The 144,179-nt window shown below is 45.2% G+C and overlaps 1 protein-coding gene across 4 annotated transcripts; it reads right to left on the reverse strand.

Annotated features, from left to right (window-relative positions):
- Positions 1 to 5,239: 5,239 nt before the first annotated feature.
- On the reverse strand, positions 5,240 to 120,603 carry NRP2 (neuropilin 2). 4 transcript variants are annotated; one of them, XM_033230589.1, is made up of 17 exons: positions 119,639 to 120,601; positions 105,302 to 105,479; positions 86,733 to 86,914; positions 80,428 to 80,658; positions 79,200 to 79,355; positions 77,064 to 77,233; positions 75,119 to 75,274; positions 62,534 to 62,678; positions 59,634 to 59,983; positions 57,287 to 57,431; positions 53,328 to 53,444; positions 50,206 to 50,346; positions 39,103 to 39,365; positions 37,474 to 37,570; positions 36,218 to 36,253; positions 10,707 to 10,757; positions 5,240 to 8,555 (listed from the first exon to the last, which is right to left on the reverse strand). In XM_033230589.1, the coding sequence occupies exons 1-17, from the start codon at positions 119,709 to 119,711 to the stop codon at positions 8,254 to 8,256; spliced, it is 2,793 nt and encodes a 930-aa protein (XP_033086480.1). In that variant the 5' UTR covers positions 119,712 to 120,601; the 3' UTR covers positions 5,240 to 8,253. The 4 variants fall into 4 exon arrangements, with proteins under 4 accessions (XP_033086480.1, XP_033086481.1, XP_033086483.1 ...); XM_033230590.1 differs by having other exon boundaries at positions 36,233 to 36,253; positions 119,639 to 120,598; XM_033230592.1 differs by lacking the exons at positions 5,240 to 8,555; positions 10,707 to 10,757 and adding an exon at positions 23,382 to 26,885 and having other exon boundaries at positions 36,233 to 36,253; positions 119,639 to 120,603.
- Positions 120,604 to 144,179: the final 23,576 nt, after the last annotated feature.

The following is a 144,179-nucleotide window of genomic DNA, read 5'->3' on the forward strand; positions in this document are numbered from 1 at the left end:
GCTTAAACACACACAGCTCTCTGCACTTTGCTTTGGAGCTCTTGCCATATTGTTATATTTGTATGGTTTCCTGATTCACTTGTGTGTTTCCAGGCTGTAAGTCCCTGAAGACAGAACCAGGTTGTTTTGCTGATCACGTCTCCTAGCACCTAGTGAGGCACAGTTTAGTCATTTAATATAAAATAGGTTTATTATATAAATGAATGGGTACATCAGTTCTTCCCTCAAGAGGTCATGGGGGATAAATAAGCATGTCAGTTTCTATGTCAGTAGATAGGAATGAAGGGCTCTGGGGAAAAGAGCAGTTCTGTCTCTGGGGAGCTGGGATTGGGGGCCAGCTCCACGATAACATTAAGCCCAAAGGTGCCATCCCCACTGTCTCTGCAGAAGGGAGCCTGAGAGAATGTTGGGAAGGGAGCATCCAGAGAGCTTTGCCTTGCTGGGCTGTGCAACATACATACAGACAACCAGCCAAAAGCACCCCATGGACTAGGATGTCATAGCATAGCTGGGGGCTCAGAATCCATTTAGCCCAAACATCCACTTTACAGATGGAAAAGCCAAGATGTGTTGTGACCTTCCCAAGGTCACACAGGCAGAGACAGAACCAAACCTTGAACCCTGGTCTCCCAAGCCCTGAGACAATGCTCTCCACCTCCTCATCATGTCCATGTTCAAGGGGAAAGGAGCACTGGGGAGTTTCAAAACCCTTCAAAGCTTTCTTCGAACTCCCACAGGCATTAAAAATAGTCAGCTGGGAATAGAAACACGAATGTGCAAGGCGAGATGAGATGAGGGGTGAGAGGAGGAAAAAAGGTGAAGACAGAAGGCAAATCTAGAAAGGCCGCCTGCCACCCGTTCTGGAGTCAAGGCCTTGTTGGGCAGTTCTGTGTGAGGCTTGGCAAGGCGGAGGTACAGCAAGGCTGTGCTTCAATTCCCATTGGAGGCAGTCAAGGGCTTCAGGATGAGATTAATTAGTGGGGCTATGCTCCAAACCACGGCAGCCTGGCCCTGCAGACGGTTCTGAGAAGCCTGGGGGGCTGTGGAGACTGCAGCCTGCACCTTGCAGACTGAACGGCACTGTTTCTGGGGAGGCTGTTAGAGTCTCAAGGGTAGAGAAGGGTCCATGCCTGAACACAGCTGCCTGGGCCTGCTGGTGTGGTGAGGGGTTTGCTAAGGGACCTAGAACCAAGCACCCCAAATCCTCACATGTTGAGTGCCCGGTCCCCGGGACTTTGCCTCTCCACTGGTGAAGGGCGTTCTGCAGAGGCCTGGGCACCTCAGTGTGCACATGGGCCTGACGGGGCCTCAGGTCAGGGTTTATATCCTGTGTGGGCCCTGCTTAGGCTGGGCTGTGTCCTCTGCAGAGAGGGCTCCCTCCTGCAGTGGTGCCACTGGGTAGGAGGGGGGGTGAGAGATGGCTCAGATGCACTGTGGCCAGGTAGGATATGTTTTCTTAGTGAGAGGGCCTCCTTTTCTTACAGCACTTGTAAAACTGTGGTGACAGGAACAGCAGTCGTGCACACACACACACACACACACACACACTTGTCCTATAGGGTTTTCTGGCAGGGAAGAGAGAGGAAACAGGTGTTATTCTTTGGATGAGCTGCAGAAATAATCTAGCTCTTAGTTCCCTTGGCAGTCTCTTGCTTGGGCCTCCAGAGAGAACATGGAAGGCATGTCCTTCCACCAGGAGCTGCCCCTGAGGGTCACTGAGAAAACTCAGGAAGAAAGAGGACCAGCCTTGGAAGGTGTGGTGGGCAGCAGCGAGGGTGGCTCAGGAGTTCTGAGATAGGAATTCAGGGGCAAGCCCTGCCTTTGCCTCAGCCTGGGGCGATGTGTAACCTTCTAGGACTCTTCCCATTGTGTTGATGGGAATGACTGGTAAGTTACTGTGAGCCCCTAGGGTGGATGGCGAGGTAGCTCTCAGCCCTCACCACCACTGGTTGCATTTGCTGTTCTGACCATCACCCGCTTCCCACCACCCCACTCCCCATCTCACACCCTTTATCCCCCGGTGGAGAGATATTTTTCCCAAGAGTTTTGTTTAGCTCAGGCTGGGATTAGAGCCTAAAGGCTGTGAGAACTGAAATTGAGTCATCTTTCAACCTCTTCAGGTTCCCTCCCACACCCCCATCAACACCACCAACATCGTGGGGGCAAAGGTGGCCTCTGCATCCAGATGGGTCCTGTTTTCTTCAACTATGGTTCTGTTCCAACCTCATTTCACTGGCCTGCCTGCCTCCCCTGAGTTTCATGTAAACATTTCCAGAAGGATGTAGATTAGGAAAAAAAAAAAAAAAAAAAAAAGGTCTTATGTAAACGCTTGCTGGCTAGGGACCAGGAGATATTATTAGTTTATTAGGGCTTTAAAAATATCCAAAAGCTCAACTAAAGGAAAGAAGAAATTTGCTTTTGTTTTAACCTGTTATTGTTGCTAGGGTCAGTACTACCATAGAAGCAGGCATCCCAGGACACACAAGACATTGTAAAATCACAGGAGGGGCAAAGATGGAAATTGCAGAGATTTGACTGTGGTAACCTTATTGGTCAGTGAGGAATGAGTGGTACTGGGGGCTGCCCTTTTTTATAAATTAAAAAGAGCAGAAGAATGATACACAAGAGAGAGTACTTCCCCACTGGAGCCTTAAGGTGCAGTGTGCCCTGGCCCTTCACCTTCCCAGCCCCATCTCCAGTCCTTCTCCTTTGTTGATCATGCTCTTGCGTTTGGCTGTTTGCCTCCTGTCCCCCTCCCTGAGTGAAAGCTCCAAGAGCTTACAAAATCAGGAACTGCTCAAAAACATTTCTTAAATAAATGACTGAAACAGATTTCCTTTTCAGGGTGAACAGAGCCTCAGGATGGTGGCAAATTTGGCTCAGATTCAGAGCTTCCATGGGGAGGGAGGTTCATAATGAAGTGTTTCCCTCCTCGTTGCCTGGGAACTTATTGTACTACGTAAGAGCATACTTGGCTTCCTTTAGCTTTCACTGGCCCAAATCTGGTATGTTTTGAAGCCAATAACCAATGGGTGAAAAGGTCTTCAATCACCTCAGTCACCTGAGGCCAGGTTAGTTCTTCCACTAAAGGCACTGATCCCATCATGAGGGTGGGACCTAATGACCCACCTCATGACCTAAACATAATTACCTCCCAAAGACCCCACCATCTAATACCATCACAATGGGGGTTGAGGCTTTGCTGTAGGAATTTTAGGAGGATACAAACATTTTCATTTCTCCTGGAACAATGATTCTTAAATTTGAAAGAGCATCAGATTCCCCTGGTGGGCTTTGCTGAAGCACAAATCCTTAGGCCTCACCCCAGAGTTTCTGATTCAGTAGATCTGGAATGGAACCTAAGCATATACATCTCCTCTGACAGGTTCCCCAGTGATGCTAACACTGCTGGCCAGGAACCACACTTTGAGAAGCACCATCACAGATGCTGAAACCACCAGAAACATTGACAATCGAGGATTTGACCACAGAGGAAGGAGCAAATAATCTAAAGTTTTTAGATTATTTGTCTAAGTCCAAAGGATTTGTCTAAATCCAAAGACAGAAAGCAACCCTGTGGCCCTGTTGACCGCCTAGTCTGGGAGAGCGTGGAGGTAATATGTCATTTAGTACAAGGCAAAAAGGAGATCAATACTGGGAGTGGGGTTTCCCAAAGGGATTGGCTCAAGGAGATGGGTCAGCTAGCCTACCCACAGATAAAGATAACAATCTACATCACCAGGGCCTGGTGATGTCCAGGGAGGAAGAGTTTGTAGGGGTCACAGCCTCTGAAGTCTACCAGGCAGGACTCAGTTAAAGTAGGCCAGATGGCCCATCACCCATTCCCACACTATCTTCATTTTATAAGAAGCCAACCAGCCCATCAGCCTACTGCTTCAAATGCTGAGAAGAAACATTATCCCAAGAGGATGACTTACCATCTTAGTTTGCCCAGGATTGAGGGTTATTATGGACTGAATGTTTATGTCCTTCTAAAATTCATATATCAAAGCCTCAACTACCATTTTGATGGTATGAGGATCTGAGACCTTTGGGAGGTAATTATGTTTAGATTAGGTCATGAGGTGGGTCATTAGGTCCCACCCTCATGACAGGATTAGTGCTCTTATTAGAAGAAGAAGACAGAAAGATCTCTCTCCATGGAAAGTCCAGGTGAGCACACAGAGAAAAGGCAGCCATCTAAAAGCTAGGAAGACAGCCCTCATCAGACACTGAATCTGTTGTTGCCTTGATCTTGGACTTCCCAGCCTCCAGAACTGTAAGAAATGTATATCTGTTGTTTAAGCCACTGAGTCTGTGGTAGCCTGTTATACCAAGCTTACTCAGACAAAGGGTACCACCCTCTTCTTTGGTACCTGCGGCCCAAAGTGAGAACATACATCTTGTTTTCCTACCTGAATGTTGCCTTTTCCAAAACCACCCTGGCCTGCCCTGTCCCCGATCCTGTACCCATAAAAACCCCAGGCCCCACCAGCAGAGCAGCAGAGTGGCAGAGAAGGAGAGAAGCAGCAGCCAGATGTTGGAGAGAAGCAGCTTGACTTCAGAGGGACAGCTTGATAGTGGGACCTCGAAGAAGAGTTCAGCCAGGGATGGCCAAACTCCAGGGGAAGATCACCTTCCCACTCTATCCCCTTTCCAGCTCCCCATCCCACTGAGAGCCACTTCCACCACTCAATAAAATCTTCCACATTCACCACCCTCAAATTTGTTTGTGAAACCTCATTCCTCCTGGATGCTAGACAGGGACCTGAGTGTGGGTGCAAGAGGCTGTCACTGTGACCCTACACTGAGCTGTTTAACACTTAAGGCATCCATGGATGGCAAAGCTAAAAGAGCACACTGTAACATACGCCCTTTGGGGTTCCAGGGGTCATGGGCAACCTCTAGACTCTGCTGCGGGCCCACATAGAGTTCTGCTCCTGCCAGTTGCCCAAAAGGGCTCATCCTGGCGTCTGCACCTACTCTTCTGTGTTCTCCCCCTCCCACAAGGGGTTGATAGCTGCAGGCTGAGTAAGCAAGCCACCTGTCATGAGTCCCGTGAAGGGGTCAAGGGAACTATCCTGTTTCAACAGGACATTCAGTGCTAAAAACCAGAAAAAGTCTCAGGCAAAGTGGGATAATTTGGTCACCCTTATCCCAGATCTGTTTGTCTCCAACAAAGACAAGGCAGGAAAAAAAACCAAAACAACAACAACAACAAAAAAATGATGCAGAAAAATATCTCTGGTATAATGTTTATTTAAATAGTAATCTTAAAAAGGCTTTATACAAATCATATAAACACAGTTTGACATTGTTGTTTGTTTTTTACATTGAAGAATCACAGTAAAAGCTCTCAAGTTCCCGTGATCTGGCTCAGCCAGTGAATGGTCGAATACCTTTAACTGCAAACCCTAGAAAAGTTAACCTACTATGTGACAGGTTAACTCTTTCCCTTGTTTCTTGTCATTCATGCTTATTCCTTGGACCCTCATCCCTGTCAACTCCCCTGCCCCACCAAAGACAGAAAGCAACCCTGTGGCCCTGTTGACCGCCTAGTCTGGGAGAGTGTGGAGGTAATATGTCATTTAGTACAAGGCAAAAAGGAGATCAATACTGGGAGTGGGGTTTCCCGAAGGGAATGACTCAAGGAGATGAGTCAGCTAGCCTACCCACAGATAAAGATAAACACACCAAGGTGTCCCCTGGCCAAGTCAAAATTGGGCCCAGCTGTCTTTCTGTCTTACGACAGACCAGCCTCCAGCTTTGGTGAGGTATCTACATGTAGCCCTGTGTACTCTGCTTCTGTTTAGCATTCAAGACCCACTCAGGGCCTCCAATCACCCAAAGGTGAATATGGATATAGGACTTTTAGAGGGATGCAAGTTGAGTTGTACATAACTTAGAGGTGAAGTGCAGGTCTGAGACAGGGCTAGACTTTGGAGAACTGTAAAATGGCTCACTGGGCATGAGAGCATCAGGACCGCTGGAGTAGGCTTCCAAACTTATCTTCTTCTGCAGGCTACTTCTGGAAATCCCTAGGACTTACCAGCTTTCTGAACACTGAGCATCATGGGAGGGTGAAGAGGGAAGGGGCTCATTAAAATCTTGCTTCTGCTGTGGGTCCACCTCGGGGAGCCCTAAAGCTAAGCCCTTGGGCTTGACAGCTCTACTTTTCACCTCTAACTACCACTGTGCCAATGAGTGCCGAGTGCCAAGATCAGCAGTGACACTCGGCCCTAGGTCAAAGTCACAACACCACCACTGAGTCCCACATGACCATTCACATACACAGTAGATACAGAGAACTCAAAGGCGCAAAGACACACACACATGAATAAATAGCTGTTGGTTGAACTCTTGCTCTCTGCATACAAAACACTGTGACATTACCATTTGAACTAGCATTTCCATAAGTTAACATTTAAAGGAACCAGCCAGTCCCATTCACCCTTCCCCTTTCACCTGGGTATAAGACAAATGAAATCTTGGGTGACCATAGCAGCAAAAATGGTCTGACATTGATATGCAATAGGCTGGGTATACTGGTTGAATTTCAAATATATTTCCAGCACACAGGCAATCCTTAGGCGTTAATATGAAATCAAGATTTGGACCTTGATGCGAACAATTTTATCCTTCACACAGTTTCATTCTATTCCTGATGCCTCCCTTTGAAGAGTAGTTGAGAGTCATCTAGGGCTATGACTACCACTTGGGTAGCAGGGCTCATTCCTTTAGTAGGATCAGTGGTGAGTTGGGGTACTTGGGAATGGAGCCATCGGGATTAGGGAAAGAGGAATGCCTTAATTCGTAAGATATTCACTAATTTTTACATAGAGGGAAAATACATTTTTCTTCATTTTTTCAAGGCACTTAAAAAATCACATAAATTGGTGTGCATGCATGTATGCATGTGTGCATGTATGTGTGTGAGAACCTAGGTCTCTCAAGGTTGAAGCAGTGTGGTTAGCATTCTTGTCCACAGTACTTGCGGACTTCTTGTTAGAATCAGTTCTTGTACATCCTAGCTCTGACTCTCCCGAAAGGTTGAAATGGTGGTTGTAACCGAAAGGAGAAGTCAGTGTTTACTAGCCTATTCGAGAGACAAAGGCATTTCAAAGGGTCTCTGTCTACACTGCTCAGCCCTGGCCCTCATAGGATCACAGAGGTTGGGCTTCTCTTTCCCTCTCCACTGTTCTCCTTCCCATCCAGTGGTGACCAGTTACAATATCTCATTGATGGGAAAAACATACCAATAGTCTATTTTTCCCTCTATTTTCCCCTGTCTCTGAGAATATCACGCAATGCTGCTTCCAAGGGCTTAGAGACCTGAAAAATGTGTATATGTGTGTGTATATATGTATATGTTTTAGAAGAACATGGAGGAGGGAAAAGAAAAGGCAAAACCACCACCAGAAGCCCTACAAGGGAAGTCCCACCACCAGACACTGTGGGTCTAGATTTAGCGAATGGCTCCTATTCATTCACAAAGCACTTTAAGGCTCATCCGGGCGCTTCTATGGATTTTGACGTGTGAAGTTTCCTTTCTGGTTTGTTTTAACTCGCATACAAGAAAGAGCTGTTCATGCTGACCCTAAAATGGCAATTTTCCCCTGGATAAAAAAAGTTGAAGGCAACAACATCCTACTTAAATGCTAGGACTGGAAACGGCAGCTTGTAGGGTTGGCTGGCAGAACCTACACCACAGTAAATCCCTTAAGTCATAAGACAATCAGAGGATGGGATAAGCTGGACGGCTTTTTTGAGTTTTATTTGTAAAGATGGAAAGGCTGAAACGACACTTTGCTTTTCAAGTGTTGATTAGAAAGAGAAAGCGGAGAATAATCATCACTGCTCCGCTTCTATACTGGAAAAGTCGTTCTCCTCTTCTGCCTCTTTGAGTTGCTCACAGACCAAAGAAATAAAATAATAATAATAATAATACAAACTCACAAACAAAATAGAACTGTGACCCCAAAGAGATGAGCTCCTGTTTCGTCCCAGCAGAGAACATGGCCCCGTTCCTGCAATGACTTAGCCACTGCGGTCCTAAGGGGGGTAATCATCCCCTGTGCGGCTGCATCTCCCTTCCTCCTGTGACTTGCTTTTCTGGCCTGTCCATACCTTCGGTATTCTGGATCGGTTTGATCGAGATTATGGCATTCAGTTTCCAAAGGAAAAAAAAAAATGTAATCTTCCCCAGCCCCTCTTGCTGGAATGAAACGTCAGATAGGATTCAGGTGCAAGATGTCATGCCTCGGAGCAGCACTTCTGGTGGTTCATCTTGACCTTGTGTTTAAGGCCGTCGTAGAGCTCGAAGTTGTAGTTCTCCAGCGTGGTGCAGCTTCGGGAGCTCAGGCCCGAGTAGGAACAGGTACAGTAGAGCAGGAGACCTGCACAGGTGGCCCCCAGGAGGACACCCAGCGAGCTCATGGCAATGATGGTGATGAGGATGGGATCCAACGTGTACAGCCAGCTCTTTTCTTTGTCAGTCGAGGGGGCGCCAGACCCTGAGGTTGCAGAAGAATTGCTCCAGTCCACCTCGTATTCATCTGCGATACATAAAATATACGAGAGATTGCAGGCACCGCCTATGTTAGGGTGAAGTGACTGAGCCTCCCCAGCCCAGAGGCTCTTCAGAGCATAGCAGTAGCAGCAGCGGCTCTGGAATTAGTCTGCCTGGGTTCAAAGTCCAGCCTCACCACATCCTAGCTGTGTAACTTTGGGCAAGCTATTGAACCTCTCTTTGCTTCAGTTTTCTCCTCTTTCAAATGGGGATAATAGTAAAATCTGCCTCAACTGGGTTGTTAGGAGGATTACATGAACTAATATTTGTAAAGTGCTTGGTGTCTGGCACACAGTAAGTACAAAGTATCCAATATTTAAATAATTTGGCTTACACTAGGTAAGCTCTGATTTTAACAGCACCTTTGGGATGGCTCTGCAGCACCTGGGATGGCTTTGTGTTCAAGGGGACCTCTACATCCCTCCTTTCCAACCTCAAGCTAATGAAAGGACAGTCTGGGACTACTTGCACATGATGAGTTTCCTAATTTGGCATTCCTGGCCATATAAGCAGCAGATTTTCCCCAGCCACCAGACCTCCTTTAATAATAAGGCATCATGCCTTATTGTTACAGGTTGAACTGTATCCCCTTCCCAGCCACTTAAATTCATGTCGAAGTCCTAACCCTCACCACCTTATTTGGAGATAAGGCCTTTACAGAGGTTATCAAGTTAAAATAAGGTCATGAGGGTGGGCCTTTATCCTGTAAGAGTGGTATCCTTAGAAAAAGGGGAAATTCTGAGACACACATGAGATAATTTCGTATGAACAGGAAAATGGCCATCTCCAAGTCAAGGAGAGAGAGCTAGAATAGATCCTTTCTCACAGCCCTCAGAAAGAACCAACCCTGCCCACACCTTGATCTTAAATTTCTAGTCTCTAGAACTGTGAGAAAATATATGTCTGTTGTAAGCCACCCAGTCAGTGGTACTCTGTTCTGGAAGCCCTAGCAGACTAATCTAATTACATTTCTACAGTGTGGCTAAGGCATGCCCACATCTGGGCATCATTTTTTGAAATCTCCTAATAATCCCATGAAGAAGGCAGGATATTATATATATTTTAATAGGTGAGGAAACTGAGGTTTAAAGAAATTAGGTGACTAGGTAACTCACTCCAGGTCATGGGACTTAGCAAGCAGTTAAAGTAGGAATGGAAATCAGGCTTTCTGTCTCCTTACCCATTGCCCTTTCTACTCCATCCCAGTGTGCCTCTGCCTGATCCACTGTAGTCTCTCCATGTAGGTTGGTCATGCACTTTTGCCCATAAAAGGAGTGCTGGACTGGGTTTGCAGGGAGAGTCTGCAGTCAGTTAATAAGGTGCTGTTTGGGTGAGTCGCTCCAGTTTCTATAACTACGCATGAAGTTTCTGATTAAGGGCAGGTTAAAAGCAGCTGCTCTATAAACTGTTCTTCTTAAATGCATAAATCTTAGTCTACAGTTATTCTTTAGGTGGAATCTTGCTGTTGAGTCTGTTGGAGATCAACTCTGGCACGCAGAGACGCCCAGAGAGAGACCTGTGCTATTATGAGTTGAGGGAAGAAATTACATCTACATATTTGCTCAGCAGCCCTCTAGCCTCTTGAAGTATGTGTATTTGCAGTGAAAAAAATAGAGCTTGGAATAAATATAAAGATACGAGATGGTCAGTGTGAAAAAGAAACTTAAATCTTGCAACAGGCTCCGAATTGGAATCTTGAATAGTGTGAGGAAGGTTTCCCCCAAGCCAGGGAACCAGAAACCACAGCAGGTCTGGGAGAATATTCACATTATGCTCATTTACTCAGGCCATTTTTGGGAGAAGGTGAAAAGCTTCAGGCAATGATACATATAGAGGAGCTGATCTTTCACTTGCAAAGGGTTTATTCAGATTTGAAGTCCATCCAGGTAACAAGTTTTTGGAAAGAGGGGATCTGTTTCAGATTAGGCAGAGGGAACTCAATACACTTTCTAAACCTCTAAAGTTGACCCTGGCAGACCCATTGATGGTTCCCTCATTTTTCTCCAGATTCTTTTATATATTTCTGACTGATAGTTCTAAATTTTGGCCCTCCCATACCCTGGGCATTATTTTTGTTGATGTCTTTATAACCAAACTTGAATTTCACGATTACCTGCTAAATCGTAACAATACTTACCATCAATTTCGTCTTCATATCCTTCTCTCTCATGTATTTCTGGGATGTCCACTATAATATAAAGAAAATAAAAACAAGTTAATAACAAGTTCTATCAGCATGGCTAAAAGGCAGGGAGGCAGTCTTTATGAGAATGACTCCCCATTCTGGCAGGCAGCTAGAGAATCACCTCCACTTCTAGATCATTCAGTATGGACATTACTGGATTGTTCTCCTTCATATGACCTGTATCTTCCACCAACCCCAACCAGTAACACAGAAATAAGAAGAAACTCTGGGTCTTCAGTGCCAAGCAACCCCTGCCACTGTGCCTTTTTAATGACTGGCATTCATTAGGAACACTGGTTTCATTTAAGGTACCTTCAATGGCATCTTATGCCCAACAGCAGCTGCCTTTACTGGGATGTCCATTTAGTATAGCATGCTGCACCTCTTCATAGGCACACATCTCAGAGGGCACAAAAGCATCAGAGTTTTTATCCTCTGGATTTCATGTAAACATATGGTAGTTTAAGGAAGTCTTGTTTCATCATTATACGTTTTAATTTAAGAGCAGAAATGGAAGGCATGTCGTAATGCCTGTTGACCTTCACATATCTGTGCTAATATCTCTCATCCTTCTTCCCAAGTCTGTTTTTCCTATTGGCTTTCTCCATGGTTTAGAATAGATCAAAGATGGGCATCCAATCTGACTAGCCAGGCTAAGTTAATTTACTACGAATTTTCTCCAGTATTATCACTGTCTATCTCTTTCTTTTTCATGATAATTTGGGAGGGTGATAATACAGGTCTCTCTATTCACTGTGCTGTCCAACTTATAGAAAACAGAACCAATGAAAATTTTCTGTCTAAAACGGTAAAACATTAATAGAGAACACCAAATGCATGGCAAACAGCAGCATCTTACCATTTCTTCCTATCTCACAAGCTAATTATGCCTTTCCAAGCTGCCAGCTCAAGACAGCCCCAGTGAATGTGTATGGCCCTTTCAGAGTTTTGTTCCACCAAGTCAGATAAACAATCTTGAAGTCACTACTCTAAATTAAAATCCAAAAATCAAGGCTTAAAAGAAAATCAAAATCTCAAATGGCTGAAGTATCAGACAAGAGGGAGAAAAAGAACTTTAGATCCATACAGCCAACAGACACGTGAAAAAATGCTCATCATAAAAAAAAAAAAAAAAAAAAAAAAGAAAAAGAACTTTAGACCATCCTGAAACCTTCCCTCATCAGCACTATATCTCAGGGAAGATCTACTTGACCATGATCTGAACTGAGCATTGATCCATCACTGTCACACTTGAAATTCAGTCTTTTCCTGGAGGCCATGGTTTTAATCATCTTAGAAGTCCTCATTTCTGGCCAGAGTGCTAAAGCACATTCTCATCCCCCTCGGTCACTAGTAAGGGATGCACAAAACAACTTGCCAAGACCCCACTTGAAAAGATTGATGCCATGTGGCACCAATCCTCCATAACTCCAGCCCATTCCTGGCATGTTTAAAGCACAGTAACTGGCACCTGCAGGCCACACCAGCCTCCCCACCTAAATGCCCACTCCCTGCATTCTTCTCCAGGCCCCAACAGAGCAGGTTATTTCCTTGGAAGGGAAATGTGAACATGAATCAATAGGAGGCAGGTGGTGTTTGTCACAGGGATCAAATTGAGCTTGTGAAAGTCAACCCAGAGGGATTTTTTCCATATGAAAAAAAAAAAAAAAAACCCAGCATGAAAGAAAACCGTCACATTTCCAACAATTAATTGGTTTGATGGGCCACTCATATATCTTAACATCTTCACCAGTAAAAGAGGCAGAACACTGGATGAGAATAGGTGAACCAGCCTAGGATGAGAACCACGGGGCTCCTGCCAGTGACTTCTGGGCCAAATCCTATGCTTGCTTTTAGGGATCTTGTTTCTGCCAAGGATGTGATGAATTCTTGGAGGCTGGAGTGCCCTCTTGCTCCATCTCACACCCTCAAAGAAGGCGTCTTAGGATACCATAGATCACTGGCTGGAAAGGGGTGAATGTGGCATTGATCTTGAAGGAAAAAGGGTAAAAGGATGCTAATGATTTTGAGAATATTTTATCCCAGGAGATCACAGCCTCTTGTCTCTGGAGGTTGAGGACTGGATGAGATGATTTCCTAAGAACTGGCCCATTTCTAAGACTCAATGAAATCAATTGCCCAGATGCAGCTGAGATTTCTGCACCTGGAGAATCAAAGGCTACTTAAGGTGAAGAAGAACACTTTAGTGGCTTGACTTGGCTTTCTGTATAATCACTGCTCCCCTGAGTTTGAGTGAGTGGGAAGGGGGTCAAAAAAAGGATAAGTTATTCAACATTTTCAAAAACGCATCTGTTCACCAAGCCTTAAAGAAAGAACGGCACACTGGGGAAAAGACAAATAAAGGGAACATTTGTACAAAAAACCATTTACTTTGATAGCAATTTTCTCTAGTCCCCTTGCTAATATTCTTGATATCTGTGTTTGATTAAGAGCTTTCGCTCTCTCTCAAAAGCATCTTTGCCCTTTGCCGGCCACTTTCCTTTTCTGTTTAGCCTGGTAGGTAAACTGCAGCCTGTTTCCTTAGGAGGCTAGCAGGAAGGAATGTGGTTCTCCCACCAGGTCCCTGTAGTTCTAGCAAAGAAAAGGCAAGGTGTGGCAGGTAAGTGGCTACCAGGAAAACCAAGGCGTAAAGCTACTGGCCTGTGGGAGGCAGGAGGGAGAATGATGGACTAGGGGCCCAAGGCAGAGGGTAGAGGCAGCAGCTCCCTGGAAAGGGGAAATGGCAGCCGCAGGATGGCGGACCTAGCTGCTGAAGTCAGTGCAGACATCAGGAGAGAGTGGGAGAAAGGAACCAGGGACTCAGAATTTTGTTTTCAATGGGGAAAACTTGGAGAGGAACTTCCAGGACTCTGTTTTAGTGGGTGGGTGTGTTTGTGAGTGTGAGATGGGCTAGGGAGAGTGGAATGGGCCACACCTCTAGAAGAACGCAGGTCAGGAAGGGATCTTACCACCCACCCAAGTTCCGCTTTCAACCTTTGTGCTCCCATGACCCTGTTTCCTTCTAGGCCCCTGTGTGGATTCAGTCTCAGGTCAGCCTGACTACAAATACTAACTCTCAAATATTGTATTAGGGCCAGGATAGATCCCCAGTCTGCATTCAAGTTCTTTGGGTGTGGCTGGGGCACTGTAACTACCACCATATCCCTACTGCCCCCTTCTAATAAAATAAAAGAGTCTGCCTTCTCTCAGATCCGGGTTGGCTGGATACACACTTTGGTTGCCTGTTTCACTGGCTCACTACTCTGATGGAGTAGGGCTTTGAAGGGCTTCTCATGAACTTGAAGATGTGGGGATCTGAAATTTGGGGTTTCATGCTTTCCATGACAGACATCACCCAGAGCAGGAAACTAAATTACATTGTTCTTCAAAGGGCAGTTTTCATTAACCAACTAACCAACCTAACACCAACTTAGTAAGAGGGCTTACTGCATGCCTAGGAGACAAATTGAGGACTTTGGAAAATAAAGATGTAAAGGACCAGGTGTCTACCATCAAAGCCCTTCAGTGTGGCTGGGAAGTGAAGACTCACCCATGCCAAATTAGCATGAAAGAAAGCGAGGCATTGCGGAGAGGACTCCAAAGTGCTGCTGGAGTGCAGGGCAGGGATTGGGCAAATGAACCTGGGCCACTACCAGGAAGGAAAATGTGGGAGTGGGGAGCAGGATACTTTGGAATTGAGGCTGCTGCAAGTTGGGCATTGGGAGATTTCTTTCTCCTTTATCTGCCTGATTGATAGAAATGCTTTAAAACATGGCACCCAATCTCTTGTCTTTTGGCTTGCATTCATTCATATCAGGCTCATCAAGGAATTCAAAGAGATCGCCTTGCTTTGCCACAAATCTCCCACCTTGCATATATCTATGTGAGAGTCAGATCTCTGCCCTCCCAATCCCTAACACCTATCCCCTTCCCCAGCTGTTGCAGACAGTATAGTGAGAGAAAGAGGCCAACTCCAAATGAATGACTGGAAGGGGTTTTACAGAGCTTGAGTAATCAAGTGGGCACAGTGTCTACTGCTTAAAAACAAATACAACCCAACTTCACAAAACTTTGGTCATTTTCATATGGAGATCAGTCTCAGGCCAAAAAGTCACCTTGTTTTGGTCAGTGTCCCTTCTCGCATCATCAAGAGACAGAGTAGGTACACGGTGAAGCATGATTCAAGGTCTCACTCATCTGTTGTCCTGATTTTTTGGAATGAGAGACCAGGGTGACTAGTTATGAAAACACCCACAGGACTATTCCAGAAACACCCTCCACCCTAGAAGAATCAAATATTCTCTAGTGTGCTTGTCAATAAATTGCAACACTATGGCACAAAAGGTGAACAGCCATACCGAGTCACAAACCCAACCTCTTCTAATGAAATAAGCTTCTCCATGGAACACTGTCTGGTAGTGTAAGACCACACATGCTGCTTGGGAGACACACCCCCAAGACACTCCAACCTGCTGCCTGGAAATTCCTACTGAGCATGATTTTGTCCTCAAATAAGAAGGCCTTCTCTCATGGCCCTTTCCATTCTCTCTCTCACTCTCTCTGTGACACACACACACACACACACACACACACACACACTTTTTATCTTTCCTGTCTCTCTCATTTTCTTCCTTCTTCTAAGTTAAGATTATTTGGGATTAGCATTCCTTCATTAGTTTGCTTTTCTGCAGTTTCTTACAGAAAATTCACAGCCTTCGTTGTTTCTACTGTGAGTATATTGGCCTTGACACCGTTTACTTCCTGCATTGTAAAGGAGCTTCACAATATGGCCAGGAAAGCGAGAAGTCTGCCCCAAACCACTGGTTACTTTTGGATAAATAATTTAAGACAGCCCTTGGGACACTCGTACACAGATCATTTCAGGTCACTGACATGCTCGTTTCTTTGAAGAGTCCCTTCCATGCCAACCCTGAGCAGTGGATTAAGAGGCCTGCTTGAAGCTGATGACAGGGTTGTCATCCGGAGTGTGCAGCAGAGACGCTCGGAAGCCTGATCAGTGGCAGCATCACCCTGCACTGAAGGAAGTGGTGTGGGATGTGGAAGGCCCTAGGCTGGGGGTGGAATGCCTACCTCCCATCTGGTTCTGCCTCAGGTGTCAGAGCCTTGACCAGTCATTGACCTCCATGGGTCTCCATTTGCTCCTCTGTAAAGTAAACACTGATGCTCTCCTCTGCTCTAGAATTCCCTTGTTTTTACAGGAAGGAAATGAGAAAGGTATGAGGGCCTTTCTGATGAGGGCTCTTTGAAGAGGGTGATGGTTGAGGGAGACAAGGCAACTTCTGAACAAAAGGGCTCCATTGCCTCACGATGCTCACTGCCCCATTCTTCACCCTAACTCTGTCCTCTCCTGGGAGTGGCCACTCCCCGAAACCATTTGTTTTAAGGTGTGCACAGAAAGAGAAGACCACAAAAAGGTCAGGTCAAGAGAACCCATGAGGTTCCATGTGTTCAATACTTGCTATTTGGCTCAGGACTCAGTCCTACTAATTGGTAACTGAGGAACTGACAAAGTAGGTAAATTGTGCCCCTAGTTTTAAGCCTCCATGTTAACTGAGGTTGGGCTGAGAAAACCTCATGGAAAGCCAGTCTTAGTACAGCCACTTAACCCATCACACTTCTACCAGCCTTGAAGGCAAGGATTGAAGAGCCGCTTACACACAGGAAGCCACTGAAATCATTCATGTTCACAGGTCCCAGGGGTCATCACTTTGACTTTAGAGATGAAATTGAGGAGGGAAGGTAGAGAAGTGCAATAAGTCATTGAATAAATCAGCAGCAGGACTGAGAGTAAGCCATAGATTTTCAACACCTTGTTTGGGGGCTGTGATTTATTCGGGATAAGCTCTTGGCCACTTAGTGCCTTTGTTGAACTTGATTCCAAGTTTCTGAACCCCATGGGCCAGTTAAATCTCTGGATTTTTCAGATGGGAGTAGCCTCCAGAAATTTCTCTAAGCCATTCTCTTTAAATCCCAGCAGGAAATACAACACTGAGACCTCAGTAAAAGATAAATAACAAAGGACTAAGGAGATTCTTCTTGGCACTTCAAAATTCAGTTTAATTCAGTTTAATATTTAATATTGGCTGAAGGTTCCCCTTCCCCACTACACTTAATTTCCCAATTCAGTTTGTTCATCCAAGTTGCAATAAGGAGCCAAATGTTCAGGTGTTGATATAAACTTTGCCAAATCTCCTCCGTTAAGAAGTCGGGCTACTTGAGAGCCATTCATTCCTTGCTGGGTTTGGCTTGAGTTTAGAAGCACCATCAGAAGAGCCTTTATCATGCGTTTTTATCTCTTGGGCTACAGCCAAATCTAGGCAAGGTCATGGAAAAAATTGTTTTTTGGAATTTTTCAAATGGTTCAAGTGTGGAAAAAAAAGGAGGGCGCTTGGTATGAGATTACTGGAAGAGTTTGATCTTGAATTTAGCCATTTGTTTCTATTATTTTTAGTTGAATAACTAGAAGGAAACACTAAAAAGAATTGGAAATACTGACTGCAAACAAGAAGACTGTGAAATGACCTAGTAATAGTTTCAAGTGTGGAGGCGGATGAGTAGCTGAGGCCAGAATGTCTCCAATGAGCCCCAACAATGGCATGAAAAGAAGAAAAATGCAGCCAGAGACATGTTTGGCTATAAAGACAGGCTTCACAATTGTGCGGACTGGAAAACCACAGCAAAGCTGATGAAAGAAAATTCTAGAACCTCTTTTTTACCCCAAGTCTTTGAAAAATCAGCTATTCTCCATTGTTGTAAATAGATATGTGAACAAGCAATTGGCTCTTTTCATTTCTTTTGTTGGCTACCTTCTCTTAGGGCATGAGGGTGGCAAAAACAGCACTTCAGGGAAAACTTGTTGTTTTTTTCCCCTCTTCTGTAGTCTTATTTTTTCCTGATATGCTAGGGGAAAAAGTCATATATCTTTATATTTTAGGGAGATTTTTCCAGTGGGCTTTGAAATTTTCCCCCTCCTCTAGTTCCAATATTTGAGGTGTGCATCTTAGAAATATCACTGTGTCACTCAGATGGAGTGGTTTGGTACAACCTTGGACAAGTGAGAAAACAGAGTTGAAGAATCAAAACTGTATCCGCTTCCAATGTAAAGAATGTCTTCTTAAATATAGCCCCTCTTATTTTGTAGGTCCTTGAAAAGAAACTGTACATCTGTATGTCACTAAGAGAATTCACTATACTTAAAAGATGGGCTCTTCTTCTGAACACAAGAATGAATGAGAATCAATGACTCTGTGATATCATTTTACAGCTACCAAAAACGTACCTCTCTCTGCCCATTCAAGAGATGATTTCCCCCAGTAGCTTGCTGGTGGCCAAGGACCGTAATTACTAAGAGACTAATTCCTTTGGCTTCAGGTGTGGTCCCCTGTAAAAATGCAATTATTGGCGGAAGTAGCCATGCAGCATCTGTGTGAAGGAATCTGACCCATGCTTTTCTGAAGAAGGCGTTGATGGACGAAGGGGTAGAGAAAGTGTAAGGATGCCAGAGAAGAAAAGGGGTCACCAAGAGAGGGGGAAGGTGCAGAAAGGGGAGTTGGGAGGTTGGAGACAAACTGCACCTGGCAGAAAGGCAGATGAGCGGTGACCAGCTCCTCCACAGAGAAAGAGGTGGAGACCATGGCCACATCAGGAGGGGCAGAGCCAGAAAGCAGTGATGGGCTTGTGGGCCCAGGGCCCCTGTAAACACTAATATGGGGCTCACACTCTTGGACCACAGCTGGCCAAGGCGAATGAGGTATCTCTGGGGCTCCTTTGACACATCCGTGTAGGCTCCATCTAGGTCCTAATAACTACCATCTCACTCTCAATGACAGCTGTGGGACTGCCCTAGAGAAGCCATGGGGAAGCCTACACCAGCCCCTGAAATCCTCATTCCTGTTCTAGCAGGCCCTGGGTGGCAGTAAGAAAACACAAAGAGACAAAAAGGTTCTTTGTGCTTAAATGAAGCTTCAATAACTAGCAGGCTTTGGAGAATGAGACTTTGGTCAAGGCTACCCCTGCTCAAGGCTTTCTGCACACCCATCATTACTGGAGCTGGCTGCTCTTTAATAAGTTGCGGGGAAGTCCAGTCCAGGCATCCTGTTAGTGAGTCCTGCTGCTGGGAAAAGAAACTGGTATTGCTGAAAGCCATGGCATAGTATACTATCATTCCAATTCTGGAGCAGAGCCTTTGTTTTTGGGAATGTTCATGATATTTAAAGGATTTAATTTTGCACAAGTACATACAGAAGACAAAACAAGGCTGTGTGTGTGTGTGTGTGTGTGTGTGTGTGTGTCAGAGAGAGAGAGATGTACTCTAGTTCATCGAGATCTCAACTCATGCTGCTTTCCTTCCTGAGTTAAATACTCATGCCTCATGCCCAGGAGGCAATGGCCCTGGATTTTTGGCAAGGTCAGAGAAAACCCACACAGGATCTATATAGCCACAGACACTCCGTTATGTTCAAAGTCAAAGCCACTTTATTATGATCCTTTTCTCTTAGCACACCATAGAAATGAGGGCAGTGCTTTTGCTAGAAATGGTGTTTGGACTGACAGGTCTCTGGGCTTCTCCTTCACCCACCATTCCTTGCTACTGGCCCCTGTGGGGGCTAGTAGCTTTGCCTATGCCTATAAACACCCCACTAGAAAACCACCTCACTGCCTAGTGCCTTTCCTTTGGGTATTGTAGTCCTGAACTTCTTCAGAAGGAAGTCCACAAGGTCTGCTCCTCTCAGAGCCAGAGTAGGGGCCTGGGGTCCAAGGCCGCTCAAATTTGAGACTTTTTCTTGGCGTGTAGGTTTACCTCTGGCTGCTGGAATAGTTTAGTCTGCAGCACAATACTGCATACTGACCTTAAGGGATATTTTTTACATAAATTTTTTAGTAGAAAACATAAATATATAACAACAAGGCACAGCACAGGCACTCTTTGAAGAAACCAAGTGGAACTCATTTATCATGGAGAACAGGACTCTCTGCCTGCTGAACCCAGGGACAGAATTAACTCCAGTGACACAGCCGCCACAGCTCTGGGGAGCTGCCACTTAAAGCCAGGTTCATATTCCCCATAAGTTGGCGGTTTAAAAAAAGAAAGTTCTGAAGAAACACTCCCTGAGTTTAAAATTCTCTTCAGCTAAAAGTGCCCAAGGTCTTCTCTTGCAAGCAACACACCCACTGTAGAGAAAGAGAGATCGGCATAGAGATCACGTGGGTTGGGCAAATGTGGCAGGGGCTCTACAGCCAGGATGTCCACTAGTTTCTGTTATGCTCTCAAGCAGGGACAGGTTCATTTTAAATGGCAAACCTCAGCCATTTATAGCACCTACTAAAATGAAAAAAGGGATGTGCTTGACCCAGAAATTCTATGCTTTGTAAAACACGTGCCCAAAGAAGCAATTTCAAGGATGTTCATTGCAGTATTGTTTATAATAGTAAACAAACAAACAAACAAACAAAAAACTAGACACAATCTAAACGCTCGTCAACAGGGGAGCAGTTAATACACTCTGGCATATCAACACAATATAGAATGCTATGCTGCAGATATAAAGGATGAGGTAGATGCATTGGTATGTACTAAATTACTCTCAAGATGTCAAATGAAAAGAAGCAAGTCATCCAATATAGTAAGCAAACATTATGCTACCATTTACACAAAGCTAAATTAAACCAAACTAAACCCCAGCTTAACCAAACCACATAACTCAACATGAACACACATGTTTGTAAAGGTATAAAACAAGGCCTGGAAACATACTCCTCAAACCATTCTTCATAGTTACCTCTGGGGAGGCAACTGGGATTGGTCAACAATGAAATCAACTTTTGCTTTTTCTGTATGATTGTACTTTTTGAGCATGTTTAACTTGTGAGTTAAAGAAATTCAGCCAGTTACTATAAAGTCCCCCACCAGCAACCTCCCTGTATCATCAGTATCAATAAGCTCTCAAGCAATGAAACTCCGAGAAAAGAGGTTTTCCCACATAACAGTCCTCCTCCAGTACCTCTGTTGTTGACCCTTCAAGTGGTTTTTCCTATTTCTTGGTCCAATGCCCACGAGACTTTAGCTTTTGGGGGCTCTCAGGGGTCAGTGACAGAAAAGGCCAAGAACAACTGTTTTACCCAGTAGAAAGGAGATGATTCCAGGTTTCTTATCCACTGGGATTGGGGCAAGAATGGCTTCGGCTTGGTTGTACTGAAGCAGCTCGATTCTCCACTGTTCCATACCATGCTAAATAAGGTTTTGCTCTTGGCGATTTCCCAAATCTTGTCTCTCTTCAGTGTTTAGGTTTGGGTCCAAACAGAACACCTCCAGGCAGTCAAGGCAAACATACTCTGGCCCAGGCTTGTGGCCTGAAGACCCCTAAGGGTGTGGGTTTCTGATTGTATCTGACCTCGATACATACTGTGGTGCACCTGATCTGTGTCAGGCTTAATTAAATCCTACACTATTCCTAGCTGCTAATTTATTTGTGTAAGGTGATTCTTTTCCCTGCTGATTGTAAGATCATCAGCTGGTGTTTCCCTCACTGCCCACCCCCCCCACCGCCCACCCTTTTCTCTGGTTGGATTTGTTTTGTGTTTTCTTTGGGCTGTCACTAAAGTGGATGAAAGGCAAATTACAGCTGTGAGAGCCCCAGCGCTCTGCACAATTAAAGAGAAAAAACAAGACTTCACCTACAGATCTGCAGTTTGGCTCAGATGTGTAGCCCACAATGCAGGCAAATCAAAACTTCAGGATGTAGCTCTTTTCATCAGAGATTACAGAAAGGCCACACATTTGTGCAGAACAACTGCAGAGGCCGTGAAGACGGGTGAGGAAAATAAACACTGTGCCACATCAGCTTGGCTGGGCTTCAGTTATCTGAGCTAGGAGGGCAGTGGGTGAAGAGAGAACACACACTAAAACCATCACAAAGAACCAGGTAGGAGCAGAAACAGACCAGCCTAGGCCTTGACATCTGGTATATATGATCCGTGGAAACACAATTTCTGAACATTTATGCTTGGGCTATACATGAAATGCCACACTGAGGAGTGTTTGGTGGTAACAGTGCCTTGTTTGACATCTAAGATTGGAGTCGTAACAGTCCTTGCCCTTTTAGGGGGAGTAAGTACCCTTAAAATAAGTCTTGGGACTAGAACCAAGGTGGGAAACTTCCCAAAGGTGGCTCCAAAAACAGTAACGCCAACAAAGCATAAGTAGGGCTAACTTAGTTCAGTCTGGCAAGTTTGGTCCCAGGTCAGCTCAAGGAAATGTTGACTGAGCCTGGGTCTTTGTTTGAAATAAACACTTTTGAGATGTTTTATTTCATTCTTTACTAATGGGAACAAATGGCTTTGAGGAAAGCCAAATATTATTTAGACAAAAGGGGTAATTGAGCTTGTCACTGGGGAAACAAAAAATGCTGTGATCACAGACATTCTACTTTATTCTCCTGCAAAGGACAGATAGTGACATCTATACTGAACCATCTGTACTAACAGAACTTTCAGTAAGATCTAAAAACCGGAAACCTGTCTCCTTTTAGCAGCACTTGGACAGGTTTTACAGCTGTAAAAAGCACTCCTTTCTGGATCTAGGTTTGGATAGGAAGAAAACCAGGACTCTGGCAGAAATAGGATCTTCTGAACATGTGCATTTTCTCAGGACCTTTAAGGATGGTTCTCGGACCCCTGAGGAGGGCTCCCAGGTTATCAGAAGGCCTCTGATAAATCCCATGTATAAGGGGTGGTGGGAAATCCTATCTGCAAATAGGATTACTGTGACCTCTTCTTGACCACTATCTAGAAACCATGAACTGCTGGGAGGTTGTCTTTCCTAGATTTTCCCCCACTCCACCCAACCCAGTCCCCCTCTGATAGAAATATTTCATATAAGTAGGTCGCCATCCAAAGAGGAGGACCAAAGAAAAATACTCATCAAGAAAGACCTGGCCTTTTGAGTAAGTTTCTCCAAGTGCCTCTCCTCAAAGTTTTATAGTGTTCTTTCATAAAATGTCCCACTCTGAAAGCTCCATGTCCACCATCATCATCTAATTATCTTCATTACCTGTTCAAAAATGAAGTCTAGAATATCTTTCAGCCCTGTACATGCTATAAGTTCCCGTTTAGTCTGGGGAAGTGCTCGTAAATGGGAGATTCACATCCCTGTGGAAGTAATAATTGGGTAGGTGAGGGGTAAGATGTCACTGCTGCTTCTTCAAAGGAAGTGATCTGTCTCCGCAGAGCTGAGTACAGGATTCAGCTTAGCTGGTACCACTCCCCCGGAGCCCTTTGAAAGTAGAATCTAATCTCCAGGGATTTGTCATCAAGAGAAATTTTGTGGAATCTCATTTAGCAATTTAGCACTTAGCAACTTTTGCAAAATCCCACACCAATCATAAAAGTTGTCTCAGCTGCACAAATTGGATAAAAATCCTAACAAGCAGTAATAAAAATAAAAAGAAGGAAAAGTTGGCATTCAGCCTCAAGGAGAAAACCCACCTACCTCCCACAGAAATGCCCTGTAGCTCAGAAGGTGATGTGTAAACTTTGGAAGCATTGGTTTGCTCAAAGCCTACATTTCAACTTTGTTCTCACAGGCAAAGGGAAAAAAAACCTCAGATGTTTGTATAAAAATATCATCATTTTATTATATTCCACACAATACATTTTCAAATAATTTCCAACATCCACAAGTTATTTTGACACACAGGCAACTGCGCAACGCAAGGGGTGTCACAGTAATAAGGAGAGGAATAAGAATAGGAAGTAAAAATCTTTAGGTTTTCTGTTTCATTGTTGTTCTTTGGTAATTTTCGATTATTTAGGTGTTTGCCTGCTAGTTTCATTTTAAAGACAGGGTCTTCTTAAAGATAGGCTATCAACTTCAGAAATATTACTGTATTTCCTATTCAATTCTGGCTTTAATCCCAAAAATGTGGGACAAGGGAAAAGACAATTTTACTTTATCTTCAGCATCCAGTTTTGTCAATGACAATGCTGATTTTTTTGTTTCCTTTTTCTGCCTTCGCCAGGAACTAAGTGATGGCAATTGCTAGCATAATATCAAGGAAGGGGAGTTCAACCCAGAAATAAGGGCTTCCCTCCTGAAGGTGTTGACATAAAACCTCTACTAAGGCAAAAGCTTTATCAGCCCGAGCTAGGCCTTCAACTCTTTCATTCATTCATTCATTCATTCATTCATTCATTCGTATTTTAATAGTTGCTATCGTCTCTTTGTCTTCTGAGAAGCAACTATAAACACATGCATGCATGCATTCGCCTGTCCAGTCTATTTTTCTTAGAAGAGAGTGACCCTTCCCTCCCTCCATGAAATACAGAATTTTGCTTTTTAAAGCTGCGAAGCATGGCATTTTACAGAAGAGCTGACCTTTTAGCATAGTACCTGGATAACACTATGAAAATTGCTGGGGTAGACAGAGCAAAGGCAGAGGTTGTGGGGTGGGGAGAGACAGAGAAGGTGACATCCTCAGCTGAAGTGTGAAGGGATTCACAAAGATTAGAGCAGTCTCATATTCTCAACTAAGGCATGTACATAAAGATGCCACTTGGGGCATCAGATAAAGATACAGAAAGTTCACAAAGTTGTTGTCATCTTCTGTTACAGAAGGGGAATCACCAGGGTATATGGTAACTCAGTCGGTCACTACACTGGCTGCATTTTCCAGATATAATTTCTCGACACCACACCTCTATGGGGCGCCTACAGGAATGTCAATCATTTTACAAGCATGCCTGGTCCCAAATGCATGACTGGATGTGGATGGCCGAGATAGAAGCCCTTAATGAGTGGCATATTAGTCATCACATGGTACCCTGGGCTGATCCCCTCCCCACTCCCTGTTTCTTTCTCCGTCTTCAGCTGAGGTAGGACACTTCTTGAAATCTCAAGGTAGCACATGCTCTAGCCTTTCATCTTGTCTTTTCTTGGCAGGGCTGCTATGGTTGAGACAGAGTAGCTCTTTGAAATAGAATAAGAGTGGGAGAGCACTATTCTTTCGGGAGGATGAAATGAACCAGATGAGAAAGTTGAGTGTGTGTGCTGAAGGGATATATCTGGATATTGTGAAAGAATGCTGAAAGTCTCTCTCAAGCAGCCAAAAAAAAAAAAAAAAAAAAAAATCATTAGTATTTTGTTCTCAGAAGGAACCCGGAGGCTTTTGGCCCAGGCAAACTTCTTTGGGGTGAATTTTATACCTCCCCAGTGGATTTTTAGCAGGAAGGTAAAAAATAAATGCTCCCAAGGCTGAGCCCTCGTACACTGAGATTCTTAAAATTTGCATTTTCTATCAATGAAATTGACTTCATTATTTAATCTGTCCTTTGTACAGTATCATTAGCAACGTCTCTCTTACATCCCGTTCCCCTTGTTGCTTCAAGAAGACACATGAGCAGCAATGGTTACATCTTCATTAGACCTTCTCTGTAACGATGCAGCAAGATCTGGATAGGCCAGGCCAGCCTACAAGGGCCTATTTGCCAGATGCTATGAATGCTTTAAGGGGCAGCACATTGGTACACTTCAAAATTGATTACTTTCTATTCTCTCATAATATTTAAATAAGTCAGGTGGACAGCCTTACATTTTAGTGGCTATAGATTCAGGCACACATTAACACCATGAAAGGAAAGCAAATGATCCCCCTTTCCCCCATATTTTACAACTGCTATTACAACACCAATATAATACCAAAGTATACGGTTTTTAACCTTCGTACTCAACCCCATCATAGGTTGGGCCCAATAACCACCCTGGGTGAGGAGACAACATTTCAGTTCTTCCCTCTCTTCCCTTCTCTCATCCACCTCCTCCTGCTCTCAACTTAAATAGACTACTGTTTTTCCTACATCAGTCCCAGACCTGTTATTCTCTATGACTTATTCCAAGATTGGACGTAACTGATAAAAGCTAAACATTCATTATGAGCTTCTCTTTTATAAGGCAACATGAGACAGAGTTGCTTCAGGGCTGGAGAGGTGGTTCCGCACACACCCAGTGGCTGTTATCTTGACATTTCAAAGACACCAGAAGACAAGGGGGTCTTGTCTGAGTGTGCTAGGGGAACCTTCTCTTGGGTCAGGTGGGTTGGGGATGGGGATAGGAATGGGAGAGGCCACACTGCATCCCATGTGGCCTCTATTTCTTTAGGTACCTGGAGATGATAGTGGCAGCCAACAGAAACCCAGCCAGAGCTAGATAAGGCAACAAAAAGCTTCAATCTCTTCTCCAAGTAAACAAAACTTGTACAGTATATTATTTTCCTGTAAAATGTACCCCAGGAGAAGTAACACAAGAGTTAAAGGGGCCCTCTCTGAACACTCACCTGCCCCCCCACAAACACACACACAATGAACCAGCCTCTCTCTCACACACCTACACACAGACAGCTATTCACACACGCACATGTCTACTATGTACATACACACAGATCCAGGCTTCCCCTCACGGCTCCTGGCAGACTGTCCACTGAGAGGAGGTATGGGATAAGGCAAGGGGAAAAAACAAGCGAACCAGTCTCTGGAACAAAACCAGCTGAGCCTTGAGTTGTGGAGTGCTTGGGGGTGGATCTCTTCGGATAGTCCAAGATGCAGCATTACAGTTGGGTTTGTTGGTTTGGAATCAACAAAAAGGAAAAAGAAAAATCAAAAACCAAATTGAACCCAAGGAGGATGGTTGGGATTGATAAGAGTGCTCAGGGTTGGGGACCTGGGAGAGAGATGTCTGAGAGTTCGCACAGAAACTAGGCGAGGAGAAAAAAGTGCAAAATCGAGGCAACGTGTTTGCAGTCTTTCTCGTTTGTTTTGGGTGCTGTTCTTGCTTCGGCCCTCAGCAGTGCGAGCCACGGTCTTGCTCTAGCTTAATGGTTAGGGTGGGCTCCACCGCCAGAGGGGCCCCGTTGGTGTAGTGGGAGGTTTTGTAGGTGATGGAGTGATCAGTCTTCTTGGCCGCATAGCGGAACCGGTGGTAGTGGAGCACCAGGGCCAGCGCGACGGAGACCAGCACCAGCACGGCGCCCCCGGCGGCCATTACGTAATACCAGTAGGCTGGGATGGGCTGCACGGGCACCGTGTCCACTGTGGGCTCGGTCCCTGGCAGGAGGGTGCCCCCTGGTGGAGAGACACAGAAGAGTGTTGCTAGGCTGAGAGCATGCAGACTAATCAAAAGACTAATTAAAAAAAGAAAGAAAGAAAGAAAGAAACACACACATGCTTTGGGACGTACAGGGAAGGGGATGGGGGACTAAGGTGGTACTCAGTCCTTAGCACCTGCCAAGCACTTCTAAACGATAGCATTATTTCCTACTTACCCCCTTGGGAGGTAGCTACTGTCAGACCCGTTTTACAGATGAGGAAACAGAGGCAGAGAGAGGTTAAATTAAGTGGTTATACAGCTAGTTAAATAGTAAATATGGGATTCAACCAAGAATGGTAGGATTACACATCTCTTTTCTTTGTTTAACCACAATTACTTTATAATATATGGAAGCATTATAATTCTCTCTCCCTCTGTCTCCCTCTCTCTCTCACACACACACATACACATACACAAATACATACAAGTAAATGATGCTGACATGACTTCCGAGATTCAGTGAGGCAGATTTCCTGAGTGGTGGAAACACCATATTTGGTCTGGCTGGCCAGCATTCTCAGCAACAATGTATTAATTAGGCTGGCTAGACTTGAAGGTAAATTCCACTTTGGCTTGCCAAGGCTTCTGTGCCCATTGAAATTAGCCTGGTCTTGCCTAAACAGGTCAATCACCACTGTTAAGTCATGACTAATGCATCCTCATCTTTTTAATTGGATGGAGGATTTTTAAAAGCAGATTGGAAGGGAAGTTGCAACAAAAAAATGTGGGCACAAAATAACAGAGGGTGTGTGAGAGTGAGAGTGAGTGAGACAGAGGGAGGGAGATCATTCTTAATGACAGAAAAGACAGAGCAGGGAAGAGAAGCTGGCAGAGTATTTAGAAGGCAACCACGTTCACTGGCCGCCGCTGGTTGCCATGGAGATGATGTAGTAGATTTAAGCCCAGGGTAACTCTGGGGAAAGACTGGCTGGAGTCCCACTCGATGCAAAGCAGTGTTACAACTTGATTCTCCCAAAGATTTACATCAGATGAGAATCTGGCCCAGAAAGGGACTAGGAGTTTTTGAGCTTGCCAAAACCAGACATGATCTTTACTTCTGAAAAATGATATATGCTTCTCCTGTGAAAAATGCCTCCCTAGCTGCTTGCATTAAGCCAGAAAGATGCATCCTCTCTACTCATGGGGTGCCCCAGGAGGGGGAGCCATGGGTGGGAAGTGCTGCTGGCTCCTTCGTGCATTGGTGGTCCCCCTCTGCTCAAGATGCAGACGGGGCTCATTTATATTTTCATGCCTCCTTCCACTACCCACCCTGAGATTCAGAGCTCCTTAAGCAGAGGAACTCACTCTCATCAGGAGGAATTTGCTCTCATCCATACCTAAGGGTTTATACAAAGAAGGCACTCAATAAATGCTTGGTGAATCAAACACTGAACTGAGGCTAAGACTCCTATTTCTGAGTCGGTGTTCTCTAATTCCTGCAGCCTGAACATCAGAACTCTTCTCTTTGATTTGGGGAATAGGTGAGAGGTGGGTCAGACCTTCTAATGTCTTCTCAGAAGTGATAGAAAAATGAGAACATTTTTCTTGGAAAATATTCCAAAGCCTGCTCAGCTTCCTAGCTCTTAATCACTACTTTCTCCTGCTGTTGGAGTCCCCTTCTGCTAGGGTGCAGGTTCGTTGGTACCGCTTGGGTGACCAGAAGTCCCACAACATTGGCAGAGCTTTGACAAGGATGTGTTGCTCTGCACACACTTTGACAGCCACATCCACATCCCCTGGAGTAGAAATGACCCCAGAATCCCAGGATCCCTTGAATGTCCCTTTCTACATCTTCATCTTCTCCCATCTTATTGCCTACCCTCTTTGTCTTTGTCCCCAAACTAATTCTGTCTTTTATTAGTTTCATTACCATAGCAGAGAAAGGCCTCTCTCTCTCATATTTGTGGCCATGGTGGAAATTATGCATCGAATCAGAGAGGAAGAGAAAGCAAGGTGCTGGAAATGGCTCCTTGAAATGGCCAGCTTGCAAGTCACAGTGAACTGGTGCCAACTCATTATTCAGGTCACTAAGAAGATCTGCTGCCTGGCAACCATCCTGCTGCTGGATTTTCGACATGAGCTCACAAAAATGCACAGGAAACACTCAAGTGTTAAGGGATGCCCCCGGAGTTCCTCAGAGACATCCCTCCTCTCCCCAAAGGGTATCCTGGGGTTTGTCTCTGATTTTCATGTGGCTCCATAGTGAGGGCCGTCCTCTAATGAGGCTGCAGCTCACCCAGCAAGAAAAGGGAGGTGATAAATCCCCAGGGATTAGCTTTCCCTCTGAAGAAGTACCTGACCAGACCACAAAGGTTGGAGCACAAATTTTTGTCAAGCAGAACATGGTCACAACTACCCACATTCCCTCCATCACTACATCATCTTTGTTCAAAAGTGTGCTTTCCTTCAGCCAAAATGCTGGTTTCCAACACAAAATACACCACCCACGGCTTAAAGTGCTCGGGCTGGAGAAGGAGGAAGTCTTCATGCTCCTCTTACAGTGTTTCTTATGATGAGAGACAGTGTTAGGGTACAATGGAGAGAATCAAGGGCACCTGCTGGAACAAGGTGAAATCCTAGTACATGGATTACATATTTAGAATCAGAGACACAGACATAGTCTCTCAGAATCCTGCTCTACTTGAAAGACAAATTCTACTTTAGGTAAGACCCTCTTCCCCTTCTCTACCTATCCTTCTCTCCCCTGAAATTATCAACATGTAGAAAACTTCAGTGACAAAATCTATTTGGGGGACATTATACTGGCTCCTTAAACATTTTCTCTGGGCATTTGTTTGGAGAAATGAAAAATAGTACTATGTGAATTCATGCTTTTAATGTTGAAAGGTTAGAAATAACGTTAATGTTAGAAAAGAGAGCATACGACTAGCAACCTCTTCCTGATCCCCTACAAGCAACTCTTGGTTGACTTACAGTTGGGTTTAAAAGTTTCTCAGAACATTCACCAGCTAAAGAGACTCAACCCCAAAGGCATGTGGAGTGTGCTGGTTTAGAATCTGGCTCTGTTCTAGCCTCTCTGAGGCTGTATGCTAATGAGGCTGTGGTTTGCCAACCAGAGAAAAGGAAGATGATAAATCAATAGGGGTTAAATTCACACCCAAAGCACCTTCCCAGATAACAGCAGCAATCCAATGAATGCCAGATGGACGGATGAATGGATAGGTGGATGGATAAATGGATGGATGGCATAGAGGAATATATGTGGACCAATGTTCAGACTCCGGGGAAAATGTTGATGACTTACTGGTACTTCCCTGGATAGTTATTTTCAGGAAGTGCTATAGATTTTGCTAGCCCATATGGCACCTCATTGGGAAATTAGAAAAAGGCGCCCAGTTTAGGCGGCTGTCACCTGCACCAGATGCCCGAATTGTTGAGTTGTGCAATTTTAGCTTCACTTGCCCCTTCAGCCATCTGGGGTGATTGAGCCATTGCTTGACAAAAAAGGAGCCTGGGCTAGGTGGGTGAACGTGGAGGTGAGAATCCAGCCTTGCCTGGAGTTGGTTGATCTGTTGACCTGAATTTTCCCTTTGATTGATCTAATTTCCACCGCTTACTCGATGTCTTTTTTCAACTGGAAAATGCTTTCAATTCCTGAACTATTTTTCATTAATTCCCGCCCCAAATTCTCTACAAAGTTTTCCCATTGTGTGAGTTAATGAGAAACAGATATTTAAATAGTCAATAACTCAACTCCAAGTGCATTTGCAAGGTTGCACAGGCTCCCATCTGTAAAAGTTCGGAGTCCCCTAGAGAAAAGCAATGCAAACACAAAGAATTTGAATTTTGAAAAACACTAAAGTTTGAGAAACCAGGCATGGGAGAAAATAAGAAAAACAATCACACATGAGGTAGTGTCCCTGTCATTCCTATCTGCAAATAGGGTTACTGAATTAATATGCAATTGGGAAACATGTCTGTAATAATGGCTACCCTGAGTGGACATTTCCTTCTATGGGCTTCACATGAATCATTTTGTTTATTCCTCATGACCCTCCAAAGGGAGACCTGAGAGCTTGAGAGGACAAGTGATTTCTCCTGGTTTCACTTGGAGGATAATTGTGGAGAAGGGCAGAGCAGCACTCAGTGAAACCCAAGAGATGGCCCAGGGTCCTCTGAGGACCTGTACACTGCTAGCAAGTGGCAGAGTCATGGCTGGAACCCGGTGGACAAAATCCCAGCCTGTGATCTAACCCAGGGGTCAGCTCACTGTGGCCTGTGGGCCAAATCCAGCCCACTGCCTGTTTGTGTAAATCAAGTTTTGTTGGAACACAGACACCCTCATTTGTTTACATATTGCTTATGGATGCTTTTATGCCACAATGGCAGAGCTGAGTACTTGCAACAGAGACTGTATGTCTTATAAAACCCAAGATATTTACTGTCTGGCCTTTTACAGAACAAGTTTGCAGATTCCTTGCTCTAACCAAGTAGGGAGGGAAGAGGAAACAGTCCTCTTCCTTTCTGCCTCCTATTTCTGTCTGAACCTGTCTGAGGATTGGCATGTCTCAGTCAAGTCAGTTTCTCACTGAATCACTGAAATGAGAAAGTATATACTATAGCTGCATTTACGAAATGTCATCTGGACCTGGGGGAGTCACCCAGGTTTCCAAAAGAAGTGTTTTGAAAGACGCCAAGAGTAAGCCTTCTCTCTCTCTCTTTCAAAAAAGGCTCACTGCATGTCAGAATTGTTTCAGGACTGGCCTGCCTGCACAGTCCTTTCTGTACAGGTTAAAAATGAAGTGCTGGTGAAGGAACATTTCAGATAAAAGGTTTATTTAATTTGTGAGATTAAACAAACAAAGAGGTTGGCTCCTCTAGATAAGTTTACAGAAGATAGTAGAAGAATGTGGTCACGCCCTCTGGTGTGTTTGGAAAAAAGACGCACAAGAACAAAGGCATCCCTGAGAAATGACTCTTTCCATCTGCCTATAAGCATGGTGTGGCGGGAGGCGCCGGGATGTTTTCAGTAAGTTGGCACAAACCATGTGGATTGCTCCCACATCTAGAGGCATTTTTAAATGCCTCCGAATTCAGATCTCTGACTGGCTGAAGTCTCGGACGCTTTACACTCTTTGGTGGCACTTACGCTACTTTCTGTAAAGTGAGTCTTGTCCCTGTGTTCTTGGAGGGAAAAGTTGGTGAAAAACATTTTCCTCCACCCCTAGATAAGCTGGCCTTGACAGTTGTTTCCATGAGTGGGAAACTGATGGAGAGGGGACGTGTCAGGCCTCTGTAGCAGGAGAGGCAGCGTGCTCCAGCGAACCTCACAAAGAACACCTCCGTGTCCCCCGGGGAAGGATGACCAGCAAGCAGTTACCCGCTTCACACATCTGACCTCCATGCTTTCTTGTTCAGTAACACCTAGCCTTAATCTGGCAGCTGGAGACATAAGGGGATGGGGGCAAGGAGGAGGATTCACACACTACAGCTGCCTATCTGGAACCCCGGCAGGGGTTAGGAGCACTTCTCCGCTTTTCATCAGACGGTTATGTGCAAACCATTTAACCCTCTCTGCATCTCAGAAGTGCTTCTAGGAGAAGGAAGCATGGGAGGAAGGGAGTCCAGGGAGAAAGGGAATAATATGAGGCCAGGCCATGGGATGGGGGACCTTACCCTGGCAGACAAAGCCTTGGGAGGCAGGCAATAGAGGGTGAGGGTGGGAATGGGAAAGGAAAGATGACGGTGCAAAATGCAGAGATCGGCCATTTGGCACCAAAGAAACAGAACTTAAAGCCTGAGGAATAGAGTCAAATGCCAGCCAGCATTACTCCAAAATGGGCCTCTCTTAATACTGCTCCCCTCCATGCCCAAGAGACAGCTGTGGATGTGCACTTTCTCCTGGTTTTGTCTGGATGAGAACTGTGGAGGACTGCAGAAAGGCACCTAGGGAGACCCAAGAAATGGGGCCCTGGACCTCAGGAATGGTTTGAGTCATAAACCCCACATTCCCAGCCGAAACAGGAGACACTGACGTTCCTTTTTAGCATCCACTAGCGTAAGACAGTCATTCTGAATCCTTCCCTCTGACAGCCACCTTCCACAGGTGCACCCAGCTGTGATTTCCATGAGTCTCTCACAGGTAGGGCATCAGATCGTCTCTCTGCCCCTGCTTTGCTCAGATCCCACAGCCTCTAACACGAACAAAAACTCTTGCCTCCAAGGTGAGCTGCTAAAAATAACCACCTGGTCAACAACCCCAGAACTCTGATTATGGGCTTTATATATTTTTACTGGCTTCTTTATTGTTTTTTCTTTTATTGAAAAAAGAAAGTATTGGGTAAGAGGAAATATCCATCACCTTAATTACACCACTTTTCGGTTCTTTTTTCCCCCTCTATACACATGGTTTTTCATTTATTGAAGCTCAAATCCTAGAAAAAGATACATGACGGCACCATGTTTATAGCCACTGCTTTAAAAAAGAAAAGAAGAAAAGAATGCACACCCAGGCTACATTGTTTAAAATGTGACTCATAACAACCACAAAAAAGGGTCTTTTTAAAAAATCACATGACAACACAGTTTATTCATTCTCTCTTCTCTTTCTCTCTTCTCAACACAGATCTCTTTTTCTTCCAAGCTTTTTCTTCATTACTGACTCACATCCTGGTACACAATGTGTGTGTGTGTGAGTGTGTGTGTATATGTGTGTATATATATTCACACACACAGCAGAAAACACAGGATGATTTAAATTTAAAAAATTATTGCATGGCAAGAAATCAGTAAGAGGCGGAAAATGAAAGATACTTCAAAATATAAAAGATCGAGACCATCTAATAACTGCAGGTCCAAAGGCCACTTTTACTGTATTTCCCTAAAGATTTTCCTATACATTGATTGCTCCTAAAGAATGAGATTACTTCTGTTGCATGATTAATTTATAAAGGAAAAGAAAAACACTCCAATTTGAAAAACGTACTAATAATGTAAATGCTATGGTTGGTAGTGTTTCAGCCTCAACTTTCCATACCTTGCCTGCCCAAACCTGATTTCTCTGTTTCCATTTTTTGAGTGAAAAGGCTGATTTTACGCCCTGATCAAGAGAGGACTCCTGCTGTCCTGACCATAAGAGGAATAGTATATGAGTCACTAGGTTAGATGGAACACACAGTCCCCTCCTCTCTCAAACAGAAAAGTTTGCTGGCACAGAGTTGCATGCTGTGGTCAAACGGGGCTCAGCCAGAAAGGAGATACCCACGGCACTAGGTTCATCTGGTTACTAATTCAGATCTCCGTGTAAAACGTGCCAAGGTGAATGAAATTCTCCATTTCCAGTTCAGATTCTGTTCTTTACTGTGTCCATTGGCCAAGTTTCTGCTCCCCAAGCCTCGGTTTCTTCTTCCCAAAGATGCTTGCCATCCTCCAGGATGAAAGCCATGGCTCAATCCATGCAACTTGTGCACTGCCTTTGCTTAGCCTCAAAGCGGCCCACCAGGAGCACCCTGGAAATTCTTACCTTCAAGTTACTAAGCCCTGTGTTTATTTTGGCTAAATGAGCCCTGCTGCTCAGATGAGATTTTATGTATATATTTTTTACAAGAGAGCATGACTGGCCTGTGAAGCCTCATGGTAAGCACAGTTTCAAGGAGAGTGCACGTGCCCTGGTCTGCTTATTCTCTTATGGAAGTGAAGCACTTAGCACTTAGCCACTGTACTTGTCAGTCATGGCCTGACACGGTACGCACACAAAACAGTGTCTGCAGCAGCTACTGGCACGTCTTTACCCAGCCTTTCTGGGAGCTGTGAGTCTCCACAACCCAAAGAGAGTCAGGTGAAACAACATTCACAGGTTTCACTTCACCAACATAAGCATTACCTTGGGTCCTGAAGGTTAGAACTCGAATTCGACTGTAATCCAAGTCGTTGAGTTTGGCTCTCAGCTTTCCTTCCAGTACTTTGGATTTACGTTAACATAAACCTCACCCCTAGAGAGCACCAGTGTATGCACATGAATACTCTTCATACTTTTAGAACTGTGGGACAGGGAGTGGGCATGGGGTTCAGGGACGCGAGGAAGGGTAAGAAAGGAAATATATTCTATGTCGGTCTGTCATTCCCCTGTCGTCTGCAGCTTTGTTCCTCACTGGCTGTCTTAGAGCTAATGAGTGGCAAATTGGGTGAGATGATTTGGAGTCAGGGAGCACATCTAGGTGGCAAACCAGGAATTCATCTCTTTCTAGCCCAGAGCTGGACAGATTAATGAGAGTGAAGATAACTAGTCTAGATGTCAGATATAAAAATGGCTGCCCTTATCTCTGCAATGCTGCCACTTGTAGGGGTAAGCCCAGCCAGTACAAAGAGGGCACAGCAATCCTCACAATTGCTGGCATCAAACAGGTCATGAAGAACCCCCATCATTCAGTGAGGGTGTTTCTGTGTGTGCTTTTACACTCAAGCCAACTGCAGTGATGCATTTAGAGTGGCTCCTAAATGTTTGGCATTAGAAACCAGTGTGGGAACTTCAGCAGTGTCAGCTAATAGGACTGCAAAGAGGGAAAAATGTAAAATCTGCTGCATTGTAACAGCACAAACGACATCGCCATCACCCAAGGCTGGAGGCCTTTTTTTTTTTTTAACCTGGATAAGGCAAGCATCCCCAACTCTTCTTACTTTGCTCTGCTCTCTCTTTGCTTTCTTGGGGGAGAACACATCCTTTCTGATTTTCAGTCCTGTTTAAAGTGCTCTAGCTCCAGCCATCGAATGCACCTCCTTATCCCCTTGACTGGACACCAGGTCCTAAATCTGGCAACTCTTCCTCCTGAGGCTACCACTTCTGTGTCTCTTTCCTAACTTCCTTCCCTCACAAGCGGCCTGCCACCATATCTCACTGAGGGTTAACTGAGACTGCTGCCTTGGTACCCTGGAACTGGAAAGAAGCCATCTTCAGGCTAGGATAAATCATTGCCACCTCATTTCACTTTTAATTTACACTGATTTTTTTTTTTTTTTTGGTTCAGTCTTTTCACAGTGTCTGCTTTCTCACTACTCCTGCATTTTCAGCCTCATTGCTCCCCGTTGGACAATGCAAGGCTGAAAGGTTTATCTGCAACCGATTTGTCTCTATTAATAGGTTTCTAAACTTTAATTAAACAAGAGACAGTGAGGATCTCAATCCCCTTTCCCGCGTCTACAGGTGTTGCTAGTGCCATCTAGTGGCAGGAAGGTGTGGCGTCTCTTTTCTCTTGCGAGATTTGACAAATTTGGAGGTTGACTCCCCCCACCAAATTCACACCACATGGGGGAAGGAAAAAGCATGCAAAAAAATAAAAATTTTTTTTACCTTTAAAATTCTCACCTGCAAAAGCTGAGATGGGTTCTGAAAAAAACAAACAAAAAATTGGACTTAGTTAAAGGGAAGAAATAATTGGGTGAACATAGGGTGAATAATTGGATGAATATGATAAAGATGACTGCACTAGGTTTTTTGTACCACTCCGTGGAGAGTGAACCACATCTTCCACATGTTCTAGGCCGGCTCTAACACATCATCACCATGGGGTGGGGTGGGGGTGGTGGGGGGGCAGGGTAGGATTCTCAAAGTTGCTTTGGAACAAAAAGTCCTTCAGAGAGAAATGGGTCCCAAAAGCATTGTAATCAGTCACTTACTGCTGATTACTTTCTCAAAGCCTGGATTACTTTTAGATGCCCGGGGTTTGAGAGTTGCCCAGAGGGACTGGGGTGGTCCCAGGTGCTTCTGACATCATCAAGCACACACACGCCCGGGCTCGTGTGCCAAGAAAGGCAGTTGGTGAGTTACTGCAGCCACTCTGCTGACTGAAAGCAGCCCCCATGCCTTCTCAGGGTTCCCCTCGTGGTTTGGGGAATGTCCACGGCTCTGAAGGGACACAGTCAGGGTAACCTCATCCGCAGCAGGAGACCCTGAAGAAAATGTGTACCTCTCAGGTGGACTGCCTGCTCAGGTGCTTTTGACCAAGATGACGGTTATGATATCCTTCTCGTGCCAGTCACCTGGCCTGAAATATCTAATCCTACAACAACTTTGGGATCTTAGGCATTAGAGGCATTCTTTTTAAAGAAAAATCTGAACTCTTACTTCAAATGCCACAATTTGCTCTGCAATTCATTCATGTAAAAGAGCTACTCAGGTAATTGTGTTATCACTCTTACATAACATATGCACTATTTTTGCTCACCAGTGAAGGCTTCCATTAAATCCATCACACCTTTCCAGCATATAATTTTGACTGGCAGTTGCTCTCGTCCTCTAGCATTTTCTTTGTGAAAAGCTGGGGTTTGCTGATGGGGTCTTGGCACCCTGAACCTCCATGTACTTAGTGCACGTCTATTTCTGACTGGGAACAGGGATATAAGCCTTCCCCTCACCTCACACCCCCCCCCCACCCTGAACCCAGCATAAGACACAACTACACCCACACCTTACCTCCTGCAGAGACTGTTGCTGCCCCACCCACTGCGTAAGGACTGCATTGGAAAATGGTGTCCTGCCTCCTCTTGCTTAGCCCAGCCCTTGGTGTCTTATTTGAAAGAGCCACGAAGAGACAGATATTCACATACCCATGCAGTTCTCCAGTGGGACATCAGTGCTTATCCGAATGTCATCAATGGCAATCTCTCCCGAACGTCCTTTCCCTATCACTCCCTCGAACACAATCTAGAAGCCGGAAGAATAAGAGCCATGGTTATCTCCTAGTCCAAACAGTGCACAGATTTCCAAGTTTCTGTTAGCTGTAGCTTAAAGCATGTGTGTGTGTGTGTGTGTGTGTGTGATTGCACCTGGTACACATCTGTTGACCACATGGCTACAGCTCTTGAAATCTTAATTTAAAATGAGTTTGTTCAAATCAAATGCATATTTAAGGGGGTAAGAAAATATAACAAGGTGGTGGATATTGTTGTCCAGTAACTACAATGTATTGATTAAAAGGGCCATAATCGGAGAATATTGAAAGGGGGGTTGAAACTTCCCTTACTATTTTCAAGGTTCCTGTCTCATAAATCTTTCAAATGCCCAATCCAGGTATTTGAAAACTCAGAAGATACGAGTGGGTGGAGGTAATGTGAGAAATACAGCACATAGGTTCGGATTTGTGCTTCTTGTTATAAATTGCCTTAGGGCTTCATTATTACAACTAGGAGGAAAAGAATTTGTTTTTACACCAGCCGTTTACTGAGCACCTACTATGTGCTGGACACAAGGATAGTAACAAAACTTATTAAGACAAGATCTCTGTCCAGAGAAGCTCACCCATCCAGCGGCTGAGACACAAATGCAAACAGGTGGTTACAATACAATGCTCTGAGGTGAGTAAGTGGGGACCCAGATGGTGGGGGGGAGGGTCTCAGGATGCCTTGCAACCTCAAGGGGCAGGGACTGTAGGCTGTACACAGAAGCCCCTGGGCTCTGTGGTCTTCAATCATTCCTCATGCTCGCCCTCCCCAGGTTCCTCTCTGCAAACTAGCACATGTCCTCTGGCAAGCTGGGTGAGCAGTTGGCTGCGGCACCAGCCATCTGTTGCTGCTCCTCGTCTGGGGAGGAGAAGGTTAATGCTTTGGCTGGTTCTCAGTCACCTCTTCCACAGTGTGTCTACTCCTACCGAAGTTGCAACCACGGCTGAACATACCCATCTGTGCCTCAGTCTCCTGCTCTGTGGGGCAGAGATAACAGAACTCCAACCCGGGAGCTGGTGAGAGAGAGAGAGCACTCACTCAGGAGCCTCTCACGTCCGCTGGCCACTGAGCGTGAACAGCACCCGTTCCCCTTCCTATGTTCACACTCCCTGGGACAGGTCTGGGAGATTATCCTATTTCCTCCCCAGATCTGAAGGGGCTCCACACACCTCTTTTCTTGTGTGTGGAGTGTTTGTTTGTGTTTATTTCCCTGGCTTCTGTGTCCCTTTGTCAGCTTACCTGATTGCAATCTAAAATAAAATGGAGAGGAGAAACATTTGTTGGAGATTTCAGCAATATAAAAGGCAGCAGGAGGAACAAAGAACCAAGTCTGGGTGTAGAGATAGGCATATTCTGAATAACAAATAAGAGTGTCATTCAGTTGCCATGGCAACGTGAGAACTACAATGAAAACAGTAGCGCTTAACGCTTAACCACGTTCCCTAATGATGAATGGGCTCGGCCCTTTGAAATATTGAAATACGGATCACAAGATTCCCTTTTTGCTCACCCCACCTGGTACTCCATGTCGTAGCTGGGCAGGATGATCCGCCCGTGCTTCCACTCGCCGCCCTGGTCCTCGCGGATGACCCACAGCAGCTTGCTCTCCTGGCTGGCTTCCCGGACCACCTGCAGCGCCACCCCGCGGCCGCCCGTGGCCTGGTACTGGAACTCCATGCACACCGGGCTTCGGGGCAGGTGGACCGGCGGGCTGATGAGCCGCGCATACTGGCCCTCTCTCCGGCTGTCACTCTGCAGCCGCAAGAAATTCCTGTCATCTGGCGGAAACAAACCCAAACAGAGGTTCTTGATAAACACTTGGGAAAGACACCAGTGTGCTGCTGTGGCCTCTCCAGGGGAAAGTTGGGACTGAGTTTTGGTGTCTTTGGTTTATTCATGTCCTTGTTCCCCAGGCTCTGTGACCATTTCTTAAGGCTCCTGCAAAGCCTTAATTCAAATGCTGTGTCTTCTTCAAGCCCTTTCTTGACTCTCTAAGTCAAGTCGGTCCCTCCTGCCTATTTATAGGTATCATTTCCTTTCCATCTCTTTCATGTGGAGCACCCAGCACGGCCGCCTTATGTCTTGGCTAGTCATGCGTGTGCCCTTCTTCTCCCTCTAGATTCTGCGAGGCCAGACCCACATCTTATTCATCATTAACTCACCCAAAGGGCCAGTGCAATCTGATGGACTGAATTACAAGGGAACAGATTATAGGGGTGAGGTGGCTGCTAGATTGGAGGGTGACTATGACCAGGTGGTTGATGCTTCCAGCCCTGGCCATCTTGGCTGGGCACTGTCCAAATGGCTGACATGTAAAACCTTCTGTCTCCATCAGTGCTCCTAGGTGATGCTTGGGGTCTAGTGATTGTGACTCGGAAGCCCAGTGTCACCTTCAAGCAGAACAGAGGGTGGGAGCTGAAAGGGGTGATTCAGGGAGGCTTGAACTTGGCCTTTCTCAGAGCCTGGCACATATGGCTCCAATGATAAAGGTGCTGTCATTATTATTAACAAAGGCTGTGTGTTTAGCAGAGAATATATGTGTTCTGGGAAATTAAGGGTTTACCAATCCAAATGTTTGGAGAATGGCCTTTTGGCTGATTGGTTTCAAATTCATCAGACACTCATGTGGAAGACCGAGTTCTTGTTGTTGGCAGACTACATGCCTTGCAGAACACAGGTGTGACCTGCACCTTCAAATCCAACTTGTACAGGACCGTTCTGGCCACTCGTATAGAGAACAAGGTGGCATTTGGTGAGGAAATCTCACTACCTCTTTTTGGCCCTGAAACATAGGAGCATCTGAGGCTGAATACTTCTGCAAGATGTCAGGGCCACTTCTCTACCACATGTGAAGCATGGAACATGGGCATGTCAGATGCCTTAGGATCATGTTAGTGTGAGGTCATGTTAACCTGGGACAGGTGCACAGAGCTTCCTTACACCACAGGGAATGTGAACATCCTGGACTTGTCACGGTAGATGGGCTAGGATTCTAGAGCCTAGAATCAATGAAATACTCCCTGGACCACTGCTTTGCTATTGTTAATCTTGCTGACCTCACCTGTCTAGGTGAGAGCTGAGTCTGTGCTGGACCTCCCATCAGTGGCCCAGAAACAGCTCTTCCCTTCTTGGCTTCCCAGTTGCCTCACCTACCTCCCTGCTCCCCTAAGCCCCTTCCTGTTAGACTATCTGGGATTAGTGCTTCAGAAGCTATGCTCCCCTGAAGTCAAATGAGACCAGTTTAGTATGCATATGTGGGATGCCAGTTTGTGTCTCCTCAACCATCCAAAGCCATGTCTGTCTACATACCCCACAAGGTGTGACCTCTGCAAGGCCAAAATCAGCACAGATAACTAAAAGGCAGCTGTCTACAGAAGAGAATTAATAATGGTGTCTGCTGAGGGAGGATACACCAATGCCAAATTAGACCCTCAAAGATCTTCCAAACCTGTGCTTCCCCTATCAGATCTTACTATTACTGCTGTTAATGATAATAATTAAAGCTCATTCTTGCATAATGCTTTACAGGTTACAAGCACATTTACATGCAATATTTCATTTCATCCTTTCTATATTATTGTGAGCTAGGACTTACTAACCTTACTTTGCACCTGATGAAGAAACAGGCTCAGAAAGGTTCAAGTGATTTGTCCAAGGTAGAGAGGCGACTGCAATGGCAAAGCCCAGACCTGACTGCAGGTTTTCCACCTTCATGCAATAAGTTCTTTATTTCAGCTGCTCTGCAGGTAGCTTGCCCCAAGTCCTTGCAATCAATCACACTCTGTTTGAGGCAAACTGGCTTCCCCACTGCGTCCATTGCTGCTTTTTCTTCCCTTAGCTGTAATTCTCCACTCCTCGAACCACTCCACCTACCCCGTCTCTTTCGCTAGTTCTTCTCCTAACGATTCTGGCACACGCAACATTAATCCCTCTCTTTTATCAACAACTCTAGCATTTACTGACTGTACTGCTGATTTTACCTTGTTTTTAAAAGGACTTCAGGCCATTTTCCATGGATTTCAGCAGGTAATCACTCACTGCCTGGCATTATAATTTAACTGGTTTTTTGGTGTGTCTTATTACCCCAGTTATATTGTAAATGCTGGTCTTGCAAATAATAAGGTTTAACACTGCTTCTTCTCTCTACCCCTAGACAGTGCTATATATATGCCACTCCTCTAGAAAATTTTGTTTCTATGAATGAGTGGATGAATGGAGAATGATAAATACATGGTTAAGAATGATATGAGGCTATACATTGGAAATGAGGACAGGAGAATCAGCTAGCTTCTCATAATCCCTTCAATATAATCCCTTCACAACTCCCTCTACCCTCCCAAGCCAACAACCCCTTTCAAAGGTGAGGTGCACCAGTAATGACAAGGTGGCTTGTGGAAGTACCCAGTGTACCGAGACACCAGTGAGGACGCTTCAAATGCTCCCACGCTCCCGGTAATTTCCAAGCCCTTACTATTGCCAGCTCATATATAAAGGAAACCTGATTTTAGAGATTTATTATTCAGCCTTCTTCCCTCACAGTTTCACAAATAAGACGCATTTGCTGCCTGAAAATTGTTTGGCAGAAATACTATCACTTGTGTGAATCTACGTTCTTAAGCAGCAGGGAAATCATGGCATCATGGTTAGAATTTGGTAAGTAAGATGTTTGTGGAGGTGTGAAGAACTGGGCTGAGTGGATTGTATCTGGGTCTGTTCTATTTACCCATCCTGTTACTAAAACTCCAGGCACAGCCAGGCCAAAGGTTTCACAGTCTGCCCCTTCCAGTGACCACCCTCCAGGTAGCCCCCTCCCCTCTCCTCTCCCTCTCACAATAAAATGACAATCTCTATGCATGATTTAAGGGACCATTGCAAGACCAGGGAGTTAATGCTAGTGGCATGCTTAGCACGAGCAGCTGAAGGATCATAATTCAGTGCTGACATCTGAGCTAATCCACTAGTTTGCAGAATCTCCAGACGAGCAGGCCTCTGGATTTCACTTCGTTAAATCATTTGTGCCCCACTTGTCTGTTAAGTGCTATGAGCTCCAGGGAAGAAAGATGATATGTAAATTTAAGGAATTAGCAGTAGACATCAGTCAGAGAGATGCTGAGCTGCAAAGCGCCTGTCACTGAGAGAGGCCTGATTAGAACCAGGGACATCATGAAGGAATGACTCAGACCAGGGAAAGCCCAAAGAAGGGAGAAGAAGAGCAGGAGGAAAGGAATGAACACATTGAACACCTGCTGCCTGTGTGCGATCGCATGGGAGGCTTTACCTGCTTCCTCTGATGTTACCTTCCCTGTGAAATCTAGTCCTGCAAAATAAACACCATCTTCTCCATTTTCACCAAAAAGAAACTGAGGCTCAGAGAATTGAAGTGATGTAGGATTTGAATCCTGAGTGGACTGAGTAAACCTGCCAGAGCATAGCTTCTCATCTGGGTTGGACTCCCAGCCTAACTCACTAAGCTTTTAAAGCCTCAGTCTTTCCATCTGCAAAATGGATACAAAGACAGTGTTACTGCATAGAGTTGGGGGAAGAGTAAATGGAATGAGCCACGTAAACTATTTTGCACAGTAACAAGGACACAGTAAGAGCTCAGGAAAAGTTATTACTATTAATATCACTCTACACACTGCCTCCTATGCTTGCCTTTATTTTACTTGGAAAGAAAAAGGATAGAAAGACCGTCAATAACCCAGGAAGGCCAATCCAAGACTCAAAAAGAAGTATGTTTGGCATGAGGGCAGTAAAGATGTTCTCTGGAATACGACTGGTTCCCCCTATCTGCTCTTTCGCCAAAAACCAGCCGGCCCCAAGTTTTCCATCCTGCATGGTTCACTACAGGTCTTTTGTGTTCATCACAGTAGATGAAATAAAATACTACATGATCCTGGAACAAGAGTGGGACCTCAAGTGACCTTAGGGCAGGCCAGTCCTGCCTCCCAGAGGAACCATGCCAAAAGCATCCGAGAACAGCTGTCCACCCTTTACTTTAAATTCTCCGGAGAAGGAGTTTCCATAGGCCACGTCTGTAGTGTGTTTTCTAGGTCACAACCCTAACCATCAGGAACTTCTTAAATTCAGTTTAAAGTTTTCCTGCTGTCATTTAGAGACATTTCCTCCTTCTACCCCTGATGGAGCACAGCCAATTTCTGTTCTCCGACTTAAGAGACATTTTCACTTGTGAAGAATTAAAACTTGTAGTCTTTGCTTCCCTAGGAACCCTTGCCCCTTCAAATGTCTACTTCCTAGGGCATGGTTCAAATGTCTGCTTTCTAGGGCATGGTTCAAAAGTCTACTTCCTAGGGCATGGTTCAAATGTCTACTTCCTAGGGCATGGTTCAAATGTCTACTTCCTAGGGCATGGTTCAAATGTCTACTTCCTAGGGCATGGTTCAAATGTCTACTTTCTAGGGCAGTGTTGGTTTTCCATTCACCCTTCTTCCAAGCTATTATAAATGCTTCAGCTCTTTTAAGTCATGGCACCCACACGTAGATATTGAGATCAAACACGGGCTGCAACTGAAGTTTGTTCTTCTGGAATCTCCCGATTTATGGCCCACCACTGTCAGACACAGAAGGTGTTCTAAGTATACGGTGGCTACTGATTACTTGACAGTGAATAAAGCTGGTATGGTGGGGGCGGGGGGCTACTTTTCTATTTACTTGAAGCTTGAGGTAAAGCCCTTTGGATTGTCAAGAGGTTGCCTGAACATGACGACTGACCAGCTAAGAACCAGCCCTGCCTGTTGGAAGCTGCCTTCTTGTTCTTGTAGCTGATGGCTATGACGCCGGCAATGGACAGCTTCCAAGAAAAAGACAATGGAAAGGAAATATGTTCCATTGCTGAAAGAGAATGAAGAAATAATGTCCCAGAGATACAATCCCTCGCCTCCTGGACCTGACATATTTGGGAGGCATTTTGCTGGGTCCTTGACCCAAAACATGTGTTGTTGCCCATGACACAGGGAAAACAATCGCCTGGGAATGGACAACGGGAGTTCAAAAGGGTGAAGAGGAAGCACGGAGGACAGGGCCGTTCAGCATTTTAACCTGCTGCTGTCTCGAAAGGTCTCCCGATACTTCACCTGGCGATTTACGGCCGCATCTGGCCTCAGCTGCTTAAGTGTCATGTGAACACGTGACTGCAACTGGCCCAACAGCAATGGAATCAGTTGTGTCTACACCTCACCAAACCCTGAAATAAATCACCAGCTTGATCCCCCCGGCTATCACAAAGCCAAACACACCATCTGTCCAACACGTACATCTCCCGGCTAGCATCTTGCCCTCCTACTAGAACGACCATCTGAAAGAATATTTAGTGCTGTAGGAGATGTAGTCTCTTCGCATAGTCCATGCTTAAAACAGGAGTCAGCCCTCAGCTGGCCTTCCAAGGTCAGCCTATCTCTGCTAAGGTCCTCAAATTAGCAACCAGTTAAGGGAAACACTGACTTCGGATAAACGTAGCAAGATGTTCTCAAGGTTTACAACAGACCATTTTGCGGACAGTGAAGGTTTCAGTCCTAGTCCTTGCAGGAATCTACCCAGAGCTGTTTTTTCGCTATGTCGGCTTTCATGAAGGTTTTGCCATTGAGGCAGTCTTGTCGTTCTGCCCCTTCGTTATCAATCCACACACTGCTGGGGGACTCAACCAATCATGATTTGCAGGGGGGAAAAAAGGGTAAAGAAAGCTTCTTCCTGCTGTTATTTTTTCCTGCAAAGCCAGGGACATTCTTCTACCTTCCTTAAAGAAGGGCCTCTATCCTTTTCTTTTCCAGTTGAAATTATTCCTTGACTATTGGCTTTCTTTTAGCCAAGCTGCTCCTGATCTTTAATTACCTATCATGGTCCAGAGCCCAGGAAGTTCTGTCTCTGGATTTGCAGTGTCTGTGCCCCAGCCAAGCCACAGTAACCTCTTTCTGAAGACAGTTCAATCTAACGGCAATTCAATGAACTGTGTGCTGCCGTCGGTCCCACCTGATCTTTTGAACTCAGAGTTGCTTTTCAATTCAGTCACCACTTGCTCACTGTCAAAAATCAAGCCCATTATGAGTAAATTCACTCATCAATTATTTCCTCTGATTTCTCTGCAACCATCCACTCACCATACCCACCCACACTTCACTTAATTTTCTTGTGTGTGCCTCCAGTGAATCAAGGCTCTGGTCTCCCACTCTAACAGAATTCATTCAATGGCCCAATCTGCAGCAAAATAGCCCCAGTGAGGTGTTAACAATCTTACCACTTAAATTTGAAGGAATAGCCAGTCACCGTTTGTAAAATTTGGATCTTTCATAACATTAAGATTCTCGACTTACTCCCACTTGAGCTTGTTTTTGAGCCTAGAGTAAAGGTTCTGTTCCCTCAATCCTATAGGCTGTGGCTAGGCAGTCAAACCTCTGCTCAGTATCAGCTTCGCTTGTTTTCTTTCTATCTATCACTTTCATGATTTAAAGTCATTGAAGTAACACTGTAATCAGACTTCACAAGGCCAGCCCACGAATCAAAGAGTACACATATAGGGGGAACACACACTGGAGGGTTCTGAAGCTGACCTGGCCTAGTACCCTTTATCTCGTCTTGTCTCACTCCTGACAATAATAATGACTACAGCAATCACAATGATGACGATTATTGACCTTACTTAGTATTAATATTTACTTACAATGCTCTTTTTGATTAGCCACAATAGTTCCTATACCATCTAATGTCATGTTACTTGCTTACTTTACTGTAGTTATCCAGTGAGGGAGAATAAAACAGTTATAAAGATACCAGCCACTGAACACTCCCATCAAGAGATCTCAGAGAAGACACATCCCTCCATTACTTGCTTCTTGGTTCATACCAAAACCAGGGAACTGAAGCATCAGCAAGGGTCCCTGGAGGTTGCTCTCATGTTGATGACCAAAGCACCAGACTGGTGTTGTCCGATACAACGCTCTGTGATGATGCCGTGTATACAGTGACATGCCCTGTCTATACACTGACCAATACAGTGTAGCTATTGTGCCGTTGGAATGTGGCTGGTGGGACAGCAGAACCGAAGTTTTGACTGCAGTCATTTTAATTAATTAAAATAAAATTGCCGCACATGGCTCATGGCTACCATATTCAATGCTGCAGCTTTAGATACCTGCTTACCCTATGAGTTTTTGCCTCAGTTCTTAAAGGCTGGGCTCTGATCATTCGCAAAACTGCCTATGATCAAAGCACCTGAGAATGTAGGAAACATGCCATTTCCTACTAAGGGGGTGCTTCCTATGTCATTGTCACTACAGAGGAAAGCCAACGTGGCTTCTTAGAGAACACTGAGTGTTCCTCCACAGCTAGCAGGGGTCACTGAATTTGGAACAGGGTCCCGAGAGGCTGGTGTGAACGCCCTCCAGGCAGCTAAGCCACAAGCAAAGAACTAAAAACAGAAATACTGAGTGGCTTGAAAGACTATCTTGAAAAACAAAAACAGTGGAATGAAACCAGTGGGTGTCTTGTCAGCCTTAGGCAACCACTGGCCAAAAAGAACAGAACTAATTGCTTACTTAAAAGGAAAAGGAAAAGAAAAAAAAAAAGAAAGAAAATATGAGAAAACAACAAAATCAGAAAATATCCAAGGAATGTAAGCAGCTTCCACAGGCCCTGCTCATCATATGACCTGTGTTGGGTACTTTAACACGGCTAGATCCTCTCCTGTCCACCTGTCTCTTTACCCTGGTGCCCCCCACACTTGATGGAGACACCTCCTTTCTTAAATTTCATTGCTTCTGTTTGCCTATCTCATAAGGGGATGAAGCATATGGCTCATGCTCGTGAAGAGTGGGACGGTCCCCTCTGTGGATGGCAAAGTGTGGCACACAACAGGCTTTCAGGCTGACTCCGTGGGCGCCAGCCGCTCTGAACCCATTAGCAGTTGCTCTGCCCCCAACCAAGCCAGCTGCTTCCCTTCTCCCCAATCCCCTCAGGGCCTACCCCCTCCTTTTTTTTTCGATGAAGAAGAAGAAAGGACCACCCTGAACAGAAAGGGCTTTCTCTCCTCTCCTGCTTAAAGCCCAATATCGAGCTTTGTAAGGAGAAGGAAAATAGGAAATACAGAGAACGGTTCATAAAGTCATCAGAGGATAGAGGGAAGGGCTCTGAGAACAATATTATGATTTTGTTTCCTGGAGGCAGGTTACAAGTACCACTTTCCCAAACGTTAGGGATTCCTCTGGAATAGGAAAATAATTATTTTCCCTTTCAATATCTTAAGGGAGGAACAACATTAGATTTAGCAGTTCCTTATGGCCCTAATTTTCTCCCTGTCCCTATCCATTCAGCCAAAGGTTGGAATTCTGCCCACTTTGTAAGCTCGCTCTGAAAAGCCCTCCCAAACCACAGGGTGTAATGAATCAGCTGGAAGGAGGACAAAGACTAGAATTCCCAACCACCAGTAGCAAGGGCCAGCCAGAGGGGCTTTCGGGTGAAGGCCAGGACTGGACGAGGAGGAGGCGGTGGTGAACGGGTGAAGAAACAGAGGTCCAGGCCAGGGTCAAAGGGAGGTCACTTAAGCTCCCCTAGAGCTGTGACTCGGTAATTGGTGGCCTTGTGGCCTGGGTAGGGCTGCCCTCAGACACTCCCAGAAAAAGTATGCTTAGAAGAGTACAAGGGAGGAGGCCAGAATCATTAGAATGAACCTGAGGACAGACACTGAATAAGAGCCAGCCAACTTCCCCAGCCTGCAGAGGACCCAGGCTATATCCTTTCTCGCAAAGCACCTCTGCTGAGGTACGTACCACACAGACCCATACACACCCATGCACAGAAACCACAAACACACTCATGCACACACACATTAACGCTAGAATACGCACACCTACACAGACCCCACAAACCTTCTTTACATTCAGATACAACATGGGGGTTGGGAACAACCATGAATTAATTGGATGCAGTCTCAAAGGAGTGGAAATGAAATGAAAAATCCAGGCTGGGTTATAAAAATAAGTATTTTTTCCCAACGTGCAGGAGGCTCATTATATTAATTAAACATTATTGCAGTGAACAGAGAAGGGAGGGTGATTAAGGCTGGACTGGGGTAAGTGTTCTCTTCTGTTGCCCGAGGCCGTGGTGATCTTCAGATATTAATCTCTCTGAGCACTCAAATGCTGAAGAGATAAACACTTGAAATATGAAAATGTTTTTCTCCGGATCAGGCACTGTGACCCTCCGGGGAAGCAAGTGTGGGCTGTGTCAGGAGGCCAGCTCCAAGTGCTCTCCTAGCGTCTGTCCCACTGCCGCCCCCCAGGAAGAAGGGACACGCCAGTGCTTGGGGTGAGAAGCAGAAGGGAAGGTCCCTTTCCCTCTTTTATTTTCTAGTCTTTTCCTGTTGTATTCTGGCAAACTGATCTACTGAATTTCCAGAATTCACCCTTCTCCTTTCCAGTGCTTATGGAGGTCTCAGGTCCAGGCCAGAGGTACAGGAGAATTCAAAGTCGCTCAGTGCTGTGCTGGAGCCAAGGTATACCAGCTTGTGAGAGCTGCTTGTCAAGTGTTTTGTAAGCCAGTTGTTAAATGTATTCATTGGTAAAAATTAAATTATATAAACCTATAATTCAATACACTGTATTAAAAAACAAAGGTAACAAATCCTCAAAACTCAACACTTGCTAGTTATCTTAATACATTTTATCAGTATCTATACTTCTGGAGTCATTTCTGTCTACTGTATTTGCACAATGGAAAAAAAACTGTATAATGCTCTATTACTGACTTCTCAACTCCATCTCCATTGACGTTGTGTTGGTAGCTTAAGTGGAGCTATGGTAAGGGTAGTTACACCACTGAAAGTGACAAACGTTAAAAAGCAGTTGTTGTTGTTTTTTTTAATCCCTAAAAAGCCTATTGTTAAACATTTACCATCATACTGCTGTGAAAGCACGTAACAGCGGAGAGAGCAGACAACGCTCGCTTGCTACCTGTTTAGAAGGGCTAGAGGCAACCCCTTCTTGTCAGCAGTGTCAGGAGAGGCTTCTGAAATGTGGCTTTCTGAAACTAAAAGGGTGGGCTTAACAATGTATCCAGGACTGGCAGCAATACTCTTCTAGAAGCCAAGTGCCAGGCAGCTCTGTTAGATACCCATGGGTGTGGCCGCATTTTGGTCCCTCAAATTGACTTGGTGTAGAAGCAATGGCACCCTCAGAGATGTATAAATCAGACTCAAGGCCAGTGGTCTCCCCATGAGCCATTTTAGGAACAGTACCCAGCTCGCAGTTGACAAGGGGCTCCATGATAATGGCAGTGGGTGCTGGCTACGGGAACAAGAGGACATTGACTCACCCCATCTCCTAGGGCCTCCCAATTGTCCCTTCTTTTTTTCTCCTCTTTCTTCTATCTTGGCTTCCCCCTCTCCCTCCCGGCCTCCAGGCTGTGCTGTAATCACAAGAGAGGCTGGGAACCACCAACCGGCTATTCTTTGAGGTGACGTCTTGAGCAAAGACCGTGGTGGTTTGTGGGCAAAGAACAGAGGATTGCTCTGCGGTGGGAAGTTACAAAGCTTGTAAGGGAATCTGGGGTTGAAGTATGTGGAACAGGCTAGCCTTAACTCTTTCATCTCTTCACTCACAGCTGGCTTACCTGGAAACGTCCGGTCGTTCGGGCTGGAGCTGCTGGCCCAGGTGGTCCGGAGCCACTTGGCATGGTCATACATCCAACCACAGGGCTCCTCGGGGAAATCAAAGTTGCAATTGAATCCCGAAGGGAGCTGCAAATCTTTGTCTAAAAGGGGAAAATAATAACCCAAAGGAAGGCAAATGAAATGGGTTCAGAGAACAGCCACAGTGGTACTATTTAAATGGCTGGCAAGGCCTGAGTGGAGAGCAGAGAAAGAAGTGGCTTCCTTTGCTTATTCATTTAACTCATCTTGGCGATCGCTGGCTTTCGGGTCAGGCTTTGGTCTCATCCTTCCCAGGCATGAAAGCCAAGTCTGCCAGTGGTTCCCATAGTAAGCAATTATAAATGAGGCCACCAAATGGCTTCAGGCTCTAATCAGCCTCTTCTGTCCACCTCGGACAGCAGACAAATGTGAAAATTGCTGTTCCCTAAATGCCAGAGAAGAATGTCTCCCCAGTGCCCTGGTGGAAGGCTGGCTCCCAAAAAAAGTATTATCTCATCTTCTGCCAACCTGGCTCTCAGAGGAGGTGGGGCGGCCCATTAGCATCCAGAGAGACTGAAATCCCTGGGAGGTTCTGCCCAGTGAGGAGAAAGTGACCTCAGAAACAAGGAAGGCTTGTTTGCTACACTTCACCTCTTTGTGATCCATCTCTATTTCTGAAGACTGGGACAGTCCAGCATCTCCACGGGGAGGTATGCCCGGTGGGAAATTTGGCATGGTAAGAGCAAATCGAAGGGACCAGACCAGCCAGCCGTTCAGCTCAGTGCTGACCAGGAGGAAAAATAATTTCCCATCGTGCTGAATCCCTGGAGGCTGCGACCCCAGGGAGATGGAGAATGCTTTCCCTATGGGAATCCAGAACTAATGACACAATGGTGTCCTGTCTGCTTTGGTGGTTCACCTGCCTGAGCCTGAAGATAGAACCAAAAGAGTTTCTTCTGGGGTTCCACCCAGCTCCAAAAATCCAGTATGAGTTCATGCCAAATATGTGACTAAGTCGGGGTGGCGTGGAGGTGGGGAAGAGGAAATGGGAACCCAAATGTGGTTGTTTGCCAGCTGTGCCTACGGAGACAGAGGAAAAATGCCGGCTAATGTTGGTAGCAGGGAGGAAGTGGGGTCTCTGCCCTTCTCACTTCCCTTCCCAGGGTTCTTAGAGAGGAATTTCCACGGGGAAGGCTTAGAATGCAGGTTAGGAGGTCTAAAGGGAGCCACAGACTGGTAGAAACAAATTACTCACCCTAGGGCTGAGGAGGGCTCACCTCATGGGGGGGGCAGGGCACTGCTGGCGTCAGAGGGAGCAGGAAGATTACCACCAGGCCCTGTAAATGCCTCCCCTTTCCAGGACAGCATATTTAACATTTGCCCACCCTTGGCCAAATTCAGGTTGAGTTTAGAAGAAACACATGGAATCTATTACAGAAGCATCAACCTGTGGCTTGGAAAAGTCAGCCCTTAGCCCTTACCATCCCCTTCTGACAATTTCTGAATTCCTATTTTTCCCTTCAAAAAATATGAAGTAATTCAATATAGCATAAATCCTCTGTAATATTTACATGTATACTGTATCTCAGGAACCAGATTCTACAAAAAAAACTTTTGCAAAAAGAAAAGGGAGGAACCATCAAAGAAACCTCAAATGAAACAAACCACTATAAACGGGAAAATCATATTAAAAATAAACTTCGGAAATTTTGTAGCAGAACCCTTAATTTTTCCTTTGATTGTCGTTTAGCTAGAACCCCCACTCCAGGTCCCCCAACAAGCTAACTCTGCAAATCCAGTATCGTATATTAACTCCCTGTGCATTTCACTTTTGGCTCTCAAACTATCTGAAACATGTCTTGGAAGATTCTCCAAGTCTCCTTCTTCTCTCCATAAAACAAAAAGAAGTTCATTAAAATGTCAGAATTCTGCATTCAACTAACCCCGACCAACAGTGTCCCCCACCCACACAATAACACAAAAGCACAATCCCCAAAGCATATGCATTAAATTATTGCCTTTTCAGTCACATAACTTCAGCATTTATTTTTGGCTTTCCTCCCATTCTTCTTTGTAGCCATTTTCTGGAGTCATCCACTCCATCAGTGCAGTTCCTCTCTCAAACGGCTGTGCTTGCAGGTTCCACAGATTTCGCCATCTACCTACCATCTTTATCTCTCCATCACTTCTCTAGTCTCTTTGCCAATCTTCTCTCATTTTGTTTAATGAAGATTTAATAATGATCAGTAATTTACTGTAAGTTGAGGCTGTCAAGCTTAACATTCTAGACAAAATGCCAGGTGTTCCAAAATTTGTGGTTTCTTAGAAATGTCCTCATACTTGGTGACCTTAGCAGTATGATTTAAAATGTGACTTACTTTTGGGTTCTGCCGATTATTGTTTTTATCTAACTTGGATAGGCTCCGAAGATAAACGAAAGGAATGTAGATTTCCCATGTGATGAGACCCACCCAGAAATGCGAAGCCCCTGAGTTTTGAGGGAACGGTTGAAGATGCCTTTTTACATTTCTGCCTTTGTCTCTGATCTGCGCTCCAGTTATAGAGGATACGGTGCACTATCTTATAGAATCATCACTGTTATACTTTCTCAAATTAGTGGCGGTGAAAGACACAGGGAAACACAATTAAGTCACTGCTAACTGCTGGATTAACCCAACTATCGAGCTCCATGGACCAAATCACCCAGATGACTGCCGTATCTTCACTTGACTGTAGCAGCTTAACAAGAAAAACTATCAGAGCTGTGAATTATAAGGATGAGGATGGTTTTCCTTTAGCAGACAAGCAAGATAGTGAGGGCTCAACAAATGAGACTTCTCGAAAGAAGTCATCTTTGTCTCACCTGATATCTAGTGGGTTCACAGCAGTAGGGCTGTACTGGTTGTTACACCATTCAAATGCTTCTACGCTGGCTGTAAATAGCCACTGCCCCAGACCCCTGAGTGTCCCCACCTCTCTTACCCCTTCCCTGAGATCCCCTGGATTTCTGATCCGGGAGACCCCTAGGTCCCCGCCCAGCCACAGGCCAGCTCCCACTCTGACTAGTTGGCACCCATGCCATCGGGATGCAACATGTGCTTACCATCCTCAAAGCTGCAGTTCTCCCCACACTCCGTGGCCTCCTCATCGGTGGGATACGGGGTAGTTGTCTCTTCGCTCTTCATGGTGGGTCCCAGCGTCTCTATTGTGGGCTTGGAGTCTGTGTAAGGGCAAAGGAAGAGAAGAGAATGCTGTAGCAGCCTGTGTTGCAACCCAGCAGGAAGAAGATGCCAAACATCTTTAGAGAAGAAAAAGAAGATGCACACATGTGCCCAAAACTCTGAAGTCACATCTATGTGCTGTCAATGAAGTCAGAGGCATCACCATAGTAGAATGAGAATGGTCCTGGGTTGCAAAACCAGCAGTGACAGAGGTAGGGACACAAACCCACATTCTTTACTCCATGGCAGAGGCCCTGAGGTTAGCACAAAAGGCCACATGAGGCAATAATGGAGGGGCGATAGGCGACACTGACTCCAAGGAAGGACCAAAGCACACTCTGGCTCATATCTGCACAAAACTGGATGGACGGGAATATGGATTTAAAGGGGCTCAGACTCTACATGGTGAAAGTGATTTGGGGCTATGCCTGAAGGTCAGGGTGTGGCAAATTCAAGTGTTTCCTGGATCCAAACACCTACTGTAAGTGAGGAAAGCAGACGCGGTGGTGGGGGCAGGGGAGGGTTGGAGAGAGAGGAGGTGGTGACAGCTGAGATCTTATATGCCTGGTTTAAAGGTGGCTTCCATGACTGGCTCCAGCAGATTGGGGCCTGGAGGGGAGGCAGCCCAGTGTGGCCAGGCCAGGTCTTCCAAATATTTCCCCTTTCCTTTCCCTAACAAGAAGGCAAAAATCCCTAAGTAAAATCTCCAGATGCTACATGTTGGCAACTTGTTAAAAATGTTATACTACCTAGCACACAATGAACCCTGGGTAGGCCAAACCTGGCTGCAGGCAGTGGGTTTTGACCTCAGCTCTGGGTGAATCATTGACCTATTCATTTGCTTATTTGCTCACGCCCGTCATTCATTCAGTAAGGATTGAGGGAGTGAATGGAGCTATGAGTCAGGCCCTGGGTGGGGTGAAAGGGGTTCTGGAAACTGGTGCTCAAGTCCACGTGTTTTGGGGTGGCGTCTTCATCCCAGAGCTGTCCACCGACAGGATGCCGGTGCCTTGTCCCTCTCATTTCTATACATGTTCCTTTGCGCTATTGTATGTGATTAGGCGCCTTTGTCAGGCACCCTTCAGGATACTATTTAATAAAGCCAGGAGCTGGAGGAAATTGCTAAATACATTGAATAGCTTTTTCACGGTCGACTTCCCACCTTTCCGCTATTAAATACTACGTACATAACCTTTCATACTTCCCTTTGCTGTGTCTGCCTTTTGCTCACAGTAAATAGCAAATAACCTCGAAGCGTCCTAATTTGTAAGTTCAAATTTGTCACTGTGTCATAGAAACTCGATTGTAAAGCAAACTATGGGGCAGTAAGGCAAAACATAATTATCTGAAACACAAACAAACCAACTAACAGGTGAAGCAGCCCTGTCAAATTATTTAGCTGCAGCAGCTCAGCCCAGGCCATTATTTTTCCTGTTATCCTTTGGGATAGAGATGAAGAAGTGAACCAAGGATGAGCGGGAGAAACAGATGGAAATTCGAAAAGCAAACATAGCCACATGACCTATGGAGAACAGTTTCTGGAAATGTTAGGTAGCAAAATGGGTCAGCTGATTGGTGTAGAGAATGTTAAACCTGGGGGCCAGTGAGGCACCGGAGGGCAGGGCGTGTAAATGAAAGTGGAGGAACAGCAGGCATGGAGGCCTTGGTGTTTATACTGTTTGTGCAATGTTTGTACTGGGCGCTTCAAGGTAACTGCCCATCAAACAGCAGCGCTCCCCCGAAATTGAAACCAGATGTCAGAGACTTCAAAGGAAAGGAGGCTGGGCAAACGGAATGCTCCTCAACTCTGATCTTCCAAGGAATGGCCAGGCAGGGCTTTGAAATAAGAAACCTGTCGCTGACCATCACTGGTGTAATGTGGGGCAGGTTGGGGTTGGGGAGCAATGAGGGAAAGAGGTCATTAGCAACTGTCCCCCTGACCAGACTAGGAGGGCGTGGCACCGAAGGGCAAGGGATGGGGGGAAGAATGAGGTGGACTTCATCCAGCTGAGTGACCTCTGGCAAGTGACTTCTACCCTCTGGGGCTGTTTCCTTGTCTACGAAAGAGGAATTGGCCCAGGTCTGTGATATTTCCCAAACCACGCATCACTCTCATCATTGGGTTGTGGAATCTATTGAATAGGTCATGACCAGCATTTAAAACGTATCGACTATAATATTTTAGAGTGCACTTCCACGGTTAAGATGACCATCGCTTTGGGAACCTTTGGTTGCAGTTACATTTATTTATCAGAAACAGTTTGCTGGGTGCCAGGCAGTAGTCTAAGTATTTCATATCCATTCATTCATTTAATCCTCACAATGACCCTACGGGGTGTAGATAGACTATTGTCATCTCCATTTTTCAGCCAAGATAACCAAGGCGCTAAGAGACTAACTTTTCTGAGGTTATGCAGCCAGCAAATGGTAGGGGCAGGACTTGAACTTGGCAATCTGTCTCCAGAGTCCAAGCACTTACGCATACACTCAACCCCCGTATACACAAGTGTGTGTGAGTGCTTAGAAGTGAAGCGGGTTGTGAAGGAAAATTATTTTAAATTGTGTATCATGGGCAGAAATGCGTGAAAGCCACTGGCTTACAAACTCCTGGATCCCCTACAGCACTGAGCCCCTGATGCCAGGGCAGCCATAAACGAAGCCAGCTTGTATCTGGGGGAGGTTTTCTGCACCTGCGAGAGGACAGGTGACACACATTTAGCAGGCTGCAGGGAACTTTGGCCTCGTCCCCAGGTAATGGGGAGTAAAGTATCTTCCTATGAAGATGTATTCACTAGGGTTGCCTTCAATTCAAAAGTGAGGAGGCTAATTTGGGCCCAATTCCCAGCCCGTGTGCCTCAACGGGGCTCCTCTGCGCTGCCGTAGCCAGCATACAGGCAGCATTTTTCTCCCTGGGAGCCAAAAGCACTTCTCCGACATGCCCTTATTAATCCTTCATGCCATCCTGCCAGCTGAGCCGGTGACAGGTACGGCACCGACAGGAAAATGGGGATACCTGGGGCCCTGGTGGAGGACAGCAGGATAACTCAGGCTAGTGGCTGCTCCTGCTGGCATCAGGCTCAGGCCCCGAGCCCCAGTGGCTCCCATGAACTCCTTTTGGCAGGCAGTGAGTGAGCTCCGGGTAAGATCTGGTGCCAGCTCTGCTGAGGGAGGAGGGCCAGCGCCCCGAGGAAAGGAAGGTAGGGCCTGACTCAGAAGGGCAGGGCTCTCCCTCGGAAACCAGGAAGGCTGGGCACCCTCTGTGGGCCTCACCCTCATTTGGGAGAATGAGAGGTGTTCCCCGAGGCCTGGGCCACCTGGCAGGAATGAGCAGGACAATGAGAAGGAGTCCTGCCCCCATCAGCTCCCTGCAACAGGGTCCCTCCTGAGCAAATAAATGCCTTTTACAGATGTGGCTCCGAAATGAAAATGAAGTCTCTTAGCCACTGACATCTGGAGGCCAGATTCAGACATAAACCAATTACTTTATTATCATGAGGGGTTTTTTTCTTTCCTAAATCAACAGCCACAGCCCTCTGGCCTGAAGAGCCAGGGTCTAATTGAATTTGGGTGGGTGGTATGTGGTTATGATTTGTTTTTGAGAGACTCGGGTTGGAGAATTGAAATGATCCTTTAAAAAAGACAAAGTGCATCCCTTGAGAAACTGTCCCGAGTCCAGAGGCTGTGGTACCCGTGGTCTGAGGCAGGAGAACACGGCAGGGGTCTGCAGCGCTTCCAGCTCCAGGGATGGCTGCCCCCTCCACAGTCCTCCCAGGGCCTCGTGGGATGTCAGGGTCAGAGGACCATGTGGGTGGGATGCAAAGAGGAGGAAGTGTCGTCTTACCTGTCCAGTCACAGCCCAGCACCTCCAGCCGCATCCCAATCCCCGCCGGCGACCACCTCTCCGGGTATACCCGCACATACTGCGCCGGAACGGGGTCGAACCTTCGGATGTCAGGGGTGTCATAGTGCATGTTCCCTTCAAACAGCTGCAGGGAGAGAGGCCACTCAGCCCTACTGGTGTGGGACCCAGTCCCTATCACCTTCTTGCCTTTCCTTCCCCTTCTCCTCCCTGCCCCGCACATCCAGCCAGGAAGGCAGATTCCTAGTTGATCCCTGGCACTGGGACATTCGGATCCACGGGGCCTTCATTTTCAGACCAAGGATTTTATTCATTTGGAAGGTGGTTAGGGACCCAGAATTATGGAAAATAGGAAGTAAACAAAGGTGGCAATTTCCAGGTTGTGTCTTTTACCTGGTGACTGAAATGGAGTATCTGGGGAAGAATTTGGCTCCAAATGCGTTTTCAGCTGACTTTGGCTAGAGAAGGGGGAAGGCAGTTTGGGTGATGTTTGACCGTTCTGAATTCCTGGTCTACTGGGAAAGGGATGCTTCTTTTTCTCATGCGTGAAAGCCTCGATTGAGGTAGCCCAAGCTGACTGATAATTCCTAGCTCACTGAGAACCTGGTGGGAAAATGACCCCTAGGCCAATGACACTGTCTTCTGGTCACACATTGACAGTCTTAGACTATTTCCCAAACCTTTGTTTAAGGAAAGCATTCCTGTCAAAAGAAACCTCACATGGAGCCCCAGTACATAAAACTGATGATGCGGGGAGCAGGGGGCTGCTTTGGTGGAGCTGGGTGGAGGACCAGCCTGGAGTACCCTTGGAGACACTCATCCAGGGGAAGGACAGGAGTGGGTGGCCAGGGCCTGCGGCTGATTAGCCCCCAGGAATTCTGCAGGACTGCTCCAGGTTTCAGCATGCCCTGGGTCCACAATTCTGAACCGGAAGGACTGTCTCGGATAGGGCTGTCTCCCACAATGGCAAAGATCAACTCCTTTCCCAAGAAAAACCAGGCTCAGCTCTCCCTGGGGAAGCCTGCAGCCCAACTTCTGTTCCACTGATGCAAAGTTCCATTGATGCAAGCCCTGAGCCTTTCTAAGCCTCTGGAGTTGAGAGCTGGGAGTTTACCTCAGCATCGCAAAACCTCTAACCCAGCTCTTGCTTATGTATTCAGAATGGAAACATTTGCTTAGCAAAGGTGGCCCCGAGACATGCAACACTCGCTCCTTTTTTAGGGACCTGTTCTTTCAAGAAAAACAAGGGGTAACTAGAGATAAGAATCAGAGAGCCTGGCCCGCCAGGAGACTGATCTGGGGAGGGACAGAGGCATGACGTCTCCTCCCCTTCTGGGGCTCCTCGTGTCTGTGTTGAAGGCTGACCTTCACTCTGGTGGCAGAAGGGTAGGCTGCACTGGCCTGAGCCTCTGGCTCGGAGTGAGGTTCTCTTGCTTCTCCCTTGCCTCAGTTTGAGAGGCAGGAAAGATCTAAGCAGTCAAAACTAGGAGAATACAAAGGAATGCAGTGACATTCAGAAAAACATCGTTATTTTTGGAAGTCAACCTCTAGTTTCTGTAGCTTGGCCTCCGAAAACCACATCCCCTTTAGATGTCTGGCCAATTTCAAGGAAACTTAATCTGAAAGAGTGTATAAAGAGTGTTGAACTTTATAAAAAGTCAGTGTTCAGTAGTGGTTAAGCATTGACTTTGGAGTCAGACTTCCGGTTTCTGAATCGGCTCTACCACAGGTGAACTGTGTGACCCTGGGCATGATATCAAGTGTCAGTTTATCATCACTAAAATGGGAGTGACAAAAAGATCTACTTTGCATAGATGTTGTGAGGATTAAAAAAGAGTCATTGCCAGGCCTGATGGCTCATGCCTGTAATCCCAACACTTTGGGAGGCCGAGGCAGGTGGATCACTCGAGGTCAGGAGTTCGAGACCAGCCTGACCAATATGGTGAAACCCCATCTCTACTAAAAATACAAAAATTAGCCGGGCGTGGTGGCGGGCACCTGTAATCCCAGCTACTCAGGAGACTGAGGCAGGAGAATCGCTGGAACCCTGGAGGCAGAGGTTGCAGTGAGCCGAGAACACACCACTGCATTCCAGTCTGGGTGACAAAGACTCCATCTCAAAAACAAACAAACAAACAAAAAGAGTCAAAAATAAGGTATTTAGCACAGTTCCTGGCACAAAGTAATCTCTCAAATGATACCTGTTTTATTGGATTTCAGGAGTTGGATGACGACTGTTCAGATGGGGCATTACCACTCTCCACTCCCTGTACCCCACTTAGCCTCCCTGTTGAGGGTGAGGTTACAGAGGCCTCCAAGAACAGCCTACCTTTGGTTGCTGGGTCCTGGGGTCCTGAATGTATTCCCAGTCCTTGCCATTTAGGCTGTAGGAGACTTTGAACTTGCGTACAAACGCCCTGGCTTCCACGGCAGTGATACTGTCTCCTCCGCGGGCTCCCTGGATGATGACGCCTTTCACTGTCTTGGGTGTTCCCAGATCTACCTGAAGCCACTCCTCACCCGGCTGGGCCTGAGGGATTCGAGGGAACCAGCCCGCGCGGCTGCTGACCAGGCGGGCTGCACTGGGGCTCCAGAGGTATTCGTGGGTGGAAGAGGCGGAGATCTGGGAGTCTGCAATGAGGCCTGAGAGCATCCCCAGCATGTTGGAGCAGGGGGCATCTGCAGAGAGGACAGGAGATACAAGAGGTCATGGCTGACACCTGCTAACCAGGGACCACCCCCTATAAGGAGGGAGTTGCAAAAGAGCCCAACTGTCAAATACTAAGTCAGCACTGATTTCTTTGCGTGGTGAATGTGTATAGCACTGTGGTTAAGAGCCTGGACTCGGAGCTAGACTGCCTGTGTTCATGCTCACTCTGCCACTTTCTAGTCAGAGGGCCTTGGGCAAATTATTTAATTGCTCTTTGCCTCCGATTCCTTAGATCTAAAGGGGAGCTAATAGAGGTGACTACCTCTTGGGGGCTGTTGCAAGAATTCTGTTAGTTCCTAAGACCTCACAGGACAGTGCCTGGCATATTTAAGTATCCAATGGCCATTAACTATTTGTGCTTACAGCTCTAGCCAAGAACTCTCAGAATGTGCATCTGCACATCCCTGTTGATGACACTAGTCCCCACTGACCCTCTCAGGGACACCGAGCACAGGGGAACTGAGCTAAGCACTGAACTATTTCCTAGTGATTGTTTTGCCAAGCAGAAGGAAACCTTCCTGGCGTCAGTATCAGGTCTGTATTCCCCATATATGTTATCACTGCTCTTTACTGCCTTGGATCCTTCCCACATGCTGTTCCCATGACCCAAAGTGCTTTTCCCTTCAGTCACCCCCAGGCTAACATTTTCTTACCCCAAGCTCAAGTGTCGTATCCACAGAAAGGCTGTGCCCCAATTTTCAATCCACACGAAATTGGGTTCCGTCAGAGCACCCTGTTCTTTTCCTTCATATGAACATTCTAGTTTATCCAGTACTTGCATTTGTTTATTATCTATCTTGCTCACTGGCCTGAAAGTTCTACAATGTCAGAGACCCCATCTGTTTTGTTTCTGTCTCTATGTCCCATTCCCAGTGTGTGCCTGGCACATCAGATGTGTGGAGCAAATGATTGAGTGGAGAATGCATGAATAAATGATGTCAGGCAAGGCAGGGTCTATAGTCAGTGTGCATTTCATACTTGCAAACTGAACTATGATAAAAAAGATTCTCCAGGTTGTCCCCCTTCTTCAAAATCACTGGTTCTCTCCTTTCAATCTTCCAGAGAATGAGCTCTAACTAAATATTTGCTGATTAACCTGGAACAGCAACAGGAAAGGGACAGAAAATAGTCCCCTAGACAGGATTAGCATAAACTGATCCCATTAGAAGAAAACAGGGTCTTTGTGTAAATGTGATAAGAGCAGAGAATTTGAATTGAGAAAATGTGGGTTCAGATCCTGGCTCTGTCACCTCCTAGTTGGGTGACTTTGGGCAAGCTATTTAACCTCTTTGAGTCTTGGTTTCCTCATCAGTCCCTGGCCCACCCTACCTCACAGGGTTGTTAGAAAGCATAGGCAAGATGATGAACAAGAAAGGCATGTGGAGATGCAGAGACTGTACAAACACAAGGTGTTTTAACTAGAAGCCTCAGACAGGGTCAGACCTTGGAGCACTCCCTATCAGAGCTGCAATGATTAGGGGAAAGACACGTGGATGGATGTACACTGAAGACACTTCCAGGTCAAAGAGGCAACTTGCCTGCCCTGGGCTGAGCCCACAAGATAAAGGGGATTGGTCTGTCCTTACATTTCTGGGGCTAATCCAGCCATCATCATCTCCCATCTGCACCCCCTGCATTAGCCTCCTGTAATGTCCCAGCTCCCACTCTGGTCTTCTCCAGTCTACATACCTTGGGTTTCAGCCCACAAAAAAGCTGTGTCCATGCCCCTCACTTCCTCTTTTGGTCCCTCTTGCCACCGTGCCATTGAGAAAGCTGTGACCGTTGCCTGGTGCACTTTCTGTCCCCTCTTCACCAGGTAATGTCTATTATCTGCCTTCTAGCCTCACCTCAATCATCACCTCCTCAAAGAAGTCCTCCTTGAGCTCCTAGGCTGGGTCAAATCCCCTACAATGTACTTCCAAGGACCATAAGCCTCTATTTCCAGACGTTGATCACAGTTTTGATTTTATACTTATGAGTTTATCAGTATGTCTGCCCAACTTGTCCATATGCCCACACAGAACAGAGTCTGTTGTGCCCACCATTGTGTCCACAGCACCATGCACAGCTCTTGGCCCCTGGCTGAGGCAGCAGAGACTGTTATTCGAAAGCAGGGGCTTTGGACTGAAACTGCCTAGATTCAAACCATGGTTCTACCACTTACTGGTGAGTGACCTAGCTCTTTAAGTCTTGGTTTCCTCATCTGTAAAGTGAGGAGAATAATACCTATAGAGTTCTTATGAGGATAATAAAATATGTTACATCTTAGGTGCTTAGAATGGCATCTGTACCTAGTTAGCATTCCATAAATGTTAGCTATTAATAGTAGAAATCAGAGATGCTTAATAAATATATACTGAACGAATGAATGAGAAGACAAACTCTGGTAGGACTTGAGTCTTTGAGCCAGTCTGTCTGGGAAGGTCATGTGGTACAGTCACGCTGTTTGCAGAGAGTTGAAAGGGAGCAGAGCCCAGGACTCAATCAGCACCCCAACCTCAATGGAGCCCCCACCTCACCTGTGACCCGGCAGCCGAAGAGCTCCAGCCGGAGGGCGATACCTGAGTGCCAGGTCTGAGGGCGGATCCTAACAAACCTTGTCAGCAGCGGAGCGTGGAGCTTGTTCAGAACCACCTCAGTTGCATCGTTGTTGGCTTGAAATACCTGTAGCGTAAGATGCAAAACCATGTTATAAATCCCTGTTTGTAGTTCAGCCACTTGAGCAGTCGTTGAAGGAGATGGGAAGGTTCTGTTGAATTTTCTTTTCCTCAAGCTTAAAAATAATCAGTGGGTGTGTTGTTTTGGGCTTTCTAAAGAAACACAATGTAAAAAAAAATTAATTTCTCACACTGTTCTACTTGAAAATTATCAATAGTCTTCCCAGAAAATTTTAGAGGGAAGGAAAATTTTGCCACCAGGCCAAGAGCAGGTAGAAGAAGGAAAACACTTGAGAAGCTAAGGAAGAGGGAGAAAAGTAGAATATCTGTTTAAAATGAAGTAAAAATGTCATCTTTTAGGGCTACCAGACCTCACTCACTAGCTTGAACTTGACACTCCCTCTTCATCATGTTGCAGGCACCTAGGAATATTTGCAGAGCATTTTCTAATTGCAAAGTGCTTCATGGTTGTTTTTGTTAGTTACTTGATGCCATCCCACCCATGAGCGGGCGAGATGATGAGGGGCACCCTCTACCTACAATGGTCCTGTGTCAATCAACACTTTCTTGGTTCTCTCTGGTCTTTGTGGTAGGGTCAGGGTTGCAGACAGTCCTTCAGAGTCCTGCTCCAGCTTCCTCTCACTGTAGTCCCGCCCTATAATGAAATCCATCCCTGTCCCCATCTGACCAATACATCTCTTATGGGAGGGAAGGCTTTTTGGAACAGCTTCTGATCCAACATGGTGGGAGCAAGTCCTGGCTTTCCAGATGGCCCAGATCAATAACTGCCATATGGACCTTATGCTTTTTTGTGCTCTCTGTTCAAAAAAAAAGAAAAAAAAAAAAGTAACTAGAGCAAAGTATATGTGAGTTTCCCTTGGTTTTCCTGAAAAAGGGTAGAGGGAAAAACCAACTAACCAACCACCACTTCTAAATCATACCTGTCATAGCTATAACAACCAAGGGACTCTGTAAATCTACTTATAGCCAACTCTGCAACCATCAGTGATTTCTCCTGCTTAGGAGAACTAGATGCTTCGGCTCCTGCTATTCAGGCCATGCCAAGTGTTTGGGCGCACCAACAGGGTTGGGACAAGAGGACTAGGGAAACTGGTATATTTGAAGACTTTTCAGCCAGATGCAACACAATACCTTTGAGTATAAACAATTATGTCTATACTACCCCAGGAGGTAGGTATTCTTATCTCCACTTTATTGGATAAGGAAACTGAGGCTCAGAGATGCCTGTCTGGATCTACCATCCTTGCCAAGTTTTTAGGTTTTAAGCTTATAGTTTCTTCTAACACATTTTCAGTGTTTGTGTTCATGGCTGGAGTCATGAGGAACTTAAAGTCTCCAGGCATGGGCTGAATGGAGGTAGGGTCACTGTCCAGTGATGTGTTCCCAGTGTGAGTTTATAATCCCACCTTAGAATGGCTTTGAGTAATGGCAAAGAGCAGCACAGAAGTCTAGAGCCAATTGACAACACAGTCCCTTCTTCCCCATGAACTATGAACTCTATCATTTAACAACCCTATTTCCTACTTGCTAATGTTAAAAGTTAGAGCCATTTAATAACACACCACTGAAGACATACCTTTTGCAAGTAACTGAAGGGAAGTGGCTTGCTGAAGACAAACAGGGAAGCAGATTTTCATTGGTCCACCATATTCAGTTTAAACCACTGCTCTGATGCTAAGTCCACCAAACCTGGGGGTGCTCCCAGCTCACCCAGTCTGCTGCTCCCTCTCCCCCCCTGGGAAGCCCTCCCACCGGGTCCTAAAGTTGACAGCAGGGAGCGCACTGGGGAAGAACTTGTTACTCACTCCTCTCTCCCAGGTTCGATTTTGCTGCTTCCTGTATAGCGATTGTGGGTGAGAAGGAGTGAGAAGACCAAGTTAGCAAGGGAAGGAGAAAAGTCAAGGCAATGGAAGGAAGGAGGGTTAGGGCCAGACACCCTGAGGAAGGGCCAAGGGGAGTGGTGCCTGAGCCTACTTCCTTCGTACTGATAAAGGGCTCCACAGCTCTCAGGAAAGGGATGGGGAACCGGATCCAAGGAAAAAAGAGATTCATCAGTTCTCTGAGAATTCAGCATGAGGCAGAAGCTATCTGTTTGTTTTTGTTTTGTTTTGTTTTGTTTTGTTTTGGCAAGGAAGAAGCAAATGCAGCACTTTGCTTATTTCGGACGGGTGCCGTGAGCAGCAGCGGGGGGCCGCCACTGGCCTGCTCTCTGAAGATGGTGATGGGGACTGTGTGTGTGGTCGCCATCAGGAGACGCTAAGGAGTTCACATTGGGGGAAAAAAGCTTTACTTGCCACGTGAATGCATAATTGGAAAGTTGAGTGGATCTGAACTTTAACACTGCTGCTAATCCACAGCATATACACCACGCTGGTGCCGTTTAGAAACACAGCATGTCTTATGTGTTGCTAATATCCAATTTTATCTTATCTGACCCCGGCATTTCTCAGCCTTGGCAGGCAACACTAAGAGACCTTTTCTTTCCTCAGTGAGTAAATGATTGTGTATTTGGACTGTCTTTGGGATGGCGGTGTGTGCATGAGTGTGGCTCACATGGGCATGGGGTGCACATGCTCGCATGTATGAGCTGAGGGAGGGGGTCAGTCTTCCCATGGATACATGTGGCCACAGGCTCTGGGTGAACCCCCTAATCTCTGCTTACAGTATCATCCGTCAGGAAGGGAGGCAAGCACACAGTTTGTATCCCCTAGACCATCTACCTGACTGCTTCAACTAAACTTCACTCTGCCCTTTCATTTTGCCCACTCTTCTCCCACCCTTGAATCAAATGAAGGATCTTTTCAACTTAGCTTCAGATTACCCTTCATGTTTCCAAGCCTAGTTCCTGAACTGTTTTCTTGTCTGCTGTTGACTTTGTGTTCATATCTGCCCTCTGTTCTCTGGATGACGAATGAACAACATCTTATTAGATTTTTAACACACCTCTCACTCAGAGTGTGGTATAGTGGGAAACACAAGACAAAAAAAACCCACTACTGAATCAGAAGCCAGGAGCCGCGCTCTGCTGCTAATTAGCTCATAAGTGTGGGCAAATATCTCTACCTCCCTCGGGCCCCAATTTCCTCCTCTGTTAAATGAGGGGATTGTATGCGTTGATTTGTAAGGTTCTCTCTGGCCCCCTGCTTCTAAACCTTTCTTCACATGACTTTTTGTGGTTTGAACTGCTCTAACAGTGTCCACTTTGCAACAGGGCACTTTAGTTACCCGTTGTCCCTTACAGCCTAAGTGCTTTTGCAGACAATTGCTGTGGATGTTTTATACACTTTGAATAGTGCCCGGAACACATGGGGAGTGCCCCACTCACAGGGCAAGTATACCTTGTTGATGTGTTGCTTCAATACCAGTTCAAATTATTAATAACAAAGAGTCATGAATAATAACACCTTAGTCCTTATATATTGTCTTTTGCCCAAAGATATCAAAGTGCAATTTATGAAAATCCATTTTTAATGAAATATTAAGCAGTTTCTATTTATCCTGACCCAATGGGTTTACAAGGTCTCTATTTTTCTCCCTGCATCTCCCCTATTTATAGCTAGTAAATGCTTTCATATATTATACATCTTTATGACTTTCTCAATGCTTCTGTGGTTTTAGAATCACCCTTCATATGTTTTCTGATCAAATTCACTGAGATGGATTCTTGGCTTCCAGTCTAGGCATTGCAAGGTAAGGGGTTGTGTGCATGGGAAATGACGCCAGGAAATTGGTTTTATTCCCTATTCCCTGACGACTCACTGAATCACTATAGGTAAATCAATAAACCGTAGATACCTTGGTTTCTCCTTCAGGAAAATCAGGTCGATAACAGGCTTGCAGATAGACACTTAAGTTTACTGGCCCTCCCTCCGAGACTTGCATAGCACCCAGGACAGATGTTAGCGTGTCAGCCAAGTCACAAGTCACAAGTGGGTCTTTGCACAGGTGGGATAGTTTCAAGTTCTAAAAGCCACAACTACTCCCAAGTCCCGCCTTCAGGCCAACAATTTTCAGACCACAACTTTGCAGTGAGGTATCTGAGAAAAATCAGTGGGTTGCCTTGTATGTTATACTCAGATAGGCATATTCAAACAGAATGATCAAATGTTAACATCTGCTTTAGAAGCTGGATGTTACAGAGGACATACATTTTTTATTTTTTATTTTATTTATTTATTTTTGAGATGGAGTCTTGCTCTGTCAACCAGGCTAGAGTGCAGTGGCACAATCTTGGCTCATTGCAACCTCTGCCTCCCGAGTTCAAACAATTCTCCTACCTCAGCCTCCCTAGTAGCTGGGATTATAGGTATGTGCCACCGTGCCCGGCTAATTTTTATATTTTTAGTAGAGACAGGGTTTCACCATGTTGGCCAGGCTGGTCTCGAACTCCTGACCTCAAGTGATATGCCTGCCTTGGCTTCTCAAAGTGCTGGGATTACAGGTGTGAGCCACCACACCTGACCCATTTTTTATTCGTTTTAAAAGAAAGATCTTAGTATGGTTGTTTACTACCCAAAGGGAAATCACAAGTATGTTCAGGGTGACCCTAGTTTTCTGATGATAGTGTTGATTATATCGTAATTATTAAAAATATATGTGTGTGCCTGTTTAAAAAGAGCTAAGGTGAACATAAAGATTTCTTCAAGTGCATCTCTACAAACCAACTTTAAAAAGCAATTCAGGGCACAAAGTGGTCTGGATTATCCATTTGGTGCCTCTCTGAATTCTGAATATAATCCAGCATTATTCAATTGATTTCTGAGACCTTTGGTTTCTTGTCAGTAGCACAGAACCTGAAAACCATCAGCATTTCCTGGACTTTCTGATTTGCACCTCTAGGGGAGAGGGGGACCTGCCAAATAAATCAGCTGCTATCCAGCATCCCAGTTTGGTTGTATCTACACTCCCAGGAAAAGAAAATCAGTGCATTTTGACCATTCCTGTGAGTCTGCAAGGCATGGACAATATAATTCAATGTCATATATATATATATATGTGTGTGTGTGTGTATGTGTGTATATAATCTAATAAGAAGCATCCAGCCAGAACGCATTACGATGGTTTCTGAGACCATCTCAGAACATTTTCTCTGCTTCCCACCCCAATTTCTAGTCACAGTCACCTTTCCTTGCTGACCCCTCCTTAAGTTGTCTTTGAAGAACGCACAGTGACTGGCATAGCTGAGGACAGTGAGCTTTGCAGCCTTCCTACCTTCTAGGCCTCTAAGCAGAGGGATTTTCTGCCCAGCCTAAAGCCTTTTCCTATATACCATTCATCTTTGCTATCAATACCCATGTGGCCGGGACAGTGTAGATGATACCTGTCATCATGCCTGCCTCTGGGGCCTGAGATGAAGATTCTGTCCAAGTCTTTGAGCTCCCTGGAGGAGAGACACAGCTGGCTGTTTCACTCTTCCCAAATGAGGTGGGCCCTTTGGCGGACAAACACAGTCTTTCCTTAGGTGCACCACCTCTCATGCGAGTAGGGCTTCAGTATTCAGCTTACACACTCCCATCTCTTCGTTACCTGTGGTGTTAACTACTGTTTACTTCTATTTTGCTGTATATATCTGAAGTCAGCCAGCTCCAGGGACTGCAAAGAAAGCAGGGAAATGTTTCCAAGACAGCACAGTGCTGGAGCCCTGGGGTAGAAATTGTGCATGAGATGCTCCTCTTCTTTTTAAAAATAAATATTTCTCTCCACTAATAAATGTTTCATTGCCTCCAAAGTTCTCCCTTTCAATGTACTTGGCACAGACACTCAAGAAGGAGGAAAACAAAGCAGGGAGAAAAGTGGCAGGAACGCAGGGCAGAGGCTGGGGGAAACCAGAAGCATGTTTTTAAAACTAGTCTCAGAAACAAATGTGCTGACTCATCCACTCACCCTGACTGCAGACCTGTGTGTCCTCCCTCTCCCACCCCCTTCCCTTGCATCTGCTCTAAAACCAGCCATTGGGTCTACACGTAAAAATAAATTGCTAATCAATGAATGCCATCCTGTTTAATTAATTTGTTGCACAAAACAGGCAAGTAGCGGGAGGGAACTGTTGCACTGGGGTGGAGAGGAAATGATATGAAGGCAATGGGCTTTTTTTGTTGTTTGAATAATGGTCCTGATCTTTTTCCTTTAAAACTTCCCTTTAAAGACAATTTTAAAAGTTGTTTTAAAGCTTCTTTCATTCTAGTGGATATGGGAACTTAGCCAGATATAGAGTCAGAGGCATGTGTGTGTGTGTGCATGTGTATACATTACATACATATATGTGTATATATATATAAAGAGAGAGATTAAGAGAAGGTGGGGATGCGGGTAGGCAAAGAAGCTCTCTAACAACCAAATGCACATTTCGGACTCTGATGACCTCTGCTCTCATCCTCCTTTACTTTCGGGCTGTTTTTGTCATCAGGCAACTTTCCTACAGGAAGGAGGAGACAGGCGCAGGAGTGGCTGTGTTCTGGGGGGCGGGGATGGGCGCATCCCCATCTGTGTGGGCCTGCGGGCCCCGTTAGATTTACTGCGGGATTATGTTACCCCCATCGAGACGCTAAGCCCTGGAACACAGTATACTAACAGGATTAGGGTTTCAGGATTTGAGACAGGAACGCTTCGGGGAGGAGGAGCAGGAGGAGCGGGAGGAGCGCAGCTCAGGGGTGGGGCAGGAGAACAGCGGGCGGGGGAGGAGCACAGGATCAGAGCAATGAGGGGGCTTGGGGGGAATGGCCAATGTCCTCCTAGGAAGACTGAAAGAGCAACTTGGACATTCTAGGACATTACAGCTGGGTGAAGTGGGCCCTCCTCACCTGGAAACCTCCTAACACAGATGTTTGGGGTTTTTAAGGAGGCGCCTTTAACTCCCAGGTGGGCAGAGATTGAGGGAACAGGGAATGAGGTTCCAGAGACCTCTGCCACCTGCCTGCCTCTTCCGGTGGAGGCTCTGCAAACCAGAGCAGGGACAAGGTGATATCAGAGAGTGGGACACTCTACCAAGTGAGGGCTTCACTCCAGTGCTTACCTACATTAGTTGGGGTTGGGGCAAGGAACATGATTCCTCAGCCCAAGCAAAATCACAGCACCCTTCCACATGCCCTCTATGTGCTCCTTGTCACTGGCTCTGTGCACAGCGGGGACCTGGGAGGTTAACATCAAGGCTATCAGCGCCAGGGAGGCGCGCCTCAGCTATTGGAGACAGTTCAGCACCCACGGGAGCTGGGTGACGCTGGCCGCGGAAGCCTGATAGAGAAAAGGTTCAAGCTTCTGTATAATGAAATTTCCCCCTGAGCTTCCTAAGTGGAGAGGCTAAAGGTCTGAGCTCATCCCATGGCAGATGGATAAGGGACAAACTTAATTACCTAGGGCACTGGATTCTTCTCCATTTTAATTGAGGGGGTCAGATACACTGAGGGACTTGAACTTGGAAGGGGCATCAGCCCCCTTCAGAGCACACACAGCCATGGTTCGATGATGCCGTTCTAGCCACGACTTCTGAAGGCTGGTGCCCACTACAGTGTGAGGCATTGTCCTAATCTCATATACAACAAACAAAATTACTACCACAAAAGGAATAAGGGGAAGCCCATCATCTGCCAGGAGGTTTTTTAAAAAAAGGTTTCTTCTGAAAACTTAAATGATCAAGTGGAGGCATAATTGCATCCCTAAGAGAACAATGAGGCTGGGATGGATGACATTTATCTGAGGCAGCTCAGTGCAGGCCCCATCAGATGCAGGGAAAGGTCTGGATGACTTATCGTGGTCCATTCCAGGCCTATGATTTTAAAAGAGGCCCATAAATATCCCATGGGGCCTTCTTACTTTTTAAATTGATAACTTGCTTCTGCTCAAGGAGAGCTTTGTGGGTCTACTCCATTAATTATATCCGCAGAGAGTGTTCCATCTGCAGATCTCAAGGTGCTTTGCCGATAGCAGCCGCAGCGCCACTCCATTTGGACTGGGTGGAAACACTGAGGCCTGGAGCCACTAAGAGACGTTTCCAGGGTCATGCAGTCCCCTGTTTAAGAAGGTCTGAAAATAGACATCCTGTGCCTCTAGCTGTTAGCCAACTGATCTGGGGGTTTGGTTTTCTGACACCACTCTTTCTCTCCTCCCAAGTCTCTGATTTAAAAATGATCTGTTTTAATTTAGAAAATAAATACAGGACAGAAGATTTTTGAAGTGGGGTGTTTATTTGTTTTGAAGGGATGTAGCCAAATCAAACAAATGGCAACTCCTTTCAACTCCCTATCCTCATGATTCTGTCGTGGGGCCCAGCTCCACAGCAATGAGCCTAGTGGGTTAAGCCACGTCCAGGCTCATCCTGCACACAGAACTTCACTGGAGAGGAGGCTTTCCGGGAAAGTGTGTGCCTGTCAGTCCTTGGACTGAACGTGTAGGAAGCCAAGTTCCCTCAAGATGAAGAGTAAGGCCTAGGCCAGACTGTGGAGAGCGCCAGCCTGGACATCCAAGTCTGGTGACCAGGCGCCGTCCATGAAGGCTCCAGTTTCCTAGTCCCTGCAGCAAGGTACTTAATCTCTAAGAGCTTCAATTCCACAGTTGTGAAACTCTGTGAAATTCTCCAGTGAATAAGCTGGTGCCTGAGGATTTTCTGAGTCCCTTGGAGGTCATCCTTACATTAATGTGATGAGCTCAGTGCATTCCTTCCACTCCTTGTGGGGTAATTCTGAAAATTCTTGGACCCAAGTCTTACCTCATCCCTATCTCCCCCATCCATCCTTGATCTGGCCAATAGCGTGCATTTGGCACCCTACAGACTTTCTCTTTTAGCCCAAATTTCTTCCAAATACATCAGAATAGCCCAGAAACACTGTGACTAACCAGAGCTATGTCAACAAGGGAGATCCCCAAGTTTACCGAATGAGAGGGAACTGAAGATAAGGGCTTTTGCCTAGACAAATAAGGGCAATAGTCTCTGTCCCCTGTCTTGTCACCAGCTGTGGTTCTATTCCCCAGGCACAGCTGATCCCCCAGTGCAGACTCATGGAATCAGCATCTCAGGAGGACAGGACCTTGACTAAGACCTTGTGCCTCTGAGCTCTTCCTATCGCTCTCCATGTGCCCCTCTTGGTATGTATGTACATAATTGTGCCTATAATTATGTAAACATACATGAACCTTCTACTGTTGTATTAACAATGCCATGTCTGCGTCTGGGGTGTTACTAATATAGCTGGGGAAACCAAAAGCAGTAATTTCTGCTTGTGGTTTCTAAAGAAATGTATGCAAAGCAATTTGTATAATTTAAGGGAGCATGTGGGTTGGATATGGGTTCCATCAGGCAGATGAGCTCTCTGCCTTGTGGTTATGCCATAAATATACATAAGGCGGGCCCGCCCTATATGAGAATCATAGGTTCCATATTTATGGCATGTGGAATTGGATAAAGATTTGGAATGTGCTGTGCATGTGGCCTGTGTAACCAGGCTGCATTTGCCAGGGGGAGGTTTGCAATGCCCCAGCAACAGGGTGACTGACCACTTTCTCATAGGCGACCTCATGATGACCTGTTAGATGGGAAGAGACCAAGAAGAGGCTGCTCCCTGGCTAGGGGAGGCTGGAAAAGAGTTCCTTAGTCTTCCTCACCCCCTGGCAGCAAGAAGGAAGGCATTCTTTCAGAGGCCTAGGCCTTGCCTCAGCCCAGTCTGGGTCCACATTGTAAACAGTGTTTTGCAAAGACATAGCACAGCCCTCCCCCGCCACCTTGCATGCTCATTAATCTTGTTTTTCTCTGCCTTCCCCAATTCCCTGGTCTTTGGTATGCTGCATTGCTGTTGACAGTGACCAGGGAGTTGAAATCGAGTTCCCACATTTCTGTCCCAAATGTCACAATTCCCTCTTCCTTCCCTGCACACTGGGAAGGCATTTGCAAACCTTCCCTCTGCACTGCAGAGCAGAGTGGAGCCGGCGGCTGCCTTCCTCTCTGCTTTGCTTTTCTGCTAACTCCTGTTGTCTGAATTTCACTTTCAAGCCCGCCACTTAGCACCCGTTAGCTGGGCACAGTGCTCACCATCCAGCGGCTACAAAGAGAAACTCAGTGGTGGTATTCGGCGTGGACGAAGCCTCTTCCTCCACTGCCCCCAAGTCCCCTCCCCAACCCCCACCTCCCCCATGGCATCAAATCAAACTGCGGCAGACTTGACAAATCTATTTGGCATGGTTCACTCAACTATTTCAACCCCAACAGCCCGGAGAGCTGCACTGACGCACCGTGAATGAGGGGGAATCTGCACATTAAATACAGATATCTGAACGAAAGATCTGCTAATGAAGGGGCAGCTGAGACCATCCTTGCAGAGGAGACAAGGAAAGCCTCCTGGGTGCCCACCACACCCACAGTGGGGTGAAGGAGCTTGGAGAGTGGGGCAATGCCTAATTGGCAGGCTCTCCATTTTCCTGCCTCCTTCTAAGTACACAGAGGACGAATTTCTAATGCGGAAGAGAAAGGGCTTTTCCTCTGCCCCAACTCCATTTATTTGGGTAGGACTAATTCAGTAAAACAAAAACAAAAACAAAAAAACTCTCAAGTTACCCCTTGGCTCCTGGGGAAAGAAATCTAGCCAAGTGGGGAAAGAGAAGGCAAAAGAGAACGTATCCACTATGAAAAAGTTGAGAAAAATAATTCTGAAAACCAGAAAGCTAAATTCAATTTCAGGAATATCCTTCCTGAAGAATGAATACCAGGGATAAAGCCAGGGAGGACAGCATTCTACGAAAATGTGCAGTGCTAAGGTATTTCCAAAAGCAGGTTTCCTACAAATGATGTTTTAAATAGCATCCTGGTCCATCTGCACGCTTTTAAAACAGCTTATGCTACAGTATCCCTCCAGGCCCACGCTGCTTAGTCACTGCGCCTGGACAGGGAGACAGTCAGGTGAGCCCCACTCCTCTCCCCGGGGGTCACCCCTGCCTGGCTTCTGGCACTTGTCTGCTAGCTGAGCTTCGGAGATCTACCAGTTTATCATTGAAAAGGCTGGGGTGGAACCAGGTCTCAGCCCCCAAGCTCCTGGCACCCAGTGCCAATTCAGGCTGGCCATTCCCAACGGATGCTTGGCAAGTCTTCCTGAAACCACGTCAGTGGGAAACCAGACCTGGCCTGGCACATCTTTCAATTACTAAGTACCTCACAATCTTTATGATGGAAATCGGGCAATTGTGTGCATGTGTGTGAGATACCTGGTAATATCCAGAAGCCATGGTTTTCAGATGAGTGGTACCCCATTACTACTACATTGTTTTTGATTTTTAAAAAATCTACTCCTTTTCCCGTTTCCCAAGTGAGGCTGCCAACGTCATAGTTCAGAATTTTCTGGGTCTAAGGTTTCCAGCTGCACCAGCCAGGGCAAGCTGCCTTGGGGCAGTGATAGGGGCTGAGGAGATTCCCTTTGGAAAAGATCTTTGGCCTCCCTAGGCTTGGCCACATGTGACCCGTTTTGATAATTCACACCCTAACAGACCAGGGCCTGGTGGAACTGGAACGCTGCAGGAGAGACCCGCTTCCTCCCTCCCTACCTCCCTTTTAGGGAAGGAGAGGCAGCCCCTGGGAATCTCCCGGACATCACACTCTCCTTCCAGACCTCTGTGCCAGCTCCTGCTCTGCAGGGGGCACCATGCCCTGTGCTCCCATCACAGATACCACAATCCCACCCACACAAGCCCCTGGCTGTTTGCAATAAGCCCCTATGTGCTGAGTGTGCTGTGTATATACACATATAGCCACCACATCGGCCATGCCAGCTGCAGACCCAGAATGTCATGTGTCTTAAGAGAGTGGAGTGCCAGACATTTATCCATATGTATACAACAATAGCCCCACATCACCCACACAGACCACACCTCCGGGAGCCGCAGACGCGGGAGACACCAGCAGAGAGAATTCAATGCCTCGCTGCTAAGCATGATTGCCAGTTCAGAACCCATCCCCTACAAACTGAATTTCTCTTCATTATTTATTGTCCTCTTTCTTCTGCGGGACATTGTGATTCCCTCTCAGGATTTGTGCCCTTTCATTTCCAGAGCTCGGTAACTCCTGAACTGTAGTGTCATGTGGTTTTGTGATTGTTAACCCAGCATGTGGAAGGGACTCAGGCCATAAGTGTTCAGTGAATCCTGTGTGGGGAGAAGCGGACTGGGGACACATTTTCTCCTTCATTTGAAGTCAGAGAACACTCTGCAAGCTCTCTCTCTCTCTGCTGTGCAAGATGCAACAGCAACCGGGCTGTCAGAGAAACGGTGTTTTCCAATCGCTTTAGCCTAAGAGAGAAGATTTTCAAGGCCAGCACGACCCTTGCCTCCATCAATTATCTGAGCCTCACTACACAAGGCCCTCTTTCCTGTAGGAGGTCGGCTTAAAGCTCCCCTGATCCCATCCCTCCTGCCCTGGTCCAATGTGCCTTTAAGGTAGGATCATGGATTTACCTTGTGATTTTTGCCATGCCGGTACACCATCCAGTCCTCTCCATTAGTGCTGACTTCCAGCTTATAGGATTTGACATAGTAGCCATTCTGTGTTTCCCTGGAAATCGCTCCCTGTGTTGCGATGGCTGTGAGCATGGTTAAAAAGCGCAGGTCCACCTGGGGAAGAGAGGGCAGGAGTAAGAGACCACCATTCCCAACACAGGGCAGTGTCTTGTTTTTTTCCAAAGGATGCAATCATTAGACTTTTCTCCCAACCTGTATCTGTGATTCGCTGAGACGTCCTTGTAATTAGTATCAGTTTGCAATTCCATTGGACGATTAAACTTGCATTATCTTACACTAAATCAGACACCTTGAAAAGCTAGGTTTTCTTTTTTCTCTCTTTTGCAAATATGAAGGGACAACACTCATTTTTTCTAAATCATTGAACATCTAGAACTATAATCCCTTCTTAGTAAATGAAGGCCTGCCTTGAACTGTGGAAGCAGATGCTGCTTTAAAGAAATAAGGCTGAATCTACTACACTCTACTCCTGTCCAATTCACTTACAATGCCCTAGTTCCAAAAGTCACACTCATAGAGGCATCCCCTCCCCACACCCTCTCCCTCCATTGTGTACTTAGTTGCTCAGGTCACTAAGGGGTCAAAGGGCATGTAGAGTCTGCCCAAGCAATTAGGCTTATGCACCAAGGCCTGACCTTTTGCTCTATGAGGAGGATGGCCAACATTTTAAGGTACTTCCCCTCCCACAATGCCAAACCCATTTGGAAATTGCTGGATGTCATTCCTTTGCTGGCCATGGTGTTTCTGAATGGCAGTCTCCACGTGACCAAAATGTAGCTAGCACACACTGGCTAAATTCAATTCAGTAAGCACTTATTGGTGACCTACAATGTGCTCAGCATTACTAAACATTCAAATAAGTACACAGTGCCATCTACACGTATGAGAAACAGGTGGATGGCAATAGGAGAAAGTATAAGATTAAGGTCAAAGATAGGGGATGCCAGTTATAAAGAACTTTCTGGAAGCTTTGCAGGCTGAGATGGATTTTTGGAGAGGCAGAGAGGAGAGACAATGACAAATGGCCCCAGGGCTTGCTGTTAGAACCTCTGTGGACTCCCTGGAGTTTCTAAGTGGTCTTTCCCCCTTTCCTGTTGTCTGCTTTGCAACATCCTTCTTAGAGCAGAGGTCACCGTGTCGCATCAGAGCTAGGACAGGCTTGTCAGTGGGTCACAAGGCTGTCTTACATGTGTCATAAAAGCAGTCACTGCTCTGGTGTGGAACTAGTAGCTTGCTTTTCCCTGTTTACTTCTTCCCAGGGGATGAGAACTGACTGGAGCAGTGTGCAGTGCGGGAAGATTACTCAACACGAGCTGCAAGTTTTATTCAGAATAAAGCAAACAATGGTCTGAAGAGATGCTGCTGAGCATCTGGACGCCTTGCGTTCCGTTCCTGGTAGTGACATTTTCCCATGTGTTCTTCTGATAGCTCTGTGCAAAACCTTCCTGGCAGGGCTGTCTCCAAATAGCAAAGATCATGAGAAGCTGTCATGCGCAGTTAGCACCTCAACAAACCTGCCCTTAGGAGAATGCCCCCCATGTCCCTGATGCCTCCCGTGCCAAGAATGAGGAAGATTCAAACAAGCTTATAGAATGTTCCTTGAATATCTATAGTGATAGAGCAAACAGCATCCTGGCCAAACAACTCCTCCCAGGCTCAGTAATCTCCACAAGGGCAGGAGCAGGCTCCCTCTGATCAGTGTATGCCAGCATGTAACCCAGTGCGTGGCATACACATCTGTTTGGATGAATGAATCAGTGGAGTTCTCATGTATGCTGTGTTTATTTTCTTTGTGTCCTCTGTCCACCGTATTTGAGGAGCTACCCTCCTACTCCAGCAATACATACACACTCTGCACATCCTCTGGTATCTGCACAAGTACCTGGAGATACTCCTTGTTGGAATCCAAGTTGGGGGTCCAGCCATTGTCATCACCATGGAGCCGGCTTTGTTGAGGGGTCCACCTCCCATCAGAGTAGGTAGATGAGGCACTGATCTGTTCATTAGCAATCCGGCCAGACTCCATGCCCAGAGGGACATTGCACTGAAAGTCTGGGGAAAGGTCAAATGCAGAGTTAGGTCTTTCAACCTCATACCCTGGGGTCCCCCAAATGTTGCCTCCCTTCTAGGCACAAGTCCTTGCAGGCATTTCCTCATTTAACAGACCCTAATTATATGCTCATGTTTTAAAAACAACTACACCAAGTCACGGAGCTTGACAACCCATCTGGGTCTGAAAGAAACTAAATGGGACCTAAAAGAAATCAGGCTATGGATAAATAATAGAATCATCATACAAATTAAAAATACAATCTAAAGCACAAAAACTGTTAGTGCTGCAGGCTACAGATGCCAGATGCACCATTACTGCAATACAGGTAAATGTGAGATAGACTTGTGGCGATTTGGGTGAGCTCATACATCGTGGAAAGCCTGCTTTATTAATAAACACCCAGGAGGCACTTTTGCTTCTTTCTTTTTTCACTCAACTGTCTTGTGAGTTCTGGCACAGAAGACAGACATTACAAAGCATGAATACTTGTCTTTGGGAAACCTCTCCATGAGCACACGCATGTCACTCTCTTATTCCCCTGCACCACCTGTCTGGACAAATAGACCCAGCAGTCACTTATTCTGGCCTTGTGCTGTCAGTTGCATTGCTGTCCTTCCATGAATGCCATGAACACTGATCGATATGGGTGTGTGCATGTGTCTAAGATGGGCCAGCAATCCTTATCAGGTATCAGCCTATTCCTTACTCTGTGACTGCACTGGCCATTCACGGGACCTGGTGCAATTTGCCATACTGTTTCTTTGTCACTCAATCTTCAGAGGCTCTTTGATGAGAAAACAAATGCAAAACCCAGCAACCTTCCTGCAGGCCAGGCCGCTATGTCTGTAGTTATATATATGGTGAGTTGTCTGCAAACAGGGCAGGATTTCCACAGCTTGAAGCATTCTTAAAAGTGCTTCTTTAGTCTTGAAACTTATTTGGGGCTGGGCATGGTGGCTCACACCTATAATCCCAGCATTTGAGGAGGCGGAGGCAGGCAGAGCACTTGAGGCCAGGAGTTCAAGACCAGGCTGGCCAACATGGCAAAACCCCACCTCTGCTAAAAATACAAAAATTAGCTGGGCATGGTGGCACATGCCTGTAGTTCCAGCTACTTGGGAGGCTGAGACATGAGGATCGTTTAAACCGGGAGGTGGAGGTTGCAGTGAGCTGAGATCGAGCCACTGCACTCCAGCCTGGGCAAGAGAGACAGACTCTGTCTCAAAAAAAGAAAAAAAAAAGTTATCATTTGGGTTTTTAAGTAGAAATAGCAGCACATTTGAAACACATGTCCAAGAGCAGCTGATTTGAAGATGTTGCTCAGTGCTGAGGGACCGCAAGTCCCACAGCAGCTGAGGTCAGAGTGACAGTTTTCAATTCCTTGCTTGGTGCCTGGCACATAGTAAAAGCTCCACAAACTATCTTTGGTGGATGTGTGAAGTCCAAGTCTAAGCAGTTGTACCAATCCAGTCAGGAAAACATTACCCAGGCCCAGAGATGGTTAATGTCAAAAAAATACAGAGAAAGAGAGGTTTAAAATGGTTCAGTTTTGTGACAATGGCCCCTGAGATTTTGAGAGGGGAAAAAAATGGCCACAGACTAAAAAAATGTTAGCACAGGAGGGACCCTGTATAGAGCATCCTAACTAACCTCTCTTTCATTCATAGATGAGGAAACTGAGGTATGAGATGGTGCCATGACTTTCCCTGAAAATAACTAATTCTTGCTTTATATATATATACATACATATATATATATTTAAAGAAATAAGCACCCAGACTGACATGTGTTCTTTTCTCATCAACCTCTTCCTGGCAAGAGGATGTGGGTGCCTCTAAACTCAGATGCCACCATAAATCCATAGAGTTCCCATCTTCTCTCTCATAGAGCTAGCCTCTCTCCACCTGTATACCCTCACAGCCCTGATGGAAGGACAGGACAGAGGTTCCCAATCGGCCAACTCACTCTCTAGCGGCTCTTGGTGGACCAGGTAGTAACGCGCAGAGAAGCCATCCTTGGCCACCGCCATGTCCGTGTGAAAGGTCAGGGAGAGGATCCCCGTCGATGAACGAAGTTCAGAGGGTGTTTTGGTCCCACAGTACTTGCCAATCAGGGGGCCAACTGGACATTCAAGACAAAGAGAAGTCAGTGGAAATCAAAATGTCAAACTTGGTTTCCACTCTGTTTTCCCTTCCCCTCACTGCATTTTATTCAGTGAAGCATCACTTTGTACACCTTGCCATAAAAACCAAAGATATGTTTCAAGAACAATGGCTAATATTTTTCTTGCACATTAAAAAGCACTTTCACTTTTTCACCAAAAAGGTACAGGCCGCTTTCACTGGCTTCATTCTGTTCTCAGTGGCCTGGAAGATGAGCTGGAAAGGCATCATTACAATGTCTGTTCTACAGAGGAAGAAACTGAAGTTTGGAGAGTGCATGTGATTTCCTTATTCATACTGCTAGGAAATAGCAGAGCTGGGCCTCCAACCCAAGTTTTCTGACTAAGTCTTGTGCTTTACCCAGGAAATGAAATTGCTCTTCTTGCTTAGTCATCATGTCTCCTTTATATTAGAAGATACTTAGAATGACTACAAAAGTGAAAGATTTATTCCTTTCCAGTACTGATTAGACCCAGGATCTATGTTGGTCTTCGCCTGTGAAGTACTAGTGGCTCTCAGCCTTGGGTGATGTACCTTTTCAATATTTATGACTATATTAATAGTAATTTTAAAATTATAGTAATAATAATGACGACGATAGCAGCTAACTTGACACAGATAGGGTAAGTAATCTGTCTAAGGTTGCATAGCTGGTGAGTAGCAGAGCCAGGAGTTAAGCCCGGCCAGTCTGGCTCGGAGTCCTTCTGTTTGGTCATAGGGGTTAGCCATCAAGCCACCTTCTATCCTGACAATTTGGGGTAGAAATGAACACTATCTATAAGTTTTCTCATCCTTTCCAAGTGTCTACTTAGTCTCCTATCCTTTTCTAAAGAAATATTTCCAAGAAAGTAGACAGCCTTCCTGTAATTTCTCTCAAGCTATTCTTAGTGAAGGGGAAGAAGAGAAAGTCACCATGGGTCATATAAGAACTCATAGGAGCTTTGAAGTCTTTGTTCTTCCTCTTTATCATCACTAAAGCAATTAACAGGCAAAGGCCAAGCTACTGAAGAATGCCTCATGACATCACTCACCATGTGGAATGCCATCCCAGATGTCCAGCCAGTCGTACTTGCAGTCCCCCTCTCCCACCTGCAAAGGGTCATGCTCCAGGTCAAAGATCAGGAACTGCAGGACGATCTCCATCTTGGGTTTGGCCAGGATGGTAAAGGTGCAGTCCAAGTTGTGTGGATACTTCTCAGGAAACCCAGGGGATTCGATGGTCCCATTGGGGCTTGTGAAGTTTTTTGAGCAATCTTCAGAGCCTGTATGTAAAAGACAACTGTAGCACTAAGAAGAAGATGCCTTTCTTCGCGGCCTCTGTTACGTGGGTTATTTAAATGTTTGGGCCCAAATCCCCCTACTCTTGAGGTTTTTGTTGCCACTGGAGTGGCCCTTGAAGCAACACGCTCTTCACATGCACGTTTCAAGCCCTCATAAATTAGGGAGGCACAGCTGGCTTGCTCTACATATCAGAATGAGAGCAGCAATTGAGGAATTGGGTAGGGGTAGAGAGAAGTGTGTGTGTGTGTGTGTGTGTGAAAGAGAAAGAGATAGAGAAAGAGAGAGAGAGAGGGATTCTCTTGAAAAGGAACAGAGTCTTCTTTCTCAGTTACTCAGCTGCTCACTCCAGAAATGTAAGTTATTTCAATCCTTAAGGAAGGCTTGCTGATTGCCAGCAGGGAAAACAATGTTACCCCTTATTTATTGCTGACCTCAACACTAGCCCCTATTGTACCACAGCCAACGAAGTGCCCCTTATCCCTCCAAGATCCAAGGTGCCTCAGGGGAGGGGCAAAGGGGAGCTTGGGTCTCATTCATGTCATGACTATATTAAAACGAGCTGCTCTGTAGTGGTCAGACAATTAACAATCGATGTTTTTAGCTGGTGGATCACAGCAGGCCGTTGGGGATGTTAAAGGCCGCTCCGGCAACAAGTTTGGAAAAATGCAGCAGTGCATTGACATTTGGAAGGCTTCTGGCTCCTTTGTGGTGTGGATGGTCTTGTTTCTCTCCTGAGCTCTTGTGTCTGCTTTCTTGGGACGCATGGAGGCATCCTGATTAAATGTGGCACACATTCGCATCCTGGTGCAAACTTGGATGGCAGCAGGAACAGGAACAGGAGCTCATAAGAGGATTGCAGCCACCCTATCTCTGAATGCCTCTAGGTGGAGTCATATTAAAAGGGTCCTTGTTGTGCTTTAATCCAGCCACCATTTGCCAGGGAAGCACCACAGATGGGTCCCAGGAGCACTGCAACCCAGACCTATGGACCCACGGAGCACGAGCTTGTGCACATTCACGCAACGAATGGAAATACTGGACAATTAGAATTGATTTCACTTATTATGTTCAGATTTTAAAAGAAGAAAAGGAAGCAGGATTTTTGAGGAGGATAATAGACACTCTTAAGCATTTAAAAAAAAAAAAAAAACCCACCAGAAATACTTGATAAACTAGGTGTTTACTGGCAGGAAGTGTCCTCTGGGGCTCACACTCAAATATAACTAGGTGATGTCAATACACTGATCTTAGCCTGCGGCGATGTCTTTATCCTCAGCTCCTGTAGGAGGCCTCTCGTTGAGTCTCTTTATTGATGACAGCTTTCTGGAAAGAGGCAAATGTCTGATTTGGAAGAAGTGCCATGCAAATAAGTGGGGATGGAGGAGTTGCAACCTTCTTCAGCACCAGACAGAAAATTCCAGTATGTCCTCTCTATCCATCCATCACTTCCTACTTTCCACCTTGTGCTGTGCCTTGGCAGGGTAGGGACTAGGAACACACGAGAGCAAGGGCTAAGCTTTGCATGGGTTCTGTGGAGGCTCTAAGCAGCAAATCTCAGAGGCTCTGCACCCCATCATTCATATGCATGGCAGCAGCAGGGCAGGCCCAGAGTTTTCAATGGGCAGCTAGTCCTGGCGGGATGAGCTGGGGCTGCCTCCCCCAGCTTTGTTTATGATTGGGCTTCAGACTCCTGAGGGCCTCCTCAATGGCCCGGGATGAGGCAATTCAGCAAAGCCAAGCCAGCTGGCGGGTCTTCAGGGGGCCAAGAGGAATTTTGAAAAGGTTAGAGTTTATGGCTGCTGTGCAGCATTCCTCATGCGGGCCACTCAGCTGAGCCTCACACATGGTTGGAGGAAATTAACTCTCTATTCACTTCTTGCTTGAGAGCTAGAAAGAGCATCCTGACGTGCCCTCTTAGAGCTTGCTCTATTGTTATTCCCTTAGAAGGCAAGGGGAATCTCCACCCCCCTGGGAGTGGGGAATTTTCTGGTGGAATCTTTCTTTGGTTCCTGTCATCAGTGGGGCACAAGTGCTTCCATGATGGACATCTAGTGAGTCTAAGAGAGACTTGGAGAATGTGAAATTTGAAAGTATCCATTGTTCTCAGGGTCTTGAGTTCCTGCATTTGTCTGAAAAGCAACTTCAACCTTAGGTACTTAAGGCAAAAAAAAAAAAAAAAAAAAAGCATTTCTGATATATGGCTATAAATGAGTATATCCTTTGACTCATTTTGAAGGCAGTGGAAAAACTTTTGCCCAGTTTTATCTGTTTTTATGCAGAAAGATCAAATCTGTCTATTAACATCATGCATTCATCTCTAATCGTACCATCTCACTGTTTGCAGCATCACAAAAGCAGTTGAATAGCAGATGCCAAGAAGAGATCTCAGAAAAGGAGACAGAAGCTGGCTCTTGCAGACATCTGCCTTATCCAAGATCCTTTTCTGAGATGTCTTAGAAGGTTTAAAGGTTAAACGAAGAACTCGAGTCAACAAATACTCAAGCCCACTCAAGGCTAAGATTGTCCACAGAAGCTGGGGGATTTGGGTTGCAGTAAATGATTTCATAGGAAAGGACTGCTATGAAAAATGTCCACTCCGTTTTTCCACTGTGAATTTTACAATAACTCTGCAAGTAGAAGAATCTACAGGTATGAAGACATTTAAAACACGGTGGATTTACCGGAAGCTGAGTTTGCCTTTTCCGCAGAAGGTGAATTCAGTTCCTGAATTCAGGAAGTGGAGGCAGTAGGCACCCCGGGTTTTCTCTACCTCTGTGAATGACCCCAGAAATGTCAGTTTCTGAAGTGTCATGAGCAAACAGGAAAGAAAACCTGATCTTGAACTTATGGTTAAAGGGGCTTCTGGAAAAAACCAAACACACACACACATTTTCCACTGATTTTGTTTTCAACATGACATTTTACGTTTAAAAATTCCTTTTTTTCTGTTCTTACGATATCTTGATTTGAGATCTTTTAAATTTATGAGTTGTTCTGACTTACCCTTTTAAATGTAGACAGTCTGGTAACATACAGAATCTTTTATAAACCACTTCACTTAGGGCAGACATGAACCTTCCACGCCAGCCACATGCCCTGGTCAGCACTCACACCGTGGGTCCTGCAGCAGAGGCTCACCAGGATAATGTGCCACTGAAGGCTTCTAGAGCCCTCAGTATGGCTATTTGCATATCTGTGTTTACAGTTTTCCCCGCTTCTTCCTCTCTATGAATCCGACTAGCAAACATAGCTGTGTTTGTTTGGATTTCTGCAGCATGTCCACCCATTTCTTTCATGTTCTGTGGATGACGTAAACTTTGTATATTTTCTCTCCTGACTCCAACAATGGAAATGTGGGTATAGGACATGGCATCTGCATGAATGCTCATTTTTCTAAACTTCTCTGTTTTGAATTTTGCTCCCTTGCACATTTCTGCACTTTATATAAGGTTGACTTTTTTTTTTTTTTTTTTTTGAGATGGAATTTCGCTCTTGTCATCCAGGCTGGAGTGCAATGGCACGATCTCAGCTCACTGCCACCTCCACCTCCTGGGTTCAAGCGATTCTCCTGCCTCAGCCTCCCAAGTAGCTGGGATTGCAAGTACGTGCCACCAGGCCCGGCTAAGTTTTGTAGTTTTAGTAGAGACGGGATTTCGCCATGTTGGCCAGGCTGGTCTCAAACTCCTGACCTCAGGTGATCTGCCTGCCACAACCTCCCAAAGTGCTGGGATTACAGGCATGAGCCACCGAGCCTGGCAAATGTAAGATTGACTTTCATGCGGAGAGTTGCTCTTCTAGCAGCAGGTGGGTATGATGGCAGGTACAAGTGGCCCTGAGGAGTCTACTAGGCTCTCATCTGCTCTCTCACATTGCCAGGAGTGTGGCTGTTGTTGGCAGGGCTTTCTCTCACAATCATCTCTTCACTAGGCAACCCCAATCCTTAAAGCAGGAAACCCCATTTCTCCAAGCCGAAGCCATCCCTTGGCTGGCACCATTGTTGCTAGGTGGTTCACAGACTTGTTGCTTCATTTGAAATCCTGCTTCAGCATGTCCTCAAGACAGCAATGTTGAATTATGACACCCTCTTACATGTTTTATCTTTTAATATCCTCCTTTCAAATTTGCATGATGGATAGAGAGAACATTGACTTTTCCCATGGCTTTCTGGAGAATGTAGCATGATGCCTTGCGAAATACTAAGTTGGGTGGTGTGAGACCAAGCCTGAGCTTTCATGGCCCTGCTCACCCTTGTTCTGACTTCCCTTGGCCATCTTCCTGGAAGATCTTGCTTGGAGCTGTTTTCCTTTCATGGCCAGCACAGTACAGCCAAGTGGCAGCATTAGCACTAGGGACCTTGCTACTGAATAGATTCTCTGGAGACCCTCAATTGCTAAGCCACTCGCTGCTCCCCCATTTTCATAACCACCACATGTCAATTGTACCTTTACTTTGCACTTATTCATTCTGTCTCATATCATAGTTTTCATTTCAATTTACATACATACTCATCCAATAACATTGCCTGTGAGTCTGTCACGTGCAAAGGGTTTGCACACCTGCCTCTCCAACCCGAAGAGAGCAAGCACCCTCTTTTGTTTCTTTCTATTTTATTCTACCCACTGCTCAGCAGCAGAGGATATTCCACTGGTGCTGGTGGCATTGATCTGAATTTTGCGCAAGACTCAGGGGAATATGGATCAAGCTACTCATGGATTTCACAACAGCTTGAGCCACTGGACACACAGATTGTCAGCCCCTGTGACTTCATCACAGTCAGGCGCATGAAAACCCAAGGCAGACAGACTTTCTTGGGACCTGTGCCCTGCAGCAGCCTGGGCTGCCACTCTTGCACAACACGGTCCCCTTGGCCCCACCCCTTCATTTGATTCCACGTTCTTGTTCTCGGGCAGACAAATCCGACAAATATTTAGACAGAGTGGATATAAAAAGTGCTTTCAGCAGCTACCACTTCCTTTCAAGAACTGTTTAGTGAAAAAGAAAATATATATGAATAGTTCCCCTCACACTGAACTCAACAGGCGCCAGTCTTGGGCCTCTTGATGACAAGGCTGACAGCCTCCCCTTGAACCAGACTCCATCCACGAGTTGTAAAACTTGGGCTGCTGGGGGGAGAGGGGAGACACACACATAGATGGAAGGGGAGCCTCTGAGGAGGGGAGTGGGCGGTGGGTGGGAAGGACTGGAGGACATGCTTCCCTTAGCCTCGAGATAACAAGCTCCACACATCACAGAAGAGGACACACCACCGGGAGAGTGTGAGTGTAGCTGATGAAGCGGGGTCTTGTGAATAAAATTCTGCTGCATTTAGTTTTGGAAATGAGCAATGGCCCATAGTCTCAGGCCCTAAAGTAATCTAAGGGGGACCTGATGGAAATCAAGCAGTCAACTTAAAGCAAGTGCAGTGCCCTCTGACTCTTTTTCTGCTCTTTTTTGATTGCTTTTCAGGGAGTCAAGTTCATTGGCATTTAGAGAGTAGGGGTTCAATGGACAGAGGTGGTAACATGGACTACCAAGGGATGGCTTCGGCTCGGAGAAATGGGGTGGCCTGCTTTAAGCCTTGTTTTAATTTAAAAGCTACGGTGTGACCCCATTTGGGAGGTCATGGTAAGATCTTTATAGAGACTCCAAGCAATGAAAAGATTATGTCCTCAGTCCCATATAGTTCCAAATGAAGACATTAGACCATGAAGTAATCGTGAGAAAGTCATCAGAGTTTTGCTTTTTCCCATGAAGACTATTTTGATTTTAAAAAGCATACAAAAATCAGATTCTTTCAAGAAGTGTTTTTCTATTTGTCTAATACCATAAACAACGGCTGCTTTGCCCCCGCATTCTGCAGTGTGCCCCCTTAAGCTAGTGGATAACCTGAGCTGGTTCTTCTTCTCGGGATGTCTCTGGGTTCACCTTGAACCGCTCACCGTGCTCAAGCTGGATGACACTGTCACCCTTACCCAGTGCCTCAGCCCACTGGGTGCTGTCCCTCCTTCTTCTCTAAAACGCCCATCTCCCGGCCCCTGCGTGTGACCACACTGACCTGTCTTGAAGATCTCGTAGCGCAGAGAGAAGCCTGCCCCCTGCCGGGCGTAGTCGGAGGTGAACTTGATGTAGAGCATGGAGCCCGAGGAGATGATGGTGGGCGGGGCGATGTTCCCACAGTGTTTGCCCAGGAGGTCTGCGGATTCACTGTCCCCATCCCGAATCTCGATAAAGTCATACCTGAGTGGGGATGGCACAGACAAGAAAAGATCACTCGAAGGACATGAGAAGGACTGCTGTGTCGCTCCCACTCATGTCTCTCTGTTCATTTGGAGACGTTCAGGTGTTTCGGATGGATAAGCGAAGGGCACTTATGTCTGCTTGCACAGACTGGCAAACAGAGATACTGCAAGTTGTTGTGCTTTGTGAAAGCCACAGAGTGAATAAACACATGACTGGAAGGCCTTATCTCTTGCCCACGTAAAAGCAGGAGCATCATTCTATCAAATATCACAAAACACATTTTTTTCTTCCTTCAGTAGCACCATTTTTATTTCCATTATGCTCTCTCAGAATCTTAGTCTCTCCTTCTTAGCTCTGTGACATTGCAAGCTGCTGAACCCCTTTGAGCATCATTCTTCATCTGTAAGATGAGGATAAATATATCCACTCCACAAGGCTGGGGAGAAGATGGAATGAAAAAATATAGACGTAAGGGGCTAGGCACTGTGCCAGACACACGGGGGATGTTTCGGAGACATTTGCTTATTTTCCCATCTCCCTCCAGCCCCCTGTTTCAATTTTCCCCTGGGCCATCCCTTCTTTAATTGTTAGTGACAAAGACTCCCCACCCTGGGCCACCGCCCTTCCTAAGATGACTCTGCGAGGTTCACATCAGCAGTGTCTAGTCAACATGTGTTCTTAAAAGGAATCAGCCTCATATTAGATAAGGCAATAAAAACCTTTCTCCAAAAGCAGGGGTGAGTCTCCAGGGGCCCACCGGCTACATGCACATAACTATGAGCCTCAGCGAGAGGCAGGGCAGGCTGCCCTCCTGAAGCAGAGGCCTGTGCTCATTCCAAGCAGAGTCAAACTGGCCAGGGCTGGGAAGAAGGCACCTCAAAGACACCCTTGGCTCGGTTCATGGGAAGGTGCAAACATAATGCACCATTTTATCTTGACAGACACACATTTGCCAGCCCCGGTATGTGCTCTGGCAGTCCTCACTGTGCTGCGTTTGTGCTTGCTTTCTGGGCTCCCAGTTAATACTCCTGTCACAACTGCTTAGGTGGGAAACTTCCTGCCCACCAGCTCCCTTCCAACTGCTGGCCGCTGCACCATTATTTACTGAAAACCATCCATCTCCCTCTCCCTCCCTTTCTGTTTATTTATTTTGCATCAACCTGTTAAAGCAACACTTAAGAAATCTCTTCCTTGCGGGTAAAGAGAGGGCTGGGAATGCACCCTTCTCTGGGATGTGCCTGCCAATGGTTCCTGTCACGTACAAGGATCTGGGGTTGCCGGCTGCCTGCAGGAGTGGCTGGTGTGAGCTGGGGAGGCCTGAGGCCTCACTTCAGCCCCCAGAAGCTATGTTACTTAGCCACTCAAATAATAGACCTGTAAAGGAAGTCTAAGCAGGAGTGGACCAGGATTAATTCATTCTTAGACCCCACAGGGCTGGACTCCCACAGTCAAAAAAGAACCGCTGAAGCTCCTTAGAGTCTGGAGAAGTCAAAACGGCAGTTTCACCCCCCAGGAAGAAATGGAGACATGGTCACAGATTGAGAAGGCCGTGAGTTTGGGGGAATCTGTTTAGGTCTGTGGTTTCAGTGTGGGAGATGGTGCTGACTTTGAAAACATGCTTCCTCATTTCCAAAACAAAAGTAAAAAGATGCTTCGTTTGTTCTCAGGGGAAACTCCCAAACTTTCCAGAAAACCCCTCCTTGCTACTTTCACACTAAGGCAAGCACTGCTGGACAGACACATTCCTGCGAGCCATGGCGATGCCCTGGCAATGTGCACAAAGGTTGAGAGGCTCTGCCACCCATGTTCATGAATCAGACAACTCATCTGGACTAAGAAATGCAGGGCCCAGAGTGCAAGAGTCCCAATCCCAGAAGCAGACAGAGCTGGGCTTGTACCCCAGCTTGGCCACTCTTTAGCTGGGTGACCTCAGGCAAGTTACTGAACCTTTCTGAGCCTCAGAAATGGGAAGAAAAAGAGTAAAGTAGGGATATTACAATCTTCTCCTGGGGTTGATGTGAGACTTAAATGATAAGATCTAATCAATATGAAGTGTTAGTCCGTAGTCTGGCACTCAGTGTGTGCTAAGTAAATGTGAACTGTGATTTGTTGTATTCTCACACCCATTTCAGAGGCGAGGAGGCTGAGCCACAGAGCAGAAGTGACCTTGCTTTAAGAGATGGAACAAATAAGCAGAGGTTCAGTATCAGCGGGAATGGAAATCTGTTCAAACACTCTGGAAGGCATTTTGGTGAAATGTGACAAAAGTTAATATGTACATAGCCTTTAATCCACCAATCCTACTGCTAGGAATTTTTCCTAAGAAAATAATCAGACAATTGTGCAAAGATGCATATGCATCTTTGTGTATATATTTTGAACAAATATAAAAAGTGGGAGGATATTTTGCTCATAAATAGTTTCAAAGCCCAACCGTAGAGGGAGGGTGAATCCTTTTGGGATATTTATAAAATGGAATATCTGCTGCTACAATCAATAATCTGCAGGTCCAGAATTTTTTTTTTAATGGAAAAATGTTCATGCTATACTGTTAACTTTTTTAAAAGGAGATTTTTTAAAAGTATGTTTTAAAAGGTATACATACATTTCCTTACATAAACATACAGAGGAAGTCTGAAAGACTACTAAAATATTAACAATGGCCAGAGACATGGGTGGTGGGATGATGGGTAAGTTTTACTTTCTTCTTTGTAAAAGAATGCAGCTCTCATGATTTAGCAGATGTAGAAGTAAGTTCATCATCATCACCATCATCATCCATGTCACAGAACTGGAGTGAGGAATAAATGAGACACAGTAGGTTGGGACACCTAGAACAGTGCCCAGGACATGACCCACATTCAATAAATAATTTTTTAAACTTTTTTTTTAAAGGATCGCCAGATAGTTCCAGTCTTTGTGTTGCCAATTTCTCTAGGAAGGACAGAGAGAGGCCCTGACATCCCACTGGCTTATTCATCAGAAGTGAGAGGGTTTTATCTGGTTGCCTAATCACCCATGGAGTCATTTAGGGGATTAACAGAATCAGCAATGAAGCAGGGCTGCCCAACAAATGCCACTGTTACAAGCTTGCCTCAATTTACTCCACGGATATAGACCACCCCAAATCCCTTCTTGTAATGCTGCCTGCAACAAACACATCCTTATGCATCTACACATACATATAGAGAAGGGATGCATTTTTGAAAAAGCTTCATACAATTCAGTCATACTAAAAAGTTTTTCTCTGAGCTTGTTAGTTAAAGAACCCCTCTGGTGAATCCTTTTGTGAAGCAAATAATCAACAAGCCTTACTTGAACTTCTTAGAAAAACGAGATTTTTCTAGAAGGTTTGCTTGAGGGGAAGTGACACAGAGTTACAATTCGGCAGCTGAAATCCCCGCAACTTCCAGTGTTCTGGTTCTGCCCTGTGGACAAGCCCTATGTAACCACATGGTCTTCTGGCTGGGACTTTTATATAAAGGGCACACTCCAAATGACATGCTGACTTCATGCAGAATGTCTCATTTACCTCATGTGTGACTGACTCATTTGGGGAAATTTTTTATTATGAGGGATTTGCTACGGTTGGAGTAAATCTCCTTAGAAATTTCAGTGTTGTCAGGTTCATTTGTGAAGAGTTAGGCACAGGCTTCGGAAGTTTCTGGCTTTGGAATAAATATGGCTTTGCATCTAGTGTCTAATATCCAGTGTTTGGTTAAAGGAATCTGGGGTATAGACTCAGAGCTCACCCCAGCGATAGTCAAGTAGGATAACTTGAAAAGCCGCTCCTCTTAGAACGTATCACTCGTTTTCCAGAAGGCAACATAAGCCAGCTAACGGACATATTAACTAGAGTGTTTGCATTTCATTATTCATAATCTCTCCTAAATGAAAAATTCCTTTCAAAGCTTTAACACTACCTTATATTGTTTTATTTATTTTTTTCCTGAGCTGAAATAGCCATCTCTATTCCCAGTTCTTTATTTTCTCTCTAAAATGGTTCCCCGAGTGCCTTTTTACTTGTCTCCTCACAGATTCTGACGTCTGCATGGTGAGCATTTGTCTAGAGAATGCTTTCTCTACTTTCTTTCTCAACTTCAAAGTCTTACATTTCTCTCCCCAAACCTACATTTGGGCCATGGGAAATTTTGACAGTGAAGTTCATTTTAAGAGTCCACGGGAGAGATATGAAAAAGCAACAATCTCATCTCTTCCTCTCATCACTAGGCAAACATGAAAAAGGGCTTTCTAGTTTCCATAACTGTCTCCATGCTTGACACTTCCCAGCAGGGCACGAAAGGCTGGGTTAGTCAACAGAGCCTGTGCTGGAAGATTCACCAAGCTGAAGTCCTTCTTTCAGGACACCACAATGTCTGGCCCTTGTCAGAATCCAGCTTTAGGGATGCCACACAGAACCACTTGGAAGGGGATTACTGTATCGAAGATAGAGTACTTAGGTCTTCTGAGGAAGAATACTCTGCCCCTTCTTTTGGGTCTACATATCAGAACATCTCTGCCCAAGTCCTGACATCATAACCTTTGCCATCCAAGCAAGACCTCCTTTCACACTGCTCATCATAAGATCATAAGATGTTGAAGACATTTTTTATATGGTGAGCTCTTTCTAACCCCAGGGCCTTTGCAAGTGCTCTTTCCTCTGCCTGCAATACTCCTCACTGGTGTTTTCCAGGGCTGGTTGTTGCACATTCTTCAGGCTTAAGTAAAAATGTTACCTCCTCAGAGAAACCTGCTGTCACCACCCTATTTCAGATGGCATGCCCTTATTCTCTATCTCACCATCCTCTTACTTCTTTCATTGCTATGATCATAATCTGGAAAGGTCTTGTCAATATGCTTATTTGTTTATGATCTGTCTCCTGCCCTAGACAATAAGCACCATGAAGGCAAGGACCTTGCCTCTTCACTGCTGAATTTACAACACTTGCTTGGTGCCTGGCATGTAGGAGGTCTCATTCACTTTTTGTTGAGTAAATAAATGTAAATGAATAAGGGACTCGAGGCTGGTGTTCCATGTTAAGAAGAATGCGTGCTACAATGATGCTTTCCGTGGAGTTTGATCCATTTTATACTCTCTGTCTCTGTGCCCCAACACATTTACTGAGCTATTCTGGTTGTATCTGAAAACCAAAATGTTGCCTTGTGACTCAAAAACATGAAATATAACATTTTGAGTGGAAGAAACATCGCAAATCATGCTGACAGCATTTTCACTATTAGCGGCAAACAAATCAACTATAATTAAAATGCTGTCAAAGTGATTTGAGATTTTTCTCACACTTTCAAAATTCCATATTTCATGAGTAGATTATCCAGGCCAGAGAATTTATCACCTCCTGGAGTGCCTTTCTTCCAGGAGGCTCAAAGACATCTACAAACACTGTCTTATTAATCCTTACATTAAAACCTGTGAGGAAATTAGGAGGAAAAAAGCAGCACTGTCACACACAACTTCCCAACAAAGAAGCTGCATGATGCCTAAAAAGGCTGCAAGGCGGGTCTGCACAGTGCTAAGGTCTCTGGTCTGTTCAGACCTGAAGCCACGCCACCGGCTTCTCGGGCTCAGTACAGTCACCTAGCCTTTATGGAGAAGTCAGTTCACTGTCAGGTCAGATTTTTTTAAGTAAATTTCATTTCCTTGAATTTCTGCCTTGCATCTGTACCACCCATTTACTAAAAAGCTGTTATATCACATTTTATTGAGCATTTACTATGGGCCAGGCTGTTGATTCAGATATTATTTCATTTAATCCTCATTTCATCCAAACCAGGCCCTGTTACAATTACCATCCATTTGCAGATGCAGACATTGGGGCTCAGAGAGGTTAAGTGACCTGCCCAAGGTTACATGAGGAAGAAAGGTCAGAGGGAGGCTTTGAACCCAAGTAGTCAAACTCCAGGGCACAGAGACCTCCCCTTCCTCCCTTTGTCTCCTTGTGGGATGAAGATCTGAGGGCAATGAAAATACCAGATTGACACAGCACAATAGCATTAGCAGGTATCGGGTATAAAGAATCCTTATGGCTTCAGTTAGGTTTCCACAAAATGGGCGTAAGGTATGTAAGAGACTTAACAGAATCTTGCTCTTTTGAGTTGTTCTGTTTAAATAAGGCTGAAGGACTTACCAAAATTAAAAGACACATCGCCAACAGGAAAAGTGAGCGGATTTGGAATCCATGATTTCGAGACTCACCCAGCAGAAATCTAGCTTGCAAGAGTTCAGATGGGATAACATATTAATTTTTGTAAGTGTGGTATTTTTAGAAGCACATATATATCCATATGTGAACATATGGCCCATGGAGTGAGAAAGCAGCATCCCGTATATTTATAAGCTCTTAAGTTATCATCTAGAGCACATATTCTTAAATGCGTGGATTTCTACTAGGGCCTACACACAAGTGTAAATGGGTTGGGGGAGCTCTGATGCTGTTTGCTGAAATTTTGTGTTTGTGAGTAGGCACATTTTTCTAGGGAAAAGGTCTGTGACAAAAGAAACGTTAAATTACTGTTAACTGAGACATACCTAAGAGGGTGTTGTGTAATCTGGGAAGTGTAGCACGTGGGCTTTGTGGACAGACCCAGCTACTTTCTGGCCCTTGCTCATGGTGTGATTACAGACAAGGTATTTAACCTCTCTGAGTTTCAGTTTCATCATCTACAAAATGGACATAATAACAGTCTCCAGCTTTGGGGATGGTGGCAGGATTGCGAAGGTACATGCAGGCCCAGCACAGTGCCAGATGCCTTAGGAAGTGTCTGAGAGCCCCTGGCTATTTTTATTGTTATCAGTATAAAACAAAACAGGATGGTGGGTGTGGAGAAGAGAAGAGTTACACACACATGACACCTTGGGAGCCAGACAGGAGAAGATGAAACGAAAAGCACAGTTAGAGGCAGTCTCGATACCCCCCTTCTTGGGGCTGGGTTTCTAAAAAATCATCCCCCTGCACAAATCCATCAACAGTGTTTCAGACACTTGAGTTTTCAAGATTTTATGTCAAACTTGTGTTTCTGAGCCCAGGCTGTGTTTGAAACCACCCGTTCTCCATCTGCTGTCTTAGATAGCAAGGTACTCAAGCTCCCAAGAGGCTGCTGAGTTAATGCACATCAATGGGTCAGCACAGTGCATGGCACACAGTACGTGCTCAACGAATAGCCATTTGTTGTTAATGCTGCTGTTATTCTTACTTGCTATTTAACGCCAAGGGCTCAAACAGTTCCCAAACTCTGTGTCTGTTTGTGTATCTGCATCGGTACCCAGTGCCTTTTTAAGAGTGGCTGTTTGCAGTTGCATTTTCTTCCTTCATTTCTTCCCACCAGAAATATCTGATATTTTGAGCTTCTTATCCACAATCCCCTCACAACCAGGGACACCACAGCTCTTCAGAAGGGAGGAAGTCGGACCACCCACCAAAGGAAGTACATGGAGAGAATAACCCAAAACAAACTGAAAGAATTATTCCAAAAAACCTTGAAGGCAAGAAAATGGAAACGACGAATAACATCTATTTATAATTGCTGGCTATTTTTCCACAGAGACCCTGCGATGATGGTGAGGGCCCCGCCAATCTCATTGTTCCTCATGGAGCAGGCTGCCAAGAACGCCTCCCGGCGTGCGGAAGGAGGCCGCTCCAGACAGCGCGTCTGATAAGTCTCTCTGAAGGTGAACTTTTAGAGAATTGAGGGCACACAACAAAGCCTCCCCCACTTCTGCCCTGGTCCTTTGGGTGAATACCATTTCCCTCGCTGACCTGGCTGGCCAGCAAGGCACATTCCTGAGGCCGTGTGGTCACGGGTCTGCTCTGCTTCTGGACCAGCACACACACTGGAGGCCACTTGGATGAAACATGTTTGCTTGTGTAAGGAATGGTTTTCTAGGCAACCGGTGCCAATGTGAAGTTTAAGGCTTTGGGGCAGGCTGCTTTCAGCATGAGTGTCGGGTCTTTCATTGGTCTGCTCTGTGTCTATAAAATCCTCACCCTCTGTAGTCAACTTACAGGGCCCCTTGCTAGCATTCTGGAATGATACCAGAGTGCAAAGAAGAGTAGTCCACAATTTCTTTCCAGTTCTGTTTTTCTCAGCGGCAGCGGCAACAGTCAAGGTGAATCCCAGCCTGGCTAGGACTCGCTGAATTTTCCTATGCTGGCCTGGGTCAATCATGCTTGCATGCCTCAGTTTGCCTCATTTGACAAAACGGAATGGGGATCATGCTTTTGTGCCTGGTGGGGCTGCCTGCATGGGTGACCACCGAAGGGCAATCAGAGCACAGAGTCCGGGGCGCCTGGTGTGCTGGCAGCGCCCGTTCCCTCGGCAGCGTGAACCGTTCCCTCCGGCATAGCTGTTCACACTGATTCTAGCTCCCGGGGGATCCAATTGTGAGGGCAAATCATAACTTCCCCATCTGTCCGAAAAATGGGAGCCTGCTGCGCACGGAAGTGTACCGGGCACCAGGGAATCCCTCACAGCAACAAAAAAGTCCTTTTTGTTTTTCCAGGGATATAGGCCCCATATCATTTTTCTATTCCCCTTTGCTGGCATCCAGCCTCCCTCACAAAACTTGGAAGATGCAAAACTCATCTGAAAAATGTGCCATGTAGAAATCCAAGTAGGGGACAGTCTGGGAGTAGGTGACAGGTGTGATGGGACCCCTTTTAGAGTTCATTTACTTGAAGCTTCAGGTTACAGAGCTTAGAGCTTCTCCTGGCTCCAGGGGCAAACTTGTCACTACTGTGCAAAAAGCACCATGGTGTGGAAATGATGGGCCTTCACTAATGTCCAAGCAGGAAGGGGCTGCTGCCATGCCAGGGCAGAGATCCTGAATCTAGCACTCCGGGGCCAGTCAGCTGGAACTGCTTCCGCTTGTGACTACGCTCGTGACTACGCTCTCGACAGCTGCATTCTGAAGCAGCACGCTGCACAGGCAGCCCGGGCCACGTGAGGCATGTTCAAACACTCACCTTCTCTCCCCATCCCAGAAATGCCCTTTCCATTCGGAGAGAACAGGTCGGGGTTTGTTGGGGGTGGAGGAAGCAAGCATTTAGGAATGTGAGGTGCTCCCAGCGAGAGCCTCATAAGACCATGAAGAAAGATGTTTAGAAAGGACATGAGCTTCTACAAGAAAGGGAACCAGATTACAGGAAGTCCCTGAGCAGGATGGGAGCAGTGTGAGTCAGACCTTGAAGGATCTTGATTCATCGCACAGCCATAAGCGGGCTGTTTGTTTTGCGCACAGAGCTTCTGGCTGGTTGGCCACAATATTGTAGCGACCAGTGGGGGCCCTGGCAGCGTGGGAGGAGGCATCGGTGCCAGGGATGAGCTTCAAGAGCCACGTGTGGATAAAGGCCCAGGCAGGGAAGAGTACAGCAGAAAAGGCCCCCAGAAGATAACTCAGTACCCCAACATTTAACCCAGCAGCCTGCTCTGAGGCTTAAACTAAATCCTGTGTCTGCTTGGACCTCAGTTTCCCAGCAGATGACCCCCCAAAATAATACTTTCTTACCCTCCTACCACTCTCAAAAGATGACACATAGATAAATTGCTTTGAACTTTTAGATGAAAGGTGCTCTATAAACCTGAGGTCTCATCAACTGTAATTGTTACAGTAATTATTTTAATGATAATAATGATGATAATGGGGGGGCGTCGGGTGGGGAAGAAACCTCCTACTTTGAGACAAAGAACATCTCTTCCATTAAAACCTGCATCACGAATCCTTCTGCTCCAAGCTCTCAACCATGTCTTTCAAACTGCCAATATCTGAGCTGAAATATTATTTACTCCTTTCCTTTCCAATAAAACAATTATTTGTTCCACCATTGGCCCCCTCACTCACTCTCCAGTGTGTCTGGCTTCGTCCTGACAGCTCGGCCATGGACTGTTTACATGTCTCGCTCACCCTCCAAGACTCTGGTTCAGCTCCATTGACACTAAAGGCAGGCGAATTCTCTCAGTGTGAGGAATCAATTACTTCCGCTGACACTCTATTACTGGCCCTCACATCTTTGGACTCCAGATGGAGAGTGAAGGTGGTGGTGAGGATGGCAGGGAATTTGAAGGGGATGGTGAGCGAGGCTGCGGGGGGATTGGGGGAGTAGGAGGTTGATGACAGGGAGGCAAAAAGAAACGATGGACTGAGAAGCCTCTGGCTTGTATTTAAAGACACAGAAAGAGATCTCTCTCCTTGACTGCCCTGCTGGCATCCGGAGGTGACTGCATGGCAGGAAGAGGCAAAGAAAAGGAACAAAAATGGAAAAGGAAAAGAAAAGGCTTGTCAAGGATATCTAAAGAAATCAGAGAGGCCCCAAATACCTAAGCACTGGGACAGCAGATGACAGCTCCAAGCAGATTGACACAGGTATACAAAGGCAGCTTTGCGCTGATTGGCTTCAAACCCAGCCCCACGATTACTATCTGTGTCATCTCTCAGGGCCTCAGTATCTCTATCTGTTAAATGGGATAATAGCAGTGCCAGTACCAGCTGTGGAGGTTAAACATAGAAAGCTCTTAGGGCAGGACCTGATATCTGGCAAGAGTTCAATAAATGTTTGCTATTGTTGTCTAAGTCTGAGAGTTCCTTCATGTAACCCACAAACATACAGTTGAGTCCCAGTGGGAAAAAGTAGAAAAATATTAGAGACTGTAAGATGCTTGGCTACAAAGCTCAAAAAAAGGCATTAAAAAAGTCATGCGTTTCTGCTGCCCTCCCATACCTAAGCCCAACTCACACTTCTTTCTCCTTTTCCTTTTCCTTCTTTTTAGAAAATTTTATTTTGACCCAGCTAACATTTTTCAGGGATTCTCCTTCTAGGAAAAAAATTTTGATTATGTAAATTAAATACAACCATCTACTCTGCAATCAACTGAGATGAGTTGTGAGGCACGAGGTCCCATAATGAAGGACGATTACAGAAGCTCTTTTCTGGAAGGAAAGACAAGAGCAGCTGATATCTTTTTTTCTTTCTTTTTTTTCTTTTTTTCTGGGATGATTTATCCAGGCAGAAGTGTAAGAATGGAATTAAATTATCTTTTGAGTTTCTCTTAATCCAAAGGCTTAAATCCCCTTGCCACTAAAAAGGACAAAACAAAAATAATATAAATTTTTTTCCTATAGGACTCATGACTCCAGGAAAATACACAAATCCCTTTTTAGAAAAATCTTATGTTTTTACTTGGTATATTTCCATCTCTTCTTTATCCCCTCCACACCTGGAGCTCCCACTGAATTTCTTAAGACAGACTCTCAGCCGGTGTAATTAGATGGGAGAATTACACGGAGTTACATGGGGTGAGATGCTGGTCCTCTGGGATCTCTGGGTTCGGAGAAGGTGCCAGGGTGGAGAGGCGGAACAAGTGGGATTGTGCATGATAAAATCTCAAGGGATTTTCTCAGTCAGAAGATAAAGCATATGTTAAGAAGGGCATCCACAGTGAAGCTTGCGTTGAGACGGTTACAACTGCAACGCTCATTTTTAAAAACAAACTGCCCAAAGTAATTCCAGCTGCTTTTTAACCTTGGTAAGAGGAGAACAGTCTGTGAGTTGTTTTTCCCCCTGATCCATGGGCGAGGTGGAGTTGCTGGGTGGAACCTCTGGTCAAGGTTGGTAAGTGTCGGGGCCACAGCCAGCTGCTCCCATTCGTCCACCACGTACCTGGAGGTGGATCTGTTTCTGTCATTAGGAGGATTGTTGCAATACAGAGAAGTATTACTGCTCACTGGTTCCTTAGGGGAATCAGAATAGTTCTGTGGTTGGGCAGGCAGTAAATAATAATGTCAGTAATAATGTCGTGAGTGATCAAGCCAACGGCCTCTCCTCAACAAGCACAAGGCACCCTCTTGAACCACACAGAATTCTCGCTATGCTGTGTTGGCTTTTCAGACTTCAACGGACACCAGCTAAAGCCACACCTCCAACTGGGCAATCTGGCCTCCCGCCCTCTATTCATAGGAAAGAGACTTGGATTCAGAAAGCCTTGTGTAGCAGGAAATTGACAAGAGGAGCTTAATTTGAAGTGTTACCTGGACTTTCCCAGGTCAAACCCCACTTTCAGGCATTCCACTTGAACATAGGGTATGAGGCTGCAGAGACCCTACGATGGACAGGGAAGGTGGGGACAGCAGAGAGTCCCCATAATCTCAGTCTTTCCTGCTTCCTGACCACCCTGTCTGCTAAGGAGATGGTGGAAGTTGTCTGGCCAGGAAATATGATTAAATAGTATTGCTCAGGCACCTCTTCACTGGGAAAAGGGTTTGTGTCAGCAAGTCACAAGGACAGCCCCTTTTACTCTACCCTTACAGTGCTCACTGGTTAAGAAATTGGGTTCAGGAATGTTCAATTATTTTGGTTCCTGAAGGCATCAAACCATCCCTCCTTGTCTTTGAGCATGCTGCTGTCTGCCTATGACACCAGCCAAACACACTCCCTGCTGCTTGGCCAACTTCTTTAGAATTCGTATAGGCGTCACCTCCTCCAGGGAGCCTTCCTTGATATTCCCAGCATAGGCTGGACCTGGATGCTGTGGGCCCACATAACAGGTCCATATCATGTCCCCGGCCAAACGCATGATATGGGGGAGGCAGAGAGCACAAGAGTAAAGCAGAGATTGAAAACTAGGGTATCTGGCTTCAAAACCCTACTCTGCCACTTATGGGAGTGGAACCTTGGGCCAGTTGCTCAACTTCTTTGAGCCCAAGTTTCCTCATCTGTAAAATGAAAGAGTAACAGCAACTTTAGGGAAAAGAATGTGATTTATTCATCACTGTATTCCCAATACTACCACTTAGCACATAGTAGGTGTTTAATAACTATTTCCTGATGAATGAATGATCTATTACCATTTTGTTGATGAGAGACTCATGTCCCAAATCAGTTAGTGACGTTCTTGGCCTGTGTCCTACCCCCTAAGATTATGTCATAGTCCCAGATGGACAAATAGGGAAAACAGATCTGTCTGCCTTCCCACAGATTCAGCTCATGCTGACCTATTGCCTGGCATTTCCAATGTAAAAATATCACTAAATCACTTACACCCGCCTAGCACCCTCCTAGACTAGGTGCCATGGGAGTTTAGATATGAAGGGCTTTGTGCCCTTGTAGAATTTACATGCTGAGAACTCAAGATGACCACATATGAACAAAAAGTAAGTGACTCAGGCAACATCAAGTGCTCTGGGAGTTCAGAGGAGGGGCTGATAAGAGAGAACTGCAGGAAGCAAGGAAACTCAGGGGAGGAAGATGGGAGCTTGCAGCTGGACACTGTGGAGGGAGGGGAAGGAGGGCTGGAGCCCTGGGAACTCAGGGGGCTCACACAGATGTAAGACTATGCTTGGTTGTTTGCAGGGAATCGAGGGTGTTTGCTGAGCACAGGGAAACACTGCTGGCTGAGTGGGGAGGGGCCAGATAACTGAGGTCTGGTCTGATCCCTCTGTTTACTATGGTCAGGTTATCAACTGGGAGAGTGCTACCTTTCTAAGACATCATCTCTTACTTTGGGAGAAACAGACACATCTTCTAAGATATAGAGGGCCCCTCTGGCTGTAAATAAACATAAGAGCGCCCTGTTTATCTAGGACACTTAGAGGCAAATATCCAAAACCTTAAATATGCAGAATATGAGGGTGTGGGGGAGTTTAGAAGAAAAGATTGTGAGCAGCTACACTGATGTTGAGAACTCCATCCTCTGCTGCTCTTATGCTTTGTCACTTTGGGATCGCTCCCCAGTCCTAACTCTGCTGCAAGCTTGGCTGGCTGAAGCCAACTGGAAATGCTGGTCTTGGGATTGCACTGGCTTGGGCAAAGCTTAGGTCCCAGAACCCAAACTTCCCAAGAGACAGCAAGGGCTCCTGAAGCAAAATTGATAACCCAATAAAAAAGCAAAAACAAGTCAGAAGGGGAAGGCTATAGGAGACAGGCATACTCATAACAGGATGTGTGAAGGCAGGAGGATTGATAGAAAATCGTCCCAAACTGTCCCCTGATAAAGTCCAATGATGCTAACATAGTTGCCATAAACAGGCAGAGTAATCTTGCAAAATATTTATTATTACGACAGCTTTGCAGATGAGGAAACTGAGGCCTGGGAAGTTTAAAAGGTCAATAAAATTCAAATCTTAATCTGCCTGTTCCAAATATGGCAATACCTGGCTGCTGTCACAAAAGTGAAGCTTAGAATTAGAAGCCCGAACATTGAGAAAAAGTTGAGTCCTCTCAATGTACGTTTTAAAAAGACAGGGAAGTGCAGCGCATGATTTAGAATGTTCTTGGTCAGAAATCCCTTTAAAAAAGAACTCTTGGAACTCTAAAGTTCTTTTTTAAGAACTTTAAAGGTGGATATTTCAGTATCTGGACAATTCACCTAAGTGGAATGTCATTCTTCAATGATACGTGGTAAATGAGATATTGCTGTGCTGAACATTGCACATAAAATCATTTATGTAGACTTCCTTGAGAGGTTTTTAGCCTAAAAAATGTTCTTTCATTTCTTGTTAGTGGGTTTTGCACTTTCTGAGACCCATCAAGATATCCATCTAGAAATTACCTTTTTTTTTTTTTTTTTTTTCCCAATGGGACAGAGTCTCACTCTTTCGCCCAGGCCGGAGTGCAGTGGCGCAATCTCAGCTCACTGCAGCCTCTGCCTCCCAGTTCAAGTGATTCTCCTGTCTCAGCCTCCAGAGTAGCTGGGATTATAGGCATGCACCACCAAGCCTGGCTAATTTTTTTTGCATTTTTAGTAGAGATGGGGTTTCACCATGTTGACCAGGCTGGTCTTGAACACCTGACCTCAGGTGACCTGCCTGCCTCAGCCTCCCAAAGTGCTGGGATTACAGGTAGAAATTATCAATGCTTAAAAGAACCCAGCCTCTTGGTTTGGGTTTTATTTGGTTGAGCCTCTGGGATGGGGTGGGTGCTGGGGCTGTTTGAGAACTCCTGAACAAGCTGTGTATTATATGCAGGTGGGTGTTTTAAAAATACATACATTTTAAATTTTAGAGATGGAAAAAACCACTCAACTTTGTGTATGGGTTTCTAAAACCATAACATTCAGTCTGTTGGCTGATGACTCAAGCGAAAAGCCTCTGTCTGCCGGAGCAGCAACATCCTAGCATCCTCCATTCCACAGGGAATAAAGTGGCTTCTCTCTGTTTGCCCAGACGGCCCGTAGTCTCGCCCATTTGTCCTTTGGCCTCAGGAGTCCAGCTGTGCCACAGAGGCCTCTGGTTTCCGCCCACAACTTCTATACAGGCCCCAAAACAGCCTGTGGGTGCCCAGGATTTGCATTTCTGCAAGTGACTGGAGGGAGGAGTCAAGGGAAGTTCACCAGAGATGGTGGCCTTGGATTGCACTGAGTCAGGCAAAGCTGTGGCTTGTGAGTGAAATTTTCCAAGCAGACAGCAAGCTTCGATGGAACATAGTTAATAAGCAACGGTTAGGGGAAAAGGTCTATCTGGGATTTACTCAGCAACCGTCTCAATCTTTGGGATGTAGATTTCAAGGTATACAGGGACCCAAGGACCCAGGGGCCACAGCCCAGGATAAATTCTTTCATATCAGGGCCCCATTTCCAGGCCTCGGGGCAATCTTTGCAGTTAACCCTGCTCATAGGAAGAACCTGGGCAAACACGAGGTTGGGCGTGCTGACCACTGCTCTGTCTCCACAGCTGAGCTGGCTGCTTCTCCTGACTTTCTTGCTCAGTTCCCCTTTTTGCTGGGGCATTGCTGTTGTGCCCTGTGATTGGAAGACCAGCCCAGGCAGTTTTCTTTTGGGAAGTATCGACTTTATGGGCCTGTCGTGCCAAATCCAATTTGAAGCATGCACCCAAAATAAAAGGAGAAAGCAGGCTAATTTCCTTGGATAGTGAGTGCTTTCCAAACCCAGGAGCTCCCTTGGAATGAAAATGCAGTATGGAAGAGAGAGGGAGAGCCGGAACACAACAGAACTTCCAGGACTTCAATTAGATTAATTGTTCCTTTCACAAGAAAGTCAAACAAGGCAGTGGGGAGGGGAAGCCCATTTATTGCAAATGCAAATGGCCAGGGGAAGTGTCAAAAATACCTTGAAGAGTGAGAGGCTGAGAAAACCAGATGTGTCTTTCTAAATACAAAAATTAATGAGAGAGAAAGAGAGAAATGGGGAGTGGGGGAGGAACAGAGAATTAATGACAAGGTTAAGTGGATGAGGCTTAATCCCAACAGAGCCTCTCCGACAGTTTGGCCCTGGGAGAACAGACCCCAGAAAAATTTTTTTCTGACCTCCCTCACTTTTTAGGTTCAAACCAGACACATGAGGTCATGGAATGGGGAGAAAAACAGGAAGTGATTTAGCAAGGATGATAAGCCAGAAGATAACCCTATAAATCCCCTACTCCACCTCCAGCAAGGGGCAATGCCTTCTTCTTTCCCTTGTCAGAGGCTCTGGCAACCTTTAGTGCTCTCCATCTCTGGGACTGAGTCCTGTCCATGGAAGGGGTACCCCGCAGCCCAAAGCAGGGCAGGAGCATGTTTTTCTGGCCTTTCATCCTTCCCAACACGTTTTAAGCCATGCTTACTAGCTCCTAGGTTTTTCCTTCCAAGAGCCATGCTTTCTCCCTCTGCCACCATGAATATACATAGGATGACCTCTTGGCAATTTCACTGGGAGATTTGCTGGCATAAGCATAACAGAATTTGGCCCTTAGTCGAGAGAGGTGCTTAGTCAAATTTCTCTGAGCTCAGACCCAGGCTGTCTCAGTACATTATGCTCCTGTTTGTGCCAACCTTCTGCAGTCCAGCCAGAGGAATCAAAGCCCAAAACACCTTATGAAGAAGGTCTTATAACAGAAATGCTTGATAAAGTTCACTGTCAGGGAATCAGAAGCCTTGGGATGGTGAGCAAATGTATGCAGGGTACTCATGTAACTTAGACAAAGAGGAACTGATGAGTTTTCCTATGTCATCCGTTGAGTCAAGAGTGGATCTGGGATTAAAAACTTCATCTTATGACTCTTCGTCACATGAGGCATCCATCCGGGAAACCCTTTGGTTTTCAACAAAGACTACCTCTTGTTAGGAGAAAACCATTATGTAGGTGCAAAGTAGTCCTAGGAGGATAATAATGACATCAATTCACTGAGCCTCACAGTCTGGCATTAGTTAAAGAGGGGCCTTGTTTCCTCCACGAGGAAGTGCTGGCCCAGACCTGGCCTGCAGGAGTTTTGCTTTCTCCTTGGTACCTGTGCCGCCGGCTGGCCCCTTTATTAATTTTTCAGTATTTGCAATTCCTTGCTTAATAGCAAGGAATACTTAGACAATTTATTAATCACATGGGAGCACTGAACACTTATCAGAATAACAGCATGCTGTAGGCGCTCATTTGAGGCAGAATATGACTGTTGGCACATTCTTTTCTACACAAAATCTCTCACTTTAGTTCCAATGAGGAAAGACTTTAAGATGGAGCTCGGTAGACAGTGCAAAGCACATCTGCATTCTAGACATGCTGCATGCTTCTCAACCTTAACTTTTAGGGACCTCAGTGTTAACATGGCATTTCTAAAGCACTCACAAGTGTCTAAATATCCACTTGGGAGTTCCTAAGCCACATATTTCCACGGTGGCAGAATCAATGTTGTAAGACCAGCTGAGTCACCTTGGGTGACTGACCTAACCTCTCTGTGCTTCAGTTTTCTCTCTTGTGCAAAATGGAGATCATAATGGCACTAACTTCCCAGGGCCCACTGTGCAAAGTAAATGGATTAATATTTGTAATGCAATTAGAACAGTGTTTGTTAAATAAATCCATAACACTGACTTTGACACTCTAACTTGTATAGCACAGGTATCAAGAACCAATATGAATCTTAGAACTACTCAGATTTTTTTTTTTACTCTTTTTATTTTTCTCTACGGAAACCAGTTACCACTATATAAAGTAACAGGCTGATCCTGCGTGGCTGGATGCAGGGGAAGTCTCCACTTGGGGATATAGCTACTATCTTATTAAGGAAGCGGGTGGGGTTTATACATGTAGCAGCTGTGGAAAGGGGAGATCTCCAAGAGGAAGGTAACCCAAAGTCAAGAGGTGGAGTTTTGTAGTCCAGCCCCTGCCACCACATGGAAATTCTCCTCCACTACCAGCCGTTGGAGGTAGGTTAATATTCTCTACTTTTCACTCAAGAAGCCTCTTTCCACCATACTGTGGGATCAGCCACACCTTTATTTCCCTGGAAAGGGAATGCCCCTTGAGGTTTTCCTCTGAGACCAGGATCCACCACTGGTTAGCAGCAGGTCTTGGGGTGAGGGGTGATAGAAGTGACAAGAGCAGGGGTGGGGGGCAGAGCATGTGCATCTCATGGAGGGATACACAGTGGGACAGGACAGTGCTTACTTGCAGTCGTGCTTCTCGATTTCAAAGTGAGGGTTGAAGTTGAGGACAATCTTCTGGTTGGGTTCAGGGGCGTAAACAATCCACTCGCAGTTCTGGTGGGAGGGGTAGTCCTGGGGGTAACCGGGAGAGGTGATATAGCCAGCATCTTTGGAATTCAAACGACCTCCGCATGGTGGGTCTGAAAGAGAAATCAACAACCCAAAGAACTTCAAATATGTTACAGCTTTCTTCCCCCAACACTCCCTCCTTCTCTTCTGTACCAGTGTCTGATTAAAACTATTTTACAGACCTTTTATGGCAGTCCAGAGGACTAACCTACTTACTCATTCGGTGGAAGAGATTATTCCAGCTCATCCCTCCCCCTACCCACCCGACTACACACACACACACACACACACACACACACACACACACAGATGAAAGTATTCCAGAACATGGCCATAAATATTCTCAATTACATGGTCTGCGATTAAAAAAACAAGAGGACTGCAAACTCAACATGCCTCCCTGCCTTTCCTGCCTCCCCTCCTTGGCCCATCTTCCTCTCCTCATTCAACCTCCCATCTCTATCTTTATCTCATAAATCCTTCATTTTATTTGGTGTCTCCCAGCCCAGCCCAGGCGGCCAGCAGTCAGGGCTCCGGGAACTGACAATGGTGGTTTTGTGGTGCCGACCCACAAGCGAGCCTGGTAACAATTACATGTGGTGCAGAGGAAGCACTCTCAGCTTTGGGCCAGAACAGGCCCTGGAGGGTGATTGCAGCCCCCTTTTTTTTCCTTTTTAAGAAAAAAAAATGCAAAATCCCCACACATTTAATTCCACATATACCACAAATTTGATTTATTATTTCATTATACACCCAATGGAAAAATCTGTATTAGACAATCTACTGGCTCCAGCCTTGGAATTTCGACAAAGGTGCTTTGTGTTGAATGAACATCTGTTTCTTCTGCGCTGTCTGCCCACTATCCCTCCTGCCTGGATCACCACCACCAGAGTGTGCTGCTGCTTTGTCCAGTCATAACTGGCCATTTGAAGGAACAGCTGGCTCCCTGTACCCGCAGTGCCTGGCTGGAGGCAAACAGCTTCATGTGGCCCAGGAGGGAAGGGAGCCACCTTCAAAGGCTCCAAAGGTGGGTGATGACATTTGAGGAATCTCATCTATTCGGGAGTAAAGTTCTGCAATCCCCAGCAGGGATTCTTGGGAAATAGGGAGTTTTGCTTAAATACCACAATAGAACAGAAGCTGGGAAGGCACATGAGACATGGAAATATTCAGAAGCCTCTTGGAGACCTTCCTGAGATGTGTGTGTCTCTTAGCATCAATCATGATTTAATACCGCCATCTGCATGGAGCAGCATGGGCCTGTGAATTATGTATTACGACTCAGCAGCCGCCCTCCAGGATGGGTCTTTCTCCTGTGTTCACTCTTTGAGGGAACAGGTCATGCATTTTTTAACTCTACAGGTGCACTTTACTATTCCCCATGTCTGTTGGCATTACTATCTCCCAGACCTCTGCTTTAGACTACCGGCCTGACAGGCTTTAAATGCATAAAAGATGGGCACGCTGCACACGGGTGGTTGGGACACAAATCCACACAAGTAGCCTTTTTGGCATCAAGCCTCCACAGCTCAAACTGTGCCGTGTTGAACCGCCCAGAATCAAATGGATTCTGGTCCATTTCCTACTGGGTGGAAAACAAAAGCAGCCATTTCCTCAGGCTGGTACACAGCACATCATCTTCTTACCTAATGACCCTGCACCCACCCCAACCATGAGGACAATGAGCTCATCCCTCCTACCCAGACCACAGGAGGCCAGCCATGAGGCCTAGTTCCTCTGCAGCCAATACCCACGGGCTTTCCAGGTGCCCACACCACTCACCCATGCTGGGAACCCAGTGTCATCTAGCCAGCCCATTGAGGCCCACTGGTCCTGGCTTACGCATATGAAATAGGGCGGAGTGACCCTCTGACAAGGCAGAGGTGTGAGGACATAGATCACCAGCTGCTCTTACTCAACTAGCAGAAGAGGGAATTTTCTACCAGGTCCAGCTCCTTTGCCAGCTATTTTGCAGAAAACTGCAGCCCTGCCACCAACTCACCCCACACCACACTTTTTTGCCTTGGAATTCATCAGAGGAAACCTGAGCTGAGCTCCTGTTTAGTAACTGTTATGGTTTCCACATACTCTCCACTCTCCCCACCCACACTCTCTCCCTCCTTTCCCCATCCCTTCCTCTACTTCTCTCCAATTACTCTGGAAAGAGGAACTTTTCTCCCTCAATTCCCCACACCCCAGGTTTAAGCTTTTAGTAATTAGACCAGGCACACAGATCAGCAATAAAGATAGGAAACTTTTTCACAGGAAAGTTTCATTTCTCATCTACAGTAGAAGCAATCATTTCTCTACTACCAAAAACAAGTCAAACTATTTATATCCCGTAGCTTAGAGTCTGCACTGTCTGCTGTTCAACCAAAAGAAAAGGGAGTCATCCATTTCTTTTTTTCTGTCCTTTCTTTATCTGAAGAAAATCAAGGCACTTATTGAAGTATCAAGAGAACTCATTAGAACGTCTGCTTCCGTTGTGTGTGGTTAACCTTTTCAATACTCACGAATTTATAAATTCACATTCTTGTTTGGCTTGCATTCACACTCAGAAACACACACATAGATATTGAACATACTTCAAGTACATATACATATCAGTAATTCACACTTTAGTCCTATACACACGTTCACACCTTCTCATAAAATATCACACATCATTTGCACAAACATATATCCACAAAGATAAATACTAGAATTTATGTTTTTATTTTTCTTGGCGAGAACAGAATTCTTGAAACTTATCAGTAAAAATTGTAAAGAAAACACAATCATTCTATATCTCCTCTTGATAACCGATCTTTCCTTTCTAGGATTGGGGACACATCATTTCTTAAATACAAACATGTCCCAATAGAAATTAACTAGAATTTTTTCTGAAGAGCTATACCATCCATTACTTTGTAGGTCTTTATTGTGTTCCACAATGAACTTTATACATGGTTGCTGTCCTGTTTCAGAGGAGTCAAGTTAAGCCAAAGGAGAGTTGAACTCAAGGGCAAAACCCTTAAGGCCAATCTCCATATACAGAGGGAAATTGACCCTGTTTGAGCTACTGAGCCTGTTCGGTGAGTTGACAAAAGACTTCATTCTGCAACTATTTTGTGAATACCTTTCACCTGGGGCAAATTCATCACCCAAAGAGAGATAGCAAAACCCAGGCTTGGACTGTTCAGAGCATTTTCTCCTACATCTGGGAGGGAAGCCTGCAGGATGAGCCAGGTCAGGTCTGAGAAAGGCCCAAGGCTGAAAGGAATACAGTGACAGCTCCAGCTGTAATTGGAAATAAAGAGAACATTAAGTTCTGAAGTCACCAAGTTCTGATTTTCCTCCTATAATGATTACTTAGGTGGTTTTTTTTGAAATGTAAAGTATCAGATTGCTTTAAACTCTTTCTGTCTGCTCTTTTTCTCCTTCTTAAGTATTGTTGTTTCACTGGTAGCCTAAGTACCATCTGCTGCTGCCTAGGGGTAACATAGCCCTGGAAAGGCAAAGGGATGTTGTATCCCTTCACTTAGGAACTCACCTTCCTGCAGAATCCAATCACTTTCCTTGTGGATATTTAATTTTTAAGAAGTATTAAGAATGGGAAAAGAAGATCTTTTAAAAATCTGGTCTGCCTTCTAGAAAAATTTAGTTGGCATTGTTTTAAAGGAACACTGTATAACCTGAACTTGACAATAATATTTGCTAAATACTGAAGCCTGACTGTAGTGAGAACTTTCTAAATAATCCGATTGCTATGGCTTACTTCACGACAGCTTGGTAAAAGACCAATCAGATCCCCCACTTTAGTTGAACTGAAGGAGAAAGTCCTTGGCAAAACCAGGGAAACTTGGCCATTGGCTGGATGTGGGATTAGAGGGCCCAGTTGTTGTAAAAGGAGAGTCTGGGGTAATGGGACTGGGTTACCAGGAGAGGGAGGGATCGACATTAGCAGAAAGATGGGAGATGGCACCCAGCTCTTAACTCACTCAATTTGACCTTTCTGGGGCTCAGCTTCACAAACTGTAATTCAATGAATGGACTGAATTAGGTGTGTAGCTTTCAAATTTATTTGTTTTTTTGAAGTACTTTTTTTTTTTTTTTCTTGAACAAAACTCTACCTAGACCTCTAATGTACAAAGAAAATAAAAGGGACCTCTTCTTGGATGCTGGGAAGGAGGTAGCCAGAAGCAGTGTAGTATCCAGGCCGCCTAGTTCCTGCCCTCAGCTCAGAAGGGCTTCTCTGCAGGCCCACTGGGGCTTCCTGGAACATGGTTTGAAACCCCCTAAATGGGGCCTCTCGATTCCCTGTTACTTTAAAATGCTATGAAAAAGAGAAAGAGCAGATGACTAGGAGACATCTATTTCCTATGTATACCTGAGGGCACTTACGGGAGAAAAGCAATCGGTCTCATTTCCTCTGAAAATAATACACTTTATTTACTTTATAATTTATTTCTTATCCACAGCATAATCCCACCTTGTTCCTATTTCTACAGCATTGTTTTCATTTAATTATTGGTAGCAAGGCAAAGAAGAAACTCTTTCTTCTACTTAAAAAGAAAGGAGGTTGTCACTTTGCCACTTACTCCACCAGGAAGTTTATTAGAAATAGCATTGGAGCAGGATCTAAAAGCCTAGTAATCAAGTCTAGTCTCACCACTAGCAAGCTGTGTGACCTTGGGTAAGTTAGTAGACAACTCTGAGCCTTTGTTTTCTCATCTATAGAATGAGAGGGGTGATTCTAAATGTCAGTTCCAGTGCTAAAATCCAAAGCCCATATAATGAGGTGGGGAAAAGATCCTATAACCCATAGATTGAGCCAAAAATTCAAAAGATTCTCTACCCTCCTAGACAATAAGACATTTATTCAAGGTGCTACCCGTGTTCTATCTGCTTGGTAAGCCTGAAACAAAACTCCAGGATTCTTCAGAAAACACGTCTGTCTTGCATTATGAGGAGTTCAAATGTCTCCTTTAATCATGTCAGGTCTACTGACACGAGTTTCTTTTTGTAACTGAGTCTGTGGCTGCATATTTATAAATATTATGGATACACAGTTCTGTGTGTGAGCATGTCAACAACAGTGATGCATGAAAAGAAAAACCAAAAGCAGTTTCTTCAAATCCCTCACCCAGATCATCTAAGTCGTTGGCTCAGGGTTTTAACCAAATTTTGCTCACCAACCCGGGATAAGCTGCGTTTTAAGAATTATTTCTGTGAGCTGAGGCTGGATTTTGTTTTATTCAAAGCAACTTCAGCCTGTCACAAGACAGTCTCATAAAATCTGTATCTTGGCTTAAGCTGGGAAGAAATGAGCCAATCCATCAGCCCAGGAATGTGGCTGTTTGACCACTTCCTAAGGCAACTGGGAAGGGATGCAATCTACTCAATTTATGGAGACTGGTGGCAGTGAATGATGCACCCTGAAGGCACAGCAAATGGAAATCCTTCTGAACTTTTGCAATGATAAAGTTCAAAATCTGAATAAAAGGGCCATCTAGGAGGGAAGGAGAGAGGGAAGCAGAGAGCAGGAGAGGAAGCCAGCATATGAGTTTGGAAATGAATAAAGAATGAAGCAAATTTCCCTCTCTTAAAACACCTCCAATGAATTCACTTAGGAGAGAACTGCAAATTGGGTATGGAAATGGGGCCTTTTGAACATCTCTCCCCTCAATCTAGATTCTAAAAATGAAGCCTCATTTCATCGGTGAAATGTAAGTTTGATGCGATTACCTCTCCTGACCTCGAGTCATGCCACCTGTGGTAACCTTGTTATTTGTCATCTTATATCATAAACAAATGCGGTTCCAATAGGGCAGCTGACATAATGTCATTAGTTTATATTTATGTCCGCTCTTTTCCAGCCCTCATTGCAAATGCAATTTTGATGCCATTGATGGGAGATCTGGGATTACAATTCCTGACCATTTTAGCAGACATTTGGGGAAGGAAACAGAAGAATAATTTTGAGGTCTCTCCAAAAACCAAAGGAGAAAAAAAGGTAATATAATATTTTCTTCATTTATTTTGATTAACTGAAGCTTATGTTGAAACATCAATGGCTCCCCATTGGTTAGCAAGTGAAACCCAAACCTCTTTGCCTAGCAATTTGGGCCTTGAATTGAGCCCAAGCTATTATTTCTAATCTTATTTGCAATTATTTCCCACCATACATTCTAAACTGCAGCTTCTGAGTGTTCCCCAAACAAACCCAGCATCCATTTCTCTACTCACACCTTCCCCTTCCCCTGGTATGCCCTTCCCTGCTCTAAATCCTGCCCACCCTCTCGCTCCAGGCTGCCTCTGCCCTTTCTCTTCTCCCATACTGGGAGTGATCTTTCTCCTCTGTGCATCTGAGAGGCTCTTTAGCATCTTCTGAGATGTGTGAGAGTTCCGGAGGGCCTCATCCATTCTACTGAGCCACCAGCAGCTTGAAGTCATGACTCCTTGCTGACCCATCTGTGGCAGGCCTCACAGGATCAAAGCAGAGCCTTTCCCAAAAGTCACACTCATTGAGATTTGTTGAATTAATCAATTAAGAAGTGACCAAAGGAACATCAAAAGTCTCACTAGATAGGACAGACTCTGAGAGTTCTATCAGAAATTATTCTGCAGTCACAGCTACTGCTCTTCCTTCTCCATACCCCACTGTTATTAAGTGCAAATGTTTCTTAGTGGTGAATTGAGAGTTTGAATAACTTGTCTGAAATAATAATAACTAGTCACAAGTAGGTTAAGGTAGAGTTCATGTGAACTGTGTCTCCTAGAACACCCTAATGCAGACAATACTGATAAAGTTCAAAGCACATTCTTATTTTATTTTATTTTATTTTTGAGACGGAGTCTCACTCTGTCGCCTAGGCTAAAGTGCAGTGGCACAATCTCGGCTTCCTGCAACCTCTGCCTCCTGGGTTCAAGCGATTGTCCTGCCTTAGCCTCCCAAGTAGCCGGGATTACAGGCGCCCACCGCCATACCCAGCTATTGTGTGTGTGTGTGTGTGTGTGTGTGTGTGTGTATTTTTAGTAGAGATGGGGTCTTGCCATGTTGGCCAGGTTGGTCTCGAACCTCTGACCTCAGGTGATCTGCCCACCTCATCCTCCCCAAGTGCTGGGATTATAGGCATGAGCCACCATGCTCGGCCATTTTCATTTTAATACTAGTAAAATTAATTTATCTCAGGAGTTTTGTCCCCTTCACTCCAACTTCCACACTTCCAAAGGCAACTTTAAATATTGGTTATCTGTACCACCAGGAAGATGCTGACTATTACTTCATCACTAAGCCATTTGCTGGTATTGGATTTTCTTGTGCTTGGTTTCAACCCACCTCTCTCTACTCAACCCCTCCTCATTTTCCTTTCTCTAGCCCCTAAAATGCCTTTGGGGGCACATCTGTTTTATTTTTTCCCCTTTATCCAAACAATTATTATTATCATTCAGTCCAGTAATTTGCAATTCCCATTATCTTCTCTGCGGAAAGACTCTCCAGAACCTGGTCACTGGTAATCACAGGATTTGTGGAGGTGGGAGCAGGGTACCACAGCCACGTGCACTCAGCTGGCCGGCAGTCTTGTGCACTCTGTGCTACTGAGAGCTTCTCTTTTGTTACTCCCAGCCCCTCCTTTTTTTCTGGATTAGATCATGACTCCTTTATGAAGACCCAGAGGGAAATGGGATTATTAAGAGTCTTGCTGGGTAAAAGCTATTTTGTCTTTATGATGACTTTTTTGAGTTCAGCTGCTGAAGAGCCTTAGTTCCAGAGTAGAAGTTATTACACATTCAGGAGAGCGCCTTAAACACAGTGTTCCCTGCTGAGCACACTCTCAGTGGTGAAGGATGGAAGGGGAGGAAAAGGAAAGGAAACGAGAGAGAGATTAAAAAGAAAATAGGAGGTAAGAATACTGAACACCGAGGAAGAAGGAGGAAAAAAATGCAAGGGAGACATAAATCCAAGATAAGAACCCAGCAGAGAATATTCTCTGAAGAAGAGCGTGGCGAGAGATAATATGGTGCTTACAAAACACAGAGGTTTGGTGGTGGAAGAACTGAGAATAAGAATTATTTTAAAAATGTCATAAAAATAAACTTACACAGCAATGGTTATAGCGTGCTTGCAATGATCACGAGATTCCATTAACCCCACTGAAACAGTTTTAAAGATTCAGTGACTTCAGAATAGGCTTTATATGTGCCAAACAGTATTCTACATAATCTGACATAGCGTAACAACCCTATGAAGTAGGTATTGTTACCAAACACATTTACAGACAAGGAAACTGAGGCACAGAGACTAAGTATCTGATCACACAGGGTACTTGGATCACAGAGCCAGCAAATGGCTGAGCTAGATTCTAAACCTAGGCAGTCTGGTTCCCATGTTTCAGAAGCTAGGAAGGCCAGGGATGGTCCCCCCAAAACTTCTCAGTGGCACACCTACTTAGTAGCATTTAGGGAAAGACAAACATTTTGCCTGTTTGAAAACCCCCTTTTCTCTGCCTGTGCCAGTACTCTGCCTGTGTGAACAACCAGAGATGTGTTTGAGGCTGGGGTGTGAGTGGGCTGGAAGCACTTAACACCTTCTCCACTCCCTGTACACACAGGCACTCAGCTCCTTGTCATCCTGGCCCTCTTTCCTGTGTTCTGGAAACCCCAGGCATGGGGCCGGGGAGGAGGGATTGAGGAAGTGAGGGGATGATGGATAGGATGTTCAGGTCTGAAACCATGTATCACAATGTCAAAGGGTTGTTTTTGTTTTGTGGGGGGTTTTTTTTTTTCCCCAACTCCTATTTCTCTCCTTTCTTCTCAATCCTACTCTTCTCTATCCTAAATGCCACATTGTTATTGTTCTACTGGATAGGAGCAGCGTTTTCAGAAATGGGGGATTTATTTTTATAGCACAGCTGGTCTGCCAAAGGTCACATAATTTGGCAATGTTCCCAGTGGTTAAAAATTAATTTCTCCTTATTAATACAACCAAGGTCCCAGAGGATCGGAGCTCCGCCTTATCTAAACTTGACAGCTTCCTAAACCTTTAGAAGATGCTTTCTCCTGGAGGGCCAGCCATGATACAAGGCCACTGTGTCCTGGAATCCAACTCCACTGAATCCTGTTAGGCAATGAAACCATTAAGCCTTTGGCCATTTCTCATCAAGGCAGATAAAGCTTTGAAAAATACTCTAGGATCTCCAGGACAAACTTCTGCAGCATCTTCCAGAAATGGGTTAATTAAAAAACAAAAACCAGCAAATAGGCAAGTCCTTACCTTGAAGGAACAGTACAAAGACTAACTTCTGGTGATCAATACGCTTATCTGCCACTCGAGGAAGGTACCTCAAAGATGATCCAGTTGCAAATGATGGTCAGATAATAACATATCTCAAACATGTAAATAATACTACAAGCCATTGCCGAGATGTCACGTTTCAAGTCCTTTCTTGTCAGTTCAAGAAATTAAAAAGGCATTCTGCTCTTGCTCTATCTTTTAAAACAGGAAGATCTCAACTCAAGTTCCTCAAGTCTTTCCAAACTGGACCTTTGGGGAATATATTTGGAAACCTCTTTACCTGGCTCTTGAATTCTGTCAACTCAGAATTGTCTTACACTCAGGTCACCCTGAGTCAGTTCATTTTCTTAATTGCTTTAAGGAAGACTTGAGTGAAATGAAAAACACCAGGGTCCACAGAATCATCTGGTCCCTGGTGTCTCTCCCCATTGACCCCAGACCCCTCCCTCACTGTTATTTGTATTCGTGCCTCACTGCATATGAATTGGCATTTGGACTCCTAGCTTTTTCTATGCCTGGAAGATAGAAACTGGCCTTTCTGCTGCAGAATGTGGACTTGATACATTCAACAGCAGGGGATCAGGGCCATTTGGTAGACAGCGGGAGTCCTGTCTGGGTAGCCTGGGTTCCAGTCACTGCAGCCTTCCAATCTTTCATTTTGCCAGTTGAGTGCTCCGTGGCTTAATGTCTGAGAGCTCTATGGGATGACATAAAACTCCAAACCTGATGTGCTGCTCGCACATTCACAATCCTACCAGGCACCGCTTGGATGAGTAGGGGCCTGCCCGGAGCCCTTTGGGGAGTGCTCCTCTTGCCACTGTCTTGCACTGTGTGCTCTGCTGGCAACTGGCCACAGTTTCCCTACCTCCAGGAGCTGATCACGGGGAAAATGTTTACTGGGCACCCATTTGATGTGGGCATGAGACCAATCCCTAGAGCCTAGAGCAGGTCGTCTGCGTAAAATCTAGGAGTTTATAGTTTACTTGCAAATTATGCTTGCCCAGGGCCATCCCACATTTTGGGGAGACAGGCTAAAAGAAACACTTCAAACCCTTCTCCGGCGCCTAGACCGTCATTGCTTCTCTTTCAGGATTTGTTTGAACCCAGACCTGTCTCCCACAGCCAATTTACACCTCTTATCTGATCATCCAGTCCAGACGGAAGGGTGAATTGACCGAGAATCTGAGTGTGTCCCTGGCAGTGGCGTTAAAACGCAAGCATAGATCAAAGCTCTCCAGACGAGGAGGGGAGGGGTAGATGGTTATGGGGTCTGGGTTCTTTTGGCCCCAAGCGATGTGTCCCGGAGGTGGGGACATTAGGGCTGGGAGTTGCTACCATTTGAAGAAACCCATTGTCAGGACTTGAATGATTTCCTGAGCAAAACCCAGTCCCCCGCAGATCATGATTAACTCTAGCAAAGGGACGTTCCTAGCGGGCGCTGATAGGGAATGGCTAGCGCCAGGGGGCTCTCCTCTCTGCCTGAAACCAAAAGGAAAGGAGGTGGAGGGAGGGGAGTCGAGCAGGGAGCACACGCCAATAAACCTGAGCGTGGATCTCCTACCCTTCAGAAGAAATTCAGCCAGAGCCGCAGAAGCCGCAATGCATATGGGCTAGATCCCCTAAAACTTGGTCTGGAAAGCTGATTCCCGACGTTCCCCAACCTAGATGATTCCCAGAGGGGCGACAAGTCCATTCCAAATCCCTCCCCCACCTCCAAACACTAAGGCTACCGGCGCCCCCCACCCAGCCGCTGGACGCCTGCGACCCGGTGGGAAAGACCGGGTGGGAAAGACCCACGGCGCAGCCAGCCCGAGGCGAAGGGCGGGGGCAGCCGTTTAATCACAGCGTGCCTCGCCTCCATTAACTCGTGTTGATATTAAAAAGAAATCAATCAGTGAAAATGAAGCATCGGCCATGAATATTTCTTTTTCTCACGTGGAAAAGCAAAGAGCGAGGCGGCTGGGGAGGAGAGGCGGGAACTCGCCGGCTACTGCAGGCAGAGGCTTCTCCGGAGACCAGAGCTGCAGCCGAGACCTAACTTTCCGGCCTTGGGCAGCGTTGAGGAAATGCCGCAGGTTTTCCCCTGGGGGTGTCCTTAGGAGGAGGAGGAGGGCACAAGCATGGAGTAGTTGGAGGCGGCCAACTTCTCGGAGGCTTCAGCCTCGGTTTTGCTTTCGCTGATAATATTTTTGCTTAATAGAATGTTTATGGATCGCTGGGCTCTGTTTCTGCTGCGTAGCCCAAACAAATCGATGCGGCGTTAGAGACGGCGCTGGGGGGGCGGGGGGGCGGGGAGGGGGAAGGAGGTCTAGGAGGAGAGCTGAGGGGCTATCACGTCCCCACCACGTGGATGGCCGCGCACCGCGTGCTTTTCACCTGTTCCTGCGCAGCGGCGGGCGCTGGGCGTGCTGCGCTTCTACAGGCTGTGCAAGTTGCGCGCATTCCTGCGGCTCAAGCTGGCTCCTTCCCGCCTCTCTCCACCCTCCTCTCCGAAATCCCACCCCACTTTCCTATCACCCAGTTGGGTCAGTGCTTGGATTCCCAAGCCTCGGCCTCTCGCCACTCAAAGCCGGCTCTCTAGGGGTCGCAGTGAGCCTGCCGCGCGAAGAGGAGCGCAGGGGACTGGCGGGGGACTGGCGGGGACGCCTGGGGCAGGGAGGGAGACAGGCTAGCAGCTGCACTGCGGTCTGGCGAGGCGGAGGCGGCGCAGTGAGGAGAGGGGCAGCCTGGTGTGCGTCGCCCATGCTGCCTCCCAGCCATGCGCCGCCCAAGGTGCCGCGCGCCGCGACCGTCGTGTTATTTGCTCAACTGCTCCCCCGCGCGCACCTTCTGCCCCATCTTGCTCCTTCCCAGAATTGGTTCTCGTCGCCGGCGGCGGCGGCGGCTGAACCAGGCCCCCTGTCCCGGCCGGCGCACACCGGGTGAGTCAGAGGTGTAGCTCGGCCTCGCCCTGGCCACCCGCTGCCGGCTCGCCGGGTGCCAGTCTGTTGCTCCGCCTGAAAGCCTGAGCAGCTCAAGGCTTGAGATCGCATTTTGGGGAGCTAGAGGTCCCCGGCAGGTCCCAGCTTCGAATCCCACCCTGAGATCCCACCCCGAGTCCGAGGTTGCCCCGAACTCCGCGCCTCTGGGCTTCTCTGGAAGTGACGCAGCACTGCCGGGGGTTGGGATGGGAGGGGGTTCTGCAGTGAGCGCGGGAGGCAGGTGGCAGAGCGGGAGTGGGTCCAAGCGGGTGTCGCGCACACACGTACACACACTCCAAGCAGCGCTCGGGGACAGATGTGCGAACATCTGGGGTAGGAGCTGGCCCCTCAGTCTTCACGACCCCTCCCGCTCCGCACAGCACACGGAACCTGAAGTTGCATGTGTGTGCGCGCCGGTGTGAGTGCCAGTGTATGCGCGCTCGCGCGCTGGGGCCTACCGGAGTCCGTGTCTGAATACATAATATACTGTGGGCATCCTCATGGCGCGCGCGCGTGTGCACACACACACACTGCGAATCACACAAACATACATAATTTACGCAGCATCCAGGTCTGTGAGAGGTAATTTATTTCCGCTTCAAGCTGGGAATTTAGAAATAAGGCAAGAAGGAATGGGGGAGGCCCAGAAAATCTCCCCAAGTGGGACCCCCCACCCATCCCTTTGATAGGATTTGCAGCTGCCCTGAAGACCACTTATGGCGAAGAAAGAGCTGCAAACTTGCGGATCTGGATGGCAAAGGCATTTCTGAATTTTCTTCCCCCTTCAACTAAATGCCCAAGCTTCACGTGGTGTGTGTGCTGGATGGGGGGCGTGGGGAGAAGGAAGGGTGACAGTACCAGATGCAAAGCTAGGACCCACTAGCTGATGTTCTGGGGGATGCCCAGGAGGCTGCAGAGTTAGCCCTGCCACTGCCGCCATCACCTCGCAAGTGTCTTGGGTGAGGACACTTCGGGAAGGCTTTTTCGCCTTTCTTTCACCCGTTTCCTCCATAGATGGTTTCTCCATCTCCAATCACCTGTAGCAGCTGCTAAGAGTTTTGTTGTCAGATTCCAGACACTGTTCTCAGTGAGGTAGAGAGGCTCACTCTAGAGAGTGGTCCCAGGAAGGAAGCACAAACCCCACTACATTCCCCATGGATTCCCCTTTCCAGAGCATACCCCTTGCCGCTCCCCACAAATGCGTGGGGAAGTGCTTATCTCCACAGCAGCCTGTCCACATACCCTTTTTGGCAGTGGGTGAGAACAAATTCCACTCAAAAGTTTCTAACCACGAGTGAGAGACCTTTGAGGGCCTGCAATTTGTTTTAGCTAATAAGAATTTCTAAAAGAACATACGATTTACTTTCCCAGACGACACATGGATTAAGAGAGAAGAGACCAACTGTCTTGGTTGCCAGCAGTGCCCAACCCCACGCCCCTATCTCAGCCACAAGCCAACTTGCTTCACCAGCCTGAGCCCTATGATTCTGAGGCATAACCAGCCATTCTCCAAAGAATCTACAGCATTTAAAAACCAAAACTAAACTCTTGTCTTTCCCAAGCCCTTCAGTTAACATTGCTCAGTGTAGCTAAGTGGAGGGAATGCAAATGATTTATATTTCACTGGCTAGTTGGAGAAACTCAAGGGAGATGTGTTCTGCTTCAAGACAGGGAAAAAAAATTCCCAAAAACTGTAATGCAAAGGCTTTGTAGTATTTTTAAACCTTTGATTCAGTCCATATGTGACATCTGAACACCGCCAAATTCTGTTTCAAAACACACACACACACACACACACACTCCTAGCAGGAGAGAAAAGTTGGGTTTTAGCAACAGTGTTGGTGTAGGAAGGGCCGGCTGGGATCTCTCTTTAAATTATTGAGTACTGAGGGAGCCTCCTTCTGTGCCTTTCTGCGTGGCCTTCCTGCTTTAGCGGTCGCTTTTAAAGGGGAAACCATGTTGCAATAAATAGAAAAAACTTTCAGTGGCTTACCTGGTTGGCCTCGCACTTGGTGTCTTGAAAAGTAGAGGGCTAAGAAAACCCAGGTGAGAGGAGACATATCCATTTTGGAGAAGGTGGCTCTCTCCAGAGCTGGGTTCGTAGGTTTCTTGTTTAAATCTTTGTATTTTTCTCTCTCTTATTTTCTTCCGTACAATGTCTTATGCAGAGGTTTCTAATGGTCAGTGTTTCCCTCCTGAGTCCTGGTGGCTTGTCTTCACCTTTATTCTTGCTGGAATTTCCACCTCACCAAGGGAGAGTAGCTCCTAAAATCAGCAAGGAGGGAACAAGCCGGGAAGAGGACACGGTTTTCCTCTCAAAAACAAAACGCATGTATGTTCTCTCCAGTTCCTCAAAGTGTCATTTCCTTTATCCTACAATATCACGAGTATTTCCCGAAAGCCAAGCGTAACAATAATGATAATAATAATAATTAAAGCCAAGACTTGCCTTGGGCATCACACGGCCCCCAGGCAGCTGTGTGATCTCAGAGGCGTAAATTGACACACATCCCGCGGCACCCTTGACGGACACGCGGGCGGAGGCAGCAGCCGCCGGACAGCCAGAGTGGAAGGCGGCCGCCCTGCTCTTGTCCTCGCCGGGTTCCCCCGGCGGGAGCCTCCACCAACGGCTACACCCGCTTGGCCAGCCTCTCGAGGGGAGTCTGAGGAAGGAAGCTGCTGCTGCTGTTGCTGCTGGTGGTGCGGCGGCTGGGATCGCCTGGGAGTGAGCGAGCCCCTCTCCGAGTTCGCTGGCGCCCGCCCTCACCTCCACCTCGCCCAGTGTCTGCGCGGCTGAGGATGTGCTGGGGGCCGGCTGCAGGCTGGTGCCTCGCTCGCGATCTCTGCCTCCCCTCCGGCTCCCCACTGCCTTTTCAGGCCGAGCAGCATGTGGATGTCAGAGCCGCGGCAGAGCTATCCGATTACGCGCCGGCTCAGGGCCCGCCCCTTCTGTGTTCCTGATTAAAGAGGCAGCCGCGGAGACGCGCGGCGCAGAGCCGAGTGCCGCGGCACCCACCTCGGGCGGGGCGGCGGCAGCTTCTCCCGGGCCGCCGCAGGATCGAAGTTAAGGCGGCGCCTAGCCCACAGCCCCTCGCCCGCCCCGCATCTCCCGCTCGCCCCCGCGCACCTCCGCGCCGGGCCTCCAGTGCGTAACGCCCTGGGGAAGAAGCGCCCCCGGGCACCTCCAGGGCGCGCTGCCCTTGGCCGTGTCGCCCCCACCCGAGGGAGACCCCGGGGAAAGGGGGGAAAAGGCTTGTTCCCCCTAAATTCCACGACTCCGATGCCACACACGCAGAATCCAACACAATGCCACGCGCAATGGCGTTACAAGAGGAGTTGGGTGGCGTACGGTGTTTGGGGTAGCAAGCCGGTCGGCAGCTCAGCCATGCGTTCGAACAGGCAGCGGTGCGTGGCGGCGACACACACCGTCAGCCCGGGCTGAATAAAACCCCAAACACTCGCTGCGTTTACTACTCAGATCCTTTGTTGTGTCCCAAACATGCTCTGCTCCTCTCTGGGTTAGGATTTCGTTATCCTTGCGCCTTTAACTTGTAACTATCCTAAAAAGAAGAAAGACTTTCTTCAGCAAAGGATTTCTTCAGGTAATTAAATTGGATTCCCTAAAGTCCCCACGAAAAAGTATGGGTGCTTGAAGGCTTCTCATCCAAATGCTACTGTAACTACGTCTATTCACATTTTCCCCCATAGAAACGTGGTCACAAAGCCCAGAGAAAGAAAACAGCATTATGCCAACTATTTTTAAATGGAGGCGTGAAAACTGTTTAGAGGGAACTGCAAGCTAACAGTTGGGGAAACACTTGTATCTTTGTTTCTGAGGATGGCTTTGTGGATTCCAAACTGTCTTGCTTCACCAGACACCTATTACTACATTATCATAAAGACTCCCACAGAAACTGCCTAAATTACACCCTGCACATGTACACCTTTTCTGCCACAAAAGAGGTATATGAAAAATAAGAACATTCAGAAAACTGTTTACAGATTAAGATTTTTTTAAATTAAGAAAGTAAAATTTTCTGTAGATTAAGAAAAATACAGTTTCGGTGACAAGAAACACACACCTGACTGTCCCATTTTCTTCTTGGCTTGCACTTGTGGATTCTTCTGGGTGGTTTCCCTCCTTATCTGGACTGGCCCATTAGCTTTGTTTATCACTTTTAGTGTTTGAAAAATCTGTAACTCCCACTTAACTGTTATTTACACTGAGATAACCAAAACAAAATTGAATCAGAAGTGATTTGCAAATAGTTGAGCCAAGCTGTGTTGGGGGTGGGGCGGGATTTTAGAGTGGAAATCCACAGGCTGAGTATCACACAGTTAATCTCAGATGCCTGGTTGGGAAAGGCACAGAACAGAGGCCTCTGAGCTCTTCCAGGGAGCGTGTCTCCTGGCTAGCCTAAATGCTGCCTTTCATTCCCTCTTTGCCTCCCTCCTTCCCCTTCCTCCCTCCTTTCCTTCCTTCTTCCTTCCTTCCTTTCTAGGCTTGAGAGCACATCCACATTATTAAAAACTCCAGACTTAAATTTCTCCTCTTTAAAGCTCAATTGTAAACAATGACTCCAAGCCTCAAATATTTAACAAAGTAAAGAGGCAGTTTGGATTATTAACCTTAAGCAGAGATCCCAGTTTATGTCATTGCCAAGATGCTAATCTAAGGACAAATAACACTATCTGTAGTGACAGTCCCTGAATAGAGAGGGTCATTTAGTATCACCTGTCCCCACCACTCACCAGGCATACCAAACCATTTTAGCCAGTGCCCAACGTGGGAGACTCCTATTTCTGAGAATAATGTAGCTTGGGTTTAGGTGAAGGGCACTGTGAAAGGGGGAAAGAAGAGAGAACAAGTAAACCTAGAGCCCACTGGAGAACCATAAGAATGACAACCCTGGACTTCTGGTCTTGGGGTCTCAGGGATGAAGGTCCCCATCAGGCTGCTTCCAGAGTGGAGAAAGGTGAGAATCAGTTTTATTCCTGGACCTGGTTGCCCACACTATGACTTTTCATTTTTCAGAGGTGTCATACGGGGGACGCTCACTTACTTCCTGGGAATCCTCTGTACCAGGGCTGCAAGACTTCTCACTCTCCTTGAGTGAAGGCCTCATTTCCTGCAGCTGGACAGAGAGTGAGTCTCAGGTTTCCATCCCTGGGGACTCAAGCGGCCAGACCATTTTTTAATCCTCTAGGGGGCAGCACTCAATAAATAATGGTAACACCACCTAGGGTCACACTTCTGGTGGTGCTTTTAATTCCAAGGAGTTCAAAGTGCTTTATCAGACCAGGGAAGATTCAGAGTGAGGCCGATCTCTCCCCAGCCTACTCTGAACAAGACCCCACCGGCCCAGGGAAGGCTTAGAATTGTTTTAACCTAAGACTTCCAAGGACTCTTGGGAACTAAACACAAACCCCACATGTGCCACATGGAAAACAAATCTTTAGGGAAATTCTTCACACCGGGGCTGGCTCAGACCTGCCAGTCTTGTTTCCCTCTAGACTGGGGTCTCAGGGTTTGACTGCAGTTGGTTTGGTTTCCACCAGAGGTGTAGCGGTAAAGAGCTAGGCACTGTGCTTTTCAGCATTTTGTGAGTCCACCTCCCTGGCCCATAGGGAAGCCTGCCTACCTAAAGGCCAGTGTCAAAAATCGGGTTTGTGAACGAAAACACTGAGCTGACTAGAAAACAGCTAATTAGCGAAGCTGAGATTCCTGGCCACATCACTGACTCACCTAGGATGTTTCGTGTCATTATCCTTAATTGTAAAATAATACTAGATGATCCATCACACATTCCATTCCTTTGACGGGAAGGGATGTGGAGGAACATGAAACGGATTGGTAAATGATGCTAAGAGAAAGCTGTTACCAAGCCACACCCCCGTGGAAAGTTAAGTGTTCCCCGCTAGACAGTCCCAAACCTTAGGGTATATCAACATCACCTGGAGCAAGTGTTAAAAATTCAGATCCCTGGGAACCATCTTCCTGCAGACGAAATTCCTTGGGTCTGGAGTGGTCTTTGGGAATCTGTATTTTTAACCCACATTTGAGGTGATTCTGATGCAAAGCCTCCACAGACCAGTAGTTGGGAACTTCTGATCTGATGTGTTATATTTACACACAGCCTTCCATAAATGCTCTTCCATTGAAGGAAACTTGGACAAGTATTCCTTCATATTTCCTCTCTGGGTACTTTTCAATATGGGGCAGATGTTTCAGGTTTCTTGGAAAAACCACCAAGAACAAGTTCTCGAAAATGCTGGAGTGGTGGAATTCCCAGATTTACCTGTGACCTTTAGCAGCAACTGCAGAGAGCCCATTTGAAAACACCAAAAGCCTCGCCTCACGCAGGCAGCAGCTTTGCAGGGACATGTTCAAAGTACCGGCTGCTGGATTTATGAGCTGGAGTCAGACCTTTCACCAGCAGCCCACTCAACCATTGGTGGTTACTAGAGGTTCGTTTCAGGTATGCGTTTCCATCTGTGTTCATCCCACTGTACTTACGAAATGCTCATGGATGCATGACTATGCCAGAGGTATGAGAGCAAGACAGAGATTTAGGTCTTGCCTCTCGGGAACACAGGATCTAAAAGCTCCAGAAGCTTCATGCTTCCACAATAGATACCATGTGTCACATAGCGCTTCCCCTTATCGGAGCCCTAACATCAATAAGCTCTCACCCTGAAAAGGGGAGATCTGAGGCATAATTGCATCTTAATCTGTAATTTACCACACTGCCCTAGTTAAGGTTTAGCTACATCTGTCTCAGAAGCTTCAGTTAAAATGGAATAGGTCCTAATTTATTAGTCTCTCTTTTGTTTGATGTCAAAGTCCAGGTTTCTGGTCACTAAGGTTTTTTTTTTTTTTTTTTTCTTACTCGCCTTTTAAACAATCAACATTTTTTTTTCCAGCATACTTGAATATTGCCCAGTAGTTTCTATTTGACATTTCTATTCTAAATCGATATTTCTAGTATATTCTATTTGGTGGGTTTCTGGAATCCTTACAGATTTGCATAAAGTATTGAAATCTCCTTCACTCCACACTATGTGTATATCTCATTGCTTCCTCAGACACAAACACTGGATGTGGTAGGAGGGACCCTTATGAGACAAAATTTAAAAAGCAGCAGCAAAATGTGCAAAATTCATTCAGACCTCCCTGGAATCCTTAGAAAAAGAACCTAAAGAAGTCTTATTGCTTCCTCCAGTCTGCCTGGCTTTAGCATGAGTCTGATCTCCCTATGCTACACTAATTTTTCTACCTTTGAGGCATAAGCATTTCAAAAAGGTCCAGTCAACCCTCTCCCTTAAAACAGTACTCTCTAATAAATCTTCTGCAAGGACAGCGGTCTCTGTGCTGTTCACATGGCTACTGGGCATTGGAGATGTGGCTAGTGTGAATGAGTCACTGAATTGTAGGTTGTATTTAATTTTATTCATTTAAATGTAAATTGCCACATGTGCTTACCAGCTACCATGTTGGACAACTCAGTTTCACCATCAAAAGACCTGAGCTGTATAATCCCCATAGAAACCCACAGAAATTCACACCCTTATCAATCTCTGTGGTTACCATACTTGTTTGCTAAGAAAGGAACCCCAGTATCAGCAGAAGTTCTGACTGCCAAGGCAGCATTTGAAAATGCTCACTGTCTGTTTGACTAAGGAAGACAAGGGCTAGCTTATATTCATATTATTGTCTACCATCCTGTGTTCTTTCTACGCTCTCTTGGATGACTTTCCCAGAGCACTCACCAGGAGTCAGGGTCTTTATGATGCTTCCCCAGCTTCAGGCCTCAGCTCCACTCGTCGGTGGAGACCACTGCAGAGAAGCACGTGGGGGCAGCAGAAGCCTTGAGGACAGGGCAGTTGGACATTCAGTCTCTACTTGGGTGTCCTTGAAAATTCTGTTAACCAATTTGGAACCACTTTCCTCACCTACAGAATGATGGGTTGATCTGAATGATTTTTAACCTTATCTGGTTTTGAGTTTTGGCTATGACTATTTCCTGATCCCATTCTCACTCATGGATTTAAAACTGGTATTAGTCTGAATTCCATAGGCCAACTTAAGCAAGCTGAAATTAATGTTCTTTTATCCTTAAATTGTTAATGTATGGGTGGGGCTTCCATGGATATTCCATCATCGTAGTATTTGCATTGGGTACTTTTCTCAAAGAGCAAGTGCTACTGAGTATGTCAGGCATCTTGGCAGGGCTTTTTGAGGAGATATTTTTCAACAAGGCTTTTTCTAGCCTATCGTAAAAACACAGATTCCACTTGGTAATCACAACCAAAGGCCAATAATTTATTTGTAACATCATAGCACTTACAGGTTATGCGATTGGATATTTTAGGGCTATGATATGAAATTTTTAATCATTCAGAAATATTTTGAACAGAAAATTCCCATTCTCTTACTGAATTCATAGATGAATTTTCTTGGAAACTTGAATCTTCCACCCACGAGTGCACATTACTTTGCCTTCATTCACATGCATATGTACCCTATCAGATCCCCCACAGATTTGTAAGGGATTTTTTTATTGTTGCTATTGCTGTTTTCAAATTTGTAACCTGTGACTTATGGTGCCTTAATTAGACATCTACATGTCAGGTGATTGTTACATTATGATGACTATAGCTGCTAATTTGAGCATGAAAGTCTTGATGGAAAGGCAGTAGTCAGGGAGTTGACCTTTTGCTATTGAGGAGACTCCAGGGTGGGTTAATTCACACCCACCATAGTCATTAGTTCCCACTCTCCTCCTTCATATTTACTCCTACACAGTTTACAGAGCTGCCAATCAACCCTTAGTATCTGGATGAGCACACTGATAGGAAGGGGGCTGGAATGGTGCTTGCTTTCTGCTGCAACCAATAAATCATTTATAGAGGCAGTCTCCTTTTCCGTCTCCAGACTCAGATACTATTTATTTATTTCAAAATTAAATAAAAAAGAAAATAAGTAGCACATACACATCTTTTAAAAATTCAAATTACACAAAAAAAGTATCCTGTAGAAACTTCATACCTGTCCCTTAGTTTTCCAGTTCACTTCTTCCCCATTGATGCAGGTTTTGCATGTTCTTCCAGAGATATTGAAACGATATTGCAAGTTAAAAGCAAAGATACATTTTATGTTTCTCTCTAACTTTCCTTCTCTAGCTCTTTCCCTCCCTCTTTCCTCTAGTTCAAAGCAGTAATGATCTTGAAAACCATTAGGGGGCAGCTGTGACCAGAAAAGGAAACAAGAAGCAGAAATGAGGAACTAAAATCCTAGAGGGAGAGAGATGAAAAAGGAAATGAAAGGAATGCTAAGCAGAGAGACCAGCCAAAGAGAAAAATGGAAAAAAGAGGAAGAAGAAGAAAGAAAGAAACACAAGCATTATAAAACAAAAGGAAATGGAGAACGAGGTGATGATATTAAAAAGCTAAAGGCAGTGTGTGTGTTAGAGGAGGGATAGCTTATGAAGGCCAGGGATCATCTGAGGTTTTGTTTTGGTTTGGTTTGATTTGTTTTTTTTTAAAGCAAACCTGTGGAGCCCGATTGACTCAGCGTTAGCAGAAAGTAGGAAGTGACCTTTTTCAGAACTGGAAGGCATTTATTGTGCTGGACTTCACATTCTCAGGACATGTTTCAAACTGAAGGGTTCTGAGCACCCTCTGTCCATTTGGGCTTGCGAAGTGGTGGATAGGACTGAGAGGAACAGCTGGCTTCCCTTACATCTTCAGAATGCTTAGAAATGCTTTCAGGCCTCAGCAAGACAGCGAAATTAACCTGAATATAAAGGTGTAATTCTATTTCTCAGGGCAGCAGAGCTAAAAAAACGAAGGAAGGGGCTTCTTTTGAAGCCGATGCCATAATCAAAGTGCTTTCAGGTGTATTTCGGGCATACCTCCCCTGGTTTCAGCAGGCTAACTTCATTAAAGCTCCTAGCTACTGCTTTAATGTTTTCTTGGCTTTCCCCCAGGGTACATTAAGCAGAAACAAGCCCTCATGGGAGTCCCATACCCTGATGTTTTGCATTGTGGATGGAATGCAGGGGCAACATTTATGCTGGAGTAATATTAAATGGGAAATTGTTTCTAGAGCACAATAGATACGATCACTTTTAGCTGGTATCTTCTTCTCTCTTTCTAATCCAAACTTTCCCTCCCCACCTTTAAAAAAGTGACAACAATTTTAGGAAACCCTGATCTAGAGTCACCAGAAAAATCATGGAATGCCTTCATTTATTATTTGCTGAATCTGATTCAGAAGGTAGAATATTCCCCAAGCTGCCCCAAACTCTATGCCCAATGCTACTCATCAAAATTCAGTGAAAACTTTTATTTTAGGATCAAAGACACCGGCTCTTGGTTACATTTGTTAGACTCATATGTTTACTGAAGATCCAAGATGGATAGAGTCCACTTTGGGCATGCTGGGGTTATAAAGAAAAAGCCTGGGGTGCACTTGCCCTAAGGAACCCTTAAGCCCTGGACCAGATGAAGCTGGAGATTTCTCCAGTGGCCATTAGAGTTTTGATGGATTACGGTAAATTGCAATTTGACCTATTTTGAACAGTGGTCATTTTGCAGAATGTGAGGTTTCTCCTGTAGCCTAAAGCGAGAAGCTCTCTCTAATCCCACCTCTCTCTCTCTCTCATTCCCTTTTTCTGTGACATGGATTCCCAGAGTTTAGTTTCTAAGATGTTTTAAAATTCATTCTGGAAACTTGTCCAAACCAAAACCTCTGACCAGAAGCAATTTGCTTCCCTTTCAAAAGTACCCTAAGGTTAAATTACATATTTACTTGACTTTGTGTTTCTTTGCTAGAATTTGGCAAGGATCTAGCATGTGAAAACATTTCCCATTTGATTTCTCATTTCATTTGATTATGACTTAGAAGGAATAAATGTGATTTTTGGCCGTTCAACACACCTGGAAGTATGTGTTCATCTTGCTGTATTTGACTGACAGTATTCTCATAAATAGTGTGGCTTCTCCCAACACTGAGCTCCCCTACTCCTTAGAAAATGGAAGAGTTTGTGGGGCGCAGTGGCTCACGCCTGTAATCCCAGCATTTTGGGAGGCTGAGGCGGCAGATTACTTGAGGTCAGGAGTTTGAGACCAGCCTGGTTAACATGGCGAAACCCCATCTCTACTAAAAATACAAAAATTAGCCAGGCGTGGTGGCAGGTGCCTGTAATCCCAGCTACTGAGGAGGCTGAGGCAGGAGAATCACTTGAACCCAGGAGGTGGAGGTTGCAGTGAGCCGAGATCGTACTGCTCTCTAGCCTGGGTAACAGAACAAGACTCCATCTCAAAAAAAAACAAAAAAACAAAAAAACAGAAAAAAAAAGAAGAGTTATATTTTAGGGGAGAGGAGTATTCTGGGACAAGTCAACTTAATAATATTATTAGACTAAAAATATAAGACAACGTATCATAGGATAGGGAACTCAGGGTCCTGAACAGGGGTCAAGAGACCTAGATTCTGGTTCTGGCTTTTGTGTTGATGCTGTGTGTGCCTTGGGTCCCTCGTTTCATCTTCTTTTTCCTCACTCACAAAAAGGCAGGTTGTTATTCCACAGCAGTGACCCTACCAAACTATTCAGTTGAATCTACACTTGATAGAAAGCAGGGTCCAATTTAGAGCCCTTGTTGATTTTTTTTTTTAAAAGTATGGAACATATGCTATATGCCATGCTCTGCGTGAGTGGAATAACAGCCAGTGCATCTGTGAAGGTGGCTGTTCTCAGGAGCTTCACTTCCTTAAGGGAAAGACAGATAACACTCAGGACAGCAATGAGCAGGATATTTCAGATGGTGATAATGAGTTCTAAGAAGAAAATAAGATAATGTGATAGACCAGGAAACCAGCAATCAGGAAATCTGGTTTAGCCCTTCCACTAACCAATGCTCTAATGTAAGCAAGTAACCTGGCTCAGGCTCAATCTCATCTTTAAGATAAGGGGTCTTACTGTTATGTTACATTAGTGTTTTTCAGAGTTCAGACTGAGATTCATTAATGGGTTATAAAATCAATTTAGAGAACTGTGATCAGCATTTTTAATGTAATAAATCAGAATAAAATAAGAATATGTATTGTTTCATGAAACTGGTTTGTATATACATAAATATATATATCCATCCATATATAATATGTATATAAAAGGATATATATATGAAATATAAACATACACAACTGTTCTGGGTCCCATGTAAAATATACTTTTGTGTGTATGAGTTGTCATAGATTAGATGACCTCTAAAATATTTTTCAGCTTTCCAGCTCTGATTCTATTAAATTTTTATAGCAAGGGCCTAATGTAGCATAGTTTTTATTTGATTTTACTTATCATTAAATAAATAGTAGTATTGCTCTCATCAGAGAATCACAGTGTTTAACTCAGATTCAGTTACATGATCGGTGCTTGATAAATGTTTTTTGAATTAATGGAAATGAGATTTATATACTAGGTCTTAAAATAAATACGGCAACCTGATACGAATCACCAAAAAACTTACCAGTCAATGCATCAAAATAATTTATTATATTTTCCTAAATGCCAACCATATAAACCAAATTCAAAATTTTATTGCCCTTTCTTTTTGTGATACTAGGAAGAGCCTTTCCTCAGAATTCTCAGAAACTCTGTTAATATTAAAAGCAAAAAAATAAGAGCTTAAAATGTTCTTCCCCAAGAAAGGCAAACTGCTTTCTTCTTACTTATAACTGTAATTCAATAAACCTCTAGACTGTTTAAAGAAAGAAAAGAATTAGTACAAAAATTTTTCTATTTCTTTTCCTTAAGGACCCAGATAATTCTGCCTTTCTAAAAATTCCCCTGACCTTGTGAGTTTTAATTTCCTAAGCCACCTTTCTCAGCATGCCAGTAATTTTACTTTAATGCAGACTTGTTCCTTAGTTATGGCTTAAGTAGTAGGCTTCTCATTCTCAAAATTACTATTACTATTATTATATTATTATTATTTTTGAGACGGAGTCTCGCTCTGTCACCCAGGCTGGAGTGCAGTGGCACGATCTCAGCTCACTGCAAGCTCCGCCTCCCTGGTTCACGCCATTCTCCTGCCTCAGCCTCGCGAGTAGCTGGGACTACAGGCGCCTGCCACCACACCCGGCTAATTTTTTGTATTTTTAGTAGAGACGGGGTTTCACCATGTTAGCCAGGATGGTCTCCATCTCCTGACCTCATGATCCACCCGCCTCGGCTTCCCAAAGTGCTGGGATTACAGGCATGAGCCACCACTCCCAGCCTCAAAATTATTTTTTTAATTATACATTTGATTAGAGAATAGATGACCCAAGTCTTCCATCCTTCCTCTCCAGGAACCCTTGTTGACATCCATTGGGATGGGAGAACCAGACCAAGGAGATCCCATTGAGGAATCAATGATACATCATCCTTAAGAAAGAAATGAGTCAGTGGACCTCACTCAGTGCCCAGTGCACATTCCTATGAGTTAACTTTCGAGTGCATTTCCTTAATTGCCTGCAAATACATGATCAGGCAAATTGACTTGGAGTTTAGCAGCGCTATACCCAATCTTCTAAATCCATTCCCTCCCACCTTCCCCAATGAGGCAGACACATATATACCAAGAAGCAGCATCAGGAAGCCAGCACCCTAGATGAAAGGCAACTGCTTATCTAGAAGGCACCAATAACACAGTCATGTTTCCATTAAGGGGCACCTTGGCTTATGCAAAACTGTACTTTTGAGATACGATATAAAAAAGCACATTTTTGTGACTCAAAATGTAAATAATCTTTAAAAGGCACTATTCGAAGGGAGCCCAATTGTTTTTTTTGTTTTTTTTTTTATGATACTTTTAAGTTCTAGGGTACATGTGCACAACATGCAGGTTTGTTACATATGTATACATGTGCCATGTTGGTGTGCTACACCCATTAACTGGTCATTTACATTAGGTATATCTCCTAATGCTATCCCTCCCTGCTACGCCCTCCCCACAATAGGACCCGGTGTGTGATGCTCACCTTCCTGTGTCCAAGTGATCTCATTGTTCAATTCCCACCTATGAGTGAGAACATGCGGTATTTGGTTTTCTGTTCTTGTGATAGTTTGCTGAGAATGATGGTTTCCAGCTGCATCCATGTCCCTACAAAGGACACGAACTCATCCTTTTTTATGGCTGCATAGTATTCCATGTTGTGTATGTGCCACATTTTCTTAATCCAGTCTGTCACTGATGGACATTTGGGTTGATTCCAAGTCTTTGCTATTGTGGATAGTGCCGCAATAAACATATGTGTGCATGTGTCTTTATAGCAGCATGACTTATAATCCTTTGGGTATATCCTCAGTAATGGGATGGCTGGGTCAAATGGCATTTCTGTTCTAGATCCTTGAGGAATCGCCACACTGTTTTCCACAATGGTTGAACTAGTTTACATTCCCACCAACAGTGTCAAAGTGTTCCTGTTTCTCCACATCCTCTCCAGCACCTGTTGTTTCCTGACTTTTTAATGGTCGCCATTCTAACTGGTGTGAGATGGCATCTCATTGTGGTTTGATTTGCATTTCTCTGATGGCGAGTGATGATGTGCGTTTTTTCATGTGTCTGTTGGCTGTATGAATGTCTTCTTTTGCGAAGTGTCTGTTCATATCCTTTGCCCACTTTTTGATGGGGTTGTTTGTTTTTTTCTTGTAAATTTGATTGAGTTCTTTATAGGTTCTGGGTATTAGCCCTTTGTCAGATGAGTAGATGCAAAAATTTTCTCCCTGTTGCCTGTGCACTCTGATGGTAGTTTCTTTTGCTGTGCAGAAGCTCTTTAGTATAATTAGATCCCATTTATCAATTTTGGCTTTTGTTGCCATTGCTTTTGGTGTTTTAGACATGAAGTCCTTGCCCATGCCTATGTCCTGAATGGTATTACCTAAGTTTTCTTCTAAGGTTTTTATGGTTTTAGGTCTAACATTTAAGTCTCTAATCCATCTTGAATTAATTTTCATATAAGGAGTAAGGAAAGGATCCAGTTTCAGCTTTCCACTTATGGCTAGCCGATTTTCCCAGCACCATTTATTAAATAGGGAATCCTTTCCCCATTTCTTGTTTTTGTCTGGTTTGTCGAAGATCAGATGGCTGTAGATGTGTGGTACTATTTCTGAGGGCTGTGTTCTGTTCCATTGGTCTATATCTCTGTTTTGGTACCAGTACCATGCTGTTTTGGTTACTGTAGCCTTGTAGTATAGTTTGAAGTCAGGTAGCATGATGCCTCCAGCTTTGTTCTTTTGGCTTAGGATTGTCTTGGCAATGCGGGGTCTTTTTTGGTTCCATATGAACTTTAAAGCAGTTTTTTCCAATTCTGTGAAGAAAGTCATTGGGGAGCCCAAATTTTTTAAGTGACTGAGGGCTCCAGAATTGATCAACCCTGTAAGTTTAGATTGACATGGAACTAAGTATATTTGCTTGAAATTGGTTCTGAAACTATTATTTAGACCAAAATGTGTAAAAATCTTTGAAAGACCTTTATATCATTCTATGGTCTTTATTTGTATTGTTGTTGTTATTACTTGTGTCACTAGTGATGAATTTGCCCAGGTCAGGGAAATTCAATGTATTTATGCTTTTCTTCACCTTACCAACTCTAAGTCATATCAAATGCAAATCCATCCCATCCATTTCCCTAAGTAATTCCAACTTTTGTACATTTTTTTTCTTGTACAATCTATCATAGAATCATTTTAACAATTATACTCTGGTGAAGATATGCTAAGATTGGTAATTTTTTTTTTTTTTGGTAGCTGAAGTTAGCAGCACTTGTCATTCTGAGATACAACACCCAACTGACACTGAGAAATGGCAGCTTTCAGTTAAACAAATGCAAAGCTGTATTTAGGCTCATTTGCAACATTGTGATGGGAAGAAATCAAAGCCTCCTCTGCTACTATTTGAAAAATCCTCACCAGGGCAATTCCATCAGAAATACTGTTAAGATGGCTTTCATATCTTGATCCTTCATTTCCAAGGGTAACATGTTAGAAGAAACCCTAGATCCAATGAAAGGGATTTTTAAAAGTCAATTTGAACAAATACTGCTATGGTATTTGTTAGAGTTTTTTAAATTCTCAGATTCTCTCAAAAGGTGATGGTGGGAGGTTTGTTTAAAGAAGGATGCACGTACAGCCAGTGGAAAGAGTGTCAAGTCTGGAATCCTAACTAAGTGTTTCAGACAAGACCCTTTACCTTTTGCTAATTGCAAAATAAACAGATCCCCCTGCTCTAGAGTTGTTTAGACAGTCTGCCTGCAGTTGGGATGTCAGTTTATTTATCACACAAAGAGTTGTTGGCTGAGCAGGAAATTAAACTCTAAACTTCTGACACCAAGTTCTGTACTCTCACCAGAGGGCTACATTCAGACTCCAAACTTCAGCTCTTCCTACCTTTCTTCTACATGGTTTATTTACTCATGTGTCTACACAAGAATTTAGGAATAGATTACAAAATAAATCTTGCAACATACCACAAATTAGCATCAGCTGGCCAACCTGGGGTCTGTCACCAGGATGTTGATTAAAAAAAATAAAAACATCACTGTAGTAACAACATGTTACCCTACAATAGCATTTACTAAGAACCTAATTGCTCCTGGGGCATAGTTGAGGCCAGGCAAAGAAACAACTCCTCCTTCAGTGTATCTGTAAGCATAGACACACCTAGTCACATAGACTGCCAGTGAGCGCTGGAGGGATAGCCCCAGGCATGACTTACGTGGATAGTAAGAGAAACACTATTGGGTGATAAGTTGTCTATTGTTGTTTTGAATGTCTTTCAGGTACAAGAAGATAGGGTGTACTTAGGTGGGGAGAACCACTGAATGTTTTTTCCACTATTTCCACTGGGAACTAAGTTAAATAAACCAACTAACCAACTGCTATCTAAGTAAGGACAAGTTGCCATTATTTGTCATACAACATTCTCAAAAATCAGAATATTACAAAGATTTTCTTGTAGAGAGGAACTTTGGAAATTGTGCCAATATGTGGAAATTAAACAACATACTTCTGAATAACCATTGGGTCAAAAAAGAAATTAAGGAGGAAATAAAAAAATTTCGTAAATGAAAATCAAAAGACAGCATACCAAAATCTATGGGATACAACAAAAGCAGTGCTAAGAGGAAAGTTTATAGCAATAAACACCTGCGTCAAAAAAGTACAAAGATTTCAACTAAACAATCTAATGATGTACCTCGAGGAACTAGAAAGGCAAGAGAAAACCAAACCCAAAATTAATAGAAGGAAATAGATAATAAAGATCAGAGCAGACCTAAACAAAATAGAAATTTAAAAAATACAAAGGATCAATGAAACAAAAAGCTAACTTTTTTGAAGAGATAAACAAAATCAATAAACTGCTAGCTAGACTAACTAAGAAAAAGAGAAGACCCAATAAACAAAATTAGAAACAAAAAAAAAGACATTGTGATTGATATCACAGAAATGAGTCTCAAAATTATTTTTCAAAACAATACATTTGATTGGAAAATGTATCATTTTAAAAAATGATACATGTGATTAGATGATTATCAGAGACTGTTATGAATAACTAACAAACTAGTGGAAGTGCATACATTCCTGGACATGTACAGCCTACCATGACTGAAAGAGAAAATGTGAACAGACCAATAATGAGTAATGAGATTGAATTCATAATGAAAATTATCTCCCAACAAAGAAAAGCCCAGGATTGGATGGCTTTACTGCCAAACTCTAAAAAACTAACACCAATTCTCCTCAAACTATTTCAAAAAAATTGAAGCAGAGGGAATTCTCCCTACCTCATTTTATGAGGCCAGCATTACCTTGATACCAAAACCAGACAAAGATGTAGCAACAACAGCAACAACAACAAAACTACAGACCAATATCCCTGGTGAATATAGATACAAAAACCATCAACACACTACCAGCAAACCAAATCCAACAGCATATCAAAAAGATAATATACCATGATCATGTGGGACTTATCCCAGAGATACAAAGATGGGTTAACATATGCAAATCAATAAATGTGATATATCACATCAATAGGACGAAGGACAAAAACCATATGATCATCTCAATAGATGCCAAAAAAATGGATAAAAGTTAACATCCCTCTCTGATATGGTTTGGCTTTGTGTCCCCACCCTAATCTTATCTTGAGTTATAATCCCATAATCCCCACATGTCTTGGGAGGGACGCAGTGGGAGATAATTGGATCAGAGGGGCAGTTGCCCTCATTGCTGTTCTCATGATAGTGAGTGAGTTCTCATGAGAGCTGATGGTTTTATAAGTGTCTGGCATTTCCCCTGCTTGCACTCATTCTCTCACCTGCTGCTCTGTGAAGAGGTGCCTTCTGCCAAGATTATAAGTTTCCTGAGGCCTCCCCAGCCATGCAGAACTATGAGTCAATCAAGGCTCTTTTCTTTATAAATTACCTAGTCTTGGGTATTTCTTCACAGCAGCACGAGAAGGGACTAATACACTCCCTTCATGATAAAAACTCTCAACAAACTAGGCACAGAAGGAACATTTTCAACACAATAAAGGCCATATATGGCAAAACCACAGGTAATATCATGGGGAAAAGTCAAAGGCTTTTCATCCAAGAACTAGAACAAGAGACGAATGCCCACTTTCACCACACTTACTCAATGTAGTTCCTGAAGCCCTAGCCAGAGCAATCAGATAAGGGAAAGAAATAAAAGGCATCCAAATGGAAAAATAAGAAGTCAAATTATCCCTCTTTGCAGATGACATGGTCTTACATCTAAAGAAACTTAGAGACTCCTCCAAAAAGTTCTTAGATCTGATAGATACATTCAGTAAAGTTGCAGGATACAAAATCAAAATACAAAAATCAATGGCATTTATATACACCAATAAAGGAACTAACTGAGAAACAAATCAACAAGGCAATCCCATTTACAATAGCTACAAAAAATAAAATAAAATACCTAGGACTAAATTTAACCAAGGAAGTAAAAGATCTCTGCAAGGAAAACTACAAAACACTAATGAAAGAAATTAAAGGTGACACATACAAATGAAAAGGCATTCCATGTATCTCATTCCATGTTCATAGATTAGAAGAATTAATATTGTTAAAATGACCACTACCCAAAGCAATCTACAGATTCGATAAAACCGCTTTCAAAATACCAATGTAGTTTATCACCAAAATAGAAAAAATAGTCCTTAAGTTTGTATGGAACCAAAATAAAGCCCAAATAGCCAAAGCAATTCTGAACAAAAAGAAGAAAGAAAGCTGGAGGCATCACACTACCTGATACATTGCAAGGGTAGAGGAACCAACACAGCATGGTATTGCTATAAAAACAGTCATATAGACTAATGGAACAGAATAGAGAGCCCAGAAATAAATCTATACATTTACAGCCAAAGGATTTTCAACAAAGATGCCAAGAACATACACTGGGGGAAGGATATCTTCTTAAATAAATGATGCTGGGAAACTTGGATATCCATATGCAGAATAATTAAACTGGACCCCCATCTCTCACCATATACAAAAATCAACTCAAGGTAAATTAAAGACTTAAGACCTAAAACTATAAAACTACTAGAAGAAAACATAGGGGAAACACTTCAGGACATTGATCTAGGCAAAGAATTTATGGCTAAGACTTCAAAAACATAGGCAACAAAAACAAACATAGACACCTAGGACCATAATAAACTGAAAAGCTTCTGCACAACAAAGGAAACAAAACAGAGTAAAGAGACCACCTGTTGAATGGGAGAAAATATTTCCAAACTATTCATCTGACAAGGGACTAATATCCAGAATATACATGGAACTCAAACAACTCAACGGTATAAAAACAAATAAAATAATCCCATTAAAAAGTGGGCAAAGGATGTGAATAGACATCCCCCCCCCTCAAAAAAAAAAAAAAACAGACATAGAAAGTCCGGGCACAGTGGCTCATGCCTGTAATCCCAGCACTTTGGGAGGCCAAGGCAGGCAGATTATGAGGTCAGGAAATCGAGACCATCCTGGCTAACATGGTGAAACCCCGTCTCTACTAAAAAATACAAAAATTAGCTGGGCATGGTGGTGAGCATCTGTAGTCTCAGCTACTTGGGAGGCTGAGACAGGAGAATGGCATGAACCCAGGAGGCGGAGCTTGCAGTGAGCCGAGATCGTGCCACTGCACTCTAGCCTGGGCGACAGAGCGAGACTGTGTCTCAAAAAAAAAAAAAAAAAAAGACATATAAGTGGCCAAATTTGAGAGATTTTGAAGAATGTTGAAAAATGAGAAAATGTTCAACATCACTAATTATCAGGGAAATGCAAGTCAAAGCCACAGTGAGATATCATCTTACTTCAGTTACAATGCCAATTATTAAAAAGATAAAAAGTAACAGATGAAGGATGTGGATAAAAGGGAACTCTTACATACTGTTGGTGGCAATGTAAATTAGTACAGCCACTATGGAAAACAGTATGGAGAGCTCTCAAAAAACTAAAAATAGAACTATCATATAACCCAACAATCCCCCTACTGGGTATTTATCCAAAGGAAAGGAAAGATATGGAATCAACCAAAGTATCCATTAATGGCTGAATGGATTACAAATGTGGTATATATGTACAATGGAAAATGACATCCTGTCATCGCAGCAACATGGATGGAACTGGAGGTCATTATGTTAAGTGAAATATGGCAGGCACAGAACGACAAAATCACATGTTCTCACTCACATGTGGGAACTAAAAAAGTTAATTTCATGGAGGTAGAAAGTAGGATGATAGATATCAGATGCTAGGAAATAAACACAGGTGGGCTAAGGGTTATGAAGAGAGGTTAGTTAATGGATACAAACGTACAGTTAGAAAAGTTCCAGTGTTCGATAGTAGAGTAGGGTGACTATAGTTAACAACAGTGTATTGTGTATTTCAAAATAACTAGAAGAGAGGACTCGAAATGTTTCCAACACACAGAAATGATAAATACAGGTGCCGGATACCCTAATTACTCTGACTTGATCATTACACATTCTATGCATGTAACAAAATATCACATGTACCCGTAAATATGGACAAATATTATGCAGCAATAAAAATAAAACATATCTCCTTGTGAGTTCGTTGTCTCTTGAAAAAAATTACTGTGCTTAGTTCAAGGCGGGACATGGCAAAGCTTTAAGAGATAAGAAATCTACTTCCTGTCATTCACCAGCCTGGCAAGCAAGTTTTACTTGACTTTCTGGATTTCTGTTTCTTCCTCTGTAAAATGAAGGGGTTGGAATCAATTGTTCTTTCTAGAAGACTGGTCTTCATTCCACTCCATGGTTCTATGAGGCGGGAGCTCACTGAGTTCATTTGTTTAAACAGCCCTCTGTCAATGTGTGCTCTTTCATGAGGTGATTGGCTTTATATGATTTCAATGGTTGCCCATACTTTGCTAGAAAGAAACTAGCAACTTATAGGTTAGCATCCTTTGTCCCAAACAGCAGGATTCGGCACAGGGGCAGGAATGCAAACCTCGTGAGGGTCAAAGGTCATAACCTTTCTGGGTGGACACAAGACAACTGCATACCTAAATGGCACTAGCGTCTTGATCTGGGCCAGTGGTAATGTCCCCTCTTGCCAGAGTATTCTGTGAGTCATAGGCTTGAGGGAGAGGAGCTCCTTGTCTGATCCATCAGAGGAGACTGGGTGGGGTATGCAGTGTTCAAACTGGAGTTGTTTAAGTAACTATAGAAAGCTTGCACTATTTGGCCAGGTGTAGTGGCTCACACCTGTAATCCCAGCACTTTGGGAGGCTGAGGCGGGCAGATCACCTGAGATCAGGAGTTCCAGATCAGCCTGATCAACATGGAGAAACCCCGTCTCTACTAAAAATACAAAAAAATTGCCAAGCATGGTGGCACAGGCCTATAATTCCAGCTACTCGGGAGGCTGAAGCAAGAGAATCACTTGAACCCGGGAGGCAGAGGTTGAGGTGAGCCAAAGTTGCACCATTGCACTCCATTATGGGCAACAAGAGCAAAACTCCATCTCAAAAAATAAAAATAAAAAGAGAAAATTTGCACTAGTCACAATAGCAAAGACATGGAATCAACTTAAATGCTAGGATAAAGAAAATTTGGTACATATACACCATGGAATACTACACAGTCATAAAAAAGAATGAGGTCATGTACCCTGCAGCAACATGCATGGAGCTGGAGGCCATTATCCTAAGTGACTTAAGGCAGGAACAGAAAACCAAATACCACATATTCTCACTTTTAAGTGGGAACTAAATATTGAAAACACAGGTACACAAAGAAGGGAACGATGTACACTGGGGCCTGCTTGAGGGTGGAGGGTGGGAAGAGAAAGAGGATAAAAAAAACTACCTATCAAGTACTATGCTTATTACCTGGGTGGCAAAATAATCTGTACCCCAAAACCCCATGGCATGTAATTTACCTATGTAACAAACCTGCACATGTACTCCTGAACCTAAAATAAAAGTTTTAAAAAAAGAAAGACATAGACAGTTTGCTGAAAGGGATCATGAAGGTCCTGGTGCACAGAAGCATTGTTTTGGAGATCATCTTGAAGTGTCATTGTGTGGCAAGAACCCTGGGCTATTTCTCTACATTATGTGGGGGCTTAAACAGAATGATGAAATTGTGCACCAACAATAAGGCACAGTGCAATGCCGGGAGAAGCACATTTGAACATAAGATTGAAAATTGCTCATCTGTACTGAGCATCTTCTGGGCAGGAGGATGGTCCTGAGAGTTATAAAGAAATAGTGGTACTTTTGGAAGAGAGGAGGAAGGTGGTGGAGGTGAGACAGTTCAACAAATGTGGATAATTCCCTGCTCAGGGCTCCCATATGACTGAGTGGCAGAAATGAATTTACTTATCCCCTGCAGTCCAGGCAAAACAAATAAACAAAAACTGGAACACACACACCACACACACAGAGAGAGAGAGAGAAAGAAAGAAATCTTAAAAGTGCAACCGCTGGGCATATCTTCCAGAGACAAGTTAACAGGAAAGTAATGCATACGGAATCAAAGGTGGTGAAAGAGACAGATAACATCTTAGCATAAGAAGGAACAGATCCAAGTGCGGTGGCTCACACCTGTAATCCCAGCACTTTGGGAGGCCAAGGCGGGCAGATCACCTGAGGTCAGGAGTTCAAGACCAGCTTGGCTAACATGGTGAAACCCCATTTCTACTAAAAACACAAAAAAATTAGCTGGGCGTGGTGGTAGTGGTGCATACCTGTAGTCCCAGCTACTCAGGAGGCTGAGGCAGGATAATCACTTGAACTGGGGAGGTGGAGGTTGCAGTCAGCTGAGATCGCGTCATTGCACTCCAGCTTGGGCAACAAGAGCGAAACTCCATCTCAAAAAAAAAAAAAAAGAAAAGAAAAGAAAAGAAAAGAAAGAAAAGAAAAAGAAGGAACAGAGCTTTGCTAGCAGGGAGAATGAGTCTCATCTATAAACTCAGGGAAGTTCATTGGCAGAAGGTAAACTCTTGTAGTGTGAGATATCTGATTTATGTTAAATATGTGATCATAACTAAAGAAATTCAGAGCGAGAGCAAATGAAAGCAAGCTGCCTCCTGCAGTCAAGACCATGCTATGTCTTGCTGTCCTTCCTTCACCATAAGGACTTGAGGCTTCCCCTTACCTCACCCAGCAAGGGAAATGGGAGCAGGCAAGGACATCTGTATATCACACCTCTAGGCACTAGAGGAGGCTTTGGGAAGGATAGCAGCCAGGAAAAGAAGGAGAGGTGGGAAATTTCGGAGAGCAGAAAAAAGCGAACCCAGGTGCTATGTGACTGTGTGCGGATGGGGAGGCAGAGAGTGAAGGGGGTGGCATGACGAAGGGACAGGAAAATCTACGGAGGACACTCAGTGCTTCTGGAAGAAATGGCAGTGAGCTGATGCCCCCAAAATCTGGCCAGTGAAACTCTATGATAGGTTATAATTGGTGTAAACAAGTGAGCTCCTCTATGGGCGCCTTCCCCAAACTGTAATGTCACCAACTGAGATGGATTGCTTTGTTGGTCCCAATTCACCTCTCTCACTGCAAAAGGATTATACATCTCTCCTTTGCTGGATAGAGTGGTATCTGTCCTTTGCTGAGCTGTAGTATTCTTCCCCACCCCTTTGACATCGGACAGGGCTATATGATGTGCTTTGGCCACTAGAATGTAAACAGTGACACATGCCACTTGTGAGCAGACACTGGGAGAGCTATCTGAGGTTTGGACACTGCTCTTTGCCTCTGTCATGACAATGGCATGTACCAGCCAAGGGATCCCTATCAGCCTGGATCCCCAGCAGTTGTGAGGGGCAGAGCTGGGCTGCAGATGGGCCATGCTATAAGTCCCAGCACCTTTGTGCTATAAGTTACTGAGGTTTGGGGTTTCCAGCAGCATAGTCTAGTGAATGCAGACTGACACACCAAATTTGCATTATGTGGATGTTCCCTATGATGCTGGAACAAAGCGACAGGTGGCACTTTTCACAGTTCTGAGGGATTATGTGCCATTGGCAGAAGAAGGTGCCCTTGACCCTCACAGAATAGGTAGGGAGAGATCAGAAGTCTCTGGCACTCAGCTGGGCAGCTAAGCTGACAGCTCAATGTCTCTGCCCATGTCCTCCCAGCGCTCCCAGGGGAAAGCCAGAATAACCCCTTGTGGGTGTAACAGAAGGACCTAGTGCCTTATTCACAATTACACAGTCTTTAAAGCAGAAATAACCCAGGGAACAGACCCCAAATGGGAAGTTTGAGGCAGGAAGACTCTGTGGACAAAGTTTGGGAAATTCCACTGAATCAAATGTGACTGACAATGAAATGAGCAGTTTTCATCTAGAAGCAAAGAGGTAGCAGAAAGCCAGGGTGCAGAGAGCAAAGGCTTCTGCTTTTCTAGGAACCTTAAAAAGGAGAAAAAGCTAGAAATTCCCCAGGTATTGCTACTGAGAGAATAAACTCTCTTTATGCCCTGGTAGTGAGAAATTATCTGGGTAATTGGTGACAGAGTCTTTCCAGATGGAATAGAACTTTTCTTCTTCACCTACTGGGAAACTCACCAAGCTTCAGATCTTAAACTAGGGCTTCTCATGAACCACATCATGAGAAAAGTTTTGTGCAGTTTCTTACGATCTGTTATAGAGCCAAGGTAGAAAAATCACTCCATTTCACTGGACAGGCTATGGTGGAAGCTGTACTGGGTGGGAGGTAGCCTAGATGACCTCTCAAACTCTTTCAACTCCAATAGATTATTATTTAATGCTATGACTTGACATTAAAATGTCAAAATTGATTTAATTAGGGCAAACAAGTAGAATTAAATCTGAAATGCAAGTAAAAATGAAACAAGTAGAATTAAATCTGAAATGCAAATACACCATTTTATCTCGTTTATTCCTTTAAGCCACATCAAATTATTTATAGGAATGAAGTGGGGTATAAATAAGTGAATGAATGAATAAAATGTTATGTTGCAGCCTAAAGCCGTATTCAAACTAACACAAATGAGCAGTAGCAAGTTTTGTGAGGTGCAAAAACATGGAAATAGAACCTTTGCTCATGGAGACAATTCTAAAAGTCTTGGGTGGGGGAGGGGAAGGACTGACAGTGTGTATCAGGTTCATGAGTTCCAACGCTTCCACAAAACACTGGAAATGATTCAAAGGGAAAGTGAACCATGAGGTGGTTCCCAGCAGGCACTGGTGCGTTCCAAAGAGAGACGTGTCATTGCTATGGCTTTACATTAACTTCTCATCCCAAATGTTCATTTTTGTCTCCTGAGAGGATTCTTTCCTCCAGTGTGACAAATTTTCCAATTTTGTAATGGAAGCCAGGAGAAAATAGAATTCTCTTTATACAAATCCATTTTATAGCCAACTTTCTTGAGATGCATCTATCCCTGAAAGCAATTTCCTTCATCCGGGTAGATGTGGCTGAGGTGTTTAGGGCCCGGTAAGTGGATCGCTGACAATTTGCTCTTAGAGCTTGCGGGAGATTTAACAGCAAGACCTTGAGGGGAAATGTGAGGAGGGCCGTCCTCTTCAGGCCCTTCTCAAGCTGCTCGGAGCTCTTTTTTTAGAGCAGCAATTTCACTAGAGAGTAGACAGGATGTGGGGGCGGGTGGAGCTGAGAGTTGCCAGGACATCTCAAGGCACCAGTGTCAATTCCCCAGTATGTCTCCAGCACGCCCAGGAATCTAGCTGCGAACCCGCCCAGCTCACCAGGTAGCAGATGAAAGACAAGTCCACAGATCAGAGTGGTGTCAAGATATGTCCTGCCACAGATCCGGAAGGCCACTGAGGATTTGTAGGAACATGAACAAGGTTGTATAACTAGGACTAGAACTCATGTCTGGTTGGCTCTTTGCCCTGGCTTATGTTCTAACACTGCCTCTTTGGGGGCACATTTATGATTATGTAATGCAAAATGAAGGCGTTTGGTAGTAAATTAAATCAGTTTTATACCATGTGGGTGACTCGCATG

Source organism: Trachypithecus francoisi, unplaced genomic scaffold (genome assembly GCF_009764315.1).
Source record: "Trachypithecus francoisi isolate TF-2019V2 unplaced genomic scaffold, Tfra_2.0 Lachesis_group13, whole genome shotgun sequence".
Lineage (NCBI taxonomy): Eukaryota > Metazoa > Chordata > Mammalia > Primates > Cercopithecidae > Trachypithecus > Trachypithecus francoisi.

Excerpts from the sequence above, each read along its gene's own strand:
- NRP2 (XM_033230589.1), bottom strand. The coding sequence starts at position 119,711 with ATGGATATGTCTCCTCTCACCTGGGTTTTCTTAGCCCTCTACTTTTCA. Across the intron at positions 75,275-77,063 it reads CCAACAAGGAGTATCTCCAG|GTGGACCTGCGCTTTTTAAC; the intron begins GTACTTGTGCAG and ends TCTCTTCCCCAG. Across the intron at positions 50,347-53,327 it reads GAACTGCAGCTTTGAGGATG|ACAAAGATTTGCAGCTCCCT; the intron begins GTAAGCACATGT and ends TTCCCCTTTTAG.